This window comes from Rhamphochromis longiceps, linkage group LG6, assembly GCF_057381845.1.
Source record: "Rhamphochromis longiceps isolate RC_006_pf linkage group LG6, R_longiceps_female_GT1.1, whole genome shotgun sequence".
In the NCBI taxonomy this organism is placed as follows: Eukaryota; Metazoa; Chordata; class Actinopteri; order Cichliformes; family Cichlidae; genus Rhamphochromis; species Rhamphochromis longiceps.
Window position 1 is genome coordinate 18167754 of NC_140562.1, and position 144179 is coordinate 18311932.

Here is a 144179-nt window from a genome sequence, read left to right on the forward strand (position 1 = left end):
TATAAAATAGTATAACACAGACACTGCAGGCAGTAATCCCTCTCTCTGTTTGTATTATGTTAGATCATACATACTGATTGCCCCTGGCGTCCACGCTCATCTATAGTTTGAGAGAGTGCCGGCTTTCTATACAAAGAGTAGCAATTATGCTATTGTTTGTTAATGATGTTGAAAATAAGTGGGTCAACCCCGTTCCAAACACACAAGCACGCCCTAGTACCTTTTCATGAGCCATCTCATTAAAAAAGGGTTGTCAGAGTAGTAATAATAATAGTAAACATAAATAAAAATATTTGTTTTTGATTTTGAGGATATTTAAGGGATGTGTTAAAAAAAACACGCACATTCATAGTCTTGTTGCTCACTGATGATTTTTCAGTATGATGTACAGCAGAGAGAAAGGGTTCATCAGGAGCCACAGAACAAATCTGCAACTTTTTGGATAATCTATTAATGTTTTGGGGGACATTTCAAGTAGAAAGACACAGCTTTATAAAACGTATTAAAATATAAAATTGTAATTTAAGTTGAATATATCAGGTTTTAGAGCAGGGGTGGGCAACTCCGGGCCTCGGGGGCGGTGTCCCTGCAGGTTTTAGATGTGTCCTTGAACCAACACAGCTGATTTAAATGGCTAAATTAGCTCCTCAACATGTCCTGAAGTTCTCTAATCATGTGATTCAGGTGTGTTGACCCAAGGTGAGATCTAAAGCCTGCAGGACACCGGCCCTCGGGGCCTGGAGTTGCCCACCCCTGTTTTAGAGTCAAAGTCAAGCAAAGTAAGACATCTGAGATTTTGTTTCTGACGTTTTCTCTATTGATTTGACTGCCTAATTAAGAAAATAAAAGCAGATTAATCGATAGCACCACAAGACCCCCCTGTTAAATTTTACTCTTCATACTCTTCATCCTCACAGTTTTTTTTTCTCCTGCTCTCATATTTCGCCTGGACACTTTAAATGCAGGCTGCCGTGTGTCTTTCAAAGGCCTGATTAATGGAACTCTGCCGAGATGGTCGCCTGGTTTAACCAGATGGCCAACTCTATAAAGAGTCCTGGGCCGTGTTCCAGAAAGAAAGTCAAGCAAACTCAGAGTTTAATACTAAACTCTGAGTTGGAGTTAAATCTGGGGTGGAAAACATTAAGTTTTTAGTCCCAGAAAATCTGATCACAGTAGGTTCAGTCAACTCTGAGTATGATCATCCTGAGTTAAGTGCATGAGTAGAGAAACAAACTCATGATGCCATTCCCTGATTCACTGTGGCAGCTGATAAATGAATAGCACAGCCTCCATTTTAATCCAAGGGGACCGATTAATATAAACGCATGTCAGTTTGGACGAGTCAGTCATCATTTACCCACCCTGAAGTTTCTTTAACAGATGCTGGAATCCTTCCAGATTTTGCCTTTGAATATTAACTGTAATTAACACGGGAACATATTTTAGCACAAAAATGCGGTCCAGATGCATCCGTGACATCTGCAGCCTGGATTCCAAACTTTACATCAAACTGCATTTAATATGGCTTTACCAACCGTGACTGACTACAGCATGGAGAGTACAGTAGTTCAGTAATGCATAATGAATGTTTGAGTGGAGAGGAACTGTCTGACAACCTGACAGCTACCCTAATGCCCACAGAGTCACAGATTTAGAACAATGTAGCATTTAGGTTTTTATCTAAACTGATAAAAAGCCCATAATGCACACTTCTCACTGTCTCCGTCCTTATATTGGCAACTGAGAACATGCTAATAACCAGGATTTCCTGTTTTTTAAAGACCTATTTGTGCGAATTAGTGGTCCTGCTTGTGCTTTGATATCAACTGTGAATGAGCAGCTGACTGATGGAATCAGAGGGAAACTCAGGGTTTGGTGAAGAAAACCTGACAATGAAATAGGTTAGGTTACCTGGGTAACTGTCTCAGACTTTAAGTTAACTCTCTTTCTGAGTTCCCTCTCTTGTCAGAGTTAACAAAATAAAAGTTTTCACTTTCTGGAATGGGCCTTCCATTTCACAATAAATTGATTCACTGTGCTGCTGAACAACTTTTTTCCCTACTTTTGTCTAGACTGTATCTCTCTCCCTTGAGTTTGTCACGGGTAGATTTCAATCAGTTTTAGACGTCTGCAGGATAAATGAAGCAAACAACCTGAACTTGTACTCAATCCGGACTACCACAGCAAAGTGTCTGAATTCATCTGTCGTCTGGTACGGTCATAGTGATCAACAAAAGGTAACTTTATTAACAAAAACAATATTTTTTTTAAAAACAGGAATCCCACCAAAGCAATAATAAAGACACACAGCAGCTGTGTGCTCCCACCACAGTGATGTTGAGGGACAGGCTGACCAACATGATGGGAAAAGGGAGGACTGGAAATACACAGAAAAGTAACTGAAAACAAGGTGGGGCAGTTGATCATGGAGGTAAAAGGACACAAAGCAAAAAGAGAAGCATAGATGACGTTATTACCAAAATAAAACCGGAAGCTACCATAGAGAAGCTCACACACGGGCAAACAGGGTGACAGGAGACACAAAGAAAACTTGACCATAGCTTTTATAGTTGAGGGATTATAGTTTTTGGATTTTCAAAAGGAAAAAAAATCCCACTGTAAAGTATTTGCAAAGTGGGCCTGTTGAGATTCTACAAAGCTCTGACCTATTTGGCTTTACAAAACCATGTGTGCATCCTGCTGTCATCACGAAACAGTCAGCTCAATGCATTTTTTTTTTAATCCCCATCTTTGCATCATTTTAAATCAGTCGGTTCATTGTGGCCTCAGGTTTGCTTTTATGTTGACAAGGCCAAAGTTATTCTTCACTATCCACCCATCATAAATATACCACGACTCGACAAGATTATGCCCCATCATAATACTGCACTGGCTTTTGCACTCTTCCTTTATCCTCCATCCTCATTTATCATTCTAAAATACAAACAACTCATTATTATCAATTATTTGTGATTGGTGTTCATTCAGAACCCATTCATTATCTCTCCCCATTTGTCTCAATATTACATTTTAGGTCAGCTTATTCTTCATGCCGAGCAACATTACAGAAATCCCTGTTGTACATCAGAACAGAGCGAAGGGAGGAAGAAAAGAAGCGGCAAAGAGTGATTTTGAATAATTAGAGCAGTTAGTGAGATAAAGAAGCATACAGTAAGAAACAGTAAAGGGGAAAAGGGGAACGGGGAGGTGGGGGGAGATGAAGGACTGGCTCTTTGTGTGTCACTTTGCTGATGATAAAAGAAGCTTCAAATGCATTAGTAGAACAAGTGAAAACAGCATGAAAGCTCTTACTTTGAACTGACTGCTTCATAGCTGGAGAAAGTATTGCTCTGTTTTGCTGAAAGTTACCAAAGTTTTTTTTTTGATTTGCTCTATCCTGGCCATTTGTGGCCACTTCACTTTTCTTTTTTCAACCATTTTCGTTCTGTTAATGCAAATGGAATGAAACTTCCCTAAGGTGTGTATTTTTTTCAGATTTTTTAATTTTCAAATCAGCTCCTTAATAATGTCAATAATATTCACTATACACCAAATTGTTCCTCTTGACTCTATCGTGGCCATTTTTGGCCAATTGTAACCCATTATAACCACCTTTTTGATTCCTTGTTATTGACAGTACTATATCATGCGATTTAGGTAAAATTGCTTTCATTCTAAACTCAACACATGAAAATTGTAGTTTTTAATGTTTTTTACCAAATTACATCATTTACCCATTTTTGGCCAAGCAAGCGATTTCATGTAATATTCCGAGTTCCTAGTAGCGGCCTTTGATGGCTTACCACACTCCAATGGACCAAAATAATGAAACAATTTTGACATAGGTTTGATCTTAAGGATCTAATAGTTTGTGTTTGTGCATGGCATTGCAGCACAAACATGTATTTGCAAGATGGACTGGAATAAATAATGACGCATCAAACATTACATAGGCTGCAGTGAATTTCTGTGGATGCAGGTTATTGAGCTTTGAGGTTCCCAGTCAAACGTAGCTTTGAAGCACATGTTAAAAGCACTTTTACTCTTATATTTTTCATAAAAAGATACCATGCCCAAAATATTAACTCTAGAAACAAAAACAAAACAAAAAAACCCAATCACAGGACATTTTGCAGAGTTCAAACCTGCAGCTGCAGCACAAACAACAACAAACACTGTTTGTAAACGTGTCCTGGAGTTTATGCAGGTGCAGACAGAGCTACTGCTGTAAGTCAGCCTAACAGCTTCCAGATCATTTATTCTGACTATATGGCAAGAAGGTCATCACTGCTTCAAGCACTGTCTATATGATCTGGTCAGAGAGCAAAGACAGCAAGCAGTCCTCTGCCCTTGAAGAAAATACATCTGCCCAAGATGAAGAAACTTCCTCTCCAGAAGATGAGGGGACAATCTCCAAAGAGGCTGACTGCATCACCACTGATGATGAGTACTAGCCAGGGCCTGAATCCTCTTCTTTGGGGGAGGATTGGGGTTGGGGGGGCATGGAGGTGGAGGCCGAGCAGCTGATGGAAAAGAACAAAGGAGCATTTTCTGAGACCGAGGAGCCGGCGACTGATTGGATCCCTCATGAAAGGAAAACCATGTGGGTCCCACCACTGAAGAGAGACTGCTCTACAATCCAGTACCCACTGGTATCATACCAGGGGTCACCCTGTATGCAGTTCCCTGCATACAGGGTGACTTTTTTATAACAAAGGAGATCTTTTAGCTGCTGTGCACCCTTACAAACCTGCACGGGAGGCGAAGGTGTGAGGATTAGAGGATGAAGTGGAGATGTGAGCCTAAACCAGAATAAAGCAATACATAGCACGTTGGATGACAACACTGGAAGTTCTCAGGAAGTAAAAAAAGGCATGGGGTTCAGACTCCAACTGACGGAGGAGCTCCGAGGACAACGTCTTTCCTTCGGGCACCTTGGCAGAGGAACGCCTCAGATGAAAACTGGCACAGGGGAAACTTGGTTAATTAACCAAGTACTCAACCAAGATGGCGGCGCGCACAGACGCAGCGGCCCGGAGCTCCTACACTTTTGCACTTTTGGTGGTACTGTGTATTATTTCACACAGTCTGGGGTTACTTCAATACAACAGAGATGATCTACTACAACTAAGCCGTGGAGATCTTCAACTAACATCCGAGTATCTCATCCCCCCGGAGATCGTTAAGCAACCCCCGGGGCTACCCGCAACAGCAAGCCGCAGGAGGAGACGTTGCGAGCGGAGGCAGAAGAGAGGCAAGCGGGGAGGCCTGTGGGCACGGCTAAAGACTAGTCCGTTTAAACCACCACTCCCGATCATATTCCTCTCCAACGCCCGTTCAATCCGTTACAAACTGGATGAAATACGACTGCAGATCGCCACTCGACGGACTTTTAATAACTGTTCGTGCATGATTTTCACTGAAACCTGGCTGGACAGCGCCATTCCCGATGCGGCTATCGATCTAGCAGGCCGCACCGCCTATCGAGCCGACAGGTCTGCGGACTCGGGTAAGAAGACTGGCGGGGGGCTGTGCATCTATATTAACAACCTTTGGTGCACGAACGTCACGGTAACGGAAAAACTGTGCAGTACAGAGGTAGAACTGTTGGTGTTAAAGTGCCGTCCATTCTATCTCCCTCGGGAATTTTCTGCCGTTTACATCTGCGCTGTTTACATTCCACCAGATGCTAATGCTAAGCTAGCGTTAGCACAATTGAGCAGCAGCATCAATAACAGCCTGGTAGCACACCCGGACAGTGTCTTTATTGCGGCTGGGGATTTTAACCACGCGGACCTGAAATCTGTACTTCACAATTTCCACCGTAATGTGAAGTGTGCTACCAGAGGAGATAGAACGTTGGACCAGGTGTACACCAACATGGCGAATGCGTACAGAGCCCAGGCTTATCCCCACCTGGGTCTGTCAGACCATCTCTCCCTTCTGCTACACCCAATATACACACAAAAGATCAAGAGCACTGGGATTACAACCAAAACCGTGAGAACATGGCCGCAGGATGCTATTCCGATGCTTCAGGACTGTTTCCACTGCACAGACTGGGATGTATTCAAGGTGCAGGACACTGACAATCGTGTCGCATTGGACAGTTACACCTCCACTGTCTTGGACTACATCTGTTTCTGTGTGGACAATGTAACAACTTGGAAACGATTCCGTGTGTTCCCTAATAATCCACCCTGGATGACACACGGAGTTCAACAACTTATTCGAACAAGGAACAACGCTTTCAAATCCGGGGACCAGGAGGCATACAGTGCTGCCAGGGCCAACCTGAGAAGAGGCATCAAGACTGCCAAGCAGCAGCACAGGAGGCGTATCGAGGCCAGGTTTGAGAACAACACAAACCCAAGGCAGGTCTGGGAGGGCATCAGGGCTATCACGGACTACAAAAGAAGAACACCATCACCCTCAGCCGACAGTTCTACTCTGGCTGAGGATCTAAATCTCTTTTATGCCCGTTTTGACAGGGAGAACACCGACCCTGTCCTGTCCCCTCTCCCCTCAACCGACCCTGCTCCGGTCCTGAGCACTCATGAGCTGAGGCGTGTGTTCCGGAGCATTAACACCAGGAAGGCGGCCGGGCCGGATGGAGTGCTGGGCCGGGTGCTAAAAGACTGTGCTGCGGACCTGGCGGACGTCTTCACCTCTATATATAACACCTCGTTGTCCTGTTCACTGGTACCATCCTGTTTCAAAGCAGCAACCATCGTTCCCATCCCAAAACAGTCAAATGTCACATGTCTGAACGATTTCAGACCTGTGGCACTCACCCCCATTCCCGCCAAATGCCTGGAGAGACTGGTCATTAAACACATCAGAGCTGCTTTTCCACCATCCCTGGACTCGCACCAGTTTGCATACAGGGAGAACCGGTCAACCGAGGATGCGATCGCCACAGTGCTGCACACATTACTGAAGCACTTGGAACACAGGAACACCTATGCACGGCTCCTCTTTGTAGACTACAGCTCGGCTTTTAATACCATCCGGCCATACAAACTACGTCCCAAACTCCACCAACTGGGACTTAACTCCTCTCTGTGCAACTGGATTGTGGACTTCCTCACTAACCGTAGACAGAGTGTCAGAGTGGGTAAGAACACCTCTTCCACCCTTGTGGTCAACACCGGTGCCCCTCAGGGGTGTGTTCTGAGCCCTCTGCTATACACTCTCTTCACCCATGACTGTATTTCCTCCTGCGCGTCCAATCTCATTGTTAAGTTTGCAGATGACACTACAGTGCTCGGACTTATTTCCAACAATGATGAGACAAACTATAGGACAGAGGTGCAACAACTAGAGTCATGGTGCCACGACAATAACTTGGTCTTAAACACCAAAAAGACCAAGGAGATCATTGTAGATTTCCGGAAGAGGGGTCATAACAACCATCTGCCTCTCTTCATTGGCAGTGAGGCGGTGGAGAGGGTGAGCAGTTTTAAATTCTTGGGGGTAACTGTGACCGAGGACCTGTCCTGGGGCAACCATATCACCTCAGTTGTACGGAAGGCCCAACAGCGCCTCTACTACCTGAGGAGACTGCGGAGCGCACACATTCCCAGGTCTCTGATGTTGAACTTCTACAACTGTGCCATCAGCAGCGTTCTGACGTATGGATTTCTAGTGTGGTTCCCCAGCTGCACCAAGGCCGATCAGCAAGCACTCCAGCGGGTGGTGAAGGAAGCTGGCAGAATTATTGGAACAAGTCTGCCAGAGATCAGTAATATCTTCCCCACTCGCTGTCTGAGGAGGGTGCACAGTATCCTGCAGGACCAACATCACCCTGCGCGCCACCTTTTCCATCTGCTGCCCTCAGAGAGAAGGTACAGGTCTATACAGGCCAGAACATCCAGACTGGCCAACAGCCTGTATCCACAGGCTGTGAGGCTCCTGAACTCTCTGCCCCCCTCTCACGGACAATAACCATATCCAACTTCTTAATAGCAATGAACTGGTCTGCATTGGTGCATCATATCTTTATTCTCTTCCCCCTCCTGCCCCCCCCCCCCCTCTTTCTTAAATAGATAACTATCATATCTGATATCATATCTCACAGTACAATAATATTGAATGGGTTGCATTGTTGTATTTTGTCATGTTTCTCAGGTCTTTGTCTGAATTTCTACGAACATTATTGCTAAGGATTGTCTTATTGCATTGGAGTCACACTGGGTTAAATATGTACACTTGGGTTTTAAGGGGTATTTATTATTTTCTTCTTTTTTTGGGGGTTGTATGGAAGCCCCAAACGCAATTTCATTGTTCTTGACAATGACAATAAATAAATAAATACTAAATACTAAATACTAACCCAGAGCTTCCTCCCCAGCTCCTCCAGTTGCAACAGAGGAAGATTTTGTTGTCTGTCTTTGGCTTCACCAAAACTACCACGGCGATATCCCACATGCCAAAGCAACGGAGGAATGTGCTTCTTTTGACAGCAACACACAAGGAACCAGCAGTCAGTGATGGGGAATAAAGGATGCGTGAAAGCAAGAAGCAATCCTGGACTACAATAGGCACAAATATTGCTTGGATAACTTAGAGAGGATGTTGGCACCTCGAGTTGTAGAAGGAAAACTAACTGATGGCTGCTGGCTCTTTTCTCCAATCTCCTGGATGTCTTGGGAAACGATGTCTTTGTCCGGCCGGAACAACCTCACTGAAGTGGGGGAGTCCTCTACAACCTACAGATGAAGAGTGATCCTGGGAGAGCTGGGACACATGCTGGTGACCTCAACAACTGCAAGACACCCATGTCCCTTATTCTCAGCCACTTCTGCCACTGATCTCAAGATACAGTAGTCTGAACCAGAGTGTGACCCACACCCCACCAACAAAATGAGAAGAAGGTGCAAAAGCCAGCGCCCCCCCCCCCCCCCCCCCCCCCCCCAAAAAAAAAGTAAAAATAAAAAAATAAATAAATCATTGTTACAGTTACTGACCTGCAATGATGATAAAAAGAAATATTAGGTTTCATCATTCATATGCTAAAAATGTGAACTTTATTACTATTACTATACTTTATTACTATTTTTACTATAATAATACATAATCTGACTGGTATTCAAGAGTTTTGATATCTGAATTTGAATTATATTTTGGCTTTCATGACTAGGAGCAGTGCTAATTTAAAAAATCAAGTCAATGAAAGTAGAAAAATGTTTTAATATATATTAATTTTATAGTATTTTGTAAACATAAAGAGGGGGTGGCCATTTTTGGCCACGAACAAGCTGAGAGGGAGTTTTTTTGTTTTTCTGTTACTGCACAAAAGAACACAGATGCATAAAACTCACTGATACTGTTAATTATTGCTATACATCTAACCTCCACCATGGTTAGAAAATAAATCAGATGGCATGTTTTATTTGGAAAAAAATTGAGGTTTTATGATTTTTTCCATTTACGAGTTCCTAGGATTATGTGATCTAACTGGTATTTAAAGGGTTAAAATTCTGAATTTGAATGAAATTTTGATTTTCATGAACAGCACTGATGCTAATCTAAAAAAATCAAGTCAAAAAAAGTGGAATATTTTCTTAATATAGCATATTTAATATTTGATAGCATTTCGTAAACGTAAACAACGGGTGGCCATTTTTGGACACGAACAAGCTGAGAGGGAGTTTTTATGTTTTTGCTCTCTCTGCACAAAAATAACAATGCATTATAATCAACGTTGATGTGAATCAATTACATGCCCCAGACTCTACTATTAATAATACAAGAAATTTCAGTAGCAATGCAATTATATAAAATTGCGAGATTTTGAGGTTGTCTTCCAGCTAGTGCAATGGACAAACAAACTGGTGTTTAAAGGGTTAAAATGTAAAAAGTAATAACTATTTTATATTTATGAAAAGAACTGAAGTTAGTTAAAAGCTTTATGCAGAAAAAATGGCAAAAAAACCCATAAAAATAATGAAAAATTGCAGACCTAATCTTTTGGTGGCCACTTTTGGCCACGAACAAGCTGAAAGGGTATCAACAAGCCCAGAGGGTTAAGTCTGATCTGTTAGTCTCTAAAGTTAGACTCATTTCCACTCAATGCAAGTCAGGAGTTTTGGGAGTCCTTAACCACCCTCTTATTTTATGTGATGATCTCATTGAGCAGGCTTACAGCAATCTCGGCTTTACACAATTATTTTTTTATCTTCTCCAAACTTTTTTCTCTAAGGACAAATCCACAAGGACACTGCTGTGATTGTGCATACATTAATCCCTTTTCAAAAGAAGATAAAGCCTCGTTTTTTGGACTTTTTTGTTGAAACAGCACAAGTTTCTGGGTTTTGGGTGGGTCTTTCAGGCACACTGCCACCTACCTCATGCACTGACTGCAGAATATGATACTAATACACTTTTTTTTTCTATGAAGAAGAAGAAGAAGAAATAGGAGGCATATTTTTGGTTATGTAGGACATCACACAACCTAAGTCTGCTATAACCCACCCTTAGCAGGAACCAATTGCTCTTTCAATTTAGAATTTAAATAAAGAAACTGGCTAACCTAATCCACCAGTGTGTGAATGCGAGAGTGAATGAATAGCGGCATTGTAAAGCGCTTTGGGTGCCTTGAAAAGCGCTATATAAATCCAATCCATTATTATTATTATTATTATTAACCTAGCTTAGCACACTAAAAGTAATTTCACACTTTGACTTGTTAAATTTCTAGATTTTTTACTTATAATCTCACAAAGTATTTGTTTTTCTACTAACATAACAGAATGACCTCTCTGAACAGGCTGGCACCAAGGCCAGTGAAAATGGGAGGTTTGTTTCAGGAATGGCAGCTGGCATAAAATCTATGGCAACCATGCTGAGCCATCCACTGCAGCGATTTATTTACCTTGGGAAATAAGGGAGCAGGTAAAAATACAGTGCATCCACAAAGTATTCTCACTGTTTAACTTGTTCCCCGTTTATCATCTTACAGCATTTAATCAAATGGATTCAATTCATTTTTTTATTCTACACACAGTGGCCCATAAAAACAATTTAAAAATATGTGCTTGAAACTCTTGCAAATTTATTAGACATAAAAAACAAAAATATAACATGATTTCACAGCCTTTACTGAGACACTCGAGACTGGGCTCCGGTACATCCTGTGATCATCTGTCAGATGTTTCTAGAACTTGATTGGAGTCCACCTGTGGTAAATTCAGTCAGCATGTCAGAGCACAAACCAAGCCATGAAGTCCAAGGAATTGTCTGTAGACCCCAAAGACTTGATTGTATTGAGGAAGCGATCTGGGAAATTGTACAGAAAAATACGTCTATTACATTGAAGGTTTGAGTGAACATAATGGCCTCCATCATCCAAGTTTGGAACCACCAGGACTCTTCTTAGAGTTGGCCACCCGGCCAATCTGAGCAGTTGGAGTAGAAGGGCCATAGTCATGGATGTGTCCAAGAACCTGATGGTCACTCTGACTGAGCTTCACTTCACTTCTAGAAGGACAACCATTTTTGAAGCACTCCACCAATCAGGCCTGTATGGTAGAGTGGCCAAGCTCGAGCCATTCCCCAGTAAAAGGTGCATGACAGCCCAAATGGACTTTGCCAAAAGGCACCTGAAAGAGTTTCAGACCATAGGAAACAAAAAAAAGATTGAACTCTTTGGCTTGAATGCCAATACCATCCCTACAGTGAAGCATGGTGGTGGCAGCATCATGCTGTGAGGGTGTTTTTCAGCAGCAGGATCTAGGAAACTAGTCAAGGTCAAAGGAAAGCTGAATCTACAGTCCTTGATGATAACCTGCTCCAGAGCACTGTGGACATCGGACTGCAGCGAAGGGTCATCTTCCAACAGGATAACAATCCTAAGCACAGAGCTGAGACAACAAAGGAGTGGCTTCAGGTCCACTCTGTGTATGCAAGTCAAGACTTGAACCCAAATAAGCATCTCTGTAGAGATCTAAAAACCTTTATAATGTGCATTGGTGTCACAATCTGGGTAAAGGGTGGAACTCAGCAACCTGCACATTTAGAGACTGGAGATTTGTGACATGTGATGGTTAGTACTAACCAGGGTCTTTTCCCATCCCAGGAGTGTTTGTGTCAACTTGCTGTAGTCCTAAATAAACTGTATGTTAAAATCAAAGTAACTTACAATAAAAACAAAATTTTACATTGATCCCACAGCAGCTTCAGTCCTCTGATCTAAACTCAGGGGTATCACATAGAGTACACCCAAAGTTTAAAAGAATGAAACCATGTGGTTATTTCAGGCAGACACATCTGGCACAGAATCCCCGCACATCTGCTTTTCAAACTTTCTTTTCACAAGCAACAGCCAATCAGAAGAATAATGAACAGAGAAACAGGATACAGGGCCAACGCAGAGAGACGGGCAAACTATTTATGTTCAGTCTCACAACAATAGCCAAATTATAATCTAGTGATTCAGTTCATTTCAATTCACTTTTACTTAAATACTTTCCAAATCCCAACAACAGTTGCTTCAAGCAGAGGCCACGCATAAAAACACGGATTTCAAACTGAACATTGTCCTTTAATATATTTATTAGCTTTTTATCAGTCTCTGGTGTGGTTATAGTGATGAATAGAATTTGCACACTGAAGTTCAGGGCAACTGGCACCTGTGTGAGTCTTTCTTTATTGTGTGACAGGTTTGCCTGTCCAGGGTGCAGAGTTGGTATAATGACACAGCATCACAGCATGTTGTGTGTGGGGTGGCATAGTGGAGTATGTGCACACTGATCTAGAGTTTTGGTAGGATAAAGGTATTTATGTAGCTTCTGTATAAAATAGGTCCAAAGATTCAACCCCTAGCGTTACTATACAAACAGCCTAGTTCTGCCTTTCTACTGGAGTGAAGCGACATATACTGTCAATCATACTACAGGTACTCAAATTAGTATTAACAGGAATGAGTCAGTAGTAAAAACTAAAGATACATCATTTTCAGAAGAAAACAAATGTAGAGATCACAAAAGGTGATGCCAAACATGATCATTTCTACTTATAGAGATTCTAAAGAAATAATTCATGCCTATAAATCAGTTTCTTCCTACAAATCAGCTGCTAAGCGCTTTTGTGTTTATCTCCCTCTATTTTGTTCGAGCCCCTGAATCACTGTCTCCCGCTGCGAACCAGTAATTATCCAGAGCAAGGAGACTTTTATCTAATGTATAATTGAAGTGGTGTACAAATAAGTAATATTGGTGGCTGAGGAGCAAGCCCACCCAAGGCAAATAATGAGCAGGCATTTAGAAGGGAGGAGGACATATCTGCAGGGGAACTGTGTTTTGTTTAGGCAGGGAATTTGTTTTAGGAAACACATTTACTTTTATTAAAATGGCCTTTAAGATGAGTCAGTGGGATCGTTCTATCGTGTGTACCTACTGTTTGAACATTTGATTAGTCTTCAGAGATCATCAGGGGTATGAAGATGACTCAGAGGCACTGGTTGTATTCGGTGCCAAAGGAGCACCTTTGAGTTTTAAATGATCAAATGAACTGAAGCAAGAAAAAAAAGGAATTATTGCAATGTTCTTAAAATGCAATGTCTGGGGAGCTTTTTAACTTTAACAGCACAATTAAAGAAGTTTTTAAAAGGGAGTAAAAACAGCGAGGGAACGGGAAGGTGATCAGTGGCGTGGTCTCATCGTCCCAAAACAGAGAAACAGGTTCGAGAGAGCTGTCGTGAGTTGGTTGGGAGAGATGGGGAAGGGTGAAAGGAGAAAGATGAGAGTGGGAGAGAAGTACCACGTGTGGGGGAGGGATAGGGCAGATGCACCCGTGATGAGGACAGGAGGGTGCCAAGAGGACCCCCCCTCTGTACAGACAGGCGTGCACAGACACACACAGACAAACACACACACACACTGCTGCCCGAGTCACTCATTTGAGAGAGCTGTCAGCAAAATGAAGGAGAGGAGACATAAGTAATGTAATGAGTGCGGTCTCGACACAGGCCCGGCATGTCTCTGCCGCTTCACTGGTCATGACTACATCCCACAGAGAAACAAGAGTGTTTGCTTTTATCTGCTCTCGTTCCCCCCTCCTCCTCCTCCTCTCAGCCGGTTGCCATGACAACTGCGGAGCTCCACCCAGGAAAGAGATGTGTATGCTGGGAGAAAGAGGATTATTGGGGTCAGTGGTCTCTGCGAGTGTGTGTGTGTGTGTGTTTGTCTCTCTCTCTCTCTCCCTCTCACGCACATTCACACGCAAGCTTTCTCACAGAGTGCGATTGTGCACTTACACATAACAATACAGTGACTGAGTATTTAACAGGAATGAAGCCAGACAATTAGCGTTTTTGTTGTCTGTTGTTTATTTAATTAATCAGCCCCCTGGAGTGAAGTTTTATGGGTTAGTCATTATGTTGTTTTTGTGATTAGCATTGTTATTGAAAAATTTATGGGGGCTGTTTTTGTGGAACTTTTTAATGTTCTGTAATAAACTCGAGGTCAGGGTGATTAAGTGTTGCACTTCTATAAAGTAAAGAAAAAAATAAGGAACAGAATGGAAGCTGATGAGAGAGGCTCCCATCATCATTATGTTTGTTACTTTTCTGTATGGGTCAGGTTTTAGCACAGCTAAATCCTACATTTCCCGTAATCCAACAAATGGCACTGATGCATTCGATCCGTCATGCATTACCATTCGGAAAGTGTCTGATTAACAATCATCATCTTGGCAGAGAATAAAGGAAAAGGCAGCCAACGTCGAAAGAAGAGCTTTGAAAGTTCTTCCTGGAGAAAGCCTACTTAAGCCTACTTAAAGAAATGAGAAGAAAGCTTGACTAGGAGAGTTGAGGCTGTGTTGAAGAATAAGAGGTTTGTCATAGTTGTGCAAACTCTGTTTTTGCCTCATATACTGTATTTCCTGCATCTACTTCTTATTTTCCTGGCAAAAAACAGAAGTGAGTCAAGACTTGTTTACTTGTGAACTGGTTGTGATAAGACCGCCATATAACATGCTTCTAAAGCGTTTACATAGCTGAGTGGTAGTGGTATTTTCTCAGCACCATAACAAAGCTCTAAATCCAGTTTCCTGGTTGCTCTCCAGTGACTGCACAGTGGTTTTAACTGGATTTTTTAATTTTTTCACTAGAATGCATCTCACTCTCATATAGGGTGTCGTTTTTAGTACAGTGGGGTGGGGGATAAAACAGCAGTAATTCATACAAATCTTTTTAATGAAAGCAAAGCTGAGTGCACCTCCTAAACTAACAGCAAGGATTCGGGTCGTAGGAACACTGTCAGACACATTTACAGCTCATTCACGTTTCTGTCTAGCCGATGAATGGTTCAATATGAAATATTGGCAATTAGAACCCAACAGTAGAATGATAGGGACTGAGTCTCTGAGTAGATCAGGCAATTTTGTGTCTGAGAAAAGGACACGGTCTCAGACTTTGATTTCATTTCTCACGAATGACTGGGCAGATTTTCAGGCCCACTTGGGGGCTGTTTTTCCCCCCAGAGTTTCAGGACTGTGCGACATGTTTACACACCACACGAGTAAATGTCAATCCCTTTCTTCCACAATCGCTTCCTGTGCAAAAACTGAACTGTAATTTGACTTGTGATTGATGGAAATCTGCTCTTGCTTTCATAAACTTTGATTACACAATTTTAAACTGTTTAATTCCCCCTACATTATGAATGTCATGACATATGGAACAGGATTATAATGATGTATAATCCTAAAAATGCCAGGTCCAGCTTATTACAAAGCTAATCAAGAACACAGCACAAGGTTAAATACTTCTGTGGACCGAGTGAAAATGGCACTGCTGTAAATGAACTGCTTTTGTCACTTTATTTATAATTATATGATGTTTTTTCTTCATTTTGGATAAAATCACAACTTAATGTAACTGTATTCCAACATCTTTATGTCTCAAGAGGCCTCGACTGAGGTCTGAAGAGCATTTTTAGTCTAATTCTGCACAATGAATACGTACAGTACTCTCATGCACAAGTGCGCTCATCAGACTTGTAAAAGTCTAAACATGTCCTTCAAGGATGGTGGAGAGTTATCAATGGCAAACTGAGCTGTGAAGGGGAAATCACGCAGGGTGAAAGTTTTCATACCAGCTGATGCCAGTTTGGCTGGTTTGTGTTCCTTCATCCAGCAAGAAGGAACCACTGAGCTCTGCCTGTGGACTGCTTCACTGCTTTTTGGCGTACAAACCATCTTCTTTGCTTCCTGTAGCTTTCATCAATTACCATATGCTGCCATCTTGTGGTTGTCAGCTGATACTACATGCTCAAAGTTGCGCACAAGTGGAAACCCACAAACCTCGAAATCCACCTTTCTCAAAGAACTGCTCACCCGATTCTTCACTAATGAATAATGCATTAATAGGTAAGGAGGTGTTAATTTATTCAACACAAGAAAAAACGCCTGGTGCTTTTTCCACAGTTAATTGGATTTGTGGAGCATGAGATTAAGGAGCACATGAGCGACTGCTAGGATTTGGGATGCACACCTCTTTAAAAGTTAGGATGCTGTGCAAAAACAGAATGCAATTATTTGTAAATAATTCCAACTGCATTTTTAATATATCCATTACAAAAAATGTTTCAGTCATTGTTGTAAGCGAAATTGCTATAAAGGGGGTTTCATTTAATAATCACTTCATATATAAATACATTTATATTTATATTCATTTAAATATCACACAAGACATTAAAATAACTAGTGATGTTTTAAATTGACCTCACAAAATTACAATAAGAACCCATTTACACTTTAAATCCAGGGTTGTGTATTAATTTGACCTTCATGCCTTTGGATGAGGGCATGTGTAGCTCAACTGGTGGTGTGTAAATTAGCACATTTGCTCAAGTACTCTTTTGAAGCACAGTTTTAATATACTTTAAATATTTCTGTGTTATACTGATTTCTATTGTCCTCCATTATCTTTTCTTACGTCTTGTAAAGCCTTACAGCTGATAGAGGGTGCACTTTGATTAGTTTTGTTTTTAGACTGTATAATGAATCTCAGTATAAGTGTGGTGTTTGCTGTGGTCCTGAGAATAAAGCAAAAAGTGAAGTTTTTCTACAATCAGGCAGGGGCTGCGCAGTGTCACATTGCTCTCATACAAACAGTCTGATTCTGGTGGCACGATGTGATTCATAAAGCGATGGCAGAGAAGAGGATGTGTCTTGACAGGAGTCAGCCCATTACAGCCGATGTGGCGTCGCTCTGCTGTCCTCACCGAAGGTTAAAAGGTCATTCTTCCACCACAGGGCCCAGGAGGGAGCACAGTCAATCCTGTGTGAAGTTGTGACCAGGTCAGCACTTTGCAGAGCAAGCCAAACAGTGGGGAAAAAAGCCCTCACAAAGCACAGGCTGCCTGCAGTGACCGGCCAGCGCTGGAGGTATCAGGGTCATGTTATTTTATCAGCCTCATGCGAGGCAGCTGGGGTTTATTGATACAAACAGCTGCTGGGAGACAGGAGGAGGGAGGTGACGCAACGCAGTCAAGAGTTTAAGGCCTAAAGCCAGCTTTTAAGTTTTAGTGTTGGACTGCCTGTATTATTAACCTTTATTTTACCAGGAAAAGTCCCATTGAGATTAAAAACCTCTTTTTCAAGGGAGTCCTGGCCAAGAGGCGACAACATGTTAAAATGACAAAGTTACATACATGTTATAAGTAACAATTACATTTTAAAAAACATTTTTCTCTGGCTCTCTCAATTTGGACTTAAAAGCATTTAATGAAATAAGATCTGCTATCTTCCAGTCTTTTTGCATCATGTTCCATGTAAAAGGGGCAGCATAAGTAAAAGCCTTCTTTCCCAGTTCAGTTCTGGGAAAGAGCTGAACTGCCTGTGATTATAAGATCAGTTTAATTCATCATTAGTCTGTGAAGAGTTTAACAAATACTCAAGGAGATATTTATTGGATGAAGGAGGAACAATCCATCCTAATATCTAAGGTTCATTCAGTTTGTACCATGTTCAGCCTATTTATATCTATCATTCAGGCCCATTTGTAGCTATAATTTGTATAGTTTCTTAAGACATCTGTAACTTGTATTTTTGTACTTCTTATCTCCTCCTTGTGTCTGTATATACACATATATATATATCTATCTATTTATATATTACCCATTTAAAATTTCACTAATCCAACCCAGCATCACCAGGGTAAACGCTCCGCTAGCTGTACTAGCTCTCACGAGACCAAGAAAATCATCAAGTGTGCACGGGCGGTTGCCACGGCACACAAATGTAATCATGTTTGCCAAAAAAAAGTTGCAAAAAAATTGATTTGAATGATTGAACTGTTTCAGATTAATTTTTCTGCTGAGTGATCGTTTAAGTTTTGTTTGAAATCATCCATCCAAACAACTAAGATATAAAGTGTAGAGCGGTTTGTAAGAGTTCCCCTTTCTAAATACATTTATATCCCCAGTACTGTAACAGAGTGATGCATCGTAGTTACCTTGTAAACACGCTGAGAAAATAAGGCAGACGCAGACATCAGAGTATTTTTTAGGAATAATTTATTGCCAGTAGGAAAGCGTGAGCTTGTGGCAGTATTCAATAAAAACCTTAACAAGACCATAGCATTGCTCAGACACACACAGACACCTGAAAAAGTCACGTGTCCATGGATAACTCTGCACTATAAATATATTGGGTCCCATTTTCTTGGTGGAAAAATAAAGAGGTTCCAAAGTCAAAATGTACAAACAAACAAATAAAAAATAAACAACACAAGAATATGCAGTCGTTCATTGAAGACCCTTTTTGAAATGAGCAAGAGACAACAAACTTTACGAGTACACTGTGTTCAGAAAAGTCACGCTCTTCTCTTTATCTCTCTTTTTAAACACTTCTTTTTTTTCTTAATGAATGTACGCACAGTAAGGCTGATAATGTCACACCATTTAACTTTTTTTGTTGAAAATAAAAGCATAGAATATCTACAAAACCTAGTAAACTTTGAAATCAAAACTGTACATTTAAATTTACACTGAAAATGAAGACTTGTATAAAAACATCTTGCTTGGTTTTGTTTATAGAAACAAAGACATTTACTTTCTTTTTTTTTGTCGTGATGTTTTTCCTGTTGCACGTTGAGATGTCGATCCTTAGCACAATCCACTTCCTGTGTATGATGGCAGCTACTTAAAGCGAGGGGGGGGGGGCTGGGCTGGGCTGAGCAGATGCAAAGCGGCTACAGAGAGTTTCCTATAACTTCTTCAGATCTTCTCAGCTGAACGGCCTTCTCAGCCGGTCTCAACAAACCCCTGTGTTTATGTGTCAGTGTGTGTCTGTGTGTGTGTGGGTCCAGATTCTGTGCGTGTTTAGTGTCTGTGGTGGTCAGGGGCGAACATAAGGTGTAGCTGTGGGTTTAGGCACTTTTGTTTGGATCCAGTGTCAGACTTCAGTGTGCTGCTGGGAGTCCAGCGCCGGGATGGACAGCCGCTCAAAGTGGCCCTCGTCACCGCTCTCGTAGTCGCTTATCATCACCTCGGACTCCTCGCAGCACGCCGACATGTCCGAGCAAGAGGCTGTGGACGTGTACAGAGACATGGACATGTTGTCCAGAGCAGAGGAGTCAAAGTCCCGACTGCAACCTAAAGGGTAGCCTCCTCTGTAACCGCTGTTACCCAAGGTGGAGGCTGGGGTGGCGGAGGCTGAAGTGGTGCCCAGGCCCTCGGTATCGCCGCCGTCACTTGGGAAGGAGTGCTGCGGCAGGTACTGGTTAAGGCTGTAAAGCTCGGGCAGGGCTGGGCGCTGGCGGATGGCGCCTGAGCTGCCCGGACCGGTCATAGGCGGGTCCAAGTCTCTGCCGAGGGGCCGCAGGGTGTCGCAGCGGTCGCTGTACTCTGGCAATGGTGGCGGCGGGAGGTCGTCGTTTACAGGGAAGTCCTCTGGCGGCGGAGGGAAATCGCTCTCAATGTCAAAGCCGCCGGGATAATAGTCGGTGTCGATGGCACTCGGGTCGCTGTACAGAGGGGCGGGTGACTCCACAACCTCATACTGTGGAAACTCCTGGATTCCAGGAAGTTGAACACTTGGCATCCAATCAGATGTGTCCCAGTGATATCCTGTTTGAGGAGGAGAGACCACAGCACACACATTATATCACTGCTCTCTCGCAAAAGCTGCACAGATGCTCTCAGGTTAATGTTAAAAACCCACACCATGCAGGAGGAACACAGGTCAAAGTCACGCACCACAATGAGCTTAAACAAACTGCACAACGCTCTGTGATCAGACACACTCAGCAGACATGATTCACAAGTTAACAGACACAATAAAATACACAACAAAAATAGTCTGTCTCCCTGTGTTTTTGTTTAGTTATCTTTTGTTATAAGATTATAATGTGATTTCTTTTTCTTCCTTTACAACTTTAAACTGTTGCTGGTGAGTCATCCTGATCTCAGGGATGCATGCATACATTTATCTAATCAAAGATCACTGAGGGCAATGAACTAACTCCAAGTGGCCAGGAGGGCATTATCACTGTGTCATGGGTGTATAGCTGACAAAGCAGCAAAATACAGAGCTGAACATAAAAATGAAGCCAATGTGGAAGTGCCTAAAAACCTGCATCCCCTCTGAAGGCTGTCTGAAGTGTACGGGAGGATGGTGTTCTGACTCCATTATTTGTTTTCAGTTGAATCTGGATGACATCACCGAGGGTACAGCCATCTTTTCGCCTGTCTATGGGAGCGATTCCCAAAGAGTCAGCCCTGCTTCTGAGCGTTTCTATTAAATCTTGTAATTAAATTAAAAGATATGATTTAAATAATCCTAATTATTACGGCTCACCCACGTGTACATTACAGCCCCAAGTCTCAAGTCCGACTGTGTGATTTTCCTCTTATTTCAAAGCTAAAAAAAAACCTGTTTTAAAACAGATGCCATGGCTTTCAGAAAGCTCACACAACAGTAACACAGACAGACAAACATAAAAAACTGTGAATACTTCCAGTTAGTTACTGAGCAACACTTTTGATCATATAACATATACTCATGTATGTCATGCAAAGGATTTTTTCAGGGGGGTTGAAGGAGTAGAAACATATATATAACCTTACAATGCAAACAATAACACCTTATCAGGCCACAAAGCTCCAGAGCCACGTTAGAGAGGAGGTTAAACTCTCCTCATTAGGGTTCAGGGTTAGTGGTTAAACTGCAGAGGATGGGATCAGGGCAACACCAGGCAAGCAAAGAAGAAAAAAAACACAAGTCACCTCTTGGGTTCTTGAGATCATGAGCCAAAAAAGACTCTTTACATGAGGCGAGAAGGGGGAGAAAAAGAGAAAGAACAAGTCGCATTAAAATCTACGTGGAAAGAACATCGGCCTTGGAACATGAATGAAATGAGGACAGCGAACACTGAAGGGCAAATAATGACTGAGGCAGCGACAGTTCAGTGAGTGCACAACAGCTCTGCCATTTTCTTAGACCGACTTCTCGAGGTGCACAAGAGCTCAGCGCTGAATCGAGGACGCAACACTTGAGCTGCTTGTTTAATTTGATTTGTGCATATCTTTTTAATTAGCTTCTGAATCACAAAAAAAGGAGACGTTCTAGTCGGTGAGGTTTTGTCAGTGGAAGATAATGGCAGCTCTAACAGCCTACACTTCACATCCCAACACAGAGGACAAAAACCAGCGGCAGATGGAAGCTGGAAGAGTACCTTCTCCTTCCACCGTGTCAACAGCAGAGTTGACAAGGTGGATAACTGTCACAATGGAGGCTTGTGAGAGGCAGGGGACAGGGGGGAGAGTGGGTGGAAGAGATCTTAGCATTAGTACAAACGCTCTTTATCATTTATCAAAGACAAATAAAAACACATATGGAATGCACAGGGGTGGGAGAGAGGCCAACACAAGCAACATGTCCCACAAACGTCGTCCTCGTTTGCTTTTTTATGCATTGATGCTGAATGTTTGGGGGAATGAGGGCGGTGTTAATGGTTCGGCACAGCACAATGGTGGGAATAGAGCGATGGTAGCGGTGGTGTTTGTGTGTAGTGGGGGAGAGGATAGGAGGGTCTAGTTTTGTTTGTGCAGGATAACACACAACAACAACAACAAACTGAGATGCTACTGGGTGCCACTGACAGTACAGATGGAAGAATCAGTGAAATTCCCCAGAGATCGAAACCCATTTCCAGCTAAGAGAAAAGCTGAATGTGTGTGCGTGTGGAAAACACTCACACACATTCAGCAGGAAAGCAGAAATTACCTATTTTGCACACGCTCCGTTTCTAATTCAAATTTGGATTTGCTGTCACTTTCGAAGGCGCGGATGAAGGGTTTGATGACTTATGAGCAGCACAGTGCCCGGCGTGATATCTAAGCGATGATGAAAAATAATTAAGTATGACATGGGAAAGAAATGGGAGAACATAAAATGTGCTTGTATACCCTTTTGATATGTTCCTTGATGTTTGCTTGAAACATCCGTTTGGAGCTATTTTTTGAAAATATGAGGAAACAAAAAAGGAGGGACAAAAGGAAGAAAAAGGCATGCTTGTAAATAAAAAATAAAATAAAACAAAGCGCAGATGTGTGAACAAACAGAATATAACTGCCGTTTAAGTAAGTCATCAAACTCCTTTTGAAGCTAAACACAGGTGAACTTGGGGCCAGAAGAACAGGAAACAAGGTCAAATTTGTATTTATTTTTGTGTGTGTGAATAATCCCCAGAGAATAGCACAACACGAGTTGCAGTGATTACTTCTGTCTGTACCGGTAGTGATCGAGGACTTACAGGCCGGAACCCCTATTTAAAACCTTGTTCTGGATCTGTGGACTGATTTGATCCATATGGGAGCTGAAGCCCCGCAGCAAAAAAGAAAGAGAAAAAACAAAAACAAAAGAAACAGGACAAATGACCCTTAGAGCCACTACTGGGTCATCCATTCTGTACATGCAGAGAGAAAAGTGTTAGCGCTCAAATCAACAAGACAAAGGCAAATGTTGCAAAATCCTGCAGGCCGATCAGAGAAAAGGAACAAAAAGCAACAAACAGAAAACCAAAACAATGCATCTCATAGATTCATGTGCCAGAAACGTTCAAACTGCGCTGTCTTGTTAGTTTTTCTTTTTTTTTCTAAATGCTACAGAGGAGCAAATTAAACATGGCAGCATACCGTTATCATCACAAGACTCAGACTGGAAGGAGCTGAGGGACTGGACCTCAGACATGCTGCCTCTGGTGTTGTAGGGGTGACAGGCACTGTCCTCCACAGGCTTCTTGTTCAGGCACGGATCCAAATCCACAACTTTAGCTGGAACAGAAGGCGAAGTATGATCTTAGTCACACATTTTAAATATAGAACATGCCCCTGGCAGATTTTTGTTGTCGTTTGTTGTTCTTGTTGTGTGTTTGAGTCTGGACCTGCTGGAGGTTTCTTACTGTGAAAAGAGAGTTTTTCCTTCTCGCTCAAGTTTTACACTGAATGTAGTAAGTGTAGTTTTAAAAGAATCAAACTAATGACTTTATAATATTTATACTTTATACTTTATAATAAGTAGTTTGGATTTCCAAAATAACTTTGTGCTCATATACGCTGGCCTTTATGCTTTTTGCCAGAAGGATTTTTATAGTTTTACAGATATTTGATAAAAATTGTTTACTTGGCAGTGCACCAGTGCTGAATGCTCTGCTAGTGTATTTAACACAAGCTGATGAATTCATGAGAATCCAGATATCGGGTTTTTTTCCACAGACGTCCAGTTTTGCATGCATCTACAGACAGTCAGCGATGCATTCACAGGAGTGAAAATAGCCAATGCTGACTGGAACATGTGCGGCAGCTTTATACAAAGTCAAATATCACCATTTAGACGTTAAGTGACCAAGTCTAGTTTACTTTTACTACTCAACAACTCTGGAGACTTAAGGAATCCGAAACTTGCTAAATAACCCATGTTTTAAGCATAATGAGACACTAATCATACTCATTTGAAGCTCAGTGCAACTCCTGGGAAAAAACAGCTGGAATCAAACTTACCATCGTAATCATAATCCCAGTTTGGCTTCTGGATGGAGTCGCTGTCTGAGACAGAGTTGGATGGAGGGGGAGGAGGGAGATTGGGCGCTACGCTGCACACGGCCACGGTTTTGCGGTGCCCGTGCACAGAATCTGGGTTGAAGGTGCTGAATTCGGGATGCTCTGGTATGGTGGAGCCCTCGAATGAATTCCTATCCAAGTTATTTCTTGAGTCGCTTGGAATACTGGGAGTGTAGGAGATAGGCCGCACGGGCACCTGAGGAGGGATGTCTGAGTAGATGTTTTTGTTGAATTTGGCATCAAAGTAAGGTCTCTGGAGGAAGGAGTGAGGCACGTTCGAACCTCCAGGATGTTTGTCGTCATCTTCGCTCTTTGACCTTCTGCGGCAGGCCTTCTTGCGGATGATAATAAAGAAGAGGACCAGTATGAAGATACTAGACACAAAGACAACAATGCCTATCACCTCCTCCAAACCGATGTTCCAGGAGTTGGAGACCAAATTATTGCTGTGAACGTCCTGGAGTTCACACACTGCTCCACTGAAACCCTGCGAGCAGTTGCACTTATATGAGCCGTACGTATTCTGGCACTGTCCTCCGTTGGCACACGGGTTCTTGATGCACTCATCAACATCACTCAGGCACCTGGACAACATGTATGAATTTCAACTGAGGTTTGTTTGTGGGCAAAAAAGACGCTTTTTCTAACAGTTGTTGCAAAACATAAGATCTACCTACTAGGAGAATTCAAATAACTGGTGTTACTGCTTATTTGAGCTCCACACTGACATACCTGTCTCCCTGGAAGCCTGCTTCACACTCACATACGGGACCGTCCAAGCTGTCGATACACTTTCCGCTGTTTTTACAAGGGTTGTCTCTGCAGTACGGCCCCAACTGGCACCTGCATTTACAACAAGATTACTCCAGCATGAAGCCTCAAATTCCAAATTAGATGTGCACAAATCCTACAGTAACAACTAATATTAAAATTGCATTAGCTGATGTGAAGCAAGCCAGTAACATCATCCCGTATGTTGCGCACAATGTTCATATTATCAAGATTAAACATAAAACAGTGCAGTACCTCGGTCCTGAGTACTGCCCTCTGCACTGGCAGTAGAATTCACCTCCTCGGGTCACACAGGTGCCACCATACAGGCAGGGGTTGGAGGCACAAGGACTTATGGGGATCTCACAGTGTGTGCCCATGAACGAAGTGGGGCATTTGCAGAAGTAGCCTGAAGAGTTTAGAAAAACAGGTCAATGAGCAAAATAACAAACTGAAGTTTTTTGTCATCATAAATCTATTTCTTTTTTCTAAAATAGGCTGGTGTGATTTTAAAACATCCTGCAGATGTTTTACCAAAAGCCTTCTAGTAATGGCAAGACTGTAATTATGCCCCTGAACCACTGGCAGGTTTTTATTGTGAAACAGATGCAGAAGTGTTGAATCCACATCAACAGGCGTACATCAGAATGAAGCGTTTACACTAAAACATGATTTTAGTATTTAGTAGATTTTTCCTTATTAAGCAGAGAACATCTGAATTAGGACAGGTAACAGACCTAACAGCTGCTCCAGATTAAAATCACGGTTCGCGTCTTAATTTGAAAATCTGTGCTATTCCTTGGATGCCGGTAAATGGAATTTAATATGTCTGAAAGGCAGCGATACATAATCAGATAAACTTCTCAATGAAAACCAGACTCAAGGAAATGCACAAGGACTGGAAAATAAGTGAGTGCAATGAGCCAAGCAGGACTCCACCTACCTCCATTAGGCAGCGAGGTGCAGCTCCCTCCATTAGTGCAGGGGTTGCTAGAACAGCTCTCGGCAGGTGTGAGCGCGCAGCCTGGAGCCACGTCCACGATGTCCTCCAGCACAGCGTGGGCCCAGCGAGCCCTTGTGTTCAGAGGCAGCTCCTGGCCATTCAGGGTGATGGCCTCCATGCAGCCACACAGCCCGTTGGTGACAGGCAGGCTGCGTCCGTGGCGAGGGGAGGCGTGCTGGCGTACGTGACCCCCAAAGTAAATGCTGTTGTCAAGATTGAGGGTCCGCAGAGTGCCCGGGGCTGTGCCGGAGGCAGCGTGCACCCGGTCCAGCACGAGTTTAGCATAATTACCGTCCACCTCCAGGGAAACGGAGTGCCACTCGCCATCGCTAACCTGAGCGCTGTGGACCGACACCAGCCCGGGACCGCTGCCACAGTCAAACTTGTATTGCAGACGGCCGTTCACGATCTGTTTCATGGACAGAAAATATAGCTTTAGAATATGCTACACATCCTGCACATATCACACCAGGTCATTCATCTCAACACTGAGACTCAAAAGCCACTGAGTCACTGTTTTAAATCAGTTTTTCACACAGGACACTTCCACTTTACTGGCTTTCGAAGAGCTTTACAGAAAAACAACAGCTTTATAAAACAATTAAACTTCTGCTCAAGCCTCTGAAAAAAACAACAAAAAAAACAGCTCGCAGCCTGTTAAACTAAATCTGTGTCTAAGCCAGCCCAGTTCTTCCTCTGAAGTCTGGCATGTTGACGGCTATACCAGACAGACTCGAAAAAGGAATGTGTGGAAAACTGCTTTCTGTTTCCCTCCCACTACTAAAATAGCTCTTGTGTGTGTGTTTTTCAACCCACCACCACATTCCCATAGTCCCTCATGTGAAAGAAGGTTTAAAATGGCTTTCTTGAACCCTTCAGCATACTTGGTTGGTACACATGGCTGGCTGGTCTCGAGAGAAGTCGGGTCAGTCATGGGTTTTTTAGACCCTTCTGATATGGAAATGCTGAGCAGTAATACAGAGATGGGCTAAGAAATGCAAAGGCTTATTCAAGATTAGCAAGGTTTTCCATTCAGTTTTAAAAATGACAGAAGGGGGAAAAACACCCATGAGTGAAATATGGGGCTGGAAAATAGGTTTGCACACACCTCAAGGATGCTGTAGTCTGTGCCTTTAGCATACATGACGGTAGCGTGGCTGGAGAAAGTTCGGAGTCGCAAGGATAGCTTCATCAGCTCCTTGTTCTCATTCTCCATCAGATGGTATTTCACATAACCATTTCCACTGAATGTGAGCGAGTGGCCATCTGGCACAGGATGAACAAATGTACAAGTAAGACATAACAGCAGTGTAAATGCAGAAAATGTTAGACAGAATATCCAAATCACAGATAGTCTTACCGGAGCATTTGCTTTTTTTGCCTTCAGGACACACACAACTGTACTCAGTGTCTCTGGGATCTGCCACACACTCCATACCCTCAGGACAGGGGTTGTTCTCACACAGGTTGTTCAACACGGGGCATCTGCCACCTAAATGCCAAAATAGCGCAGGTAAGATTAGGAAATCTACCAAACCATATATGAGCAAATACGTAGGTGCATGAGGTGTAATCAGGAACCTTCGCACTGGCAGGTCGCGGTTCTCTGGTATCGTGGGGTGACGAAGCTGAGGCGGGCCGTGCTGTAAGTGGACATGGCGTTTTTATCCAGGGAGATGACCTCATCACAGAAGTGTAATGGACAGTCCAGGCCCGCGCACAGCTTCTGCGCCACCCGCACGATGCGGATGCCCGTCATCTCCTCAATCACAGCCGCAGAGGAGTTCAGCTTCCGGAAGACAACCTGAGGAAAATTGGAAAAAACAAAACACTCGATAAACTGTTCAAATGAGTGCTCTAATTATTCACTAGTCAATGGAAAATTAATCAGTTCTGATATGTGATTAATAGCTGAAGTCATTTAACCCTTTAAGACCTACCATAGAACCAAGTCCACCAGAGCTTATATTATATTTTTACATGCTGTGGAGCCATTTTTGGGAGCATTTCAAGTTGATATACATCAATACAACCATTATAGCCCAAATTTTAATAATATGTCTGCATTAAGTGCATAGTAATTACATAAATTGCAAAAAAGTGCAATAAACTACAAAAAAATTGAAAATGTTTTTGCTTTTTTAACATATATTTCTAGTTAGAGAAATTTAAGAGGCTTATCCCTCAAAACTGTAAATACAAAAAAGTTGCAAAAACTAGTTTCCCACCACAGGAAATTTATTTTCAGTGTCTTCATAGTTTTATTTTTTTAAATACACCAATTTTTATACACTGCAGGAAAAACGAAAATAAATCTTATAGTGCAAATTTCCAAAAAAAACAGCATATGCATCAAAATAAACTATTTCCAGCAGTGCAATATGAGTCCTAAGCATCTCAGAAACGACACATAAAGTCATAAAGTCAAACATAACCTTTAAAAACACCAGTATATGCTTGTATAGGCCCTGAAGGTAAAAAACTACATTTTCGCAAAAATGACGTCACTTCCGGTTTCGGGCAGGTCATGGCGGACATGTGATGGTTCGCGCTGACGTCTATTCCAACGTAGGAAGTGTTAAGATCAGCTGATCGGATCGGCAAAGCGTGTTTCTGGAATATTATGTTTTTGTTGCTGCAAGCGCTTTTTATGCAGTTTTTGCAAAGCTATATGTGGAAGGAAACCGTGACCGAGAACAAGCTGATGGCATAAGATGTAAGTACAACTCCTCCGGTTTCATATGCAAAAAAAATGATTGCGCTAGCTTACGTGGTTGCAGAGCTACCGGGATTTAAACATAGTTACGCAAAACGGAGCTTGCCCGCTCCGACCGGTTTTAAAGGGTTAAAGGCCGGGGCTGAACTTGTGACTATCACCTGCCTAACTGGCAACATTAATTAGCAAAAAAATTGGATACATGTTAGTCATTTTTAAAACAAGTCACAGTTAGTTCAAACTTCTCAAGGAGCTGTTTGAAATAAAGGCGTGTTTGATCATTAATTCTCACTGTAAAAGAAGAACCCAAAAGCTTCGAGTACAACGGACTTGACCTGACGAAATACTGAATTTCTGGATTCTTGAGTCAGTCTTTCAAAAGTAGCACAACATTCTTGAAAGCTCAATCAGCCCTTTTGATCCCAGTAACTTACACAGTGTTTAAACTTGAGCATATTGCATTCATCAAGATCTAATGTGTCGATCTAGAAGTCCCTTTTTTTAATATCATTTGGATTCGGTTTCAAGTAGTAGCGCCTTTTTAGAGTAACCATTTTGACACGAAACAGTATGTAAACACAGGTGTTACCTGTCACTTGTACCTCATTAATGGTATCACCTGTGTTTACCTCCCATTCTGTGTCAACATAGCCGCAATGGAAAAAAAATCTATCGAGCCGAGGGCATATATGACAGATTAACTGTTATCGGTGCAAATATGTTAGACTACTTCCTAGTCTTACCTCCTGAGATTGATAGGGACTGCCAGCTCTCTCTAGAGTCAACAGAACATCCAGATCTCCTTGCTCAGAAGGCTGCAGGCTGACTAACTGAACCTCGCTCCTCCTAACTCCGGCAATGTTTCTCAACGCTCGCTGGAAGTTGCGCCAGTAGTCCCCAATAAACTCCTCGGGCGCGATATTCGCAAAGCGCACATCGATGGAGTTATCCAAGGCCTGACGAGCTGCTTGTCTGACATGCACGGTGACGTCAGCCGGCGTGGTGAAGCGTCCGTCAGTCACCGTCACGTTAAGAGGGTAGTGCCCCACATCGAGAGGACCCAGGGCGATAATTTTGCCGTCAGAGGGCGACACAGAAAACAAGCCGCTGCTCTCATCCGAGGAGGATGAAGGAGCGAGGCTGTAGGTGAGAGTGTCGTAGATGTCTTGGTCGGTGGCGTGAATCTTGCCCAGGACTCCTCCGGGGTATTCATCGCCGGCGGTCGACACAAAAATGTCGAGAGGAAGAACGGCGGGAGGGTAGACGCTTTCTTCAATTATACGCACGCTGATGAAGGTGGTGGACAAGAGCTGTGGCTTGCCACTGTCTGACACCTGAGTATGAGAAAGAAAAAAACAGAGAGAGCATCCGAGTTTAATCTTTATTCCAACAGCAGAGGGCAATCAAGCTCTTGTGCTGCTCACATCCCTAATCTCACTGCATCTCCATACTGTAGGTGTAACCCATTTTAAAGCCATCAACATCATACATTTTAGCATTCACACTTTCACAGAGATGGTCATCAGCTCTGTGAGAGAAAAACAACGATGACTCACATCTGAGTGTGCATCTTGTGTGTAACAAGACATCACACATTTCATGTCCTTTCTGCCCACACATTTCTTCTCTGTTCCTTCCTCTGACGTGACACGTGATCGAGCTAAATCAAAAAAAATCTATTCTCCTGTGAGATGCACTCTGATGCTGCTGCCTTATGCACCTTACACCACCCTATAAAAGCTGAATTTAGAATACATTTAAAAGCTTTAAAGGAAGGAGATGCAGGGTGGAACACTGAGTAGTTGGCAAAATGTGGGAGCGTGACAGTAAAGGTACAGAGAGGAAAAAGAGAGAAGACAGATAGATCAGATTGTTGTGGCTCGATGGTTAAATCGATACAACCTCTCAACTCCGGTTTCTCCTTGGACTCCTCGACTCACCTGTGCTTGCAGTAGGTAGTTTTCTTTATGTTTTCTATTCAGCACCCCCATGGCCACTAGAGCTCCCTGCTGATTGATGTGGAAAACGTCGCCGTCGTTCCCAGCGACGATGGCAAACGTGAAAGGTGGCCCGTTGTGAGAAGCGTCCCGATCGGTTACAGTGAGCTGAAGAACACTCGTGCCTGTTGGACGGTTCTCCTGTGGGAAGCAGCAGAGGTGTGTTTAACACTGTGCTGAGAAGACGTGGTTATGGCGAAGCTGTGATGTTTAACTTCAAACGTGTTAGATATTTGCTCAGAAAACGCAACTGTGCTGCAACACTGAAGCTGACTCGGCGTCCATAAATCCTTCTGACCGCCTTCACAAAGTCAAAACTTGTATCTGAAAAATGCTTTTGGTTTACAGCCAAACAGTTCCCACCAACCTCAGCTCCAAAGCCACCAGCTAACTTTCGCAGCTGTGGCGATAAACATTTTAAACATTACACTATACATGCTAGCGTTTAGCTCCAAGTACTGCTGGGCTTAACTAAAGATTTGAGGCTGTAGACGCTTAGCTCTATTTTTATTTATCTGGCAATCGTCCCGGTCTAAGAGCCTGTCCACAAACTTGCGGGTAGGCTTCTCATGAGTAACAATAAAAAGGAAGATGACAGTTTTATAGGCAGAATTCTTGTTTTCTGTCCTTGAATGAGCTTCAAATCTGTCTTTCTGTTGACTCTTTCAAGCCCTGAGTGAAAACTAGACTTTTTCTTCTTGAGGGAAAAAAATAGGCAAAAAACTACGGATCTTTTTATTGTTCGTACAGTATCTGCACACTAGGTTTTTTTTTCTTGTTCTGTTTTTGTGGGATTTTGTACCATACTTTGATCAAGGCTCCGGTATAAGTAAAATAAAGATCCTATCCTGAAGTGCTTGATCTGTTTGGAATATATATTTTGCCTCTTCATGATATCTCCCAAATTTATCTTTTTTAGGCTTCTAAATAGAGAGAAAAACTAGAAATGAGTCTTCTTTTCCCCTGTCTTTTGAATCTTCTCCTTTTTAATCTCAAAAACTGAATTACAGGCACCTCTCTCAGTTCAGTCAGTCGTGCTTTATTAGCTTAGTATCTTCCATATTCCCACTGTCCATCACTCCTCCCTTTCTTCCATCCCCATCTGCCAGTTTATACTTAAAATGCAGCCTGTGTCTTTCAATTCCCTCACCCTCCTCTTTATCCCCCTCCTCACCTCTGTTCTTGCTCCATCCTCCAACTTGCTTCTTGACATTCTAGTCGTGCAGTCTTCTATTATTACTCCCTGTTAATCCCTCTCTCTGTGTCCACTGCACCCCTCTTCCCCTCCCACCACGCCTCCTCCTCTTTTTCTTCCTTTCCAACTCTAATCAGTTATCCGCATTGACCCCTTTCCCCCTCTCACCTGGATGATGAGGCTGTAGTTGGCCTGGGAGAAAAGGGGAGGGTTATCGTTGATGTCGGAGATGTCAATGTTGATCATGGCGCTGCTGGAAAGAGGGGGTGCCCCATTGTCTGAGGCTACCACTGTTAGAGTATACCCCGATGTCTGAGAGAAAGAAAGAGAGGGAGAATTACCATAGACAGACGAAGCTGCTTTTGCATGCAATAAAGCAGAAATCGGTAAACAAGCTTCCTTATTAGACCTGACATGACTTTTGATTGGATTCTGCATAGACTGCAATTAGTTCCTAGGTGGATTAAACTGTGTATGAACAGTCAGCATTGTATCTGCGGTTTCTCTTACTCTCTCTCTGTCCAGCTGGCGAGCAACTTTAAGCTCCCCTCTGACCGGATCAATGGTGAATGGGCTGCCTTGGTTACCGGCCACAATGGAGTACCGCACGTGGTTGTATGAAGGTCCGTCAAAATCCTCAGCCATCACCTTTGAATCAATCAAACATGAACACCACAATCGATCAATCAACAGCCCTTGAAAAGAGGCTGCTTGTACATGTTATTCTAACATGACCTCTGAAAACCTTGTTTCTCAATCAGCTTTAAACAATTACCCGCTGCATTAAAAAAACATGATAATTATATTTGCATTTCTTTCTGTGCTCAAACACTACAGTGTCTTGAAGTGGTTGAAAGTGGCAGAAAGAGGTGAAATAAAACTCATTTTCAAAGAATGATCAGCAATAATCAGATGAGAATAATCAGATAAAACTCTAATGCATGTACTACAGGGTCAAATGTCAATCAGCGGTGTCCTCTGCACTCAATTGCAGTTGTTTCAATCGCTGGCCTGGGAGTTCAGAAAGGCCAAGTCTACATGTAGAAAAAAGGTGTCCAATGATCAGGTTTGATCAATATTTGAATAAAATCTAAAGATTAGATACTCCTAATGAACAATTAACCGGTGTGCTAACCTGTTTAGTAAACATTATATTAGTTTATTTATTGTTAAAGAGTTTACATTGTTTACATTTAAAATAAGGGGCTTTCAAGCAAATCACTGAAATGATTCGATTAGTTGCTGTGATTTTCATTCATGTTTTAGCATATTTAATGGGAGAGTGCTGTGTAATCTAAAAAACAGAAGCTAGCTGTAGTCTCCACTGATGTAACACTAGGGCATACAAACTTACACATCTTCCATTCACACCACTGCTACACTCGCACACACAAAAAGATCAACACATGCTTAAGTCTTAAAACCGACCAAGCGTCACATCTCCGGGGAAATCAGCAGACAGTAAAGATTTACAAGAATGAGACAATGGCAGGCATTAAAATTCTCTGATGGATAATTTATATTCAGGTACATTACACACAGATAAATGGCCACAAGCAGAGATCTTTTATGAGGGGAGAAAGAATGGGTGAGCAGCAGAGGTAGACAGAAATCGATGGGAGTGAGAATTTAACTTGCAAAAGGCAGCAAATGGCTTATCTAGGATAAGGGCTTAATGAGTCAAATGCTTTTAATTAAACTCGCCGAGCATGTGTGTCAGATAGTGCACGAGAACAGGGATGCAGTGAGCATGAAGAGCATTGGTCCTAATTTAGCCGTTCCACCAGATGGTGATTTGCCACAGGGGCAGATATATGATAGTATTCAGTGAGTAATGAGCAGAGAAGAGAAAGGCTGCGAGGGAGAAAATGAGCAACAGAGTGAGAAGGTGAACAAGATGACAGATTTTGCTGGAGGAAAGTCCAGAGCGAGAGATGAAAAATGTCTCTCACCCTGTGTGTACCTTTACAGTTGTTTCCCCACAACGAGCACCTGCTGTATACCAAAGACAGTGCGTGCGCTCTTACCGCCATCACAGTCTTTCCCAGCTCGGCGTCCTCGCTGATGACGGCCGTATAGACGTCCTGGCTAAAGACGGGTCTGTTGTCGTTGACATCTGTCAGGTTGATGTTCACAGTAGCCATGTCGCTGAGCGGTGGCGAACCGCCATCTGTAGCCTCTATTGTAATGTAGTATTCATGAGAGGCCTCATAGTCCAGCGGCTCAATCACGAAGACGTCACCTGAGGCACAAAACCAGAAATGTATCTAGCTGTTAAAAAGACTCCGAAATGTATTTTTGTTTATCATCTAAATATTACAAAACACATATTTGTCTCGCAGCAACCACAGTGTTTTAATGTTTAATATTGCACATGTAGAGAGGATCTAGCAGGTAAGTTCTTTTTTTTGTTGCATGTTGTCATTTTTTAAAGTGGGTTTATACTTTCACATGCAAACATTTTCAGCTTAAATACACCTTAAGTCAAAACATCATCCATCACTGGCACTGAGTTGGCATTCAAAAACTAAATCCTGTTCAGCTACACTGAGTTAAAACATAACCAGGGATTTTCTTACTTTGGTGTTTCACTGTAATCATGAAACTAGCCAATCACAGCCCATTTGGAAACAAACCAAGGGTTTTTTTGTATATTAAATCCACAGCAAAATTATTTACAAAGGTTAGGAAGAAAATGCAAAATCTATTTAACTCTTCTGTCCTATGGTCAAAATGACCCATTTGGCAAATGGGCCATTGCAATCCCAGGACAATTAAAGCAGCGGTCCCCAACCTTTTTTGCACCACAGACCGGTTTATGTCCAACAACATTTTCACGGACCGGTCTTTAAGGTGTCGTGGATAAATACAACAAAATAAAACCAGTAAACAGAAGATTTATTCACAACACACAGGAAAGACCCAGGAAAACCAAGTTAATGCTAAAAACAATAAAAAACCCAAAAACCATAAATTTCACAGCCGAGCCTCAACTCTGGCAGCCCGGTACCAAACGACTCATGGACCAGCCCAGGGGTTTGGGACTGAATTAAAGGGTTAAATGCAACAACATCTGTCATGTTGCAACAAAGATGATTTCATTTTCAAGCCTACAACACCGGTGCAGGAATTCAAAAAACAAATATAAAAAAAAACTACCACATACCAGTCTTTGGGTCCACGCTGAACATGCCATGCTCGTTCCCGCTGATGATGCTGTAAGTGATCTCGCCGTTGGCGTCGGCGTCTCGGCTGGCTGCGTGCACTCTGAGCGCCTGAGTACCCACGGCCACATCCTCAGACATAGTGGCTGTGTATTCACGGTGCTCAAACACCGGCGGATTGTCGTTGATGTCCAGGACGGAGATCACCACCTGGCAGAGCGAGGACAGACGCGGCGAGCCCTGGTCACTGGCACGGGCCTTCAGCTCATATACTGACTGCACTTCGCGGTCCAAGGGACGCTCCAGGGTTATTACACCAGTGGACTCGTCAACTGAGAAAAATCCATCAGCGGACTCAACCAGTGAGTAGAGGATGTTGCTATTCAGGCCTGGGGTGACAAAAAAGATGATGCTTTTTTTAAAAATTGCATTACAATGGCAATCACTCCTATTAGTCATCATACAACACTTCTCAGTTACAACTCCTTTGAGCTCATGCTGCTTTCACTTCCACACATCTGAGCTGATGAGCCAAATGCTACGCACCATAAAACTGATGGTCACATAAAGAGAAACACTCTTAAATGGAGGACATAAACAAGCATATTGATTTCTACATAGACGTATTGATTGTTGAATAGTTAAATGTCACGTTCTTATGCCCTTCTAAAACATCCATCTTTCACACAGCCTCTGATAAACAGGAGCTCTGAATCTCTAATCCATGCAGTAGTCATAACTCATGTCCTCCCACAAGCAAGACGGTCCCAGAAACAAGACAGAGACGGATCACAATAATAATCGTAATGCTTTACTGCAGGTGGCCCCCATTTTGAATATGCTATTATATTCCCATTTATCAGGTAAGTGCCCCCATCCTCTGTAGATCTCATTACCATGCTGGAGCGAGTGCCAAGGGGAACCCTGCTTATATAATTTCTCATCACCTTCATCTGCTCTGATCATCTTTAGGACAATTGCTTTACAGTGGTTAAGTGAACTGTGTTAAATTATTATTGGCTATCTTGTTGTATCCGCCGATGTTTATGATCGTGGGTTTATGTGGGTCACACAGCAGAAATGTTTTATATGAAACCAGAAGTGGAACTTATTAATTAGTGGCCTCGTGAACAAGTAGCAACAAGCAGGGTGAAAAGAGAGGCAACACTTCAATGGTAAAAACTGAAACGTTCCTTGAATGGTCTCATGAGTCTGGCTCCAAAAGTGAGCCAACAAACATGCTTATAGCCCAGAGCAAAAAGCTGGTGTGGTCACTAAGCCTTCATAATAACTGTACGGTTGGAGTTTGCTCTTTATACTGCTAACCTGTCTTCAAATGGTTAGCACATGCAGGTTCACAGGTGTGCTAACAGGCAGCTGTGGCTGACTGCTGTGCAACAGGCCTCATTGTTGCTAACTCGAGTCAGAAAGCTGGAGCTCGCGATTGGGGTTTGAGCTGTTGGTGCTATTTCAAGCATTTGAAAGTAAATATCTATGTCAGGGTTCCTGGGTCGGTGACCCAGTATTTTCAGTTCACGTTCACTGTTTATCTTCTGCCTGTTCCACTTCCTGTTTTATTGTGTTAGCCTTGGTCCATGTGCATTATGTTCCGTCCTCTTCCCGTTTATCATTAGTTCATTATGTTCAGCTGTGTACTCACCAGGTTCTAATCTCTCATCACTCAGCCTGTGTATTTATGTCCCTCAGTTCAACCAGTCCAATGTCGTGTCATTGATGTTATTGTGATGTTGTCTCTCCGTCTGTATGTTCAGTTAGTCAGTCAGTGCTTCAGTCAGTCGTCCAGCCAGCCATTTTCTCCCTTTGTTCTGTTAATCCACTCCTTATAATAAATCGTCACCTACCTGCGAGTCCTGCGTTTGGGTTCCTCCTTCCTCGCCTCCACCCAACCGCTGACGATCTAACAAGTATTATGACCGCTCTGTTTTACAGAGAGACCAAGAAGTTTGTGCTTTCTGTGTTTTGTTTACTGAGGCCAGTTAAACAGATGTGCATGTTTATGTGTTGCACAGCAGCTTGGATATAGCTCACTGACCAAAGCCAAACCAAACCAAATGTATAATTTGTATATTAAATCACGGGTGAACTTTCTTATATTACATGCACTACCTTTCTATTTTTAGACTTTATTTTGCTTCTTGTGTTATCATTAATGCTGACTTTTACCCACATAAATCTGTTTTACGGCTCAGTCGTGGCAGAGCGAAATAGACTTCTGTGCAACTCGGAAAGAAATCCGTGTTTGCCTGGTGATTACACTGATTTTTTTCATGTTCAGCAACCAGTTGGAAGGAGGTCAGCTCCAGGTGACCACATTTGATCTTACAGGTAAGCAACCTGTCTCCAAACAAATGCAGTCACTCTCAGATAAGCTAGTGAAGGCTTGCAAATAATTTGTATCTAATTTAGAAACGCAAACATGTGCCAACATGTTACAATCAGTCTGAGTGACTCTGTGCTGATGACCACGACTTATTTTCTTTTACAACAAGGATTTCAGTTCTGTTTGTCATCTAGCTGTGTTCTGGCTATATTCCTATATAAAATCAAGGTTTCTGAGCAATCCTGCCATTTTGCAGCATCACAGCTGTCACATGCTGAACAGGTCCAGACATTCAGAACTAATATAGTCAGAAAGACAACCATTTAGTGTGATTTGCACTTAATTTTGTCTATTTGCTTCATTTTAATGTGCTTTTATTCATTTATGTGCCATGTTTTATTTATCTTTTTTAAAATCTTGTATTCATCTATTTGTATTCACATACAACGGGACTGTTAAATTCATCTGTCTTGACTAGAAAGCACTTTGGGTCAACTCTTGTTTTTAAATGTGCTTAATAAATACAAATCATCTGACTCAACTTGAGCTGTTTTGTGTGTGTTTATGTGTTTCCTTAGCTTTGCCCTGGAATTTTCTTATTTTTCTAAATGATTTTAGTAACAAACTTGAAGAACGTGTATGAATCTTACACAGCAACAAGGTGGGCAAAGCAGAATATAATTAAATGCCCCCACACTGAAACAACTGACGGGGCAATGCAGAGAGCAAAGAGAGAGACACACTCTGACCAAGGTAGAGTGATAAAAGGACAAAGCAAAATCAGAGAAGAAATTCCAAAGTTTATCACAGATCAAGGGCATCAGTCTGGGTCTTAATCTTTGTCTGCTTCATAATCATCCCACACTGATAAGTGCGGCCTCTCAGAGATTGTAACAGTGGGTCGAATAGTGGCTTGGCAATGTGGGTAAATATCAAACATCGCACAGCGATCACGAAGGCCATGGCACATAGCAGCAAATGCCAAGAATGAGTCCACTCAGTGAAAAATATAAAAAGATAAAGCAACTCTTTCCTCGTGGGAAGAGGGTTACATTAGGCTTTGCATTTTAAGCGTCGGCCACAAAGACAGTTGACTGAAGCTGGAGTGAATTGGGTCAGCTATGAAGCCTATTTTTTTTGTACACCCTGTGTGTCTGGTTGGGATTTGCCAGCTGTGCTTCAAGCTTGCAACTAAATCAAATATACTAGGCCGACACACAGAGAGGAAAGAAATGTGTGAAACACCCATATGCAGGAGAAATACTGATCAAATGCCTCTCTGTGCTCATGCAGTGTATGTCTAAATAATTATTGCTCCCGGCTAAACTGCAGGGAGCACTGTTCTTTCCTCCACCCTTCCTTCAAGTACCCTTAGCCCAGATGTACCAAATGCAAAGTTAATTTTTTGCCATCAAAGCCTCCAGGGAAAAATGTCTTAATGGCAGCTTTTTTCCCCTCTCTTTTCTTTCATTTAACATTTCTCCTTGAGGGAGTCAGTTTTAGCATCCTTTTCATTCTGTCAAGCTGTCACTCCGGCCCCCCACCAAAAAAAGGGGAGGGAAACAAAAAGAGACCGTGTCGATTGTCAGCTAACAGGCTGAAATGGTTTTTCAAGCTAGAGTGTTCTGCTTCATTAAACCCAAGGTGCAATCTGGAACGGAAGGTCCACTAGTTTCCTGAGAAAGAAAAAAAGACTTAAACTGCACGCTTCAAGCTCTCCGGCCTACCCGAGTGTGAGCCTCTTAGTGATTGGCAATGTTTGCTGAAAGGAGGAGACGCCTGAGATAAATATGTGGCCCCGTGGCTTTGCACCAGGCGAATGGAAAATTGCAATCATCTCTTTTGAGAATTCGACTTGAAGAGAGAAGAATTTCATTAGAGTGTAATAGAGCTTTTAATTTGAGGGGTTGATCATTCATGAAAATTCACATTTGTTATCCCTCCCTCTTGCCATTTAGTGCGATGCTGTTCCACAATGGTGAGATAATAACCTGTTCATAGCAAGTCAGCACTGCTTATTCCAACCCATTAAAGGGTATTTCAGAAGCACAGTCCCGTATCACATGTGCATATGCTTTTTTATTGTGATCGTGAGCAATGCAATATGTTGCCATTAATTGCATTTTAAGCACATTTTACCAGCTTCCTGAGATTATTGCATTTTTGGAAGCTTAAATGTTTGCCTAAAACACATTTTATTACTGAGTTCTGGTCCAATAGGCTGGTTTAATCAGAGAGATTTGTTATGAAGGTTTTTTTTAAAGCATTCTCAATATAATGTATTCTTCCCTTAATTCTGTATGAGAAAGAATAGAAGGATCTGAAGTCTTGCATGAACGTGTGTGAGGCAAGGAGTGTGAAAAGACTGATACTCAGCAACTCGGAGTTTAAAGGCTGCTTCTCTTTTCTTTTCTTTTTTTTTCAATTATTTTTTAAAATCTCTCCAAGTGTGAAGCGACAGGAAGTGATGACCCGCGTCTTCTTCATAGATCAGTAGAAATGAAAATGGTGAATTTTTTTGGCTTGGGACTTTTTTCATATCAAACAGCCTTTTCAGGGGTTTTAGTTTTAAAATATCAACCAATACAGGATGCTAAAATTAGCTTCATGAGTTGCTGGGTTTTTATACGTCATCCTTTGGTCCAGCAAAGTGGTGTAATGACAAACTAATCACGGTCTAAACTTAAGGACCTGCTGTTTCAGTGTTAAATCTGTCAAATTATGGCTTTCATGTGTGCAATAAAGTTCGGCACTTACAGCAGCAGTGTCTGATAGTTGCTGTGTTCAAATGAAATTTGTCTATGGGTAATTATCGCTTTATTGCTGCACATCTCTATCAATAAAGACTTGCATCAATTTTACAGTTGCGCAAGATCGTTCTTATGATTTTCCACCTCACTGTAAATAACAGCTGCCCTCTACCTAGAATGTGCCAGAGAATAAAACTCACCAGTATCCAAATCGTTCGCTGACAGCTTTGCCACAAAAGTGCCCGTCTCTGTGTTTTCAAAGACGGTGATGCTGTAGGGGTCAGTTGAGAACTGCGGTGGGTTGTCATTGACGTCTTCCACAATAATATGAATGTCAGATTCACAGTATCGCCCTCCTCCGTCCACCACACGCACTTTAAACCTGTACTCGTCTTTCTCTTCTCGGTCCAGGGGCTGCGAGGTCTTCAGCTCCCCTGAAGGTAAGACAGGAAGGTTTTGAGAAGAAATGCAAAAGTGCAGACACGGGCTCTTGGGGAAGAGTCGGTGTCAGAACAACATAAAAGTCAAATGTGTACAAGAAAAAAAGAGAAAAAAATCAATCAAAATGCTAAGTTTATATATGAGTGGACAAACCTGAGGCATTTTAAAGAAATGTAACCCTCTTGTCTACTGTTTACTAACCAAGTGAAAACCATCCGAACAACTGAAGGCTTTCAAGCGCGTAGAGAGGAGAATAAATAAGTAATTGAAGCAAGAGAGGACGAAGAGGATAGCGAAGGGAGCGGGATGATGAAGGAAAACATCAGAGTTGGCAGCTAAAAGCAGCCTGGAAGTGTCTTGGGATACCAAGCAGCCAACATTACCACAACTGCTCTGGAAAACTCCAGAGCCTCTTGGCGGGTCTCATCAGCAATAATCCTACTTGTCTGCACTGAAAAAAAAAAAAAAAATCACACTCCCGCTGCATAACAGTAGCCCTGCTGCTGGAAAACTCGAAATTGAGGGCTGCCAAAAGACAGCGGGATGACATTGTTGCCTTATTGTCTGCTCTGGTGTCAGCCTCCGCATATTAAGGCAGAATACTCAAGGATTCTGTGAAACAGCAGATGTGCTGTATAGCTGTTCAAACCAAGTGGTTTTGTTTGCATACTTCTTTGGTTAACCTGCACTGTGGTTTTTCTTTTTTCCTCTTTTGTGGTTTCTTTTTTCAACACAGCAGTCAGAGTGAATCTCTGATTTAGAGGGTCTCCCAGAAGAAATTATTTGCAGGAAAGAAGTATAGTGGCCATAAATTCAATCTTAAGTATTGCAACTGTGTACTTTAGTGCCACTGTGGGTCTATCAGTTGCCCTGCAGGGAAATGTTCTTGGCTCTTGAATAAGTAAATAACAACAGGGCACAAGAAAACCATCTTGCTTCTTCCAATGCTGACAATACAGTAATTTGCATCCACTGAAACTCGCACACGCAGACACACAAACAATAACTTTTTTCCCCAACAACTCTCATGTAAAACATAAAACTGCTGTCACGCTGAGCTGTCTTTCAGATCGTGTTGTTCCAAGCAGAGGGCTAAGCGTGTTTCATGAGTGGCTTTAGCATGAGTGTCCTGCATACTGTTTCCATAATAATCATAAATGCATTCAACACAGCTGGAAAGCAATCTAACTCAATGACTGCGGACACAGATGGACTCATAAAGAAAGAAGAGACAAATTACTCACATAAAATATAAACAGAGCACATGCTTTTCCACCGAGTTTAGAACACCGCACGATCAACGCTCTCTTTTTTTCCACAGAGCAGTAGTTAAGCAAATGTCTTTTACCCCACAGATACACACCTGTGACAAAGTCAATGATGAACAATTCCGATCCAACTCCCTGGAGCTCATAAGAGATTTGGGCGTTTGAGCGGATGTCAGCGTCTGTGGCAGAAACCTGCAAAATAAGCCTGCCTGCAGGGGAGTCCTCTGGGACGCTTTCACTGTACACAGACTGGAAGGCAGGTACAGGAGGAGGAAAACGGAAGAGGGGAAGAAATCAAAGTGAAAACCAAGAAAACTCACAAGACAGCAAACTGAAATTAAGAGCAGAACCAGAGCAAAGAGGACTTTACCTTTTCGCATACTGGGCTGTTGTCATTGGCATCCAGCACCTTGACCTCTACAACAGCTTTGGCAGTGAAGATGCCATCACTGGCAGTAATGTTAAGGAGGTAATTGTCCTTTTCTTCACGGTCCAGGGGCTTCCTGACAGAGACCTTCCATTCATTCTGAATATGTTCAATGGCAAATTGGCCTAGTGGGTCTCCTCCTATTTGGGGTTAAAGACAAATATTCCACTTTAGCATGAACAGCAACCAAGAAGCAGAAAGCAACCTAACTTGTTAAAAAGAAACATGGCTACGTGATTTATCCTCAGTTAATTATTCCTGCAATCATAATCGGAATATTCTCTGCTCTTTCACAGAATAATTTCCAATTTTTACACCAAATATTATTATTGGTAGGCAAGCAATCTGCAAACTAAGGAGAGGAAAATATACATTGGCTAATTATCATGCTGGTTTCTGATTCCTCTTGACTTCACATACATATTCACAGTTTCTAATTAGCACCACAGGAAGTACTTTTGCCCAGTCTATTTCAAAGCACTATTCAGATAATTATACATTTCTGTAGTATAATGACCTAAATATTTGTTTAGAGCTTGAGCAGATTAGCAATAACTCCTAACAGATAACGGGACTGTGTAATGTCTCAAAGATGAGATATTATCATGATATTAAGTGGCGTGAATCCATAATCCCCCCCTAAGCTCTGTTTATGAAAAACTGCTACACAAAAGAGTAGAGAGTAAACTCCTGGCTTACTAATTATCAGTTTCACAAAATAATAAATGCCCACCTGTGATGAAGAAGTCGACTTGTTTATTAATGTCTTCAGAATCATCATCTGTGGTGCTGAGGATAGCGATCACTCCACTCGGAGGAGGGTCGTCTTCGCTGACTGTGCCTTTGTAGATCTCCGCAGTGAAGCGGGGTGGGTTGTCATTAACATCACCAACTGTTACCTCCACTGTGGTTCCAGTAATTAGTTGGACTTTCTCCCCTTGGTCCGTTGCTAAGATGGAAATTTTGTATTTGTCAGTCTTTTCACGGTCAAGCTCTTTTAAGGTGGTCACCCATCCAGTCTCACTATTGACTGCAAACAGCTCAGGGATCTCGGGCGAGTTCTGTTTGGGGTCAAGGCTGTAAATGATCCGGCCGTTGGTTCCAGAGTCTTGGTCGATGGCTTTGACCTGGATAACCTGGGTCCCACTTGGAAGGTTTTCCACAACGACAGCCTCATAAGGGTTTGCCTCAAAGACTGGTGTGTTATCATTCACATCCTTCACCTGGATGTTTACATTTACAGATGTAACTATCTCATAATTTTCATAGTTGGTTTGGGCAACCAGAGTGAGCTGGTACCATTTGGTTGTCTCATGATTGAGGTTCTTCTGAAGCTTCAGCGCTCCACTATCTCGATCTACAACAAACATTTCACCTTCATTGCTCTCAGGATTGTTGCCCTTTACTAGGCTGTAAAGAACTGGTTGCTCACTCACAGCCTGAATCACATCTATCTCTGTGCCAATAGGAAGGTCTTCAGATATTGTGTAACGATAATGTGGTTCGGCAAATTTGGGAATTGGCGTCTCTGGTGCAACAATCTTGATGTAAACCTGTACAACAGAATATTTGGGTGGGTTTCCGGTATCCTTTGCCCTCACAAAAAACGCATACATATCATTTTCAAGGCCAATGAGGCTTTCTTTGGTTACAATGATCCCAGAGGTTGGGTGGATTTCAAAGTTTTCCTCAACATTTTCAGCATCTGCCTCAATTGAATATTCGATGTCAGCATTGCTTCCTTCATCCGTGTCTGAAGCAGCAACTTTAACCACAGAGGTTCCTCTTGGGACGTCTGATGCAATGGTGGCTTTGTACTCACCTGCCCTGAATTGTGGGGCATTATCATTGGCATCAGTAAGAATTACATTGACAACACTGAAGCCTACTTTTGCACCACCATCTCTAGCCATGAGAGAAATAGGAATAACCTTCTCTTCTGTATTTTCACGATCGAGGCTCTCCAAAGTGAAAATCTCTCCATTTTCATTAATAGAAAACTTGTCCTTTGCAAAGTCATTGATAATCTGATATGTTATTTGCCCATAAATGCCTTCATCGTCATCGGTTGCCTTTGCCTCTGCTACCAAGGTACCAACAGGGGAATTCTCAACAAGCTCTGCCAAATAGTCCACCTGAGAAAAGGTGGGGCTGTGGAAGTTGGCACCAATAACTTTTACGGTGACTAGGGCTGAGCTTCTGAATACACCATCCGACACCGATACATTAAGATTGTAAAGAGGTTGCATATGTGGCCTGCGGTGGTTGGAAATGGTGATGTCACCGGTGTGTTTGTTAATGGCAAAGTTCTGATCTTCATTTCCAGATATTATCGAAAACTCCAACTTATTTGTGTCTGAGCTGTCAGGATCAGATGCTTGGACTTGACTGACAAAGTGCCCACGTGGCGCCAGTTCGCTGATGGTAGTTCTGTAAGTATGCTCGGTAAAAACTGGAGCGTTGTCGTTCAGATCAGTAACATCTATTGTCACGATGATGTCACTAGAAAGTGCTGGAACTCCTCCATCAACCACACGCACTCTCAGCTTGTGTTGCTGGATCTCTTCATGATCGAGAACTTGAGCTGTAGAAATGATTCCTGTGTTGCGGTCAATGGTAAAATAATCAGAACTCTTCCCCCGTTCCTCAACCAACTGAAAAAATACTTCTTGGTTATTACCAGTATCGGAATCTTTGGCATCAACTTGCAAAACAGATGTGCCGATAACAGAGGCTTCCGAAATATTGGCATAGTAGGTCTTTGACAGGAACACAGGAGCGTTGTCATTGACATCTTCCAGAATGATATCAACAAAGACCTCGGAGTGTGCTCCAGTTAGAGAGTCTGTGGCTCTTACATTTAATTTATAGGCAGGATGCATCTCAAAGTCCAAAGGCTGAATCACATGAATGACGCCTGTGTTGAAATCAATTGAGAACTGTTTGAAAGGATCTCCCTCAGAGATGGTGTACACAATACGAGGGCCTTCAGAATCGTTGGCCTGTACGTGAAGCACAGGGGAGCGCAACTGAATGTTCTCAGGGACTTCAATGCTGTAAAACGGTTTCTCAAACACAGGCATTGCTTTGTTCACAACTCTTACTGGCACTTCTATTTCTGCTGACAGAGCTGGTTGTCCACTGTCCTTTGCCATAACAACAATAACAAAGTTTGTGTTAAGGGCTTCTTTCTCAAATTTCTTTTTAAGTGAGATTTCACCAGATGGGCTAATTTGAAAGTGATCATGCTGCTCCTTCAGCTGATACTGGATGTTTGCATTCGGGCCGAAGTCTTTATCCACTCCCGTCACCTGCCGAATGACCTGGCCTTCCTCTGCATCCATCTGAACCAGGGCGTGATAGGGAAGGTTCATGAACATAGGTGTGTTGTCATTTTCGTCCTCCACAGTCACAGTTACTAAAACATGAGCCTTATCTTCAGATTTGTCTTCTCTTGTGACCTCAACAACTACATCAAATGTGTCCTGTACTTCACGATCAAATGGGATTCCGGTGGTTGAAACGACTCCAGATGTGCGGCTGATTTCAAATCTGCTGTCAGGGTTTAATATTTTATAGAACAAAGGCTCATTCACCTGATTCCCAACAGCAGCAATGACCGCTAGAGTCTTCTTCTCAGAGGAATTTTCTCGGATGTAGGCTTTGTAAGATTCCCGGGTGAACTTCAGCTTGCTCTCCTTGTTTTCCTGTACACTGATCTTCACTACAGCAACACTGGCAAATCTACCATCAGAAACCCTGACCTTTAACTCATATCTGCTCCGAAGCTGTGTGACATTCTGAATGGAGATTATTCCAGTGATGGGATCCATTTTAAATTTATCACCAATATTTCCCTCAGAGATGGAGAAGAGAAGTTTGGAGTTAGGCCCAGAGTCTGCATCTGTAGCACTGACTTGAATGACTTCTACCCCTTTGTATGTTGGCACTACAACAGTTGCCTCATACTGCTCTTGGCTTAAAACTGGTGCGCAATCATTAACATCAATTACTTCAATGGTCACATTGGCTGTGGTCTCTGCAAACAGCCGTGGCATTCCTAGATCATGGACCTGGACTGTGAAGCGGAAAACACTCCTCTGTTCGTAATCCAAAGGTGATGTAATTCGGATGGCTCCAGTGCTCGAGTCAATGGCGAAATAGTTATGTGCAAATGGTTCAACAATTTGATAGATGAGCATAGCATTCTGGTCAGAATCGGCATCAGTGGCGTGAATGACAAAAGGTGTGTTTTCACGGGTCAGTACAACACTATTGATGAGGGCCGACTCGCTGATTACACCCTGAAATTCCCTCTGGTCAAAGACTGGAGCGTTGTCGTTTTCATCCTTTAGATGAATCGTAAGTGTTGTGTTGCTGGCAAGTCCAGCCATGTTGGTGCCCTGTATGATAAGCTTGTATTCAGCGATGGTTTCATAATCTAAAGATTTTTGTGTTACAACCACTCCCGAGTTTGGATTTATATCAAACGCATTGTTGATGTTGCCCCCTTTTATTTGATAGAAAACAGACGACTGGCTGACGGCTGTGACCGAGGTCACGAAACTTCCAGGAAGGGCTGATTCGCTCACTTCTGCAGAAAACGCCTCTCCGGTAAATCTGGGGACTGCATTGTCAGAAACCGTTACCAGAACGTGTACGGTGGTTGTATTTGACAGCGGAGGTACTCCGTTATCTGATGCCTTAACAGTGAGTTCAAATGTTGTCTTGCTGTTGCGATCAAGCTCTTTGGCTACTGTAATTGTCCCGAGGACAGGGTCAATAGCAAATGAGTTGGCAACATTTCCTGTGAGAGAAAAGACAAAAGAAGAATAGATTTTTCTGTATGTTGTACTGGAAAGATGTGTTTAATGAGCACTGGATTGTACTAGCAGTTTATCAATCTAAGTCATAAAACTGGCTGAAAACAGAAGGAGCAACAATGCATCATATTCCCATCTCAGCTACTTCAAATATGCACATATACAAACGCAAAGTCTAACTGAAGCATGTCTCTTGTTTTCACATAACAGATTATTGTAGGAGAGATTCTCAGTGGGATGTGCCCATCTCCCACATATTTGAAGATCCCCTAAACAAAATATTCAATATTCTCAGAGTATTTCATTCATATCCAGAGGGCAGCTGTACTGATGACTCATACATTTTTATGAGATGATTTCATTTGCAATGTTTTGCAATGAAAGATTTTTGCTATGAGGGGAAAAAAATGGGGGTTAAAAAGAGTAGCATTGTAACTTAGCGTGCATTCACCTGATTCAATGTGGTAGACAACCTCTGCATTAGAGCCCTTGTCTTTGTCAAGAGCTGTAACCTGGAGCACCGCCGTGCCTACGGCAGCAGATTCAAACACTCGACCGGAGTATGGTGTGCCTATGAACCAGGGTGCATTGTCATTGGTGTCGTCCACATTGACAATAACGCGCACAAGGTTCCTCTTAACAGGAATGTCCTGATCTCGAACCTATAAAGGTCATTTTTTTATGAAAGAGGACACACAGGGGGAGGAGAAAGAGCAGCGATTAGTGTTCAACCTTACACTAATTTCTTGAATGTTTAACTTTAAAACAGTGAAATCAATTTGAACATGAACTCTGTTAAACAATATGCTAGAACTTCTCGGAATTCAACAAAGTTCAGTCTGTTTCTACCAATTCATACCATGACAGTCAGGATGTGACGATGCATGGTCTCATGATCCAGTCGCTCAGTGGTATACAGGGTGCCGGTTCCTGGGTCTAGTCGGAACTTCCTCAGGCTGAACGGATCAGTGCTGCTCAGGAGAGTAAAGGTCAGTTTGTTCTTCTCGTCCCTGTCCACAGCACTGATCTGCAGGACCTCACTCCCCGCTGGTTTGTCTTCAGGGACATTCACGACATAAACATTCTCAGAAAACTCCGGCCGGTGGTTGTTGGTGTCAATGACACGGATAAGCACCTACAGGAGAAAAATAAATTGCATGCAAAGTTACATTTATACACTTGACTTAATTCATATCACAAAGGATACATGCAAAAATATTTTAGTGGCTGTTATGTAAGGCTTTTTAGGTTTTGTCAAAAAGTGCTGTGAGCCATTACTCAATAAAAAGCACCAAGAGGATATTTCTAAAGCAACCAAATGACAAGGGTCAGGGATAAGTTTACATATTCAAAATTATATTTCAATAACCAACTGATCAGTGGTGAAACGATTGTGTGCTTGTAAATGTATTTGATTGTCTAGAACCAAATAATGATTTCCAAACAATAAAGCTTCTGGTAAATGATTAGATATCACAGCTCTGGTGCATGCTTCAACACTGCTCAGTACTATGGTCCAAAGATATGCAAGTAACACTTTTATCTTTATTTTAACCATTTCTCTCACTTTGGTCTGCACACATTCACACATATACACTATATTATTTTCAAATCACTTTCCTGATCTCTGCAAAAATAAGCAGTAGTGTGTTGACACAGACTCGATCGATCCATGCGATGGCAAAAGCAATAATTTATCTGAATGGCCACTTGATACTGCTAACAGTCAATCAATGCTGAATAACCGCAATGAATCTAAATGAATTCTGAGCTACACACATGAGCAGTTCATGAAAGAGAGAGTGCATGTGTGAGAAATCAAATGATCGGGGAGTGCTGAAGTAAGTCCAGTGATCCCACTATGCTTCCGTATTAGAAAGTCTGAAACAAATATAACTTTGAGGATATGCTGAGTGTTACTTTTGTGCTAATATTGCTACCCCTCCTAATATTTTCAAAGGCTACGCTTTATGAAACTAATTTTTGCACATGCACGCTTCTTTCTTTGGATAATGTGCAAAGTGTAGTTTACTGTGCTTTTCCCCCAACACACGCACAAACAACAAAGAATCTAACATCCCAAACTGTAAAATTCCACTGGGAGCGTGTTTTATCAACACCAGCCACTCGTCTACTGGACTTCCGACAGAGGATTATGGAGAGCTGCTGGAATGCGATCTCTGTTTCCCAGACCAGCGAGGGACTTCTACCGTTGCCAAACATGGTGAACAAAGGGATCAGCCCAGATTAGACACCTGCATACCAGACACCAGGGGGTGATGTCCTGTAAGGAAAGCAGTCGATGCTGACCTGTTTGGTGCAGGAAGACTGAAGGGGGCTTAAATCACAAAAGCTCTGACCAGGTAACGGCTCACAACTGACTGGGGTTTGTCAGATCTCTGGTCAAAACAACTGCCCGCTGTTGTCTGTTGTCATAATACTGTTTGCTAAGCACTGTGAGCCTATATCAGAGACAAATATAGACTCAACCTGACAGGACTGATAACATTTACAATCTGCTCTGTGCTGTGATGCTGGCAATGCTGCTGAGGCTCACAGATGTCATCTTGCAGGGGGAGCATTGGGCTGCTTGCTGTTTGTTAGTGCAGTAATCTTGCCACAAGTCATGTGTCATAGGCAATCCATATCACACTGTTAATAAAAACGAAGGTAAAAAATAAATAAAAATCATTTTTAATGCGACATCAAATCTAAAAAAAAACGTATCAATCTAGGCCTGTGGTGCATGTTGCATGCTCAGCAACATGACAAACTATCTCACTGTAAACATGTGTTCTCATGTAAACACAGACATCATATAGAATAAGATTGCAGATGCCTTCTAATCCACCTTTTACATACTCTGACGCAAACGCTTGCACGTACTCACGCACACACACCAGGAGAGGCTCCTAAGTTGCACACTTCCACACGTACATGCACACAAAGAGGCTGCCCAATGTGTCTCAATCTGGCCAGCGTCAGATAACACGCCTTGTGAAGAGTGAGTAAGGTGGCGAGAACTGATAGCGCCGTCGAGAAGGAGAAAGGATGGAATCTGGTCAGTGGTATCTGCATCTATACACAGTGTACAAATCTATACCATTTAAAATGCCCACAAAAAGCTATTCACACCCACCTCACACCCCTATATGCGCACAAACTTCCCTCTCCTTCTCCCTTTGCAAGAAAGCGCCACAGCACTTCAAAGGGACTTTGCCCCCAAACATCACAAACGTAGCACGATACAGCCTGACCGCAGCAGAAACGCTGGTGTACAAGGGAACTCTGTAGTCTTTGTATATGGCTTCCCCTGGGAAAGCTGAGAAGGAACACGATTGGGACTGAGACACAGGCGTGATAGATGGAGATACTAAAGAGGAAAAAGTGCTGTGACAGTAAGATTAGGGCTGGGCCATATTATACCGTTCACGGTAATACCGGTATAATGTTAGGCAACGATAGGAAAATGAAATATCGCGATAGAATGGGAGTAAAACGCGCATGCGCGGTGCCTTTGTTTTCATACGCACATGGCCGATTGTTGAGTGAAACAGATGAACCAGAATTGGTTTGTAAAAATGGTGCAACTTCCGTGATGTGGAACTGGTTTGGTGTTTGTCCGTCAGATACACAACAAAGCACATTTTTTTGCAGAACATGCAAGCGGCCGTTGTTATTGTCATATTTGTCGGACTAAGATGCTCTTAAATCTGGGAGTAATCTGGGTCCTAAACTCCGTATGCTTCAGGTCAAACAACACTGCAGCATCACTTAGAGTTAAAAACTGTCTAAATTCTTTCATCTTTAATAAAACGATCAGCATTGCTGCTTTACCAGGTGTAACTATAAAGTTTAACTTCCAGGCATCCATGAAAACAAAATGTATTACATTTAACTGAGTTAGAAGTTAGCAGGAAGCTAGCGGAAGTTAGCTCGCTAGTTTCGCTAGTTACCTAAGCATGATATTGCATGTTCTGACTGAGAGATTTCTGAAAAAAATCAAACGTACAGCTCTGCTATCACTTCCAACATAAATGAAGACAGGAAACTAAACAGCAGTGATGTTTGTAGGGTTACTGAAGTTGGGCTAGCTGGTATATAATGATGTGCTACGTGATCGCTAGCGACACAGCTATGTTAGCATAACATAAACAGTGAAGCTGGAGGACGAACGCTAACACTTTTCCACTTATAAAAGTTAACATGAAGGTTCTTCATGGTTAGAGACAAATGCAATCGCATGGCAGGATGCTGTAAACGGACCAAACTTCAGTCAGGAGAACAACTGAGATAATCCATCCACAATGCGAGGTTAGTCATTAATATACTGCAACAACATGGGAATAGAGCAGCTGCCAGAGAATTCAACATTAATGAATCAATGGTACAGAAGTGGAGGAAGCAAGAAGAATGAGTTTAATAAAGTTTGATTTATCTGACTGCTTTGTTTCGCTTAATGTGCCTTATAATCCCGTGCACCTTATGGTCCGAAAAATACGTACTGCACACTGCAGTTTAATGTTGCAAAGCACCTCTTTTTAACTTCAGTGGATATTATACATGGTTATGCTCAGGATATGTCAGCACATTTCTACTGGAAATGCCTTTTGGTTAAACTTTCAGCAAGGAATTTGCATTTGCACTGTTACATTTTTATAAAGCTTTTAATGTACATAAAAACCAGCTTCTTGTTTAAGTGAAAATAAATGGAAGGTTGTCTTTTTGCGCTAGTAATGTTGTGGAGTTGTATTTTGTCTCGCATCAATTATATCGTCGGTTATATCGTTATCGCAAATTTTCAAATATATATCGTGATAAATATTTTTGGCCATATCGCCCTGCTCTAAGTAAGATGATGGTAAAGAAGATAAGTGACAGTGAAAATCTAGGCGGCTAAGGGAAATGGTCAAATTTAGAAACCAGGTTGCGGAAGGGGGGAAAAATACAAATAAAAGATGTGACTGAAAAAAAATGAGTGAAAAAAGTGATACAATAATGAGCTTTGATACTTAATAAGGTAAAAAAAAATCTATGAGAAAAAAAAGCATGAGTAAATAAACTCAACAGTCGAGTGAGACATAAAGAGAGTCTTTGTAATGTGGACTGAGATAACAGAAGAAACAGGAGACCAGGAACAGATTGTGAGCAGAACAGCTTGAGGTACTTCTGCACGGCCAAAGGAGGATGCCATATAGCTGGAGACGGGGTGGGGGGACTGGGCTGCATGCCGAGGCTGCCTTGTTGGCGCAGCTCCTGGCTATGAGGTGCCCGAGCTGGAATGCGGCACCCCTCGTCTACATCAGCTGATACTTCAGCGACGCCTTCATAGATCTACAACGGTCATACGGAAAGAACGACAGACTGGCCCACTGTTTTCCAAAGACCTCCCACAAACCAGAGGCCCTCATACTGATATTACCACTGGAGTCCCCAGTGGGCTGGATTAAAAATCATTTTCAATTTTCATCATGTCATTTTAATTTGAAAAAAAAAGATGTACAAGAACAAAAGCGTATTTAAAACAGTGCCGCCTGAATTACAAAACACCTTTTTTGTGAGGTATTCAGAACAGGACACGGGGGGGCTTTTCATTGTGCTCATTGTCCTCCTGTGCCATGCGTAGGAGAGGAAGCCCCCCTGCCAGGTGGCAGGTTCTGGGCAAAGGGGGGCCGCTGGCACCGAGTACTCAAACATGTTCCCAAAACAGGATTAACAGAGGCCACTATCCACACAGGTCCAGCACTCCTGTTTGCACTTTATTCTACCCAAACAGAATTATCATCATCTCTGAAGGCATAGCCAAGAAAGATAAAGATTTCTGGAAAAAAAAAACCTGAAAAAAACAGAAAGAAAGACAAAAGGGGGCTAGAAAAAGATGGAGAACAAAAAGAAAAGGAAAAAAACATTCCTAGGAGAAAGAAAATAGGGCCAGCACGTCTGGCAGCACAGCTTCCACATGACTTTGATTTGAGGAATATATACCGGTAAGTCCGACTCTTGAGGTTTCATAAGGTGCTCTGTGTGTGTGTGTGTGTGTGTGTGTGTGTGTGTGTGTGTGTGTGTGTGTGTGTGTGTGTGTGTGTGTGTGTGTGTGTGTGTGTGTGTGAGCAGATCTAATTTGCAGTGAAATTCTGTGGGAGTTGTTTTGGAAATAAGCAACATATTATCCCCAAAGAAAACAAAGTCATACTCAACAATTAACAACTCATTTGCACGTTTTCCTGCTGAAATCCTGTCTTCTTGGACTGATTTTACTGTTGCGAGCACAGAGGTGAGCAAATTCATTACTGTTTAATCCCAACATTGTACAATCGGGATGATTAGCCGGGGGATTTACATTACTAGGCCATCAAAAGCAAGCAAACCTGCCTTCAGGCGTAAATTCATACATTTCACTGTAGCCTGACACATTATTTTAAAAATCGAACACGATTATATAAAACAGCTACAAAAACCATTCACTTCCCAGTAAGAGTAGAGCTGACAGTGAAAGAGAACTATCCCCTGACGCCAGAGCAAATGGCGTGAATGCCATGACAAAACAAGGTGGTAGCCAAAACACTCAGATCACACAGTGTTCCAAATCTTCAGGGCCTTTACAACATTCCCAATAATACGGGACAGTCAACCGGCATTCATTCATTAACTCATGTCAAAACTTGATCCTATCCCAAGGACCTGCGGTTCTTTTTAATAGCAATAATATAAAAAAAAAAAAACACGGAGGCAAACACAAGTCTTGTTTATAATGATTTGGGGGGTTTTTTGTTCTTCTTTTTGTGTGAGAAACATTCAGTAAAAATAATTGCTCGTTTTCACTGTGATCTATATTTTTGGACTGTTGGTTCAATTTTCGATATTTTCCCTGCTTTTTAAGATATCAAATGAATTGTTTGTTCTTTGCTATTCCTGCCTTTAGTTTAGTTTTCAGCAAGTAAATCTGGTTTGATGAGATTGAGATCAGGTTAAACCATTAAACCACTTTGCTGCATTTGAAAAAATAAATGAATGGGCAGAAAGTACAGCTGCTGCCTATTCTTAAGCTTACACTACCTCGTTATCGTGGACTCAAATAAAAACATAGCTACCATATGGAGTGTGTTCTGCTGTTGGTGGAAGTGTGAATGAATTTTTCTTTATCATGCAAAAGTATCCTACGATCATCCACCACTGTTGTCTTTATGAATGTCCAGGATCTTTTGATTTAGCCAACTCCACTCTACCACCGTATTCTGATGATTTAGCAATTTGTAATGTTTCTGCTCTCTCTAAGATAAATTTGCTTGGATTCTGCAGCTCAAGCAGTGCTCCTTTAACCACATGTTGATGTTTTACTGCAACAGCTTCCAAATTCATAGGGTCAAATTCTGACCCTACATAATCGAGTAGCCCACATCTTTGAAATTACATTTCTAAAAACACAAATCCCTGATAAACTGTGCAAAAAATGGCAGTTAATGCAGTTAATGCAGTACTTTTGTTCAATCTCTCAAATTAAAAAAGAGAGTCTCCACTTTACTCTCATATTCATAATATCACTGTAACTTAATATGTCTCTATACACATTTTTAAAAAAAAGCATCAGTCTGGAAACATATATGGATCCAACTATTTTTAGTATACAGCCAAACTCTGGTAACAATATTCTTTACAGACAGTCTGTATACCTCTTTCAGTCACCGTTTGCCTGTCAGCATATCTAAAGCAGCTGACCCACCTACAAATGTGGTTTATGGAGCGCACACATTCTGTAAATCCTATCCCTCAACAGAAAACAGCTGACGTACAGTGGCCAGCTGGGTATACAATATCATACACAACACTCATATGCAAGAGAGCAAATAAGTCACAGCTTCAATAGCATTTACATAAATAAACACATTTAAAACCTGCAGCCAATGAGAAAATGTGTGTTCTGATATACAAGTGATGCTCCTTTAACCTGTTTCAAATAAAGAAACTCATGGCTAATATGGAATAAATCATACAGCTGAGCATCCTTCAAAGTCATCATCACTCAATATTCTGCGAGCTGCACATGAAATTTTTCAGATTTTGTGAAGGACGGCACATTAAAATGAGACTATATACTGGACTTCCATTCCAAGAGTTCAGTTTTTACTGCACGACTTAAAAACACTAAAAGCTGATGAATACAATATTTTTCTGATATACTTTTATGCAATATGCTTTTAAAAAATGTCATGGCATTAGCAAAAGTCTAGATGCTTGGAATTCGTACAATTATATACAAAAACTGAGATTTTGTGGGGTTTTCTATATAAAGCATAAATGAATCCATCCCCTACACTTGTAAAAGGGCTGCAAGTACAGAAGGTCCTGCTGAAAATCAGGCTACACTGAGAATTAGACCTTTTGAATAGGTTAACCTTTGAATGTGATTAATTGACTTAAAATGTCACTGCATACAATATCACTGAGAGGCTTTTAAATAAGTGTCTGTTGCCAGGGCTTTTAAGAAAGTGCTTTGCAGGCGGATGCAGAAAACAGCAACTTTGTGAGTGTTTTTTAAGGTTTTGCACTAAACTAAAGGACGTGCTGCTTCCGTGGATGAGCTGCAAAATGCCAGTGAAAGAAGTGCTTCATCCAAGGCTCAGTGGAGCACAGTAGCCAGATGATGAAAGGCTTTATTCATACAGAGTGACAACAAATAGATTCTTTTCCAGCTACAGTCCTCTGATGCTCCCCTTTGAGGACAAAGGACAAAACATCGTGAATGCTGCCATCACACATGACCCAAACTACCATGTAAAAATGTTCAAAATCTCATGGACAAGGCATGACCGTCTGCACAAAGACAACTTGCATGCTCAAAAGCTTTTATCATGGCAGCTCAGCTTTGGTATCAGCCAGGGAGCAGCATACTGTATCTGTTGCATATTTAGTTATTCATTTCATTCAGAAAAGGCCGAGGCAATTTGTTCCTCTCGGAAAAAAGAAAGAGAAGGTCCACAGGTTCAGGGAGAGACACAGCAGAGGGGAGGAGTTGAGCGGGCTCAAGAATGCACACTTGAAAAAAAATAAAGACAAAAAAAAAGACTTTGGCTAGACAGCACCATCATCACAGCAGCTCCGCATCAGGAATGAGACAATGGAAGATTCCTGGTGCTCAGTGCGCAACTGTGAAGGGGGAGAACAGAGGAAGAAGAGGAATGCCGCCTACCCCTATGACGACTTTAAAGTGGATTACAAAAACTTTCTTTCTCAAGTTTTTTTTTGTCTTTTTGGGATGTACATATATATATATATATAACCCAAAAAGATAACCCCCAGGAAATACAAATTTACAACCAGGATATGGTTAGCAGAAGCTTTTCAGCAGCAAAGAAGCAACAAAAACATCTGGCTGCTCGGGCAAAAGGTTAAAAGTTCACCTACACTCACCTCTGTATTAAAGGGAGTCACAGAGTTACTAGTTGCCAACAAAAGAAAATTAAAAATTCACTGAGCAAATATAATATTCCCACATAAGACCCTAAGTAAGCAGTTACCAGAAGGGTATCGATCCCCTTTATTCAACTCTTGCTAAGTGACTAAAGCCCACTTTACTAAAATGTTTGTTCTTGCTGTTGTTGAAACATCTGTCTTCATATCTGATAAACAAAAAAGTAAAAAATCCTCATGCATAAACACAGGCAGCGCCATATAATGGAAAAACCTCACAGCTTCGCCACAACACATCCCATATCGTCTCATTGGTTTTGTGTCTCAAGTCATTTAGGTATATAATGAGGTTCACACATACAAAACGCCATTTTTCCTGCTCAGCTGAATGCAATGAGAGGACATCAACATATCCCAACAAACAAGACAGTTTAGCGCCCGCTTCACTCATTACCCTCCTCTTTACTCGTGCAATTTCCCATGAGGAAAACAGAATCATGACAACTGCCTCATCAGCCTCCAACCGCTTCATTAGTGTTTCAATTACCTGGGTGCTGACAGTTCGTGTCCCATCCGTGGCTTCCACTGTCAGGTTGTAATTTGATTTCTGCTCTGCGTCCAGGGGCCGCGCTACAATCAAGGTTCCGCTGGCCTTGCCCACGTCAAAGCGGCTGTCATAATTACCACCTGTGGAAGAACATGTTTTTTGCACAAACATGGAAAGACTGAAGATTAGAGACATATCACTGTTTAGTTCTGTGCATGTAGCAAGGTTATATAAACATTAGATGGGGGCACAGAGATGGACACATAAACATCAATTTTCTGCTCTGCTGGAGTCGAAGATAATGAACAGATACGCTTACGCTGATGTCATTAGCTATCGATGCAGATTTCCTGTTCTAGCTAAACATTCCCCACATAATAGCCATTTCATGCAATTAACCAAAACGCTGAAAGTATGGGTACAAAAAGGCAAAGTGATGATTGGATAACAACACGACAGACATTTATAAAAAAGACTTCTGAACTGTAATGGTGAACCTTGCTACAAATTGAAGCTCTAATTCACACACAGAATGAGGAGGAGGGTTTCCTAACCCCTGTGAGACTTTTAATCAGGTCACAGGTTTTAGTGGAAAAATGTGGCACAACATCAATCCCATAACACAACACAAGTCAACCACAGCCAACGGGCAGCACCAACAGACAATGCAGGATGATCTCTTAATATAGCACAGCCTATTAGGAGATCTCAGCAGATACCTTCTGCTGTACAGTTGTGGTCACAAGCCATCTGAAGGATGTAAAACATCTCAGTATCCTCTATGCCGTCTTGCAAATATCCAACCAAACAGAACATTCCAGAGGAAAAAGGGAAAGCAGTGAAAGAGCACGGAGAAAGAAGAGAAGAAAAAGAGATGTGTCAGTCAGACATTGATTAGAGGAAAGACAGGCTGGGAGGAAGGGAGAAGAGGCAGGCATTTCCAAACACAGCCTTTTTAAATCTTCTCATGCACACAGTGCCTACAATACAAAAAACAAAAGCAAACAAAGATGAATCATGTTTTAACACTTCAAAACACAGCTGCTAATTAAAACTGTAAGGAAATATACTACATGTCAGCCGCCTCACACAAAAGAAGCTAGGAGGAGTATCAATATTTATCGATTATGGCCGACTGATTCATGATGCAATTCGGTTATTTCAACCAACAGCTTTACAAAAGACAGGGAGCTGTAACTGCACGAGCAATAAAACGGAGAAAAATGGCCTCAAGTTTTCACACTGGCGAGTAAACTGCTTTAAAGAAATACAGGCTCTAACACCTTTTAGGCATATTTAGGCTGATTAAGAAACCACAGCTGCCACGGAGCTTACATAAGATCTCTAATCTTCAGCTGAAACATTTGTATTCACCTTTCTTTTTGCTTGTTTGTTTGAGATTATTTACAGTCCAAATGGGGGGGTTTATGTGCTTGTTTTGCTCATTTCTGCATGCCTACTAACATCATTTTCCATATGTTAAAAAGTGGGCAGACAGAACTTGTGCTGAAAGCCAAAATGTCAGTCACTGCTACGTTGCTAAGACAAAGTAGCAATCAAAGAGGACATCGGGCATTATTCGCTATTATGACTGACCATTTACACCGGAATTCTCTGTCATAATGTACCTGATGTTTGCATCTTTATATGGTGTACATTTAATGGAAAAGTGTCTTTAATATGGAGAAAAATATAGAGAAAGATTTTTAAAAAGTTTATTTATTTGCATTTTGGGTGTGTAAGACAGCTAACATCGCTACGAAAGGATTAATGCCGGCTGCTCAAATGAGTTATCAAATGCAATCTTATATAAGAAACAACTTAAAGCCTTAATGCACTATAAAATATCTCTATTTAAAGTTACTGTTTCTAATCATCCGCTCAGCCACACTACACACATACACTGTGTTAGTACTAAAGTGTTTCTCTATCTATAAAGCAGTAATTGAGCATTTATACAGCATGCATGCACTCAACATGAAATATGAATGTAAAGGAGACCCTACCTGTGATTTCAAACCACACGGGAACATCGGAGGATTCAGTGGCCACGACGCCCACCATGTGTGCCACAGGATCGCTTTCCATGACAGAAAAGGTGAAGGGGGACTCCTCAAAAGCCAGGGAAGCTGCGTCGGCTGGCAGTTGTGGTTTGGGAATCCACTCAATGTGCAGACGACAAGTGGAGGATTTCTGAGGTCGTCCATTGTCGACAGCTTTAATCTAAGAGAGGCAGACAATCGAAGTCTGTGTTACAAACTGTTATGTGATGGTTTTCCTCCAAATTACTTTCTGTGTAGCTCCAGAGGAGTTCATCTCCCTGAAACCCTTCAAAGTTCACTGAGATGTCTGCATCAGGATAAGCAACGCCTTGTGTCTGGACTTCTTTGGTGATTCTGTGTTTTGTACTATAAAGCTACAGTGAGCAACTTTTGGAGACTTGAGTCTGCATATTAGAAAATTAGTATCACTACCAAATGAAATGTTTACAGCTAACAGTGTTCATGAAGATCCTGTTTTGGGTTTTTTTGTTTACCTTGCAGGCGGAAGATTGACAGGCAGCGTTCATTTTCAAACACATAACACTTTTTTCCAACCAAATCTTAAGATACTCTTCAACAAAACAACTGTCATAATGCTCTGACACTGATAAAACTGTCAACAGCCAAAGTTCGATGTCACATCAGTGGCTGAAAAATTTGGATCTTTACAAACACAGCTGTTGAATCACAGCAAAAAAAAGAAAAGAAAACATAAATCCTAAGAATATCTTCTCACTGTTATTGCTAGTGTATGGAACAAGCTCCCAAAAATTGCATATATAAATTATTTTTTCTTTAAGAAAAGTTAAATCCAGCAGTGTGTGCACCAATTAGCATTCAGTGTCTCTTACAGATACTACACTGCAGCTTTAAACACAAAGACGCAAAACAACAACTAAAGAACCGTGGAGACAAATAAAACTTGAGGGGATGAGGAGAGCACAACAATAAAGCAACAAACAAGCATCTGTTGTAAAAGCGCAGTGCTCGCTGAGAGACTCTGAAGCTGAGGACAGAGAGGTAGCCTGCGATTATAGATACTCACTGTAAGTATGTCGTATTCTCCTGCAGAGGAGAACTTCTTGGACGACACCAGGCCCGTCTTGGGCTCGATGAAGAATTTTCCATGTTCATCTCCATCCTCGATGCTGTATGAGATCTCAGCATTAGGTCCGTCATCACGGTCTGACGCAATCACCCGATACACCGGGTACCTCTTCATGGCTCTCTCATTCTCAGGCCTCTCCCGCTCAGGGAGTTGGATCTTGTAGATTTTCTCCAGGAACAACGGCCTGTTGTCATTCTCGTCGAGGACCTGCACGATGATGCGAACAGTGGTGGATTTTGGAGGAACGCCGTGGTCGGTGATGGTTACCTGAAAGGAAAGAAAAAGTATAATTTGATGAGGTGAACTTTAAATCACCCTCAACAGAGCTTATCTCTTCAAGTCACAACAGCCCAAACTGAAGGCAGTGAATTATATCAGCATCAATAACAGAACAGTAAGTATCCTGGGAATTTGTAAAGATTAAGACACTCTGTTACAAAACAATCATACTGCAGCCCCAAATAATTAACAAAGAAAAAAGAAAGAGGCATGCTTTTTCACTTTATTATCCTTTTCTTCCACTTCCTTTTTAGTGAGTGAACTGGCAAGCAGAACTAAAGGGATACTTTGGTTTCTTTGAGGTGGACTTTTATGAGGTACTTTTAGTCAGTGAATCGTCTAAAGTAGCCTGCAGTTTAGAGAAGCAAACAGCAGTGACCTAAAAAATAGTTTTCAAATTTTCACCACTAGAAAATAAATATTATTATGATCAAATACAATCAAAACAATCAGTTGCTGGTCTGCTCCTGTCTTGAGCCGTTATGTTTGAGTTTTTCTGTGATTTCGGTGCTTTAAAAGGTTATTTTAGACCCAAAGTGGCGTATTGAAATACCTCAGTCATACCACAGCGCATCACAAATACGCATGTTCTGCTGAGTCTGGTGGCTCTGATTACAGCCGCTTTAGTTTCCAGCTGGAAAGGACAGTTGACAGCAAAGTAGTAATGTGAAAAACAAGATAAATGCATACTGATTTGTGGCTAAGTGGCTAAAATATGTTTCTGCTAACCTCGCCTACAGCAGTACAGCCTGAGTGCATGGACTCCTGTCTGTTTCTCCAAACTAGGGTGGGTGTAGCGACAACCATCTGCTGACTACCAATACATACCCCCATACAACCACATTTCAAAGAAACCAAACTATTCTTTTAAAACCAATTCCCCCTGTGATTCACTGTCAGAAAGTCTATTCTAAAAAGGAAACCAATTATCCAGCAGGAACAAGTTGTTTGGCATTCTTCTATTGCTGGAGATGGGTTAGTCCAACACTCCGGTCGTAAATTACTTCAGAGAAACATTTTTGAAATTATTGTGTGGAGTTACTAGGTTTAGATAAACATGATTTCTTAAAAAAAAAAAAAAAAAAAAATTCATATGTGTCCTTGTAATCATGGTAAGATTGGCTTGTGAGATAAAAATTATTTTTAATTAGCTGCACCTATTCAGTCTGGTAGCACCCGCCGCACCGACTCTGCTGCTGTGTGTCAAGTATGCACACAAAGATTCTGAACTGCTAATAAACATTAAGTCTAAATACTCTCAACTAAAGGCAGGAGGTTTTATTAAACCCCAGAAGCATTCAGTATAAAAGTCAGTGTTAAACAACTACATCATTAACATGGCTCTAATTTAAGTCCCTGCATCAGGTGTTACTGGTGGCACACTAAGGCTTTGTCACTTCTGCCGTGACTTAACACATCAGTATGACTTTGGACGTTAATGCGCACAGTCTGAGGAGCTTAATCGAAAACAAACAGCAACAGGCTGACCTAAACAAGCACAATTTTTAGAAAGTCCCAGAAAATGGGCTTGAGAGCTTTGCATCTGAGCACTGGAGGAGAAGTGACCATTTCTGTCTTCAAGCTGCAAAACGCTGTAGAAGGGCAGAACAAATGTCACAGTCATTTAAAACCATCTGCTAAGTACTTTACTAAGAGCAGTCAGGAGTCCAGGGTCAGAGACATACCATTTGGTACCATAGACTCAATTACTAAAGAAATGTGTTTTTGTTTTCCCCTCACTGTCTGCAGCTGTCCGTGCTACTGAAATGAGCAGAATTTATGAAAGTGGATGACAAGATACCAGAGCGTGAATACCAGAGTGTGATGGATAAACATAAACAAGGCGCTTTGTTTATGTTAAGTGCCATTTCAAATAGTCAAATGAAGTGCTACCCTATAGCTATAGCTACCCAGCTATCCATCACAATGTGCATCTCTTTGGGAAATTTACATGAAAAGCCTTTGTCTGATAATTAGGCGAGCAGACAAAAGACTGAGACGTTAGACCGGGGGCAGTCTGTTCACAGCACAAATCCAGCACTGCTGTGAAGCTGCAACTTGAAAAACTGAAGCATTCATAGAAGACAATGTACCGGTACACAATGAGTTAAAGTTCTCTCTTCTCTCTAAATCTCACTCTTTTACTGTGTCTTTTGTCCTGTCTTCCTCCCGTCACCCCCAACCGATCGCAGCAGATATCTGCCCTCCCTGAGACTGGTGCTATTGGAGCTTTCTTCCTGTTAAAAGCAAGTTCTTCCTCCCCACTGTTGCCAAATGCTCGCTCATAAAGGGTTGTTTGATTCTTGGGGTTCTTTATGTATTGTAGTAGGGTCACATCGTTTTGGCGCTACATAAATAAAAATAAAGTAAGTAGAAAACAAGATGTATATTGTCTTCATCTTAGAAGTATTTAAATAAATCCTTTAAATCGCAGAAAGATCAGCATTTCCTTAAATTCTCACTCCCGACCCCATTAACGCCTCTTCTGACAGTTTGTAACTTGGGTGATACAATCTTCTGAGAAAACCTAATTGCCAAAGACACTCAGAGCAGACTTCAGCAGATTACAGCTATAGGGGGCACAAGCTGCTGCAGCACGAATCTGGTGTAACAAGCTCCATCTTGCAGAAAGTCATGAGTAAGCACTGTGCAAGAAAGCACACGAGGGGCAAGCGAGCCGGGCTGCTAAGTTAAAGGTTATTACAACCGGGTCAGCTATTCCTTTTCCAAGTTGTGTTGGTGGATAGAAAAGAACTCTGCTCTAGCTTAGATGGAGCCAAAAAAGGAGAGGAGACATCTGACATTAAACAGTTTTTTACATATCTGCCTATTCTTCCCCCAAGGCTGTGTGTTCTCGGATTTTGTGTGATCTCTGATTTGAGAATAAAGCAGGTACCAGCTATCCACAGCTGGTGAGTGGCTGTCATCTGACCTCCTTTGTGCACTCTTTGCTCAGGCACCACCATCACCAAAACCAAATGGTTCCATTAGTGAGAATGGGAATGAACAAAACCATCTCCTGCTGTGTGCTACATCTGAGAAAACATAACTTAAGAAAATGTCTGGAGCTGATTCTCCCGACGGTTTCTGGAGCTCATATGTGAAAACAGCTTAGTGACTTTTATCATAGACCAAGGCAGTCCATTTTGACAGTTTGTGGCCTGGATTCAATTTCCTGAAGAGAGTAAACGGCAAAAAGTGAAGCGATCATATGTAAACGATTAAGGTTCTAATTGGCTGACCCACACGTACCACGATTAATGTTTTGTATGGAGATGAGCCACTGACGTGTCCTGTATTAGTAAGTTTGCCACCTTGAAGATGGAACCCCAGTGACTGCCACTGCTCAACTAATGTTACACATTGTTGCTTTAAGATGGATTTAAGCTTTAAATTACCTATTTTAACACCACAATAGCTGGTTATTTATAAATAATGTATTTTGAAAATATATGATGTGAATTTTGTTTTTGTTCTTTCATTGACATTTAATACATTTACAGATTAATCAGGACAAGGTTTTTTGCATCAGTTGTTTGTGGCATGTTTGACAACTTTGTTAAACATGCCACAAACAACTGATGCAAGCAGTCCATTCACTGCTTTTACATTATAATGTGCTCTCTACAGTCCCAGGCCTAAATCCTCGGCATGTCCTGGCATGTCCCACTTTTGCTATTTACCCACCCCCTCCTTCCTAGGATGAAGGCCTGTGATCCTGCCGCTAGAGCCCACACTCAGATCTATCAAGAGCAGCTTTGCCTTTTCTCAAATTCCCCCACTGCCTTTCTGCTTTTAGTTCTCTCTCTCTCTCTGTCTCTCTTTCACACACAGGCACACGACAACAACCAACCCCCATCCATCTCATCATAAAAGCTGAAGGCCCCCTGTGCTCCCTCCAACTCTTCTTGGCATTTGGAGCAAACAATGCTGACACAGCCCCCACCGTAATTGCTCCACATGTTCCACATGGTCCCACATGTTTGGTTTCTTCTCCTACAACAGGCTAGCACAAAAAAACTTCACTAGTTAGGACTTCAATTTGATTTGCTCTGCTTGCGCCCGGATGCCAAATTGTAGGGTTTAAGGGTTTGTGCTGCTGCACCAATAAAGAGCTTCCTGCTGAATTCATAATAACCTGCAACCAACATGCACAAACTTCTTAAGTTGCTATAGTTACACGGCTCTGGGTTTGTTTGTTTTTTGCACCAGACAGGTTCTCGAACTTCCTAATTCCAAAACCCAAATGTTGGAAGCAGCAATTTAGCTTTTACCGGAAAACAATGGCTGCAGGAGTTGTGTGTTTTCGACCTTGATAACATATAGTCCACCCACATTCAACAAATATAGTGCAAAGCATTTTTTTTCTCTTACATTCAGTTCACTCGCCAGCTCCCTAAAGGAATACAGTCCTCCCTTATTCCCCCACTTTTATCCCTATCATTTACTCTCAGTCATGTAATGCAATTAGTGCAGTGTAGTGTACAATCGGAGTATGAAATACGACACTGCTTAGGCACCAGATACACCAGCACATTAAATGTCACCCAGAGCTCACTGAATTGTGTAACTTCTAACAATAATTAAAAGGCGTCAGATCTGCTCCCTGCCACCACCGGAAACACAATTAAAAGAGCTATTATCAGCCTCGGCTCTGTGGTGAGAGAGCGCGAGGGAGGGAGCGCATGGAGCCGCGCTCAATTAAAACCCGCAAGTTTAGACGTCGGCCTGTTGGTCTGACAGCAGCTTCCTGTTCCAGCTCGCTCCATCCACGAGATGGAACAGTGGGAAGGAACAAAGCAACAGTCACCAGGATCTCCCACACGCCTCCTACCTCTCCCTCCTACCCCGTCCGGAAATCACTACAAGGAGAAATTATTCTGAAAGAGCTCTCTTGCATATCCAAGAAGATCGTTTTTGTTGGCAACATGTGGCAGGCAGCCAAAGTTGACTGCAAATGCCAAACCACAGAGAAGGGAAAATGCCCAGCTCTCTAGTGTGATTTTTTTTTCTTTAAACTGGAGCACGTTGACCTTAAAGGTTTCTAATTATCATGCTGCTCATTCATTTTCACATGAATTAAAGACGGTTTCTTTAGAATTGAAAATGAGCTGAAATGCAGTGCTCACCTCGAGGATGTGCTCGTCCTGCTGCTCTCTGTCGAGTTTCCTGGAAGTTGTTGTAACCAAACCTGGAAAAGACAATCGGCAAAAACAGCATTAATTATACATAAAAATACATAAACGACATAACGATAAAATTAAGGGAAAACAAGCATTGCTCAGATTTTGCCACTTTTTTTTTAAATACAAAATTAAAGATTATGCCATAGATAAGATAAGACCACAACTGTGACATTTAAAAAGCAGCATGGCAGTGTGCACACAAATAATCGAACACCTGCAATTATTTGGTTGGCGCTCAACACTGGAACTTAATGATGACAGCAGAAGTAAAGTAAGTAAAGTTAACCAGTTGATCTGGCGGACTTTTCATTGTGATCTGAGTGTAACTTCATATTGTTTGGAGTTATGATAACATATTGAGTTTAATTCATTTGTCAGAAAAAGACAAAAAAAACCCTTCAAATTCTGTCAGGATAATATCATTATCACTACTGTTATTGCAAGTGTTTAGTTATATATATATATATATATATATATATATATATATATATATATATATATATATATATTCTTAACCAATAACCATGAACAGAGCCGTGTCCAAAATGTGCCGCATGCTAATCAGCCAGATTGGTCTCAATGTCTGCTTTTTAAATTATAAACACGCCAAAGTTCTCAGCAAAGCAAACGTTTGACTGACCAAAGAAAAAAACAATCCTGCCACTCATTGTTGGGTGACATACTCTGAACCCTGGTGATATGTCATCAGTCTGCGTCTGGATAAGTGCTTTCCCTGTGGTCTTCCTTGTTCCTGGCCTATCCTGTTGCCAGACAGCCCAGTATACTGTCTTGTGTATGGGAAATATCACATTGACCTGAAAATAGTACCCCAACAGCAGCACAGGCTTGACACCCTACTTTTAGTTTTTCCACAAGCTGAATAATAGACAGCCAGTAAGACATCACCCGCAGGTCTGAGCACTTTTATACAAGAGGCAAAAGTGAGATCCTACTGCTATTTAAAACCTTTCAACAGTTTTGTCGAGCACTATCACTCAGTTTAAGTAGGACGATTGATGATGTGTGACATCAATCACACGAGGGAAACCTTGTTACGCCGAGCTTTGACAAAAGTAAAAATAAAACAAGCTGGAATCTTGAGTTCCTGACGAATCCTATTTTCAATCAAGTTCACAAACAAGAGAAGCAAAGAGAAGAGGAAGAAGGGGGGAAGGGTATTGCTACATTATAGGCAGCATTCTGTTCTCACTCCCAATGTAATTGCAACTTTGTAAGGACACTGAGTATAGAGTAGACATGCCAACTTCGACCGCACCATAGCTGCCTGCTTGCCACACTGCGCCTGATTAGCATAAAGCAAAGGATTTCCGAAACCCAAACCCATCAATGGCACATATGCCTGCAACAAGAATAGCAGGCCACAACTTACAGCTCCTGAAATAGCCCTCCCTAGCTCTGCGATTCGTGGATATAAGTGAGTGCTGCTCCTGCTCCCTCTTTTTATCCTCTTCTTCTTAGGCTTTATTTAATCTTCACAGTGAGCTGTAGAGATATACGTCTACTGATATCTGGTCAGGGAAAAAAGTAAGTGCAATAACACCTTTCCTCAAGCTGCAACCCATATTTTGCTCTGCTTACCTCACGTGGATACATATTAATGGGCAACCAATTTAGATTTTACTTTAAAGCAAAATCTTGAACATGCACATATGAATGAGGGCTCTAAATTAACACCTCTTTTAACCCCCCCCCTCTGCTCACCAGTGTAAGATATGACATCACTAGCACTGACAAAACAAATTAAGTTTGGTAAATTTATATGAGCTGCTGGGATTACTCTTGCATGACTTCTGCAAAAGAGCACAGAATCAGCATGGGTTAGATGGGTTTGCATGCTGTAAGATTATTATCATCAAAGCAGGCCACGCTGACTAATTATTCATGTGCTTCGGCGAGGCCGGAGATGATGGATGGTAATGTTTTTAAGCTCCCCTGCGTGCTTGAGTTAGGTAACTATTCTCTCTAAGTATGTATTGTACCGCTGAATACAGATGGCATCATTAACCACATTACGTCTGGATGTGTAAGTTATAATTTCTCTGCAAATCAGCTGCCTGATCGAACCAGAGCAAGGTATCAAAAAAATCCAGCCTGTGATGTAAACGTATGTGTCGGTGCCGCAACAAACAAAGCAAAACCAAATACAATGAAAAGAACAAGGACCTGGCCTTCATCCCAATCCCGCTCCGAGTTTCAGTCCTGCTTTGTAGAGACCGTCCAGAGCTACCGTCTCACAAACATTGACTCAGCAGCAGCGGGCACACAAGATGATAACTTAATGACACAAATTTAGCACCGTTGCTGGTTTCCTTTTTTGTACGAGCGCATTTTCAAAAATGGTGCATATTTTTGTTCTATTATAATCCCTTCCTTTTTTTTCCGGCAGCACTGCCAAATCTGCTTTGAAAAAATAAGAGGGGATGGAAGTTTTGTTTAAAAAATGAGCTAAAATGGTTCACGTGGTAAAGACTCTGTCGACCTCAACATAAAACAAAGAACTTATATGATCTGTAATGTCAATCTTTTCTGAACTAAGCTGGAACTGCAGGGTGACACATTCAGTAGCAGGTTGCATTGAAAAAGCCTTTTCACACAGTAAACAAATCCCCTTAATCATTTAGTATGACCTCGTGCCCTTTTACAAAGATTTTCTGGTGCGTAGGATTTTACCTAATGATTATTTTTATTAACATTCAATCTTTTTTCAGTTAATTGATTAAATGCTCGTGTTTTTCAGACCTCAGTGTGAGCCACAAATTCAAAGTCATTCAATTTAGTGTCAACAAAAGGCAAATCAGAAAACTGTCACATTGAAAAGATGCTTTTACATTTTTTTTCTTCAGTAAAATGACTTTAAAGAAACTATTTGCTCTCAAAGCAGATGCTTTACTTTTAATGCTAATGGAGTAATCAGTGAATTCAGCTCTCCAATACAAAGGCGGTTTCAGGGCAATGCATCTTAATGAAAGTGTTTAAACTACAAGCTCATCTCGAGTTTCCTGAGCTGTTAATACTTGGTCTTAAATGTAACAGATTTCTGTGTGTGAGGGTGTTTGGTTTTCCTGATCGATCACAGTGGACTAGCTATATCTAACTTTAAGTCGATAATGTGTAGCCATGCAGAGGAGCTGGCGAAGCAGGGTTTAAGAGCAAAGCAAAGCACAAAAACCAAACTACAGTGCCGTTGGTGCATACAGTCAGCATTGTTTCTTTTACTTTGTCTTCTTCTATTGTATTACTCCTCCTTAGTTCTAGCACACAGCTTGAAAACAGCTCAACAACAATGCTAGCCCCGCCCGGGAAGCTAAATGGCTAATTGTTCATCCTTCCACGGTTCACTGGACCAGTTTAGAAACCACTTTCCCGTGTCACAATACCAGACAAATCTGGTAAATCAATGAAGTGGACAGACTTGAAGCTTTGGGTTAAGCCAAAAACTTCAGGTCTTTCTCAAATGTTTAAGGTCTAAGTATTTTAGAATTTTGATGGAGCGTGAAACCAGCGCTCTTTCTGAGGTCTGAGAGTGGAATCAAACATTAAATGTGAAAAATATGTAGCATCTGGTGCGGACGAGAAAAGCTGTTTGATGCAAGTTGTGTTGTGGTTTAAAAAGCTTTTGTTTGCTTCTGTTCCATTTATGTCTGACATGCTGCCAGCGTGCCGGCAGATCTCTGACCGAGGGACTTGCCGCCCACTCTAATACTCTGCTGCTGATATCACTTGCAGAAAATAATTCTAACTTTTTCCCCCTAAAAACTTTGAATGTTCAGTAAATCTCAACCTGTTTGCCAGGAGTGGTCCCTGTATGCAGGCCTTACCTCCACAAACCTCCACTCTGTCACTACTTAAATGTTAAAGAACTGTAAAATGGTTAGTTAGTAAGCCAGAGCTGACCAACGACGTCTGCACGTTCAACCCGCAGCCTTTGTCACAACACACACACACTCTCATACACACTTACACACAGAAAAGCCATCCTCAGGCGTGGGCTGAGCTGGGCCGACAGTAATTATAGCCATGCTGTTTTGAGAGGGGTAGAAAAACAACAGAAAGGCAGCAGTGGCACTCTCAACCATGGCCTTGAGCTCTACAACCACTGCTCCAAAATGGTGGCCTGAAGGGAGTAAAGGAGTCCAGGGCATTGTTAGGGTGGTTAATTGCTGTTGAGATTAGCAGTCTTGAGAGTGACACACATATTTATGTGACATCCATTTAGCCGTGACTCCAGACAATCAGGAATGTGCTGGGTGTCTGCAGTGGCTGGAGACATTTAGTATCGCTGATGAACTGACGCTGAGCTCTGGCCGAAAGAGAAAAAAAAGAGCTAGCCAAGGATAAAAAAGGGTAAGAGCGTAATATGACACCGCCATGTCACAAATGCCTAGAAGTTCTATTAATAAACTTTTTGTTGTTATGATTTTGGTCTCCTTTTGTTTGTCGATGTCTGACTGACAGTGTGCCAATGAGGCATGCACGCCCCTGCTGCCATTACTAATTTCGTTTGTGCACATAAGGCATGTAGCACATTATTGTTTCCCTTACCATCACAGTGGCTGCCTCCCTAACGAGACCCTCATCTTTCCAACAAAGCAAAGGGGAAAAAACTAATTTTAAAAACAAAACATTGTGTGCTTTTTGCCTAATTTATGCTCACTTATTTCATTTTAGCTCACTGTTGGTGTGTGTACCGTGTTTTTCTTTCATTTAGGGTTGCACTAGTTTCTCTTGCGTGACAGAAATACACTCCAGAAGTTGTTGTTAAGAAGATTGATCTGTTACCCCCCCCCCCCAAAAAAAAATTTTTTCATATCTGGATATGAAGAGATGGGAAAAAAAACTTGCGAGCTGCCTGCTTCCTCAATTAAATGCTTACAATTTTTCTCTTGTGAAGAAAATAACAAACAGAGACTGCATTATTGGTTATCTACAAACTCAATGTAAGAACCCAGACAAGCGTATCAATATTCTCAACTTCATTAAGATTTAAGTGTGTGTCATTTAAGCCTAAAACTTCACATCTGTTTCCACTACTCATGTGGCAATCAGTACTACTAAAAAAGAAAAACAGTGTAAATGTCACAGACCCAGCTCTGGAGGACTCGGGGTCCGTGAGCAGTGTGGACTGTCGTTGTTGTTATTATTATTACTATCATTATTATTATTATTTGGTGTATGGGTGTGCACTGTTTCGCTGTCTGGGGTTTTGTTCCACGTGTCTATGTATAGGGAGGTGTGTGTGTGTATGTGTGTGCGTGGTTGTGGCTGTAACCAGGAGGCTACCGGCACCGTCAGGCCTGTGGATGACGGGCCACGCCCGAGGAGGATGCCACACACCTGCAGCGGATCAGCGTCGGCGGAGGGAGTTACTTAATGGTGTGGCATCATTGCGTGAGACTCCACGTTAGTCTTCAGCTCAGTTAAGTTAGTGTGTGTATGCCCGCAGTTGTAAAGTGTCCTGACGGCTGCTTCTGTTGTTTCCCCAGGAGACGTGTGGAGCGCCAGACAGCAGCCAGCACGGGGAGTGCTGAGACACGGGAGCCGAGAGCACAAAGACACGGACTTTTCAGAGAAGACACGACACGGGAGTGAAGGGAGAGCATGTGGATTTATTGTCTGTTTTCGCACTGTAAATAAACACACTGTTTGCAGTGAAGAGTCCTGCATTTTAGGTCCTATTTTCCTCATCCCCACGGTCTGCCATGCAGCCCGGGACAGAAAACTCTGGTACACTGATACTAAAAACCAAAACCAGACTGTGAGTTTATAAAGGAAGGTTACATCAAAACAGGAACTCCTTGTTCACTTTTAATAGAAAAGTCTGGAAAATGCTGCCGAATAAGATATCTTGAAAATTCTCTTCTCGAGGCATGCTCCTTAAAAGCAGCTATAGTTCAACAAATCTCCTCACCAGACAGAATTTAACAAATACAACCAAGAGAAGCCACGTAAGCTAATGAAAGCACACTGACACAAACATAAGAGCTTTGTTTAATTTAGTCAAATTGATTAAGAGGGTGTGGATTGCGATTTCTCAGCACCTTTTAGCAGCAGGGCATAGTTCTAATCTGAAAACATATTGTGTAAAATTTGGCGGTTAAGGTTTCCAAATTTTTGTCAAGGATGCAACAGAGAAACTAAGACAGGTCAATTGTGAAATGTATAGACATAATCAATGTTCAGGCTAATAAGAATTAGATCTGCAAGGCAGAACACATACAGGTAACCGCTCGGGCCAGTAGCCACCAATCACAATGACTTAACCTGTAAAGCAAACTGGCTGAGGTAAACCTCACCGGCAAATATTTTTTCCCTGCCTTTGGAGGAATGCTTTTAAGTAAAGGAAGCATCTGAGGTTGCTGTCATGAAAAGATTCTTAAGACTGTTTTCGGCATAGAAAACACAGGTCACAGGAGGAAAGAGGACGGCAGCAGGATAAAGGTGATGCTAGCAGTACAGGACTTAACAGCTCGACCATTTTATTCACATTTACGACCAAACAACAGACACACGCACACTGTGTTCAGCAGAACATGTTAGAATATAAAGTATAGCCAGATTCAGCCTGACCAGGTTCAGTTTTTCTGAACAAAAACACTGATAACACACCAACAGTGAAGATGATGCTGGTACAGTTTAACATCACAGCTGAGATAGTGAATGCATGTAGGGAGAAAGTAAAGCAGTCCTATATCACATCACCTTATGACAGGACAGGAGCTTCCCGAGGTAACACATGTCTAAGCTTTTTACAAGTTTACTTCCACATCTATACAGTTAACTTAAGAAATATGTGATATAAATGAAGCAAACTCAACAAACCAAAACAATGCACATTAAGCTGACTGTGCGACTGTAATGTCAGGAATAGCATTTTATCTACTCAGCTGCCTTCTGCAAACCCAAATCACTCAAAGATTAAATCAAAGATATCACCTGATCTGTGTTAATGACACGGGTGGTTGTCATAGTTAGTGTGCTTCATTTTACAGCGACATGTTTTTTTTCCCTTGCATTTAGGTCATGGGGTTGCTCATCTGGCATTCATTAGTTTGTTTATTCACTTTGCACCGAGTCAATCGCAGTTCTCTTCGGGTGTTTTCATCCATCCATTTCTGCTCTACTTTCACAAAAATTTCCATACAAAGTCAATTTTCTTCCAATTTCATTTTCAAATCTGTTTTCTCTGAAAATCCAAGGTTATGGCATTTGATACTATTTGCAAAAAAAAAAGACAATGACTTTCACAGTGAGAACAGAGATATACCACAAAGGTTCCAGATTGGATTTATTTTAAATATCTAAATCTTAGCTCACCAAAACACTTTAGGTGGAAAATCTCCTTTTTCACGATTTGTTTCTCATATTGTCCTTTGAAAGCAGTGACAATTGTTTGACCTCAAATCGCAGGAAATAATCAGGAAGTTGTTGGAAGTAACCATTTCCTATCTCACTTCCCCTGATAGTGGTTGGGCCTTTGGTAAACCACAGAATAGAATAGAATAGAATAGAATAGAATAGAATAGAATAGAATAGAATAGAATAGAAAAGAATAGAATAGCCTTTATTATCATTGTACAGAGTACAACGAAATTGGAGTGCCACTCCCTTGGTGCAAGATAAATAATAAATATAAATGTAAAATATAAAAAGTACAATAGATAACATCATGTGTGTTTTCTCTTCTCATCCCAGGCGTTATTGAAAGTTGACATGAGTGGCACAAAAAGTGAGTGATACACAGCAGCAAATCTCAGCGACTGTTTCCCTGACCTTTAAGTTCATCCCCTGGGTCCATGGCATCCAAGCTTGCCAAAGCATCACCTATAGTATATCTTTCAGTTGTTAGCAATGAGCTTCTAGCTTCAGAAGAAGAAAAGGGCTGGAACTGTTCAATACAATTTCAATAATGAGAATTCACCTGGGCGTATCGCTCTTCATTGGGGTTTAACAACTGGGATGAAGGGTAAAAACAGTCATGCATAGGTAGCCATATTATATTAGCTGTCAGTCAGCTGTTGCTTCCACCGTCTGGTGGCAAATTTTGTTAAGCCTCAATTCTACTTTCTGCATCCACGAGTCCACTCAGGTCCAAGTGATGTGAATTTCATCATCAGACGGTGAGTGCAGGGGTTCATGTGTACATCCATGTGCCTGCCTGTTTTTTGTGACTGTGCAGACTTGTCCATGAAGAATTTACATTACAATGCACCAACTATGCATGTGCCCCAGGCAGCAGACTTCAAGCGGACTTCAAAGAATTACAACAGGAATCGCTATTTGGCCAGCGGGTCTCCAGCTGTCCGTATCCGCAACGGAGTATAATCAAGGCATAAGATGCCATTATCATAGATTGAAGTTTAAGCGTGATGACCATAAATCTCATATATATTAATTTTTTGACTTCAAATGATTATGAAAACAAAATCATAAGGTTAAAACTTTTTCCCTTCATTTTCACTACAAAGCTCTCTGTTTTTCATGTGTCATAAATCTCGTTCATTTCTTTACACCAGTGTACTTTCTTTAAAGGTTTCAACTTGTTTAGTGCAGCTGATAACTCAAAGGCAGTCTTTGGTCAACAAGAGCAGTAAAACTCACAAAGCTTCTGTCGGTCACCCCGTGGAAGGATTTTTAAGGGCTGCCTGCAAGCTGCCTTTTTCTCCAGCGCGCTCTTTCATGCGGTCAGCTTTTTGCAGCGCGTGATCTCTGGCTGCTGGCTTCAGCTCTCTGTCACACTCCCTGTGCCTACCAAGCAGGCCTCCCAAAGGCATGTGAGAGTCCTGCTCCCCGGGACTCTCTTCTCACCCGTCTGCACTCACACACTTAGTTTGAGGCTAAAACTCCTATGTCCCACACACCCCTCACCTCTTAATCGCATTTATTTTTCGGCTCCCAGTCAGAAAATCTTTGTGTTAACTAATCGAAATTACAACATTAACCAGAAATATCAAGATAGCAGCCTTTCTATCTGTTAGCACACACCGATAATAATCTACTCTAAAATGTCGATGACAACACTAGGGCAATTAAGGACGTGTTAGAAAGTACCAAGGCTACACAAAGAAAGGCTGCATGGGTACAACAGGAAGTGGAGTAATGAGCATTCAGCAAGATAAGATGGCTATCATAGCAATCTTTACTCCGGCACTCTTTCCTCTGCTTAGACATGTAAATCTTCCTGTGTGTGTGTTTATGAGCATGCAGTGTGTGTTCTGACTACAAGTTCTGCTTGGCTGCCCTTTTCTAACAAATGCATGTTCTGGCATAAGACCCTCGTTCAAAGTCCACTAAGTCAGAGCACAGCAGCAGCATTTCAGAGAAGAGAGAGAGTGATTCACCAGGTAATGAACGCTGCTTACTCTCCCACAGAATAGGTGGGCAACTCGTGTCAACAACCTCTGATGAACTAGCTCACAGTACTGACAAATCCTTTGAGCAGAGAAAATAAAAGTAGACAGCAAGTGGGCTGGCTGTCTCAAGTGCAGTATACGTAGACAAACTATCACGATGCTAGATGTACAACCACGTAATAAACAGCTTGACTGTGTAATACAACCAAGTGGAATTCTACACAAACAACATGTGTGCGCACACGTATGTGTCTCACGTTCTGCTGCGATCTGCGCACTCCAAGCCCACAGTCTTCATCCTGGAAATTCAATTCTTCTTAGCTGCCAAATAAAGCCTGGAGAGCCTGGAACAACTGTGGTCATGTCCGTGGGAGGGATGAGATCTGTGCCACCACACAACTGAGCGCTGGTTCGTCGTTTCAATATTTTAGACCCGCACAGCATTATTTAAATTCACTGATCTCATACTGATTTAGACATAGACAGAAGACATAATTCACAACCAGCTGACTGACACAATTTTCTCCCCATGCAGATCTGCCTCGTTTCTGCTTTCTCTCTTTTTCAATCCTTTCAAAAGTGAGCCTGTGTCAGGCGGTTAAGTTCTTAGCTTTCAGATGTTGGGACTGCAATACTGTCTGCTATAGAGAAGAGCTGGCCTTGCACTTTAATGACAAACTAAAGTCAGGGATTGTCCAAAACAGCAGGACTTGTTTACTTGGCAGAAATAAAGTAGACCTAAGCCTTTCATCCTGAGCTTTGCTGAGCCAGTGTGGGTCTGTGTGAAAAAAGGACAACCAACGCCATACAAGGCGTCAAGTGAGGCCATCATATTTGCTTGAATCCGACAGGGCTGCTTGGAAGCAGCGTAAGGCCTAGCCCATGATAGAAGGCTAGATAGTTAGCTTGGAACACATGCCTATGAAGTTTGGAAACCCACACAAAAAACACAGGCCTTAACGTCTTTTCCTTTCTCCCTCCCCTTTGTAGAGCTTTGTAGATGTGCCAAGACAGGGCCTATGCTTCCAATGCAAGTTTAGAACATGTAATTACAGAGACGTGCATGCATAAATTTAAACATTTTCAAAAACCTGTAATATGCGGTTAGAATGTCATACTGAGTTGATAATATAGAGCGATATCAGGCTATTTTGGATCTTTGTTTAATACCACAGGCATAAATAAATAAAACAGCTCCAGGTTTTCTACAAAGAATGCCCGGTTATTCTAGTCTTTCACTTAAAATTGCACTCTATATGAGTCAAGTCATTTTCACACATGCACTACAGCTCTGAGCTTTTCTGACATTACTTGGAGCAGTTGCAAGTGAGAATGCAAATGTCCAAATCAGTTAAACCGGACAAAGAAAGGACCTCACATCACAAGCTCCCTAGTGCAATGTCTGGATAATGTATAAATGTATAAATAGTGCAGGTAATTCTCGGGAGAATTCATGGCAACTGAGTGTGCATCACGTGTCCTGCCTCTTGCAGACTCTGACCGGGTGCCACCTCAGCCTAAACCACGGAGGATTTCTAGTAGCAAGAGCACGCCTGATGCAGACAGCCTCCTGTTTCTACATGTGAGAACAAGCAACTCTGAACAATGTCACAAAAATCTGATTCATGTGGGAAAACGGCTTTCCTCTCTAGTACTCAGCTATACTGGGCTCCCTGTTTTCTCATGTTTTCACTGCCCACCTACCGCGCCACTTCCACTGAGTGCTGCCATCTTCAAATACAGAGAGGACGAAGTAAATCAGAGACACAGAGCAGTGATTCAAGGTTTTCCGTGTCCAAACCACTCTGTGTTGAACCTGACGCACAGAGCTCTGGTGTCCCACTGATAAAAGTTTTAACATGCTTTGATATGCATGAACGGGTCTCATCCTTTTGCTTCAGTGTAACCATTTTTTTCTTCTTCAGGAGCTCTTCTGACAGTCACAAGAACGAACCACAAAATGATACTGCAAATGATACTGTAAAAAACGTTGTGTCCACAGTGGATTTGGCCATAAGCTTCATAAACACGCTGTAATCCTCGGAGCAGGAAATATTTAGTTCAGATATGTGGGCTAAGAAGACTTTTTTCAACTGCTAAATAAGTGATGCACTGCAAGTTTTACCATGAGCATTTATACAAATCCAGAAACCAAAATATATCGAAGCTTGAATCAAGAAAGGTCATCTTCAGTGATGAAGAAATAAATAAATAAAACATGCTGCCTTGTTAAAATATATCAAAGGCATAACAGATTTTTAAAAAAAATTCTCTACTGCCTAAAATCTACTATAAAAACAGTGTTAGACTTTGTTGCAAGATAAATATTCAGCCTCCCAGCACTTCTATTTCACCGTCCCAGACTTTTTATCAGCGGGTGTAAGCTGATTTCTGTCATGCATGCAGACAAAACACTGACCATATGTTCGTAAGTTATCCTTTTGTTGCATCATTTATTTTTTCATTCTCTTCCTGTGCAGCGGGGAGTGCCCGGCATATTGCTGTGAGGCTTGTTTGGGAGGCACGCTACATGATGAATCCTTATTTGGTCAGAAAACTCACATTGCCACTTCCAACAAAAATACCTCCAGTTTGTTGATGTGGCTACCTTGGGAAACAAGACCACACACGTCAGTGAGGACAAACTGGAGCAACTGCTGCCCTATCCGTTCCTCTTTCAGTCTAATGATCATTAGCATGCAATGATCAATAGCACACTTGTGTGCAGACTAAGCAAGAAAGAAAAAGCATTTTCTCCAAGACATCCAGAAGTAACCATCCCATTACTAAAACTTTACACTGATGTCAGTTGATTAATTTGACATTTTTTAAAGGCAGCATCAACATATTAGCACAAACCTAGATCGCACTTTCTGAGTGTTTGAATTCAGAGTCTGATTAATATCAATAAAAATGCAGATTTAGAGAAGAGCCCTGTCTGTACATGAGCTTCACTTTGCACCTATTACAAGTATATTTTGTGCTATTCAACTAAACATAGCCTGCTCGGGCAACTTTAAAAGAGCCCAATGAAATATTAATCATCACACCATTTCCAGAGTGCCATATGAGTACACACTTTAGAGTGTTAGAGTGGAAAAACCCCAGTAGGCTCAACCCACTCCTGTTCTGGGTGAGTGTGTTCACACTGCTCTTCCTTTTCACAAGAAAGGAAACAGGACACCTCACAGAAGCTCGCCACCTTGTCGGCAGTACACCACAGTATGTCTCAAAATCAAAGGATAAGTTAATACTTTGTGTTTGCTACATTTATAGTTGGCCTTTAAAGCAGACGTGTTTAGATGAGGAAAATGCACGTGGCGTTTTAGGCTATTTCCTGTTCATCACTTATCATTCAGGGTCTCCACCGTTTACAGGAAAATCATCTCACTGTAATCCAGGTAAGACAGTGCTGCTGTCTATATTTTTTACCCTATGAGCTGATGCGCTTGTAGTAGTCTGCTAGCAGCTGTAATTCAGGGTTATAATTTGTTCTGAAACACAATATAAGCTCATGACTCAACAGCAGGGATCTCCTGCTCTAATAATGCAATCTGTAGTGGCTCGAATTTCTATCCCAGCAAAAGCAATCTTACCTGTCTTGGTGTTAATAGCAAAGAAACCCTGGGGATTCCCGCTGGTGATCTTGTAGGTGAGTTTATCGCTGGCTTTGGCGTCCGGATCGACTGCATTGATCTGGATGATTGACACATCTTTAGCGGAGTTCTCCATAACAGAGGGGTAGTAGACAGGCTCAGAGGTTTGAGGTGCGTTGTCGTTGACATCCTGCACCTCAATGTAGATCTCCACAAAAGCAGAGAGGGGCACCACACCGCGATCCATCGCGTAGACTGTTAACCAGTAGTGCGATGTTGTCTCACGATCCAGCAGTTCCTGCGTTCGGATAATACCTGCAAAAATAAAAAGACGGAAACTGGTAAGTCTTCATTATGTTGCAGAACATTTTTATATGCAACACATGACCCTGAATCTCACATTGCTGTCGGCGCTATCAGTGATCTCTGAAAGCGATTTGGGGTGATGAACAGAACAGGAGCGTAAACACCAGCTGCCCCTGAACAGCCAAATGTAAGGGCTGATTGAAAGGACTCTGCCTGACACATGTCAGGATGGCATATTTACAACAGTCAGCGCTCTCCTGTTTACATTTCATTGCCATGTGGAGGCTGTAACCTTCAGCTGAGCAAACACAAAAGAGCTTTGAGACATGTATGAGTTATACATGTTTACAACTGTTAATTGAAGAATGGCAGATCGACAGATTCTGCACTGTGAAAACGCTAACAGTGTATATGCTATGTAGCTAGTTTCGTGACACTGGTTTCATAAACAGTGCATCTCTTATGTTTTGAACAATGAACTGCTTGACTCAATAAATCCTCATGTGTTTTAATATGTTAACATGCCTGAAACAGAGTGGCAGTGTGAAAGTTCTTGCTGAAAATGCTAGCAGCAACATTTAAATGAGTGAATATACTTCAGAGCTTTTCATCCCCATCTGACTTCACAAGTTCTCAGTATGTACCGTAACAAAGGATAAGTTATTGTGTGAGCCTTTCAGTATGGGCAGGTGTCTCAGTTTGGGGGAGAGGACATGTGCTTGTGACTAAGTGTTAGTTTACTGGTGAAAAGAAATACAGATTATGGACCCTGTTTCCACCTGGCATTAACATATGTCCTGGGTTATCTCAAGTAGTTAGCTGTAAATATGTCAACTCCTTGTGAGATCTGACTTCCTAGGATTATACGCAATTAAACACGTAGCCCACATTATTTCTGTTTGCCAGCCCCATATGCCAGAGGCCCACATAGCTGAGCAGGCTAACAGAACTGACCTGTTTTCCACAATAACCTCAAATTTAAATCTACACCGACTCAATCTGTTCATATAATTCTCACGACCTGAACAAAATAAAACACACAGGTAGTCTACAGTCATTTAAAAGTGCTTTAAAATGACTTGTGCAATTAATACAATGAATGGTATCCAACTTTTTTTTGCCAGCGGTGGGCACATCAGGGTAGCGAGGTGAGTAGGTGGTCCTAAGTGTGACCCAGGACACATAATGCCCCTGGAAGAATGCAGCCAAGCGTGGCCAATAGCACCTCCGAAAGTGGCCTCAGAGACTGGATCTAAATGCATCTTTGACAACACCTGCTTAATACACCAACATATGACCGGACTCTCGAGTGCAACATGACCGCATTTACAAATAACGATTGTGTAACTAATTTTTCCATTTTCTTACTGCTTTTGCTTTCAATTTATTTTCCATTAGTTTTCACCATTAGTTTTTTGTAATGCAGTTCTTTGTGAGCATAATGCATCTTTTTAGATTACTCGCTTATAATCAAACAAATCACTTTACTCCAAACATTGTGAATTCCATTTAATAGCAGACACTTTGGTTAGTCACACAATGTAAATGCATCCTGAGGCTACATTGTGATATTTTTTCACCTTTCTGTTCCTTCATCAACATCAAACATTCTTAAGAACCGTAAATCCAAAACAAAGAGCACAGGGAATGAATCACTGCCTGCCAATAATGTTGCAACAGTAAATTATCTGGATATCTTGCACATGTGAACTCCCATTATTATCAACAAGCACCATATTTGAAGGGCAAAAGAATACCAGAATGTTTTTCAAACAATGGAAACCTTTATACCAGCAGCTATTTAAGTCTCTGTATTATTTGCAATAACCTTGATAACGTCAATGAGGATTTATCGTTCTTCTCTGATTCAGTTATATGAAGCTAATAAAAGTGAATCATGGCTGTATCATTATCAGGTTGGTTACTCATTTTGGACTACACTTCCTGGTGGTCCCGATAAGAAGCCTCCATATAATCATAAATGCAAATTTCAAAGGTTCAAACGGTTTGGTCGTTGCCGGTCGCCCATCAAGATGTTGAGGCCAGAGCCTTGATCATTAATCCCCTCCCACATCTCACTAACACCACACTAATGTTGCTTTCTACTGAAAGCCTTCAATGTACACATTATAACTTAAAGTAAACATCACCCAGCGCTATGAAGTAGTTTAAATAGGCTCTCTCTGTGCTGCTGTTGCCTTTCTTCACACACAATGTGCTGGTGAAGTAAGTGTTACTGAGAGCAGACATATTTCTTACCTTGGGTAATATAAGATACCTCCAAATAGAGATAATACCCAAAATGACTTGTCACAAAAACTCTCAAATTTACCATGGGCGGGGAGTTTGGGGGTGTACAGCTAATTTATTCTCACGCCCCGCTTTACTTTAGCTTCCCTGCCTTTTCCTTCTGGGATCCTCTCTTGTCATTAGTCATCATTACAGCTCTCTCAGCTTAAGGCTTGTAATAAGAAGGGGTATTCAGGCAAGGGAAAATAGGTAGCTCCCAAAGCTGAGAATCCAGGCAAAGACAACTTTGGGCAGCAAATCTAGAATGCAAAGTAGATGAGCCCATTGTAGCATATATAATGACTTAAAGCTGACAACACAGAGGAGGGAAACTTTTTGAAAAATTAAACAATACCCTAAAAACAGATGTAAAATGATTATAATAAATTAGTACATAATTTATTAAAATACCATGAATGACTAATTTATAAGAGCACTAAAGCTCAGAAATGTCAATGCACCGCTACTTGAAGAAAACATGCAGGAAATTGCAAATGTTTGCCATAAATAAGAAATGCGAACACTTATGTGAGGCATCCTGAGCAGAAACGCCAAAGCATAGTGGGATGCATGCTTTAGACATCTGCTAAGGACAGTAATAGAAAGGAAAACATTACAAAGCAAATGTTAAAGAGTAAAATGAAAAAGAGGTTGGTGTGAGGAGAGGAGGTGTGGCAGAGGAAAGGTAGTCATGTTTGCACATGCACATGAACATCAAAAGACAAAGCAGCAGAGAAAAGAACAGACAATTGGGAAAGTATGAGCCATCTTTTGTACTTGAGCCAAAGAGATGCCCATGGGTGATTGCCTATCTATACAAGTGGCAGACAAAAAAGTAACAGAGCAATTCCACTTTCACCCGGGTCATACATTTTGCTCCCAGATCTTCACCTTGTAGTTACCAGCAAACACAATCTAACATCATATTTAGAAGATAAACAAACTTTAAAGAGGATCCTGCAAGGGTTAGAGGCCACACTTTTACAGTTACTGCAACAGTAAACAGTTTTTCTTCGTATTTATTTAAAAAGAAAACTGACTAGGCTTGACCTTTAATTTCTGAAACAGCAGATAAAGAAAGTTCTCTGCTATGGCCTTGGGTGAAAAGCTTCAAACAAAGCACATGAAAAATGAATCTGAAGAATTTAGTCGCCACACCCATTCCATATACCTGACATACCCAGTAAGGCAGAAGTAAAACCTGCCCTTGGGCCACAAGAAAGAAAACAGACTGTGCAACAGCCTCTGCCAGATTTGCTTTCCGCTTTTTTTCCCCTTGCTCTTTTCTCTTCCCTCTGGCTTTGTTCTTCAAAGCTATCTGAGCACAGTGGCAGTGTGGTCAAGTGTTGAGACAGCCAAAAGACTTTCAGCTATCGAGACCAGCGGGTATTTTGTGTATCGAAATCACTGCTAAATCAACATCCTGTGCAGATACCCGATGAATCTATTCAATAAGAATTCTCTGAAAAGACAGAGTTAGCCACTGAATGAAGAGGGGAGTAATCTGCTTTGGAAAAGCTGTTGGAAACTGCTGATTTCTTCGCACATGTTTGACCTGACTCTTGTAGTTTGCATTTGACCATCAACGACCTGAAATGTTTGTTGTGAACAGCAAACAGGAACCACTTCCTCGTTTATTCTGCAGCTGAAAAGTCGGGGTTTGCTTTGAACTAGATACATTAATTTGTCTCACCTCTACCCCACATTCCTCAGCCTTCTCAGGCCTTGAGCTCCCAAGCTTACATAAACTTTCACAGTGCCCCCTACCCCCACCATCCCTTCTCTTTCCACAGTCCTGGCAAAATGCTTCAAATTCCACTACCTCCTTGTTGGGTCTAGAGTAATAAAAGAGTCCCAAACTAAGCTTTCTCTTGATATCAGATCATCCCAAAGTTCCCAGACATCTGTAGTCAAGATCTGTTTTAAGGATGCTAAGCCTTAATGCTAAAAATGCCTGAAATATGAAAAACGTCAAAGTTCTGTAAGTCAGAGTTTAGTTTGACTTATAGTTCATAGTTGTGGTTTACTAAAATTACCTATTCTATTATTACTGCATAGTAAGATGTAACCTATTACCTACTAAACTATTTTATCACAATTTTATCATGTATACTATAATAATACTAACTTTTCTTGCAGTTCATAGTTAAATTCAATAAGAAATAAGCGACTGTGGTTAAAACTTTGACATGCTAATCTTTCCAATAATTGCACACATAAAATACATTTACATAACATTGTTATAAGCAGACATGACTCACAAAGATTCTCAGTCATCATAATTGCGAAAGGTCTCACATCATCACATAAATAATATATGCTTTTTATCTCATTCAACATACCAGACAAACTAATACAACCTATTGAGGAACCGATTCATTTTACTTCATGCATCACTGAAGGTGCAATTACTTGTAGAACTCGAAAAATTCCTGCCCACAGCTGGCTTAAGGAGAAGTTTGTTAGACGGATATGGTTTTATATAGGAGACGGTATGACTTCAGAACTTCTTTAGACGTAAAAATAGAAAAAAAGAAAACATTGTCTAAAGAAAAATCATCAAGAAAACATGAAAATCATTCAGTTGTATGTTTAAGATGGGGAAAATCTTTTGATACTTTTGTTATATATCTGCAATATGTACCTGAATTGATTTTTCTCTTCCCATTTAAAAAAAATGTCTATTAATTCCAGCTGAGATAGCTTTTGGGATGTAGCAGATGATATAAAGCTTTCATTGTTAGTGGGAACATTGTTATTTCAAAGGCCTTTCAAAAAGACCTCAGAGCAATATTCCTTGATTCAATATCACAGTATTGTTTAGGATCAGCTACTATACCTACTAGCTATCTGCCTGTTCCTTTGATAACAATGACACCATCTCCATTCATTTCTATACATCACGAGGCTCTACATCTACATCTGTGGAGGTGTATTTATCTATTTCTACCCAGATTATCATTGTATATGCTATCACAGCAACTAGTTTCCCATATTTTCATTTTACATAACCTAACCTAAAAAGAAAAATCAGTGCCTTCTTATGGTTTTAACAACAACAAAGTTATGCCACTGTCTCCTTGCATTTCCTTCTAAATGTCTGGATCTTTAGCTTGGAACAACTCTGCAGTGATAATGGGAAATCTGAGAGAGACAATGTACTAATACTGCATGAACCAAGCCTTTATTTCCTTTCCTACAAGGCTCCCTGCCCTATTTGGATAGCTGTTAGAGTGAAACATGAGCACATCCTCCTATCCATATACCTTTTAACAGCCGCCCTTCGCAAGGCTGCATCTGTGTGTTGGTAACTACACCTCAAAGAATGACTGATGATTCACGCCTGCAGCTCCTACAGTTATATATTTCTTCTCATTTCTGTGCTGGCAATCAATACAAAAATGATAGTCAGCACTATAATTATATGTAATAGTCAAATAAATTGTCAGACCAAAAAATGACCTTACAAACTTTATTGAGAATGTTAAAGTCCTGTTGTAAGCCCCAATTCCCTAAACTCAAGTATATCAATGGTCGGTAGGGCTGCACGATTTTGCATAAAATGAGAATCACGATTTTCTTGCTTAGAATTGAGATCACGATTCTCTCACGATTTTCTTTTCCAGTATAAATATTTATTGCACTTATTAACTGCACATCAACTTCGTAAGAGTTGAGACTGAACATAAAAACAATAAATAAACATAAAAACAACAAATGTCTCACGTTTTGTTGTTGCCGCAAAATGTTGTACTGCTTGAAATTCTGTCTCCACCGTTGCTTGACACTGCGTGTATAGAGCAGGTAGTGCAACAATAGAAAAATAGTTGCGGGACGGCACTGTGTAGCGTTTATCTAGGTTGTTGATCATTTTCCTAAATCCCTCGTTTTGCTCAGTGTTGATGGGAGCCATATCTTTGGTCAGGTGATAAGTGATAGCCTCCGTAATTTCTTTGTGCCTGCGGGAGTTCGACGTGTATAGGGAAGCGCTGTATAAGGTTCCCGTTATTGATGTTTGGGTGGTTGACCGGGACGGATTTTCTCCTGTCACTTTCTCGTCATCCCTGACGTGCTCTCCGTTGTTTTTTCCCTGCTAATTTTAGCATCACACGGCACAGCTTCTGTATCACGTGGTATAAGGCTCCGCCCTTGTCATTTGTTGAGCAGGAAGAGTGAGAGCTTGTTTTCATGCAGATCACGTCCCGGATCAAAATGCGGTACAATCGTCATCTTTTTTTTCCTTTTTTTAAAAATCGTTGTCATTTGGAAATGAGATCGCACATAAGTATGAATCGAGATCGCAATTTTCTAACGATTAATCGTGCAGCCCTAATGGTCGGTCTTGTCAGGTAGAATCAAATTGGCTATAAAGGCCTAAAACAGATACTAAAACTTAAAAAAGTCTAAGAGCATTTGAATAATTTAGCACAGCAAGCCTGATGCTGAAAATGTTCACATGTGTCTGCAGGGAGGATGCAAACGGCTTCAAAATATCGCTCGTTTTCGTAGTCCTTTATGCTTTACACTGATCTTTGGAACAGTGGTTGTGTTCAGCATCTGTGACTTTAAAGTAGCTATACCCATACAAGGAAATCCATTACTTTTTATTAAATTGAACAAATGCAATACTGGTGTTGTGCTGGACTTCAAAGTATACCATGGGGGCCACTATTTAAAGACAAAGTGAAAAATGTGAAAACTAAAATACATCAAAAGGTCTAAAGTAAAGATCTAATTCACGAGTCTTAGCGTGACATGAATAAACACACAATGAAGCATGTCCTGTGCGCAAGGCAGCTCAAGGTTTCTTTAAAAAGATTTAATGGACTGAGAGAACAACATACTTTTAACGAGGGAAAGTGTGTTTTTCATTTAGTAACCTACAATCAACTTTGTCCCGCTGCACATTCTTGGTCCCATCTCCAGAGTAACAGCACTCAAGCAAAGACTATTTGGGATCATGTGCCACTTAGCAGTCTAACTTTTATCTCAAACATATAGGCTTTAAAAAGTTTTTTTTTAAAGGTGTGAGAGGGTAACAGTTTGCACTTTTAAAACTAAACTAGAAGCCAAAATCCAGAGCATAAACACGTACAAGAGTAGATCTTTTTATTCTGGTTAAGGACCTGTTTATTTTATCATGATGGAAAAAGAAGTGAAGCGCTGGCAACTTTTTGTGCTAATGGAACAGGACTTTGTCATTATGCATCAAACTGTTTCATTTGCCTTCACAAAGAACCCTTTCACAGTACAGGCTGCAAACAGCTTCAAGTGAAAGGGCAATGCATATTTTATCCAACAAGAAAGGGCAATGCATACATTATACAATCAGCATCTGCGCCTCATGTAGACTCAACACACTGCTTCGGTTAACTTGTACATTGCACAATTTAACTTCAAGCAGAGACACATCTTCCTTGGAGTAGATTTTCAAGGTAAGGCCTGTCTAGAGCTTCATCAAAGCCACCAAAGACACACTCTTCAATCACAGTTCCTTTTGGGTTATGGTTTGGTTTACTAACACATTGACAATGCACAAAAAAAGGCGTTATGTTTAAAGAAAGTTTAACTCTTACATGCCTGCATACAGTGACAGAGTCCACTTTAAATGAAAGGAGTAAAATATTTAAATTTTTGTTATTATTAACTATATTACCCTATCAAAATGTTCACTTCCATCTTCCATCTATATTCCCAAAATACATGGCCCAAAATACATACTACCACTAAAGACACTGGCTATCTACAGGAGATAAATAGTGATTATTATATAGGGTTCTTAGTATAGCTTTAACTATAGCCGTCTTAGCCTGTTGCAAGCATGTTCCTTTTCAATTATTTAGACTTGACCTGGTACATAATCCCTCCCTGCTGCATAAGCTATTAAAAAACAGAAAACTTTGCTGAACTAAAGTCATTGCCTCCGTTTTAACAAAAAGCAGGCACAAGAACAACTTCTTCGGCAAACTGTCAATCAGTCTGGAGCCAGCTCTGAGTAAGAGTTCAGTAAATGTAAACATTAATTAAGCTAGCAGTCATCATTAAGCCGGGCAATGCCAAAGTTATGAAAATGCAGGGGTGTTTTTAAAACCCCCTGTTTTCCACAGGTAGCCTGTCGCTCCCAATGCCAGAATCAGTAGATCTATTCTGAAAGGTTACAATTTTCTCCGTATTAGACTAACTCAATTCAATTGTCTCAGGCTACTTTATTCACCCTGTTTGGTAACCTTTACCCTCCAGGGCCTAAGTTATCAGAAGTCAAAACGCCTACCATAACCCTGAGTTTTCAAAATAGCACAAATGTCACAGATGTCGACTTAGCGCTCACAGAAGTGACTGCAGATTCCAAAGTTGTGCTAGTCACTTCTTCCAAACTCTTACATTCAAACCATCATAAAGACTTTCACCAATAAATACTGAATCCCACAGCATGAGACTCAGTTACACAGTGGTTCATTAAAGGTGCTGGAAAAGGACTCCTGTGAAGATTGCTCATTACTCATTTACCTCTGTCTTTTCTGAAACTGCCTTCTTTTTCGATTGTTGCAGACAGAGGAAAATTAAGACGATTACTCACTGGCAATAAAAAAAAACCCTTGCCTAGGTGTGTCAGGTTGAGTCAGGTGTGCTTGGAGGAGTGGAGACTTGCACAGGTTCATCAAGATAAGCATAGCTTTATTGCTAGTCTGTTTGAACTAGGACTGGAAGTTGACCTCATATGAATTTATATGTCTTTTCACCTCAACAGTATGTAACTGTTTCTACAGCTGCTTGTATGAAGATTATAATGATTGTTAGCCTTTCTTAAGGACAGAAGTGCCATCTAGGTTTGCTCTATAAAAGGCACAGGCTTATTTGGAAACTCATCAATTTGTGATGAGTGTGAAATTTGAAGAGGTATAATCCTAACAAATTCCTATGACACACACGCACTTCCCCAGTGGATTTCTCCACAGCCATATTATCAGCTGAGGAATTAAAGCTCAGGAGTGGCAGCCTCTCTTCAAATTGCTTTCAGTCTTTTTAGAGTACTAACTGCAAAGCCTTTTTAAAGACAAACCTGTAAAATACATAAAAAACTAAGTCACTGCATGAGCCATTTGCCACAAAATTGTAATACCAGCTGGCCTCTGGAGCCACAACATGTAAAACAGTAGCTAGCCACCTTTTTCAAGAAAACTCCAACAGCTGAAAACACTTCACGCAAGTCAAGCTGCCCGAGATTCACAGAATTTACAGAAAATGTAAAATTTTTGTGATACCGTTGTCAGGACGATAAATGTCTATATGTATATGAGATTTTGGTCATATCCCACAGCCCTAAAGCTGAGTTATTTTGCTCTTAGTCCTTTCTAGTTAAAAATCACGTCACTATCAGCAAAGTTTCCAGTTAAACTGATGAGCAATGGATTTGTTGTGCAGAATGGGAAAAGACCCAGGAATGAGCCTTCATGAGGGTATGTTTAAATTAAGATGGCACTCATCCAGTGACCACAGAGCTTTTAATAACACAGAGAATGTCTGGACAAACAGTTGCCATGGACTCCCTCAGTCCAACGGAAAGCAACCATAATAGAAGAAGACGACGTGGCTTGCATGGGAGGTTTCCTCCTACTTTGAGTTGATGTAAATGAGGACAAGATGGTGTTCAATAAACAGCAACAAAGGACAGCTTTTTTTTTTTTACTTTATCTGTGCCTGAAACAAATAATTTGTTTGTTCCTTGGATGGTTTATGAATGTCACTCTCAAAGTCTCAATACATCCTTTGTTTGGATTTGTTAGATACTCCTACTCTTCAAGAGTCACTCACTGTCGACTAGCTCAACCACTACAGAGTGCTGTGCTTTACACAGCAACACTATGTGACCCACATAACAGTCTTCCTGTGGATGTTACTATAAGAAAAAATCATTGGGTTTTACACATGTGGTGATGGAACGAGCAAAACAATGCAATGCAGATCAAGACTGTGATTGATGTACTCTTAACAAACACATGCCCAAGTTCAGCAACACAAGCATCAAGTAAAACGCAAAAACACTTCTGCCTTCACTACTTCCCACTGAGAAAAACAAATTTCAAAACTAGAGGTGTGCGGCTCCTGGCAGTTTTCCCCACACCACTTTTTCACTTGTTTTCTAATTTTAAACGATTTTAAAACAGCCTGGTTAAAATTCACAACATGCAGCTGCAGAAGAGTATATAGTGGGGACGCACCCGTGCTTATATTTTCCTTTTGGAGGCACAATATTTTAAACGCATATGGTAGCTTTAGCACACCACACCCTTCATCTAGTGAAATCATAGGAGCGGCATTACCACCTTGGCTCTATTTAGTTGTCTACTGACCTCAGATGTAATCCATAATAACAGGACCCAGCCCAGGACAATCCTATCATTGCACCTCCTGATAATCACTTAATATAGGCCTCAGGGATTAAGTAGAAGATCAAACCAGGCTCCCAGAATCTGTGCCCTACATGGGATTTTAAAGGCAGACGTAGACGCCAGTCACAGGTCTGCATGCGGCGCCATCAACAGTAATATTAGTAGTATCACAGTACTAAGGTGTAGGGCCTTTTCGGTGGGATGGATGGAGGGATTTCTTTCAGATTTGGCACAAAAACTGCCTTGGACTCAGCAATGAACAGATTAGATGCCAGCAGTTAAAGGTCAAGGTCACTGTGATCTCTGAAGTTTCAGAACATGACTCAACTCATGGACGCACAGTTTTAGATTTAAATTCAATGTACTGAAATGATTAAAAGCTGGTGGTTAAAAGTTGATGTTACCTTAACTTCACAAAAACTTTTTTTGCTATATTCAGAAAATTCATACAATAAATGTGATGAAATTCAATCCATGTCGAACTGAATAATGATAAAGTGATGACATTTTACACCTAAAAAAAGTTCAAATCATATAAACGATCCTGCAAAATTCCCACAAAACTGCCTTTATATGACCATTATTACAATAGGAGAGGAGTAATTTGGATGTACTAATGACTGATGGCCTGATCATTGTGCAATGTTTTTTCTTACAGCATGAAATCACTAAACAAATGTCCAAGTAATTGGTATTAGAGAATGTATGCATGCTCATGAATGACTTTTCTTGCTATATTTGTTAAATATTCTCACAGACCGTACACTCTGGTGAAAAGCTGGTAAGGCATTAACCCATTTAAAATCCATGATATGCATCCAGATTCATTTAATATAGAAGTACCAAAACAGGAAGTAACTCAATGAAAACTCCTTCATGCATCCATGAAAGTGCACAGTCACTAGTTCAAGCTTTAAATATCCCAGCATCTGTCTTCATAAAGCAAAAATCTTATTAAAATGAGACATCCAACCACTACCTCAGAAACAATCGCAAACACAGCAACTGACAAACTGCCCTGAAGGTTGCATCCTTCATAACGGCTCATCTTCTCATGCTAAATTTACGAGGCAGACGAAGGTATTTCCCAACAGGTTCACTGTGGAGACTTCCTGTCAGCTCACTGAATACTTCACATATATCTAATTCTTACTAAACATTAACCTAAAGATATAAACCTCTTTCTCAACAGTAAAAGTCAGCAGCAGACTGATAGATCACGTTTCCAGCTTTCTTAAGAAACCTATAAACTTTTGAGGTTACATGTGCCAAGGAAAATCGCTGCATTATGCATTACGTTTCACTGCCTCATTTAGTCATTAAATATGTAAAGTGCAGAGAGAAATGTAATTTCAAATGGGGATTTAAGTCACATTAAGCAAGTCAAAAATGTTGTTACTAACTTTTAAAAGGAATGCAGAGAAGCCAGGCACAAACATCCAACCCAGGTGATTGCTGTGTTTGGGGTAGGAACTCCAAGAATCCCAGACTGCTTATTTTGTGCTAATTTGAGTCAGCTGTTGGACTCATTCTGGGCAGCTGAGAGTGTATTAACATATTTTCTGCAGCATGATAGGAAATCCACAAGCAAATCCGTGCCATTGGTACTATACTGAAAATATATATGCTTAACATTTTAGATTTGGGTCAAACAGATTTGACCGTTTTCCAAATGCAACCCATTTTATTATGAATCCATGTGTGTTCCTTGTACACCAGCACCTACTTCTGAATGTCCACACAGGTCTAAGAGAGAGCTAGTCCATCTGTTCCTGCCATAAAATCTCCAAAAGAAGAAAAATGACTGAAAAAGGGAACTTCACCCGTCTCTTAGAAGACTCCCTTAGTTCATTATTCCACACAGTGGAACATGACTGAATAAACTGTAGCTGCATAATACTTTCCTTATGCAGGTCTTTCAACACAAGCTTCACATAGATCTAGCGAATAAAGAGACTCACCAGTTTCCTCATCAATGGAGAATACCCCCAGGCCAGACCCATCTCGGATGGAGTATCGAATCTCTCCATCTCGGCCTCTGTCTTCATCTTCAGCTGTTACACTCATCACTGAAGTCCCAATGACCGCATCCTCTTTTATAAATCCCTTTTCCACAAACGATCGGAACATAGGCCTGTAAAGATTCTCATTCACGTCCACCACGTCCACCTCGATAAAGCAGGTTGATGACAAAGATATGGGCTTCCCTTTGTCTTTAGCTTTTGCAGTAAGATTATACACCTGTTTTGTCTCATAATCTAGATTCTGAACAATTCGCAGCGCACCGCTGAGTTTGTCTACTTCGAAATTCCCGTCTCCATTATCAATAAGGCTGTATCGTACCTGACTGGAAGGCCCAATATCGGGGTCATGAGCCTCCAGCCACATGATTACTGTACCGATTGGAAGGTCCTCCCTCACTTTTACACGGTAATTAGGAGGGAAGAATTTGGGTGGATTATCATTCACATCTTCCAAGGTGATTTTGAGGGGAACTGTGGACACCAGCTGAGGCTCATTTCCTGCCTGGTCACGTGCCGCAATCTTCAAGACATAAAATGGATGGAGCTCGCGATCCAGTGGCTTTGTCACTGTCACCACACCGGTATTTTCATTGATTGCAAAATGATCTGTGCCTCCCAAAATTGAGTACTTGACGATTCCATTGTCACCTCGATCCTTATCTGTTGAATCCACCTGGATGATTTCAGTCCCAACAGGTGTACTCTCAGTTATTTCAACAGAATAAGATTCTTGCAAAAACTGGGGGCTATTGTCATTGGTGTCTAAGATTTTAACATCCAAGAGACGCGATGAGGATTTCTGTGGTATCCCGAGATCATAAACTGTAATGTTGAGGGTGTAGTGATCTGCTGTTTCCCGGTCAAGAGGAGAGTAAACCAAAAGCCAACCAGTTTCCATATCTACTATGAAGTGGCTTTCTGCATCTCCTCCTGAAATAACATACACTAGCTTCCCATTAAAGCCACTATCTGAGTCTGTGGCATTTAAATGGACAATCCGGGCCCCGACAGGGAGATCTTCTTTGACTTCAATAACACTTGGAAAAGACTCTGAGAACTGAGGAGTGTACCGGTTGACTGAGTGAAAGTCCATGAAGTTGTCATCCGGCTCATTCTGCGTGTGGATTTTGCTGCCCTGAAGCAGCTTTTCAGCCAGCATAGTAGCGACTCCGGTTTCCACGCACTTTAACTGGACGGGCTTGCGCGCCGTGATGACAGTTATGTTCATAATCATTGGCTGAGTCTCATGTTCGCCATCAGATGCAACGATTTGTAAACTATGAAACGAGACCTTAGCTGCCTCTCCCTCGCTCAGCGAGTGCTTCAGTGAAAGCATGCCAGAGTTTGGGTTCAGCTCAAACAGGTCAAGATCATTCCCAGCTTTAATATTGTACCGTACTAGCTGCAGTTCATCAGCATCAATGGCAGATGCTGTTGTTATCTGCTCTCCCACGCCGTGATCTCTCGGCACAGTCACTTCACAGTCCACATTTTCAAACAAAGGCTTATTGTCATTCAGGTTGTTTAACGTTATAATGACTGATGCTTCCACCTCTCTCCGGAATGGGGATCCCCAGTCTGATGCTCTGACTTTAAGATTGTAAATCCTGGGCATGAGCTCATAATCTAGGACCTCCGAGGTACTGATGACACCAGAGAAGTAGTCAATGACAAACGGCTGAGGATTCACATTGGTAATGCTGTAGGTCACATAGCCATTCTCCCCTTTGTCTAGATCAGTGGCTTTAACAGTCACCACACTAGTCCCTATGGGTACATTCTCATCAACACTGGCTTTGTAAGATGTCTGCTGGAATTCAGGTGCATTGTTATTTACATCAATCACATCAACAATCACTTTGGTTGTTGCTTTTTTGTCACTTGTAATCACATCCAACTGAAATTGTGAGGAAATATCAGCATTGATTGGCCCTGCGGTGCTGATTAAGCCAGTATCTGGATTGATGGTGAATCTGTTCTTGTCAGATTTGTGCCTAAAAGCATATTTTAGTTGTGGATACTTTGGCACAGCTGTTACCATAGTGACAGGTGTGTGAAGGGGGGCGAATTCACTCAGATTGACTCTGTAAATGGCCTTTTCAAATACAGCAGGGCCCACTTTGAACTGTGGAGAAGTGACATGTACCAATTTAGCTGATGAAAATTGAGGGGGGCTGCCTTTGTCCTTTGCCTGTAAAGTGAGGTTGTATCCAAAAGGTTGGCTATCCCAGTCGACATCTTTGACTGCTTTTATTTTATACTCCCTGCTCCCGGGGTTGGTTCTTACAGCCTTGAACTGTTGAAGAGGGTCACCAGCCACAATGCTCAGTGATGCTATTTCTCCATTTGGTCCTTGATCTTTGTCCTCCACTGTCACAATGGCATAAGTGGGGTCATGGTCTGCATCAGAGGGGGCCAAGGTTACTGCAGTAATTACAGGTGCGTGCTCATTGGCCTGCTCCACCCTGACTGTAAGTCTGGCCATGCTACTGAAACCACTGCTCCCGTACAGCTTCATCCCTCTGTCCACGGCAAGGATCTCCAACTCGTACAGCTTCGTCTCAGAGTAATCTAGTTTGCCCGTCAGTGTCACCACACCGCTGGTTGGATGTACTGCAAACATGTCTGTCCATTCCCGGAAACTATAGTAGTATTCTCCATTTGTACCGATGTCTGCATCAGTTGCCGTGACTTTGGCCACGCTTGTGCGGATTGCCGTGTTCTCTGGCAGAGCGATGCTATAGGACGTGGGTGAGAAGAGAGGCCTGAGGTCATTGGTGTCCAGTACCTGTACCTTCACTCGAGTGCGACACTCCAAATTGGTGTTTCTCTCAGAAGCTTTAATAGTCAGCACGTAGTGGTCTTTAACCTCCCGGTTCAGAATGGCAGTGCTGCCTCCTTTGGTCCTTATTCGCAAAAAACTGAAATCTCCCAGCAGATAGTCCTCTGCTTTGAATAGGTTCTCATTGTCTCCAGAGATGATTTTGTACCGTATGTCCCACTCTGGGTCTGTGATAAAGATTCCCATTTTGGTGTGACTTTCTAAGTAAGTCTTAGCAGCAGAGTTCTCATATATGGTGGCATTGTAAAGAGAATGTGTGAACTGCATGGAGGTGGCCCTCGCCATCCTTTGGTTCCCTGCACAGCCACAGAGGAGCTGCTGGAGCAGCACAAGCAGTGGAACCCAGTGCTTCCCCATTATCGTACCGTGATCTTCACCGAACCACCTGAGAGGGAGAGAAAAAAAGGATTTTAGACCGATAATCCTGCAGAAACATTTCATTGGGATCCTACAATAACATTTAAGGGGAAATTTTTATTTTCAACCATCAGTCTTCATCTAAGTAGGCTGGAAAACCGCTATAATGCTGAAAACAACATTATTTGTGGCACAATTTTTTTCCCAGACTCCTTTAAATATCATGACAAGTGATGATAAGTGTGACAAAGACTAAACAGGTTTCATGTGGAAATAAGATGAAGCAGATCAGTCAGTCAGGTGACAATGCCAGATGCCTTCCATGGGTGCCCTTCTGAACACGCAAATGTCACAAAACCTCCTCATAATGAGCTAAAGAAAAAAGAAAAAAGCTCGGGCTTCTTTGAAAACTGCAGTGCTATAATTTACATTTTTGGGTTGCACATTAGACATATAGAAATCTGATTATACTCATTAACATATTACTACACGAGCACTACCAACAATCTCGTAACTACAAAATGATGCTGGACTTTCACTCGTGCAGAAATGCAGCAAAAAAAGATGATGATGGCAAAGGTGTGTGGTAAATAAAATAATCTCTGTATAATCTCGTCGAAGTACAATCAGAATTAAACTCGAAGGCCAGATGACTGAGAAAGTGCTTTCAAATTGCGCATTCATTCGTTTACAACTGCTTTACAACGTCCCCGGCTCCGTGTGGGAGTCCACAAAGACAAATAAAAAGCAAGACGCTGCTATGTGTGCGCACGTTGTAAAAAAACAAATATATATATATATATATATATATATATATATATATATATATATATATATATATATATATATATATATATATATATATATATTTACTTTTGGCGTGACAAAACAGCCCCACTAGTTTAATTATTAATGTTTTATGCGGGGTTAATAAATGACAGGGTTTGAGCCCCAATCACCTTTAATCTAAAACTATAACCCGCAGGTACAAAAGAACCATCTGCTTGCAGACAACTGCTGCAAAAAAAAAAAGAAACTGTAACTAAAACTTAAAATTCTGGCTCTTTTTTCCCCTTTTTCTTTACGATACAGAAGAGTATCCATTTGTTTAAATTCCGTTTCTCTGAATGCTCTCGGCAGCGAGCCGTTTTTCATTTTGAAAAAAAAAAAAAAAGTTCAAATGTTTCAAAAAAAATGAGTTAGGTGCCTCGAGACTATTTCACGTCTAACCCCATCCCCCAACTACAGCCATTCACTTCGAAACGATGGCAGACGTGCACTTAGCAGAGATTTGCTGGGGGGTTAGTAGGAAAAAAGATACGTATTCCCAACACAAAACAGCACAAAGTGTGTGCGTACGTCATCAAAAACGACGTTCGACATTCACTTTGTATCGAAAAGTTCTCCAAAGAATCACCCAAAGTAGCCAGCGGTTGCTTTTCTTTCGCACCTCACAATAGCAGACCTAACTTTTTTTTTCCACGTTACAGAGATGCAGACGCTTAAACATCGCTGACCATCAAAAAAAGCCCACTGAGTAAAAACACAACAACTTACGTACCTCTTTTAATATTAAATTCGGAGATTTGGGGGTTTTGCATGTAGTTTATGTAGTCCAAATCTCGGCATGGTATTACGTGGACTTTTCTCCTCTCCGTTACCCCATCTGCCACCAGCAGGCAAGCTCACTCTTTTCCCTCACTGCTTTCCTTTCCTTTCTCTCCCACACTCCACTTGCCTGGTATCTCTCCGCGCTGCGCACGTCCGGATCTACTTACCGGGCTGGCAGCAGGATAGGACCTTTTCCGCTCTGAACCCGCGACCCTTTTGATTTGATTTGATTTAATGCGGTTCGCCTTGTATTCTCATATGAAATATTTCCAGAAAGGCTGAACCCTGGTCCTTTCCGCGGAATCGCTTTAATTTTCATTCAGCAGCTACCACTTCAGCCCCAAGGTAACCTGCCCCCCCTTTTTTGTAGTATTCTTATTCCTTTCAGCTAAAATTATTCAAAACTTTCCAACCCCCAAACGTTCACTTTCCACGGTGTTCTGATTGTGGCTACACGAGTAGAAAATCAAATCCCAGTATAATTATATAATTTATCCCAAATTGCTGTTTGGAAGCATTAAGGCTACTGGGCTCATGAGGTGTGAGTCCTAATGGATCCCACCCCCTCGTTTCTGTATTCTCCTTTTATTTACAGCAAGACAAATTAATGCCCCCCACCCCCTTTTTTTTCCTTTTTTTTTTTTTTTTTTTTTGAGGTGGGAGACATCCTTATAAAGGACCAAGCCTTATTAGGTTACAGGTTATTTTGTGCATGGCCTTCTGGCTAATGATTAACAAACAAATGTTTCATATTCACTTTCTGCTGTAGAATCTGACTTAGCCTTTATATCATAATCCAGCTGTCAGCGTAAGAATGTGGACAAACCTTATTTTGGTAATGAAATCTCAGTTCAGGTATTCCCAGATGATGACAAATGAGCTAATAAAACGTGCAAATGCAAAAAATATAAATAAATAAATAATAATAATAATCCTCGCGTGTGTTATTGCATTTTAAACATCAGTTCTTGAGATGATCTTCTCATTACTCTCACTAGTGTTATTGTTTTTTTTTAATATCCCGGGTACGGCTGGAAATAAAGTGGCCAGCAGTGCGTCCCGGGGTCTGTGTTTGGGCATTAGAGCAGGGTGACTGATAGTGTTGGTACACTGGCTACGAAGGCGCTGATCCTATCACCACCACCCCCGCCACCACCACCCCTCTCATCATCACACACGTTGCTCCTCTCAGACCAAAGCTGCACTTTACGCACAGAGGAGTGTGGCTGCCATGCGATTGATGGCGCTGTCTCACTGCTCTTGCCCGGACTGCAGAGCTCCAGCTGGTGCGCCTGCAGGAAAAAAAAGCCTGTGCTGCATGGAGCTTGACAACTTGTCAACATGCAACCTACTTACTACTACTACCCAATGCGCGCGATTGTGAGCGTGCGTAATTGCGCGTTTGGTTCTTTTTTTGGCACAAGTCAGACAAAATACTCACTTTTTTAGCGCTTACTAAAAGAAAAGTGCTTTGAGTTCAGTCCAAAGTTTCAAGAGTCGCTTGAAAGAAAAAAAATCAAATCAAACCATGTGCCATGCTCTTGAAATACGATTCGAGACTACTCACCAGACCAGCTTAACCAGCGCTGGTTGTCGTTCCCAAACTTCCCTTCACATAAATCTGTTCGTTTTTTTCCCTTTTTTTCTTTCTAAATCTCGTTTGCGAGGATCTCTCAGATTAGGCGGGAGGGAGCTTCTGCTGATGGCAATCCGCTACTTTTCTCCTCTTCAGCTTATTCTCACAGTTTTATTGCCTTCAGCTCCGATATGCTCGGAGGCATCACACATGGTGGCTTATTGCAGGAGAAAAGAAAAGAAAAAAGCTATGGGCTATGGTTTGCCTCGCTGCTCCACTCCACAACGATTCAGGTGCCGGCATGCTGCTGATGCCTTCAGGTGATATCGGGAAAAATCGCAATCTTATAGAAGAGCGCACGAGAAGAGAAATGACTGGCGATTTTCTTGCCTGCTGCTCTCCCCTTCGGAAAAGTAGCGGTACGAGCTAGACGAGAGTGGGGTGGGGGGATCACACACCAACAACAGCTGACGGTGAAAGTGATGTCTGTGTGATTCTCAGTTTGTTTGTTTTGGGCTCTGTGCTTATCTAGTTATTTGTTACGCACATAAATCCAACTTAGCGTAATGATTTAATTCAAATTGTCTGTTGCAGATTTCCTGATCGAGCACAGTTCCTTACAATAAAAAACAAACAAACATAGCATTTGAAGCATTTCCTCTGCGACAAATGCACTCTGAATTTGTTGGAGAGTTTTTCCAGTAAGGACATCAGCTCTCCGCGAGGGCACCCAGGACCTGACCTTGCCACCTTCAGCTCTGACGTCATGGACTCCTCTCCTATTCAGTGCATGCACAGCGGAGCGTTGCGGTGTTTATTCTGTCCACAGTGTGAGCGTCCACCTCCTCAGCTCGTCCTGTTTATTAATTGTGTTCTCGTGACCTTCGCGAACACGCGTTTAAAACGAGGCAAATGTCTCTGAACATGTGGTTAACAACTGAACTCGACACCATGCTGTGAAGTGGCTGCCAAAAAAAAAAAAAATGCCCGAGCAGAGAGCGGTCCAGCATGAGAATCTCTGCCTAATGTCCATTCAGCACCGGCTCATTAAAGTCGCATATGCCCACAGGCTGAGTAAACGAATGAGACCTATGGGCCTAGTGTGTGTCTGCCAGTGTACAGAGAGAAAGAGAGAGAATGGAGGAAAAAAGATTGAGATTTCTCCCCAAAGAGCAAGTGTCATCTGACTTCCTTCTGCTTGTCTTTCCTCTCTCTCTCCATCGGTTTTGTCTGAAACAATGTTGTGAAACAGCCCCATCTCGTTTAGCCTCCCCTCTCATCTGCCTGTAAAGCTTTAATTGAATTCAGGTCAGGTGATGTCCAGGCCTGGTTCCTCTGCTTTGATCTCACAAAACTGTTTGCAGTCCGGCTTGCTTGGGGGCAGGTATTCGTGCCTTATAGACCTTATAGATGCAGTGTTAGCACTGGTGGAGCTCTCTAACCCTTAACCCTAACAAAATAACAAACACATAGAGACTTTTAGATAAACTGGAAGTCAGTAGGCATGCAGGGAGGGGATTGTGCCTCTCCAGACACACAAACATCTTTGCAAACATAAGCAGAGTGAGGCGTTATGGGTAACTGGACGGTACAGATAGTATGCAGCAGAGGACACGCGCACCTGTGCTTCAAGGAAGTTGATCCGATTGTTCAGGTATTAGGAGCCTTGGGAAGTAAAAAATGAGACAAATGCAAATGTAAACATACGAATGTTTGAAAAAACAGCCACACAAAATTATGCGCAGCCCACACAAGTAAGCACATGAGTAGGCTAATGTAAGGGATTAACTTTTAAAACTGAGCAGATTATAGATTGAAGTTTTTTTTAAAGGGTTGTTATCTCTGTAGCTGAAAGCTCTGTACAGCAGAGGTATGCTGTTTATTCTTAGCTAACTATATGTTTGACACATGCAGGAATGGGCTGCTGAAATCCCAAACTCCACACTTCCTCTCAAGACCACTTGAGGAACCAGTTTCAAAGAATCAATCTCCAACAATCTTCGTGATAAAATGCAGAAACAAACATGTTTACAGTGTGGTATATATAAAGGTTTTATCCTCTTTAGCTAATTTTCCTGTTCATGCAAACGATAGGACATTATTATGATTTATGACAAATTTATGTTGTATTAGATAGTATAGTATCCTAACCTGTGTCATAAATAGTGTGTCCTAGAATGTTTGCATCCATTCATCCATCTCGTTTTTATCCAATTTATGTTCCAATTCAGGCTTATAACAACTTTCAGAATTTTAATATGACACAAATATAAAAAGTGAACGTATCAAGTTTTAAGTACTTAAAAATGACACGGCCTAATAAAGCTAATCTGTTTAAATACACCAAAAACAGTACTAGCTTTAAAGTACACAAAGGAATGACGCTGCACTTTTGTTCTTTCTTTCTTTGCCACTCTGCATACAGTATGAAAGCTTGATGAGTGACTCGCGCCTCTGCATCCTGTGCCCTACCGGCATGAAAGACACAGTCTTCTGTCTCAATGCCTCACTATGACAGATTTCACCAAATTCCACATATTTTCTCCAGAGTAGCACACTGCAGGCTCCATTTCCTTTTAAAACCACACTAATCTGCCGCAGATTCTCCCCGTGTCTCAGGAGCTAGGAGCTAGGAGCAGGCGCACTGTAGCTTGCTGAGCGAGTTACTTCTTCTTTTCCTGTGACTAATGTCCTAAGCTGTGGTTCCCTGCAACTTGAAACTGGATCGAGATCAGGAAGAGATACAGATGATTTGTAGTGCGCCTGCAGCAATAGAGCACCCAGGTATCTGTTTCTCTTGCCACCCAATCGGTGTAGAATCTGGATCCTGAGGCGCAGCTTAACTGTAAAACAGATTAGAATAATTCAATATCAATCCTGCCAGAGTGTTCTCCAGTAAAGGCATTGACCCTCCCACAGCTGGTGCCGGTGTACTTAAGATGACCCTCTGTGCAACAAGAGACTGCATTATTAATGCACAAAGAGCAGTAACTCCCCTATTAAGCTTTGCTGTGTTACATGGTGATGTAAGGAGTTTAAAAAGTACTACATGAGATATGAGGGGAAATAGTAATAATAAACAATTGACATTTCCCCTGAAGCGAGAGACAAACGGCTTTGGTCTGAAAATAAAGTCTTCTGCTACCTCAAGCAAAGCAGGAGATTATCTCAGCAAAGCCCACTGGTTGTAGAAGCTTCCTTAATAACCTAAAATGACACAAGAATACACTGCGCTATTTCTGGGGCAACCTGTTTGGGGAGTTAACATTACTGCATTATTTATTGGCGTCGTTGCTTCAGGAGAACATGCAAGTGAAAAATAAAATGGAAAGTGTGAAATAGATTAGTGTGCCTCTTTCCTCATGCATGGCTACCAGGAAGAGCTGTACCGTGTCCTTGGGGAAATCAACAGGCTGGCTTTTCCTGCTTATAAACTTCAGACTGTGTTGCACTTTGCAGCTTTTTGTTATCCACTGGGTCATAATCCAAAGAAGATGGTCATTCCTTGAGTTGTCACCAGGTGGATCATATTCTAGGTGTATTGTAAACAGGCTATCTGCCACATCTGCACTGAGAACATAGCTGAAAGCCAGAGCGATGCTGATGGTTGGGTTGGGTTGGGATGGTCTTGCCTTCTGTCTGATGTGACTGATTTGCTATAAATCCTCACAGAACACAATGAACCACTCCTATGATTCAGACTCAGTTTTAAAATAACTGTATTTCATATCAAAACAATGTGTTATTTTAATGAAGAACAATTCTAAACATCTTAATAATGTTAGTTTGTTATAATATATCTTTGGTTGTAATTGAAGAAATGTACAGTGAAAATCTTCCATGAGCATCATGCGTAGCTTAGCATAAAGACCTGAGGAGTATACTATGAATGAAATTCAGCACAACTGGGCTTTCACTGCGTTAGCTGGCTTGAGAAAACTGTCTGAGGTAAGTCAGAGGTAACACTTTTCATGCTGGTAGTTATCAAATTTTTTCTGCTTTGCTGGGGTTTCTGTTTCAGCCTCTGTGCAGACTCACAAAAAGCATCACACAACTCTTTTTCCACACAAAATGATCCCTACGAGTGCCACCAACTCCAACTGGAGACAATTTGAGAAAAGGATAATAAAATGTTAAAAAATCCATAAACAACCAAAAACTTTTAGAGTAAAATGCAACACTTTTGCAAATAAAACAAGCGAACAATATTGCAGAAAACAATTAATTTTAGGATTTAGTGTACCATGCAGTAAAACAAGCATAATACGTGAAATTAGTGAAAATGTGGTGATTCCACCTTCAAACGGAAACTCTGAACATAACCTGCTCCCACCTAGGTTATAAATTCGGCATGAATCACTGTGATGATTTAGCCTGGATGAAAAGCTAATCCTAACTTTATACTCAAAAAAGCAAATCCATTAATCTGTTTGTATTATACCCCTCAGAAAGATGTTAACAGCTAGTCTGGCTTTCTGAAAACACATCAATTAGCTTGCAAGAATCTTTACATCTTTCTTAAGTAATAGGCTCTAGGTTTTTGTATAAAAAACAAAAATGCTGTTGTGGTTTTACAGGTGGTTAGGAGTCTTTACATGCTTAACCAACTCACCACAAGAGAATGAATAAAAGTGCTTTCAAAAATATTTTCTTACATTTTTGTCATACTATCAGTCTGCTTCCAAACTCCAGCTGTAAATATCAGTAACATCAGCTTGAAAACCACAGGAAAGTAGAAAAACCTAATTTTCACTAAAGGGGCTATTTGGATGCTGAGAGACAGTCATACCTTTATGCTAAGCTAAGCTAAGCTAAGCTAATTGGCTGCAGTAACAGCAGATTTTAAAGAAAGCTATTCATAACAGAAAACTAAGAAAAAGTGCAAATGCCATATCAAATGGTCACTTTAAGTCTATCACAAAAAACAATCAACTGTTTGGTGACGAATTGAAGACAAAGCTGCATTTAGATGCACAGAAACATCTTTTTTTTTTTTTTATTGAAAACCCCTCACCTCCTCTCCTCCAGAGAGGCCGAGTTTGGGTGTGCTTTTTGACCGACTATAGTACAGATGGCTTTGAAGATAAAATCTTTGAAGGGTACTAAACAAGGCAGTGAATTGGCGGAGCGGGGGTTGAAGTAGGGTAAACTCTTGCGATACAGTCAGTAAAATAATCTGTAAACGCAGGACACCACTCGGGTTCTGCGGCGCACACGTTATTTATCACACAGACAAGCCGCACAGTAACAAACAGAAGTTGGTCGAAATACGTCTGAAGCAGATGTCCTCCTCCAAGGCGCCAGGTCTTTGATGTGGTGTAACATGTAAAAGCAGCGAGGGATAAACAAACTGAACACAACTCACTGATATTTTTGATGTACTGCATTCCACCAGTCAGTTTTTTTGCCCCCCTTTCCTTGCTAAATCCTAATCCCACAGAAATTGTGTCGGGATTATACACAAAAGGCGCATTTTGGACATGGATTTGCATGGATGGATTAGTAAGGCCTTGTAATGGAGGCTCGTGTTGGTAGAGAAACCTCCGTCTTCATGTTGCTGTTGCACATTAAAACGATGCGGGGCTCCGCTTTATGTTAACACACATTACTCATCTCCTGCCCTGGGAGACCAGATAATTTCTCATTGCTGTAAAAGTTGGGAGTTTGTATGTATCAGCAAGAAGCAGATGCCCAAGTCAGAAATATTCGGCTTCACAAGGACAGTTTCACACGTCAACAAGCCACTCAAAACAACAGACACCAAATGTTATGTGTTCATTTGTAGCTAAGGGCTTTCAGACAGTGATACAGAGGATTGGGAGTGCTTTGAACCCCTGAGGATGATGCTGCCTTTTACTGTCACTCAGCCCCCATTTTCTCTTGAACAAGCTGGTGTTCATAAAACAGAAAATTGCAAATAAAACAAAACCATTAAGTGCTTACTGCTTACACTCATTTAGGCACCACAAGACACCGGCAGTCATGTATTATGTATTTACATACACATTTGCTTATCTAATAAGAGCCATATCGTGTCTCAGATTTATACAGCTTAGGAAATGCTCTAAGGTCCTCATGCTGCTTTATAATCCCACGTTTTGGGGGATGTCAAATCACTACCGGGAGCAAATAAAAGGACCATATTTAACAATATAACGACCAAAGTTTCTCCCGTTCTTGTTTCTCCCATCTTGTGTACCAAACAGAGAACATTTGTGTGACTAAGTGCTGGAATAATGTGTGTATGCCTTGGCACAGTCAGAGCCAAAAATCTGTGCCTGGTCTATGCCTGCAGACACTATTTTGAGTAATCACATCTGTGGCAAACAGGCAACCCACCATGTTCAGACCGTATCCTTTTTCGCAGCGGGTACAAATTAAACGTGTAATTACAGGTTTTGTTGCTAAAATCTGTGAATCACCAGTTCCTTGTTGCATATAACCCAAAACTGTGGGTCACTTTTACACTTTCAAACTATTCAGTTGGGAAAGACATTTTAGGAATGGTACATCCACCTAAAATATGCCCGGAATGTGGCATGCGGTTTGGAATGAAGCCTTTCGGGCTCCTGCTGGGATTTTGGAAGGTGATGTCGGCACCCAAGATCTATTGTTACCTTAGCAAGTGTTAGCATTTGTTAAACACAGCTACAATTGTAATGAAAAAAAAAAGTAGACAGCTAGCTAGCAAACAATTATCACCTTCCTAGGGTACATTGGAGTAGCCTGTGTTTGTCCTATATATAATCTAATGCAATAGTATTTATCCACTTATCATTTATTTGTATTTTCCTTCCAAAGAGTCAGACTTTAGTGTAATTAAATTCAACCAGCCTTGAGCAACAGTTCTCCATGCTTTCTTTAAGAAACAAGACAATAATCCACAAAGACCAGACACAGGACCTGAGCGAGGCATCTAGCCCATCAGCTGAAGTCTCATCAGAAATGGGAGGGTGGAGTCGTAGAGCCAGAACATTGAGGAAATGGGACAGGCCTAAAAAACGATCTGTGGCAAACAGTATCTGAAAGTCATGTCGTTAAGAAATATGAAGACACCTGTAGAGCACAGACTTGACACTGGACCTGATCAACTGGCAGTTCAAGCCTCATCAGAAATGGTCTCAGTGGAAGGTTGGCTGTCAAAAAACTATTCTTAAGCAAGGGAAACTGGGAAAAAGGCTGAGGTATGCATATTTACACAAGAACTGGATTGAAAATCAGCAGCAACAGGTCCGGTGGAGTGATGAATCCAAATTTGAAAGTTTTTGTTCCAAAGTGTCATTAGTAAGTCCGGATTAAATCAAGAGAGAGGTACAACAGTGAGTCTGTACAGCCATCTGTAAAACACTGTGGAGGGTCTGTCATGTGTGATGTTGGGGATCTTTTCAGAATTAATCAAATCATAAATATAGAGTACTGTCAGTACTGTCAGACTTTGATCCACTGTGTAAAACCATTTGGGAAGTATCTGTGTGGCAACAACTTCATTAATAATTCCAAACACACTGCCAATGGAGTAAAAGCATACTTGGATAGAAAAAACACACAATCAGTTGTGGATTGGCCTCCCCAGAGCTTGAACCTCAAGATTATTGAAGCAGTGTGGGATCATCTTTGACAGAGAACAGAACAAAAACGGCAGCCTGCATCCAAAGAAGAGCTTTGAATGTCTTTCAAGTCTCTTTGTCTCATCAGACTTTAAAAGCTGTTTTTCTCCCCAACGAAGGCCAGTGAGTCAGTGGCACATGTGGTGACGTGCTGTAAGTGGATTAGCTGGAAACTAATTGGGATTGAGCATATACGCCTGCTGAACAAGACTTTAATGAGACAGCAGCGCTGAAGGAGTCACCTGGTGAGTGACCAAGTACGGTTAGTGAGTTAAGGAGAGACTCAGAGAAGGGCCCTCCAGCTCGTGGCCATCACTAAACGAGGGACCACCGCCTCACTTGACTTACTGGTGATACTCAGCTTACTGCTTAACACTGCTTATGCAGATAGGAAGTGAACGAGTTAGAGAGCAAATCAGAATCAGAATCAGAATCAGAATACTTTATTCATCCCGAGGGAAATTAGGGGTTACAGCAGGCAGCACGCTAATGGCGCATGCGCACTCACAAAGGAACCTTCTGACCAACTTTACACAAACATCACATTGGGCAGACATGTCAGAAGGTAGGCTGATAGGAAAAAAACAACGAAAATACACTACATGAGGTAAGAGGAGGAGAAAAAAACTCCACTCAGACTGAGCTCCTAGTGGGAGAACAGTTTGATAAAAGAAAAAACACCTCAGCACAAAAGCACATGACTATCAATACACCATAGAAACACGAGACAAGCAACAGGGCGGGTAAAGGGTAAGAGAGAGCCGGCGTAGACAGCGCATCCGGTCCTGCAGCATCTGTGCTGGTCCAGTTGACTGCTATCATCCCCGGTAGGGCACAAGCATCGAAGGCGTTGGAAAGGGAGGGGGATGAGTGAGTGCTTATCAGTGTAAGTGTGTGTGTGTGCGTGTCCATAGTTTAGCTGAGACAGTGTCCTTCGGCCTATCAGGCTAAGTAAACAGTCCTCCAGCCAATCCAGGTGTCCTTCATGGGGCGGGAAGAATAGTCATCATACAGTCGTTATCAAGTTCAACTTTATTGTCACTTCAACCATATACAGTTTAAAAATACACAGTGAGGCGAAACAACGTTCCTCCAGGAACCAAGGTAATCAGGGAGTTGTTTTGGTGGGCTCCAGCCTTGGGCCTGCAGCTGGAGCCGTGGTGTCCAAATGTTGAATATTGTTGATTTCTCCTTTGTGAGCAGCTCGAATTCTAGCACTCCGAGGCTGGTCATGAATCTGCCCGCCAAAAAGAATAATTCTCCCCGCTGCTGGCCTGAAATCAACCAGCCATTTTTGATAAATGTTTCATGGGCAAATCTGTTCCCGTTATCATTCTGCATGCGAGATCGGGGATTAGACAGGTGTGGCAGCAGTAGCTAAGTGGGGCAGGGTTAAGCGAACCATCACAGTTATTCAGTTATTTTTACATTAACTTGTGGTTGGTTTTTGATTTCCACAGAGGCAAAATGCTATTTCATGCTCGCTTCTCCTGCTCCCCAGAATTACAAACATTCAGGGGACATGAAAGATGTATGCTCACGGTGTATTATGTGCTTGAAACTGACAGTGTGAGATTGACATCAGTTCTGCCTGTCCTCACTGACTCACAGGAGGAAAATTGTAAAGTGCTTCTGTGGCAAATATTCTGCCCTTAGGATATGTACGGAGAGTTAGCCCTAGCTGTGCTGCTATTATAATAAGGCAATATGTTCCTCTGTGTGTGTGTGTGTGTGTGTGTGTGTGTGTGTGTGTGTGTGTGTGTGTGTGTGTGTGTGTGGGGGGGGTTGCTTTAAAAGGATAACACTTTATATGAATCAGCTGCTCAGTTTGTTCTAAATGGGATACATTTCTGTGTTTAAGTCCCCTCTGCAAGGCCAAGAGATTACAATCAGTGCCAGACCAGAGATGCAAAGCTGTGGAGAACGAGGCAGAGAGTGGCATCCATCAATGTTTGATGGGCTTCTATCTGTCTTAGTGGCAGTTTGGTGATCTCACGCGGCACAGAGCAATCGAGAAGAGGCAAATGTGCACAGTCGAAGCCCAACACAGAGGCTCATTATCACATCCCGTTCCATCTAAATCAATATTCCATATGTAGTAAACATTTAAAAGAATAAAAAGACCTGCAAAGAATAAATCAATCCATTTTCATAAATGTCTTTGTCGCCGTGGAAGCAGCTGTCTGCTCCTCTGTGAGTGAAAGCCCTTTTTTTTTTGCTGTCTGTCATTCAATTAAATATAATGGGGCAAAATGTGCCTGCTTGCAGTGCTCAGGGTTATTTTTGAGACATCAATTTCCACCCTCTGGTCCTTCGAAGAATGACTTCACATACAAGACTTGCTGATTTTTTGACACCTGTTGCAGAAATGACTTGTCGCTTTTAAAGTCCAGTTTTAATCTGAAGCTCTTGATTTGTTGGTAAAACAAATAGAATTTTAAAGCCTGGAAAATAATGAAATTCGACCTCTTCAAATGCAGAAGTTCTTTGAGTCATAATATGATGATGAAAACCAATATCCTTAACATTGCTGAAATGCACAATCGTATATGAAGATATACGGTGGCCCTCCCACGGCTTGTATCAAGATTATGCTCAGATCCAGCTGACGGGGACAGCTGCTCACATGTGGTGTGACAATGTGTCTTATGTCAAACACATGATAAAACTCAGGATCTGTGATAGCTAATGCATCTTTTTGAACAGATGCTTCGCACTCAAGTTGATGCAGTTGCCATCATTTTGGCAGTGAAAGTCTGAAAATGAAAATTTAGTAATAAGGACAAGTACCAAACCGATGTGTGATAGAGAGAGAGATACTTGGAAATCATATTATCTTCTTTTTGGAGCAATAGTTGACATAATAAGCACGCCTAAAGTTAAAATAAGTAATAGAAGCCCAAGGTAATTGAATACGAGTTCTTGATGCTTTGTATACAAGGAGTTTGTACACACTGATTTCCCATTATAAGAACACTTAACCAGACTGGGAAGTGAGGCTTTCTTCTGCTGCATGCTAGGTTTTTTTTCAATTAGATCTATTCAGGCAGTTGTGAACCATTCGCTTAGTCTGTTCAGAACTGCCAAGAAAGCATATAATTCTGGCGGGAATTTTGGAGTTTTTAATAAATAAAATTCTGTAGTGGGAGCTGTGTATTGAAAGTCCCCAAACTTGGAATTTTTTCACAAATCCCAACATGTGGAGTTCCCAGTGTTTGATATGTTTTAACTGTCTTTTTGCCGTCCCGGACACTGTGCAGGTCACATGACTGAAAAGTATGCATAGACGTATACACCTGAGACAGGATCACCAATTGCATTTTAGTACAAAGACCGAGCAAGACCTGAGGGCGTCTGCTGAATAGAAGATACAGCGTAACTCTGGGTACCTTAACATGTCTATTGAACAATTTCGCACTCATGAATTATTTATGGTTTTTGAGCTCCACTTCTGAAAAGAAAAGACAAGATGAAAGAGAGAAGCAGGCAGGGGGGTAGATAGATGCCATATAGATAGATGAAAGATGCTGACAGTTTTTTTTTTTTTGAAAAGGAACTTTCAGACCCCCCTCAACTATTTATTTTATTTTATTTTATGAAACCCTGACCCGATCACCAAAGGGACTATAAAAAATGATAGACTTAAAAAAGGTTCTCATGGAGACTGCTGAAAGTACATCCAAGGCAAGCCTTCTGGCTGCCTTCCCTCTAACTGCAGTTATTAGCTATTTAACAGACATTAGACTGGCCCTCGTTAGCTAATGACCTGCCACACACGGCTCGGCTGCTGATTCAGCACAGATGTCCAACCAAAGCCAAGCTAAAGTGCTGCGCCACACATAACACAGCTCTGTGCATGAACAAACTTCCAGCGCTGAAATAATACCGAGCTAACAAAATTACATGGATTGTCTGTCTTTGTGCGTGCAAAACTGAAAAGTTCACAGTCTGTTTTTTGCTTATCTAATAACAATCACCTCTCATGTGCATGACCTTTTCTGAGAAGCGGGATCAATACGGCTTGCCATGATGCTGCAAGCAAACCACTGTTTACTTTACCTTAGCGTATCTTTCAGTCATTTAAAAAGGTCAACGGACTCTGTTATTCTGATGGGGCGAGAACCCTGCCCTTTCCTTTTTGGATTGATCTGAAGGGTTCCCACAAAATGGACTATACTCGCTCCTGCTATCCATCTTCTCTCTGTCGTTCTGTATGTAAGGCCATGTAGCCGTGTGCGTGTTTCTGCGCATGGACAGGAGAGTTTGTACAAAGTCTGTGTGCGCAGGATTTTGGTACAGTTCATGTACTGAAACACTCTTCAAAGAGATAGGTCAAAACAGTGTTTTATCATCAAGCAGGTTTGACTCCCCTTTGAAGGTCTAACGAATTTTTCTTCCAGTCGGGGCCCTCTTTGAGTTTGTGTGCAAAACATTACAGAGGCAGTTGTTGTGGGGGAAGTGGCAACAGCGGCAGCTATTGAAGTTTGGGAAGAATGAAGGCTGAGGATTAGGGTGTTCAAACATTGCTGTCCTGTGTGAGCCTTGATATGACTGCACCTGGGAACAGGCTGTTCTGTGCTGTTTCTCCTGAGTCCAGGAGCTGTAGCCTACTGTGAGTCCACAAAGTCTCATTAGAATAGGAGAAATGAAGCTAAACTGCAAAATGTACAAGAAACCGTTATTACAAAATAGTTTCATGAATTAATTAAAAAGAAAAAAAAATATATCTGCAGCTTGAGAAACTTTGTAACTTCTGTTTTTCTGTACTGTTTAAATAATGTATGTGTGCCACAAAATGTGGTCTGAGCACTTTCACTTCAATGAACACGGTGAGTTATTACTGTCTGTGCAAACGAGACAAAGTAACTATCCTCTGAGGTAAAAACTTTTCCAAACTTAACTCGGAGTCAGGTGTGCCAATTAACCCTCTCAAGGCAGGCGTTGCAGATTTGCAACAGTTAAAAGCTAACAACCTGATTACTCCACATGCATATTTTATGAGTTTTTTACTCAGAAGTACCACTGCAGGTATTCTTTTGTGCATTAGCAACATAAACCTAATTTGAGCCTGAGAGGGTTAAAGAGATGAATCTGTGAGGTGGGTGTAAACCATGCCTTGTTCACAGGACACTTCCACAGGTGTCATGCCTTCCTGTCTTTGTATATGCAGGGGTCTGAGCATTGCTAATTTTGTCCTCGGCGTGTATGTGGGGCTCTGTGCAAGTGCACCATGCTTGAAAATAGGAAACACAACTCTGTCTCAGATGTGAAGCATTATAGAGAAGCTGAAAGTTAGAAAAACTGAAAATCATTTCTAAAGGCCTGGGTTTTGTCCATAATATGGCAAATTGTTTACAAATGTAGTAAAATTAGGGGTATTGTTACTCTTTCTAGGAGCTGGCACCCTGCAGAGTTCACTCTAGGAGCACAACATCCAGTCTTTGAAGAGACAAACAGAAAAACCCAAAGTCATGTCAAATGCACAAAACCTGCAGAAATCTCTCTACTTAGCAAAACATTTGTGTTGTGTGCATGTGTTCACTGTGAGAATTGTCCTAAGAGAAGATACCATGATGGAAACCATTGGTCTCAGAACAACATACAAACAAACATTGGTCCATCGCATTTTTGAAACAATATTCTGTGAAAAAATGTTTGGAAGAGACTGTTTACATTACCTATACAATTAGTCTTGGTGACCCAAGTCACATTTTAATGTCCATTAACTCCACCAAGCATGTGTGAAATTGTCACTGCTCTTCTTACCAGCAAACGGGAAGAAGAGCTTTAAACCTTGACCTTAAATTGAGATTTAATGTCATGACCTAAAGAGCTGTTCAATCAAGACATCCCAGCAATATTGATGAGCTAATACAGTTTTGTAGGAAAAAACGGTCCACAATTTCTCCTAATCATCATTCAAGTCTCACAAAGAGCTACAGGAAACATCTGGAGGTTGTTGCGTATATAGATGGAAGTCAGACTGCATACTATGATTAATCGAGGCAGACGGGAAAATTCCTTAGGGTTTTCAAACTTTTTCTTTCAACTATATGTATAGAATGTATTACTGAAATCATCAGTTATCCTTACTTTGTACCACTCTGTTCCACTTTCAGATTTTTTGCAAAATGCAGCACTGTTGTGACATCGTATTAGGATTGGAAAAAGTGATTCTTTTTTTTTAGGGGGAAAAAAAATAACATTATAAGAAATTATGCTCATTTTGTGAAATTGCCAGAGTCCAGCCTGCTCTTTGTAATATCAAGAAGCTGAGAAGATATTATAAAAAATAAAGCTGTTAAATGTGCTTTTCACATCATTTCAGCATCTTAATATAGATGTCTAATAGAGCAAATTTTATGACTGATAATATAAGCATAAACGCCTGCTTCTATTCAGTCAATTACTCGTTCTCTATATATCATTGGACATTATCAGGTATTGCTTAGCAACCATTGTTCATCACACATCTGTAAAGGATACAAAATTTATGCAGAATCTTGGTTATGTTTCACTAAGAAACATTCAGTGATTCGATGTTTACACCTAACATTGTCTTAGCTGTGACTCCATGTAGCAATCCAGAGAAGTCCCTTTCTCAAACAAAGGCCAACTACTTAATTTAGCCAAAGCGAAGTCCATTCCTTGTACCGTAATGAATCATTCAAACATAAAAATGCTCCTAACTCAAGGGAAGAAGCAGTGTTGTGTCTACGCATAACAGACAAATTAGCAAAGAAACACATTTAAACGGTAACTTTGATCACTTTTTTGTACTAGCAGCTAATCACAAAAACTAATTTTCCCCATTTGTTTAGTTGAATCTTCAAAAACAAAAGGACAAAGATAGTTTGACAACAAAGAAATAGAATTTTTTTAGGACCAATAAGATGATTCACAAAGAGCTTGGCATCTTTTGGCATAGTATGGGGATGTGGGTGGGGTGTGTGAGGGGGACTGGACAAGTGGAGGAAAAAAGCAGAAGGTGTAAAAAAAACCAGATGAACAGAATCTAATATCCTTAAGAAATAGGAAAAGAAGTTCAAAGCAAAAACAAATACACTGGAGCTGCATCTGGCCCTTCAGTTGATCCATTAAGGAAGGGAAACTGGGAGAAGAGGCTGAGGAATGCTAGACTACATAGGAATTTGACTGAAAATCAGTTGCAACAGGTTCTATTGAGTGAGAATTGTTCCTGAAAACTACCACAAAAAATTCGAGGATAGCTTTCCTAAGAGAGTTCAGGCTGTGTTGAAGAATAATAGTGGTCATATCAAATATAGCGTTTAAAGCTCTTTAAAGTTGTACAGAGTCTGCTTTTGCCTGATATGCTGTATTTCCCAGTACGTTTGCACATTTCCCACTTAGCAAAATATAAAGAAATGAAGTGTGGCTCAAGACTTTTGCACAGTGCTGCAATGAAGTAAAAATACCATTCAATCACACATGAAGAACTTACTTTGTTGTTGGTGTGGTTGAAATATAAACAAAGTCACTTTTGTCCTCCATTGATAAGTTTCAGTGATGTTCCTTGGGAAATGAAAAAGCCATGTTCACTGTATTCTAAAATCGCCCACAAGAAGTGCACTCATAGCTACAGCAAAGAGATGTTGCCCTCTGAGATTGCAGAATTCAATATTTTCATTATTATTTTCATTAAACTTGCAGTACATTTCAGATGAACAAATTCAGGAAAGAGAAAAATACAACTTATTTACAGTACCATCTGCTTTGGAGACAAAAGATGATCTGGTAGTTTGTCCATTCTCCACCCCAAAGTGTTTCTCTATTGACATAGTTTGCCAAGTTTTCTATAACATATGTAATGATATAGTATATATAGTTAGATTATATATATATATATATATATATATATATATATATATATATATATATATATATATATATATATATATATAGGCTAAGCGGAAGGAAGGGGGCCGGGGACTGGTGAGTGTCAGCACCACAGTCCAGGATGAGACAACGAACATCCAAGAATACATTGGGAAGATGGCCCCAACTGACCGAGTGCTCAGTGAATACCTCAGGCAGCAGAAACCCAAGAAAGAGGAGGGAGACGAGGAACCATCATGGAAGGACAGGCCCCTGCACGGTATGTACCACCGGCAGATAGAGGAGGTGGCTGATATCCAGAAATCCTACCAGTGGCTGGACAAAGCTGGACTGAAAGACAGCACAGAGGCACTAATCATGGCAGCACAAGAACAAGCTCTGAGCACAAGATCCATAGAGGCTGGGGTCTATCACACCAGGCAAGACCCCAGGTGCAGGCTGTGTAAAGATGCCCCAGAGACAATCCAGCACATAACAGCAGGGTGCAAGATGCTAGCAGGCAAGGCATACATGGAACGCCATAACCAAGTGGCCGGCATAGTGTACAGGAACATCTGTGCCGAGTATAACCTGGAAGTCCCGAGGTCAAAATGGGAGATGCCCCCAAGGGTGGTGGAGAATGACCGAGCTAAGATCCTGTGGGACTTCCAGATACAGACGGACAAAATGGTGGTGGCTAACCAACCGGACATAGTGGTGGTAGACAAACAGAAGAAGACGGCCGTAGTGATCGATGTAGCGGTTCCGAATGACAGCAATATCAGGAAGAAGGAACACGAGAAGCTGGAGAAATACCAAGGGCTCAGAGAAGAGCTCGAGAGGATGTGGAGGGTGAAGGTAACGGTGGTCCCCGTGGTAATCGGAGCACTAGGTGCGGTGACTCCCAAGCTAGGCGAGTGGCTCCAGCAGATCCCGGGAACAACATCGGAGATCTCTGTCCAGAAGAGCGCAGTCCTGGGAACAGCTAAGAAACTGCGCAGGACCCTCAAGCTCCCAGGCCTCTGGTAGAGGACCCGAGCTTGAAGGATAAACCGCCCGCAGGGGCGTGCTGGGTGTTTTATTTATTTTTATATATATATATATATATATATATATATATATATATATATATATATATATATATATATATATATATATACCGTAATTGTCGGGCTATAAGCCGCTACTTTTTGCACAAGCTTTGAACCCTGCGGCTTTTAGTCAGGTGCGGCTTTTCTATGGATTGTCCATGATTTTTGTCACATTGTAAGACGATTTGTTTTGTTTGTTCCGCTGTTGTACGGCACTACGTTGCCTGGCGGAAGGATCGGGGTTCAAGAGTGGTATGTTAGTCACATGTCCGTCCGCCAGGCAACGTAGTGCCGTACGAACTAGCGCGAAAAACAAACTTCAAAGTAGCGCTACGCGTTCAGCGGGAGTCGTGGATGATGAGCGGCGATAAACTTGCGAAAAGCAAGTTATGCTCAACTCCACCGGTGGATTCTGACAGCGTGGAAAAGTGTGAAAACATCCACGATCACCAATGGATTTTGAAGGGCTGGACTGCTGCATGATGGAGAGGAGGACACCGCCACGGCCCTTCTGAGGGTGTTCAACTCTGACACTGACAACGAGGATTTCTTTGGTTTTGAAAGTGACAACGAAGGAGAGAAGCGGAGAGTGGATGACGAAGCGATCCTGAGCCTGTTTGTATCCGACACTGGAGGAGAGGACTTTGGTGGTTTTAGTGCGCAGGAAGAAGAGGAAGATGGTGGTGAATGACTGACTTTTCTTCTTGTTAAAGCTGTGTCACTGCACCTGAGCCTAAAAGGTAGTCCGAATCTATTTTTCTGGTATGCTATAGGTTACTGTTATGTACTACATGTGCAAATATGTACCCATAACTTGTTTTTCAAAATATTAATAAAAGTGATGTCTCCAAACAGCCATCTCTTTCCTGACAATTCCCTTTGTGCATATTCTCTTGCATATGATAAGTCAACATTGAAACACCTGCGGCTTTTAGTCAGGTGCGGCTAATGTATGTACAAAGCAGGATTTTCCCCTGATTTTAGCTTGTGCGGCTAATATTCAGGTGCGCTTTGTAGTCCGGGAAATACGGTATATAAACACCCAGCGCGCCCCTGCGGGCGGTTTATCCTTCAAGCTCGGGTCCTCTACCAGAGGCCTGGGAGCTTGAGGGTCCTGCGCAGTATCTTAGCTGTTCCCAGGACTGCGCTCTTCTGGACAGAGATCTCCGATGTTATTCCCGGGATCTGCTGGAGCCACTCGCCTAGCTTGGGAGTCACCGCACCTAGTGCTCCGATTACCACGGGGACCACCGTTACCTTCACCCTCCACATCCTCTCGAGCTCTTCTCTGAGCCCTTGGTATTTCTCCAGCTTCTCGTGTTCCTTCTTCCTGATATTGCTGTCATTCGGAACCGCTACATCGATCACTACGGCCGTCTTCTTCTGTTTGTCTACCACCACTATGTCCGGTTGGTTAGCCACCACCATTTTGTCCGTCTGTATCTGGAAGTCCCACAGGATCTTAGCTCGGTCATTCTCCACCATCCTTGGGGGCATCTCCCATTTTGACCTCGGGACTTCTAGGTTATACTCGGCACAGATGTTCCTGTACACTATGCCGGCCACTTGGTTATGGCGTTCCATGTATGCCTTGCCTGCTAGCATCTTGCACCCTGCTGTTATGTGCTGGATTGTCTCTGGGGCATCTTTACACAGCCTGCACCTGGGGTCTTGCCTGGTGTGATAGACCCCAGCCTCTATGGATCTTGTACTCAGAGCTTGTTCTTGTGCTGCCATGATTAGTGCCTCTGTGCTGTCTTTCAGTCCAGCTTTGTCCAGCCACTGGTAGGATTTCTGGATATCAGCCACCTCCTCTATCTGCCGGTGGTACATACCGTGCAGGGGCCTGTCCTTCCATGATATATATATATATATATATATATATATATATATATATATATATATATATATATATATATATATATTAACAAAGGCAGAAATATATACACGCATATGCTATGATCATTATGGAAAATTAAGGCTTGGTTTTACTAATTGGATGAAACCCATCTCTTGATTGTTTTTTTTTTTTTTTTTTTTTTTTTTTTTTTTAAATGACATCAGAAACATCAGTATGCGACATTACGTGATGGCAGAGCTTCAGTTCATCCTTTGTCATTTTTTTTTTTTTTTTTTTTTTTTTTTTTTTTTTAATAAATAGGACAGGGGGAATGAATGAGAGAGAGAGGGGGAGAGAAAGAAAGAAAACCAAAGGGGAGAAGAGACGGTGAGAAGGGGGGGGAAGAGAGACAAAAAAAAAAAAAAACTCCTGGGTCACCTGTATGGAGAAAAAACAAACAAACAAACAAACAAACAAACAAACAGAGGAGACAGCAAACAACAAAGAGCAACATAATAATAGAGAAAACAAAGCACCATCACAATAAACTAGCTAGTCATAGATATCAGTATTTACTAAGTAATAAACAATATTGTGCAGCACGCAAGATAGACAGCGCACAGTGTGCTTTGAGGCAGCAGCCAAGAAAGCTTTAGTCCGCGTCTGTGAATACCCATGTGTGCATACCTGTGTGGGTCAGCATGCTTGCATTCCAAAGGTTTCTCCATGTAATGATCTGCTAGGGAGTGTGGGGGGGCCTCAGCCCCGTCCTCCAGGGTGTGAAGCGGGTATGGAGGAGATCAAAACTCCAGACATCCAGAGGCCCCCAGAACACAAAAGACCATGGAAGACCAACAGAGGGGCAGCCGCGCCACTGTTCCAGTAAGAGCTGAGGAGAGTCCCAGATGAGGGCTCACTCAGCAGCCGCGGAGCAGAAGCCAGGGGGGGTTGCAGTGACGCGCCCGTGAGCTCCGCCGGCCCCCAGCTGCGCCTGAGTGACCGAGCCCTAGGCCGAGAGGCCGGGGGCACCCCACCTCCAAAGGGGGCCCGAGCGAGCCCCAGGCCCCAGGCCCCGACAAGCGGCCGCCAAGGAGTGAGCCGGTGTGTACCCGGACGCCCACCCCCAGACACAAAGAACCACCAACACACCGACACCTGAGGGAGTCCGCCACCGGCAGGGGAAGTGGTGGTGGGTGGAGATAGGCCTCCAAACCTTGGAGGGCCTGAGGTGTCCCCAGAGAGGTGGCGTCTGATACCCAACCTGACATATAGACACAGACATACAGGCACACACAGACACAAACATCCATTCCCACCCTCATGCTCTCATATGCACTCACTCCACACTCAACCAACGTGGAGACAGACATAAAGAGACGCTGTACATACAATCACACTCCCCAAGCGTACTCTACAATCCGGGTCTAGGTACCCTTGCCCCTGGAGGGGGGAATTGCACCCAGACCCAGGTGGTGTTACCCTTTTCCCTGCGGTGGGGAGAGGCAGACCACCCCGACTCCGCAGCAGCAGGGAGGCCCCACACCCCAGACCGCAGTCGGACGGCCAACTCCTCCTACTAGCCCTCCCGCTCCAGCAGGCCGCAGAGAATGGGGGTGGGAGAAGACTCCAAACCTCCCTCCACCCGCTCATTGTAGTGTTGATGCATATGTGTTCTAAGGTGCAATTAAAACCCAGGAGGGCATGGAGCTACCTGCCAAGGAGCAGCAGGTAAGCGCATAGTCCCTCCTGCTAACCCTCAATGACTAAGTGTATTTAAAATTGAGAGGTGGGCAACGACGTCAGGGGTGAGGTATACACCCTGATGGTGATTTGGACTCCGTGATTGTGCCCACCCCCAAGATCCTATATGTATGTGTAATGAGAGTGTGAATAATGTGAATGTCTAAGATGTGGGATAAAATTGAGGCAGAGGCAGCCAGAAGGGGACAGGGGGGGGGGTAGCCTCCTCTGCACCCTGGTGACATACCCCCACTCCAAGGCCCTGCATGTGTGGGTGGTTGTGGAGGAGCGGGAAGAGGGAGGCAGCTGGAGATGGGGAGGGAAGGAAGGGAGGGGCAGGTAACCCCTCCCTGGGGCCAGCTCCCCCGCTGACCCCAGTAGGCACTCCCACCCTCCGCGACCCGCCAGGGAAGGGGGGCCCAGGCCCATCAGACCGGGGCCCAGTGCAGTAGCGCCCCCCGGCTCCACAGAGCCCTGGACAGTCCACCCAACCCCACCACAGAGAAAACTGCACCCACCCCACCAACCACACATCTTCCAGACTACATAAGACGGTAAACGCCCAGGCTGAGATCTTCCTCCACCTCTCCTGTATCTCCCCCTCCTGCAGAGAGTTCCTGAGAGAAGAAAGCTCCTGCCAGATGTGACCATCCCCCCCACCAGTTGAAGAGCCCCCCAGGCGGCTCGATGCACCGGCGGCACCCTGCTCCAGGGCCGGGCCCCCATGCACCCACCCGCCCACAACCCCGGCAACACACCAACCAGGACCCGAGCCCCCGAGGCCCGGCCCGGCCCCCCGCCCAGAGACGGAGCACCCCCAGAACCTCACGCCCATCCCGGACCCACCCAGGGGCAGCCAGGTTGCCAGGTCAGTAACCCACGTCCGTCAGCACAGACCCTCCCCTAGCCCCGCTGCACGCAGCCGCGAGGAAACAGTCACCTGAGAGCCAACAGAGCCCTCAACCGGACGTGACCGCTACCCCGGGTTGAGCCCCCCAAGGAAGATGCCTCCGGGGAACCCCCCGACGCCCTAAGCCTGTCCCTACCCCCTCACCAATCACAACAGTGAAGGCGGGACCAAACTATGACCCCCCACCCCCACTAGGTGATGGAGCTGATAAAAGGGGCCCAGAGCAATTGATCTGATGTGGTGGCAGAGGCTGTGTCAAGACTAATGTAATCTAATAGATAATTTCTATATTGGTTAGAATTAAGATTATTTTTATTTTTCCAGTTCATGAGGACTGTTTTCTTGGCTATGCATAGGGCAGTGAAGATCATATGGGCTATATTCTTTTCTGAAGTGACATTATCTAAGCTGCCCAACAAACACACTAAGGGGGAGGTTGGAATGTTACATTTCAGACATTTTGATAAGTCTTCACATATCTCGCGCCAAAACTTTTGCACTGGTGGACAGAACCAAAGAGCGTGGATGTAATTGTCTGGTGTATTGCCTTGACAGTGTGAGCAGTTGTTGGAAGATGTAAAGCCCATCTTGAACATCCGATGACCTGTATAGTGCACTCTATGAAGTATTTTGTATTGTATTAATTGCAGACTGGGATTTTTAATTAATTTAAAAGTTTTTAAGCAAATCTGAGACCAGAAGTTTTGGTCTAGGTTGACTGATAAATCTGCTTCCCACTTTGCAGTAGGAAGGGATATTGATTCATCTAATTTAGAAAGTGTTCTGTATATTTTAGATAATAATTTGGGGGATTTAAGAGTAAGAAAATGTGCCGCACTTAGTGGTGTTTGTAATTCAACTTGACTGAGGTTAAATTTCTTTTTTACTATGGATTTAATTTGTTGATATTCTAAAAACCTTGTCTTGTTGATCCCATATTGTTCAACTAGTCTGTCAAATGGAATAAATTCTGTTCCCTCTAATATATGTTCTAAGTATTTAATTCCTTTACAACTCCATTCTGGGAAATTAATCATATTATTGTTTTGTAATATGTCAGGGTTATTCCAGATAGGTGTACGTTTGCATGGGATTAATGAAGACTCCGTTATTTTTAGAAACTCCCACCATGCTGTTAGAGAAAAGCTGATGTTGATACTTTTAAAGCATTCATGTCTTTTGATGTTTGAGCTAATAAATGGTAGGTCTGAAATCTCTAGATCCTTGCATAGTGCCTGTTCAACATCTAGCCAGGGCTCAACTAAGAAGGTATGTTTTAACCATTCTGAGATGAACTGAAGCCTATTGGCTAAGAAGTATTGGTGAAAATTAGGCAGATCTAATCCTCCTCTATCCTTGGTTCTTTGTAACGTTTTTAAGCTAATACGCGGGGGTTTATCTTTCCAAAGGAATTTGGAAATATATGAATCCAGAGATCTGAACCAATCTTGTGATGGTTTGTTAGGGATCATCAAAAATAAGTAATTTATTTTTGGCAAGATCATCATTTTTATAGTGGCGACCCTTCCCATGAGTGATATGGGTAAAGATTTCCATCTAGTCAGATCGCCTTCTACTTTCTTTAGAAGTGGGATGTGGTTTAGTTTAGTTAAGTCTGAAAGCTTAGGAGAGATATTAATACCTAAATATTTAATGTTTCCGGATTGCAGTGGGGCAGAGGAAGAATTATGGAAGGAGCAGTTAATGGGGAGAACTGTAGATTTTGGCCAGTTAATTGAATAATCTGAAACTCTTGAAAACCAGTTTATTAAAGTAATTACCTCAGAGAGGTTGGTTTGTGTGTTTTGCAGAAAAAGCAACACATCATCCGCATAGAGACTGATTTTATGTTCTATGTTCTTACATTTTATGCCCTTAATTGTTGTAGCCTGTCTAAATGCTGCTGCTAGAGGTTCGATAAAAATTGCAAAAAGTGAGGGGGAGAGTGGGCATCCCTGTCTGGTGCCCCTCAGGAGACAGAAGCTGGAGGATGTCTGGTCATTTGTTCTGATACGAGCCGTTGGGGAATTGTATAATATTCTTATCCAGTTTATGAAAGAGTTTCCAAAACCAAATTTGTGTAAAGTTGCGAATAAAAATTTCCAATTAACTCTGTCAAATGCTTTTTCTGCATCTAGAGATAATATTATGGCTTCGATGTTTTTATCGTATGAGTAGTCTATTAAATTAAGTAATCTACGAGTGTTTGTTGAGGAGTGCCGACCTTTTATGAAACCAGTTTGGTCAGGATGAATTAAGAGGGGGGTCATTTTCTCTAATCTCTTTGAGAGAGCTTTGCAGATTATTTTAAGGTCTACATTTAAAAGAGAAATTGGACGATAGCTTGAGGGAAATAAAGGGTCTTTGCCTGGTTTTAGCAGGAGACTAATGTTGGCAGAATTCATATTTGGTGGTAGTCTGCCCTTTTCCTCGATTTCCTGCAACATGCTGTGGAATACTGGTGCCAAAATTGTCCAGAATTCTTTGTAGAATTCTGCAGGGAAGCCGTCTGGACCTGGAGCCTTATTATTGGGCATACTTATCAGGGCTTCCTGGAGTTCACTTGGCGTCAGTGGCGAATCCAATTCCATTGCTTGACTGTCTAGTAATTTTGGAAGAGTTACGTTGTCAAGAAACAGATCAATTTCATTTTTAGATGGGTTTATTTGTGGTGAGTATAAAGTTTCATAGAAATCCCTAAAAATGTTGTTTATTCTTCCAGGATCATATATTGTGTTCCCCGATAAATCTTTAGCAGCACATATAGTTGTTTTTTCTTTATTTATTTTTAGCTGGTTAGCTAGAAATCGACCTGATTTGTTACTGTGTTCAAAATTCTGCAAGCGAAGTCTTTGTATAAGGAATTGTGTTTTTTTATTAATAGTTTCATTTAATTCTAGTTTTGTTTTGCATATTTTGTTCAATGTTTCCTGATCTTGGTGGGACGCGTAGGCTTCTTCTAGTGATTTGATGTTTTTTTCTAATTCCTGAATATTTTTGTTTTCTTCTTTCTTTTTGTGTGATGAGAAAGAAATTATTTTACCTCTCATCACAGCTTTCCCTGCTTCCCATAGAACAGAAGCAGATATTCCGGGAGTGTCATTAAAGTCTAAATATGAAGTCCATTCCTTTTTAAAGTATTTAATAAAGTCTTCATCTTTAAGTAGTGATATATTAAATCTCCAGTTTTTACTTGGCGTAGTATTATTCTTGTGCATTAGTGTTAAAGATACAGGAGCATGATCGCTGACAGCTATAGGATGAATCTCAGTGTCTGAAATGTCACACAGCAGTGAGCTGCTGACCAAAAAATAATCCAGACGAGAGTAAGAGTGATGAACATGCGAGAAAAAAGTATATTCCTTACTGGTGGGATGAAGAGAGCGCCATGCATCGCAAAGACCAAAGTCGTTCATATACTGTTTGATTATATTTGTGGACTGCCAATTACGCTGAGTTCCTGTTGTGTTGAGCCTATCCATTTCTTCATTTAGTCCAAGGTTGAGGTCACCGCCAAGAATGAGTGTGCAATCAAGGTGTTCAGAGAGTGCACTAAAAAAACCGTGGAAGAATGAGGGTTCATCAACATTTGGACCATATATACTAACAATACATAGTTTTTTGTTCAATATTGATAGTTTAATAATTAGAAATCTACCCTCTGGATCTATAACTGTATCGAGTACTGTAAAATTAACATTTTTATGTATTAAAATTGCTACTCCCCGTTGTCTAGAATTATAACCGGCTGCAAACACGTTAGGAAACTCAGGTGTTTTAAGTTCATTTAAACCTGTGACAGGTTTGTGAGTTTCTTGTAATAAAACAACATCTGCCTGTAGTTTTTTAAGCTGGTTAAATATTTTTAACCTCTTTCCTCTGGTGCCAGCTCCATTTACATTCCATGTGACAAACCTCAGCATGCCCTTAATTGTGCGTGTATGTTTAATGATGTATGCTGGGTGTTTCGTTTAGACAGGTGGAGAGAATATGGAAACATCCCTTGTTTGTAAATAGAAAGAGAAAAAGAAGTGTGGTGAGAGACTCCATAAGTCTGACTATGTGTGTGAATATTCACTAATATGAACAAGCGTGGCTTGCTTATGTGTCCTGCAAGTCTGTGCGTGCTGTGAGGCTGTTGTGAATGTGCTGCCGTTGAGCTGATGTGTTTGCGTGATCGTGTTGTGAAAATATGTAGAAATAGAGGGTGTTGTTTGTAGGTGAGTGGGGAAGTAGGTGACCACAGCAGTGAAAGACAAGAGAAAGAAAGAAACCACATGAACTGTGAGCGACAACAAAAAAAAAGAGACGAAACGGAAACATTCCAATTAAAGCAATGACGATTGTTAACTTTAAAAATGATATGCACCTCCTTGACTTAAATGTTATGAAGCAGTTTTTCTTAAACACAGAAATAATTCTGCGATCATCCACTTTAGTTTACTTTTGTGGTCTTTTTGGCCTTTTGGTGTTGCTGTGCTAAAAAATGTAATTTTTTTTTTTTATGTACTAGATTATTGTTTTGGTGTTTTGCTCTTAGAGATTTCTATCTCTTTCATAGGTTTGACTTTGGGCCTCATATTGAGAGGTCCATGAAATGCTGCCAATGCATGTCCAACACTTCAAACTGACTTAAGAGCTTTTATCTGCTTAATTTGTCGTGGAGCAATCCACCTGCCACGAAACTGCTTGTCAATCAATTGTCCAATTTGATCCACTGATAACAGGGACTATGTAGCAATATGACTATAATTCCTAAACAGCTCATGCAGTTGTTTGTTAAACCCCTTGAATTACAGTTACAAGTTAAAATCCACAGACATACAAAAGTAAGATTACAGCCATTACACCACTGTCCAAATACTCATGAACCTGCAGTCAACTGTATAATATTCTACTTTAAGCACAAATACACAAACTAACCAAACAGGCAGTTCTCCCATGAGTCAGTGAGTCTACATGCTTAGCCTCTGAGGATAACTGATGAAGAGCTGTTGTATTTGTGGATTTAACTGTTTTATATGGCTCTCAGTAATGTTCCCTGTATCAAAATGCCGTTACAGTCGGTTCCCTGCAGAGAAAGGCCACTTCGTATTTCTGTCAAGGTTAAAAAACACTTTTCTTTTCCTCCTTCTTCTCCTTCCTTTCTTACCAGCTGGAAATAACAAGGAGAATATTCCATCACTTGTCTCATTTTCTTGGTATGCTCCGCAATCTTCACAGACAGGAAAATGCCAATAGGAGAATATTGAACCAGATAACGCACTATGACAGTGTTGCTTTAGTGAGGTGTCAGTGACATTACATAGGATTGCTCCTGAAAATCCAAGTGGAAAATCCAATCAGGCTGTGACTCTCCATGGAGCTAAAGGCCCACAGACTACAGAATGATTCTTTCAAATTCTTTGATCAGTCCGAGTTATCTCCCAACTCCTCTGAGACTGAAGACAAACTGAGGAGATCCGAACCAAAAAGAGGGAGACAAGAAGTCATCTTTATACTCGGATAATGGGGTGCACACATAATGTAGTGCGGTCCAGAATCATTGCAGTTATATATGTTGTATTAAACTGTCAGAATTAATGAATGGATTTTATTTCACCCACATGGTCATTAGTACACAATGCAATAACGTCTATGTGCTCAGCCTAAAGGAATAATAATCTTAAAATAATGTGTGCAGCATGTGAATCTTAATCTCTTTGCAAAAAGCATGGAAAATCATCAGAAGGAAGTAAAATATTGATAAAGAATAATATGACTATTTTATCATAAGCAGTAAAGAAATCATGAAAATTGCTCCATCTTTTCAAAGTCAGTGAAATTAAAGTGAATATTCCCTTCTTTCATTTCATCACATTTCATCACAGCCTGACAATATAAAGTAAACCGGGCACCAGTGACTAACGAGCCCGTGGACATGGCTGATACCGGAGAATCAAAAATGCATTAGATAGGACAGAAATATTTTACGCAACTCCGGGGATGACCTGGAACAATATTATCATCATCATTTTGTTCCAGCCTGAAAACTGCCCCTGGCTAGAGAGACATACAGTCCAGCCTTCAACCTCTTAACATCCCCGGCATATTAATGTCTTCAGTTTTTTCTAAAGACTACAGACATAGCTGGGTCTCATTCACCAAGCCATGTCACATGATGCGCACTTTTGCGCATAAAGCATATTTATACATTTATTCATTTCGCAGATGCTGATGTTGTGACCCATAAGTCAAATGGAGGGGAACGCTTCTGTGATGACATCAGGGCACGATGTTTGGCCATATGGTATTATGTTTCTTTGGGTTCCTTATACAAAAACAGCACATTTAAATGCTACACGTCTCTGGGACTATTTAATAAAATGCATTAATAAAGGACTGGTAATCTCACTCATTCCCAACTGCACACACCCAGATGTTTTTCATTGCTAAACGGACTCAAATGACATCGCTTAAATCATTCTCAGATTTTGCCTGGTGGTTCCCTCCGGAGCCACAATAAATTTGATATGTTTATTTATTTATTTTCACGTTTGCACTGTGAAGCGCAAACTCAGCAGATTACTTATGGTGGGAGGGTAATTAATTTTTATTTGATAGGAGCAGACGCAGTATGAATTGATAACTGCACATCAAATGCAGTTCTGAAGAAGATAAATGACGTAGCATTAATTCAAATTCTTTGTGTTTTTCCACCTTAAAGGGCCTTTAAGATAAAACAGTTCAGGTTCACATTTCTCAGCCATGACAGTTGGACAACCTGCATAAACTTTAGTTCGATTACATACTTTTATAACCTTTCTAACTGATGGTCATCCATTTTTGCAAAGCAGATATGTCATTAGCTGAAATTATGACACATCTTATATATATATATATATATATATATATATATATATATATATATATATATATATATATATATATATATATATATATATATATATATATATAATGTCAGTTAAAATCCCCACTTTAGACCTAAATATTTGACCTCAGAAAGTTGATTAATTGGCTCACTGTTGATCAAATGATGTGGAACACATTTAGAAGGAAAATATAGATGCGTGTTTTTAACCAACAACCACTGTTATTGCTAATCAAAGTTGGTTTAACATCTGGTGAATACTGAATAATAAAAACTCCATTTGTTTCTTCAGAAATATTTTAATGTAAAGTTAAACTGTCAAGAGCAACATACAGTATGGAAAAGAAGAATATTATAGCGTTAACTTAAACCGTAATAACGACTTGTGCTGGATATACCTCAACTCTAACTCTAACTCTATGATAGCTGGGTAGGTTCCCCGTCCTTTTGCAACCCTGAATTAGATAAGCTTCCTTGGATAAGTTTTTACTTTCAATAAAACCTTCCAAATAGAACAAGGAATTACATTTTTTTTTTGTAAATCAAGACCATCAATGCAACCTGGGGTTTGATTTAACAGGTTTTTAAAGGACTGTAACCATATACCACTAAAACTCTCAGTAGGTTAGTATTTATGCACAATAAAAGTTAAAATGTCCAGAAACCATTAATAGGTTTGGCTTCTAGCCACATATTTGTCTACTAGCCCCCATTGTGGGAAATAATAGCACCCTAAAAGGTGAGGTCATCAGCTGTTCTATCAGCAATAAACCGTAGTAGCCCACTCACCCTAAATAAGTAGCACTAAATCTTGCTGTACTCCACACCAGTAATGTGCCTTTTACGTAAACTGCTGTGGATGCTGAGAACTGATTTTTTTCTTATCAGTGTTTATTAAGATTACATCAGCTAAAGTATATATATATATATATATATATATATATATATATAAAAGTCATATAATTAGAAACACCACTTCAGCCATCTCAGTGGTAAGAATCTGAAATTACAACTTAGAGTTTCCACTGATATGAGAAAAATAAATTATTTGCTTGCCACAATATAATTATATTGTCACCAGAAGCTGATATATTTCCCATACACTGGTCACATCTGTGAACAAAAGGCACATGGTTCATTTTAATTTTTTTTCCTTCCTGTGGCTCATTTATTCTGAAAATGGTGCTTCCACCATAAATCCTTGTCAGGCTTTTATTTTCTATTGATCCCTTAAGTTGCTAAGTAGCATTTTGGTGCTGGGACCATTCTAAGAGTAGAACGAGACAAATGAACTACATTGATTTTCCGAATAACAGGTATTTATGGAGGGTATAGAGCAAAACCTGCAATATTGAATGTCTACCTTGGTGGTCTCAAACTGACCGTCTTTCTTCACTTTGATAGAATGCAGATGTTCTAGATGTACACAGTGTGCTGTATGATTTGTATGACTGTACATATGATTAATGTCTCCTTCTGCACCAAGCTTCCAGCCTTACTTGTCCACCTTGTAGTTTGGCTTTATAGGAGCTTGTTTACTGAAAATAGCTGCCTGTTGCTGCTGAAAAATGGATTTGATGATAACATTGTGACCCAACCATGCACTAAAAGCAAAACAATGAGCTTGAAAAAGGCAAAACCTCCAAAACCTGCACAGCTGAGTGTTATTTGTTTTTCCACCACTAACCCCTAATAATGAAATCCAGAGTTGATATAAAATATATTGGTTCATTGAACTTCAGATAATGACAGAAAAAAATGAAATGAGAACGTATGCAGTTTGTTCAAGTGAGTTCCCTGGAGGCCACTGGACTTTAGTCTGCCAATCTATTTGCTATCACAGCAGCTATGTTTAATGAACAAAAATGCTCTGTACTTTTCCTGTCATTGCTTTCAGTTCATTAAGCTTCTACTGCAAACAAATGTAAATGCTGTTTAGCTGAGCCTACAGACCACCCAATCTGGCCCCTGGTGGATTTATGACAACTTCATCCCCCCAAAACTTCTGAGCAGTTGTACCCTGAGGTGACAGGCCTCATGCCGCCACCCGCAGAATCAGCAACTGGCTCAAAGGTCAGCAGGCCGGGTCTGTCTGCGCCGCAGCCACCAGACACTCACTCTTTTCTCAGCCTGGCTGCACCACATGGACACTCTGGGGAAATCGGATACCCCCACAGCTGCAGCTACCAAATTCAACAAGTACATTCATGGCAATGACAAACAAACGTAATTAATTATCAATTCATTCTAATGTGTACTCGGTGCTCTGATCCCTTGATCAGCTCTTTAAAGCTATCCTATAAAGAATACAGCAGTATCAGCTCAGTGGGCTTGCTAGTTATCATTAATAGCAGAACCATTAGCAAGAATACTGAAGGAATAGGTGCAGATAAAAAGATGAATTAAAGAAAATCATACAGTTTCAGAATTCAAAACACCACATTTTTCCTGCTTGATCCCTAATGCTATTAGTAATATTATTATATCATGTTATATTGTGCATTGCAGCCCCGCATCTAATCACCATCTGTCTGTGCTCTGAAACAGGAGCTAAAACTGAGTATTTTAGCGCCATATGGGCCTGCCTGAGAAGTTATATCTATTATAATTGGTAAAAATGAAATGAAAAACTATAATATTCTTGTGAAAAGCTATTAAAAAATTAGAAAAACTATCAACAGTGCACTGGGTTTTGGCAATTCGGGACAGTGAGTGGAAAATTAGCTAAAAGGCTAAAGTATCTAGTTTACCATAGCCTTAGCCTGTTTGTGTCACTTTTCAAGATTGTTTTGATGTCTTACAAAAGTAACAAAAACTTAAATTAATAAGAACTCCTTTATTAGAAATTCAGCAGTATTAAAAAAAAAATATATATAATAGCCCAGAGAGTAGTCAAGAAGCAACATTAGTTAATGTTAGCTACATTAGCTGTGCGTAGTGCTAATACTTAACATAAAAAGATTTGTTGTTGTGGCCACATCTCAGTCGAGAAAATATCAACTTTTGACTTATTTTTATTTGTTGCTCTTCCAGTTAATAAGAGAACATTTCACATAGCTGAGACATTTTAGAGTCAATGCTAGTAAAAGAGGCTCTAGCAAGGAAAGTAAAAGCCGACTCTGAGGCAGCTGGCTGCATCTGGATTTAGTTGTGGCAGCTGCTCAGTCGTTCTTTGACGTGGGCATTATGCCAGTGTGTTACATAGTGACCTAGATATGAAACGGAAAGCAAAGCATGGGCTACAAACAAGGAGTTTTCACACAGTTCACCAGCAGTGACCTACCTTTGGTGTGGATGTTGGCCTTACAGACACAAAAAGACTACACAGTAGATGGAAGAAAAAGGTAAAAAAAACCCCAAATGCATGATAGAAAAATTTTAATTAAAGGAGATTAATAAGGATCTATGGAAAAAAATCCATTCGGTGTGCTGTAAAGCTTGATTGAATTTGATTCCACACATCATGTGGTGATGTGGGATTTGATTTACTTTAGTTTGATTGACAGGTTTGAGTTTCTCTTCCAGCAAAATCAAGATGCTAAATTCTAATTTGTGTTCTTTTCTGTCAGAAATTTAACCCCCCCCCCCCCCCCCCCAAAAAAAAAAACCTTAACACTTCTTTTTTGCAAAGCATTTATGTAGCATAAGGTTTTAATTTTATCCTTCTTTGTCACCAAAATGTAAACTCACAGTGAAACCCGGTTTGTGAGATGAAAGGATAGAATTAGTTTTATCAACCCTAAAAACTAACCTAAACATACTCACAGTTTCTTACAAAATGTGTCAAGCCTCATATCCATTGTTTAGACAGTGTTAGTAATACATCTTGAAAGTGATGCTGACATCATGCTTAAAAGAAACATTAAAAGATTAAGGTTAAGAGTGTGAAAACGTCAGACTTTCCACATCTAGATAATGGTGTTTGCTTTCTGAGTAAGGCTACATTCTGCTTACATGTATCAGTCTACAAGCCTGGAGGGAGTGTGAAACCGTAAGACAGCTGTTCAGTGTATGTTCTGTATTTGTGCATGTGTTTGCATGTGAGCATGTGTGTGCATGCATGCATGCATGCTTAGTCAGACTGGTTGGGACTATGACACACACGTGCTGGTTATTATTAGAGAAAATTAAGCATTGGCCATTTGGTGCATCCTGCATCCTGTACACTATTACAATATGAGAAGCGCAGTGTTACACCCCACTGCACTTGATTGCTGCTGTAATTGTGCCGGTCATGGTTACCTACATGTGTATGCGTGTACTATAATCTTACATCCCACAGATATATCAGCTGGACATTCATATCTTTTACGGGAATGCACATCAGGACTTTCCTTTAGGCCATTATTTTACAACTTGACTTGATAGACCTGATCTTAAACCGCCATGCAGAGACATTAAATTAGCCTTGGTGGTTTATGACTTAAGGGACATAATATGTATTGAGTGCATGGGGTTGATGGTGGTGCCAGGGGATGATGGGAAAAATGAGAGGGGTGGGACAGTGATTCTAAATCTGAGCAGCAGTAATCATATTTGATTGTCAAGTGCACCCCACAGCCAGAATATTGATAGCAACTTAATTCTTAATCTCCCCAAGGAGTTGCTCTCTGGCTAAAGGCCATTATGGGATTGTGCAGTAGTAGTTTGTCATTGTGTTTTTGTCAGAGATTTACAGTTAACAAACAGTCAGGTGAATAAACAACAATGAGACACTTGTGTAGGTTAACGTGCTGCACGGGAGAAAAGCTCAGAGCAAATCACACCGAACTGCAGTATTCGTTTATTTTTATAGGTTACATCGTCAATATGCAAATATAATCACATTTCCTGTCACGCAGGTCCTGATGTCTGTCTGCATGCAAGCTGTGTGTGTGTGTGTGTCACAGAGTATGTGTGTTGCAGGTCAATTTCTAAGAATAATATAATGCAAGTCAACTTCTGCGGATATGTATTTCTGTGCTGGTCTCTTGTCAGTGTCACAGGGTCAGCTTCCTGTTTCTACAGAAAACTGTCTGGTGAAATATGTATAACATAACTTTTGAAGCATAAGCAAATAAAACAATAAAAACTCCCTAACAGTTTTCAAAGAAAAACTGTATTAATTTCGATCATAATTTTGCAAGTTTCAAATAATAAGGTCAGTATATGCAAGTTTAAAAAGGCTCCGAATGCCCTAAAATAAATAAATCAATGATCACAATATTAACTAGGTTAATGCTAAAATAAATATTCCATTGATAAAAACGGCCAGTCAACTGTAGGTAACATATCTCTGAAATTTGTCTTGTATTAATGCATTTCATTAGCAACATTGTGTAAATGTATTTAAGTGTAACAAGCTAATGAGGCCATATTTGCTTAACTCACATTCAAGCACCCCAGTTTTGCCTATAGGATCCTTCATTCAGGTTGAAAATGTACTGGAGTTGCTGTGTTTTAGTGTTTTTAAATAGGTTTTCAATCTACTTTTAGAACATCATCAAGAACAAGCAGAGCAGCTAATGCCTACAACCACCAGATCCTGTTTACAGAAGCCAGATTAGAGACATTCAATCAGAATAAAAAGTGGACTTTTGATGGGCAGGGTGGATCTATGAGACCCCAGCAAAAAGAGCTTGCAAATGGAGATTGGAGTCAGCGGCTCCATAAGACCTGGATGGGATAAACAAAGGATTTTATGAACTGTGAATCATACACGGCTACTGTAGTAGTGTCCAAGAATGAGCATAATGGGTCCCCTTTAAGCCAATAAGACCATGAGCACAGAATGTGAAACACTGCATATCTCTGTCAAGGCTACACAATGTTCTGAATACATTACTGTGGTAAGACAGTCTTTTTAAATCCAAAAAAAAGACTTGGATGTGCATTTGAAATTCAGATTTGCATACAAAATATTGTTTCATGAGACACCTGTGCAATGACCAAAACTGCCATTTAAACAGGACACTCTCTTTTTAACCCAACCAGGTCAGTCAGTTTGCTTTGTGGGCACAGATGTAAGAAGCGTATTCTTTTACTTAAAAGACAAAGTTTTAAAAACAGACCAAAAAGTGTACATGTAAGTAGTTTTTTAGCAAATCAGATGAAGCTTGTTGAAGACTATTTTCATTCATAGATGCTTACTTACCAGTCAGCACCAGTTCTTTATGGTGTTTGTAGGTTGTTTGTGGAAAACTGATCTTCAGCTTAATTTAGGAATATACCACCCAGTGAAACAGTGTGTGAGGACTCTGTTGCACAGGGGACTAAAACCTTCTGACTTAGTAAAATCAATTTATTTCTGGATTTTATTGGAATATGATCTTGCCATTAAATAGCCAGAGTTTGTTTACTAAAGTGTTTTTCTCTTTTAAATCAAAAGGACTATTTCATCTTGGCTTTTTAAACTCAAAAGGAGGCAAGGTGAAATTTATTTTCAGTGCTTTCAACTCACAAGTTATAAATATCATATGATCAAAAACATGTTCAACTTACAAAAAAAAAATGTAATGAATTATGATTGTGGCTGAGCCGCGGGGACCACAGAATCACAGCTGAAGGGCACAACATCAAAGGACAGTCCTAATGCATGTTGACTTTGACAGTCTGTTTATATTATTCATCCGCAGAACTAGCCAGCTGCCTTGCAACATTTGGAATTATTAGCTGTTGTTATTAGTATAACAATATGTCACATATTTGTTGCTGCACATCTTGGAAACATTTAATTTATTAAAACGAAAAAAAAAAACACAGTTATTCAGACGGACTTTTTTTTTTTTTCCATGAGTAGTAAATTTATTTCAACAACTACTTTTGCGAACAGTTTTCAAGACTATCCAATTTCCTTTTGTAAAAGAGCCAATTAGGATGAGAAGATTTATGTATTGTTGCTTTTCAGCAACACACACAGTAGACTCTTTATGCACATACACACTCATACACACTTTTAAGGCTTTTGCTGTTAAAACCAATCCCATTCTGGAAAGATTCTGCATATTACAACATCAAGCTAAGATCAAATACAGTTGTTTACCTTGAATGTAGTAGTAAACTACACACATTGCCCACACACTTATAGATATACACACACGCACACACTCTCACACAAAAGAATCCCCGAGTAGTCCTGGCAGAGAGCAGCTGGCGTGGCTTGTTGGCATGTGTATGCTGCGAAGGAGGTTGAAAAACAATCAGAGGGCATTGCTGGTGACCTCTTTGAATCTCTACTTCCACTGAACCATTAAGCTCACTGCATCTATCTTGCACTAGTAAATGTGAAGAAATAGATAACAACACTGCGGTGTATAGTTATCGGTTGTTGTTTTTTTGTTTATTGCCATTGCAAAATTTTTAAAAAAAAATAAGAAAAAAAGCCCAGAAGATCCAAAATACTTCAGCGGGCAGTATTATACAAAAGTGCGCCAGCATATCTGTTAAAAATAATGTGATCAGAAAAATGTGCGTGGCCGTTTTCTCCGAGCTTTTATTACGCTGTTCTATTATAACAAAACCCTCTTCCATTTGTGTCGTTCGTGTTGAAACCGCAAAAGCTTTGCTCTGTGTGTTGAGACGCACATCCTCAGAGACTCTTCTTCTTCATCCTGCCTGTAAGCTTAGTTAGCTGCATAATCACTTGTTTGCCTCTGAAGGGAGGTTTGTTAAGATACAGTGGTTCTCGAGAGGGCTAAACACACCCAGTACACACACCCGTGGCACTGCATCCCTGCTGCAAAAAGCCACAGTGATATTTGAGATTGGATTACTGCATCAATTTATTCATTCACCTGTACAGGCACCTCTCACGAATCTGTCCATCATCTGTCTGCCAGTCCATTTATATTGGTCCATCCTTCCATTCACTAACTCATTCATCAGTTCACCTTCCATCCACCCATTCATCTATTTGTACAACTGTCCCTTCATTCCTCTGTCTATTCATCCATGCCTCCATTACTTGCCCATCAATCCGTCCTTCTATTCATCTGTCTATCCAGCCAGCCAGCCACTCATATATATCCACCTGTATCTATCCTTCTGTCTGTCAACTCCAACATAACTATTTCTGGTCTCCATCTGTTTAGCTGTGTGTTCTTTGTTTGTTCATCCATCCATCAATCCGCGTTCCCTCTTATACCTAGTTAGGGTTACTGAGGGTAGGGACCATTCCTTGTGTACTGGGTAAAAAGCAGCTTCATATTTTATCACTGGGCTAGAAAGGAGGATTATTTTTAGCGTAGCTTCCACACTCTGGCAATCTAATCTTAAAAATATACCAAGGGTAAATGGATCAGACTTACCGTCAGCGCAAAAACCGCCTCACTTCAGACTTAAAGTGAGACTTTCAGGGGGAACATTTAGCTCTGAAGGTTTCCTGCTGTTTGGCTCTGATAGAAATATGTTGTGTGGAAGTTTCTACTGGCAGGTGTCTCTGGCCTTTATCACCACCACTATATTACTTACAGGAGCCAGAGTCATACAGCCGCTATGTGGAAATGTCCCTTATGCATCTCAGTCAGTTTAACAGAGACATTGACATTCCCCTGTATGATTCACTTAAGGTGGATTTTGGTCAGTATGGTGTCATTGAGTGTAAAACCTGTGGGCTCCTCTCTGATGTATAACTACTGTCACATGCTTTTCAATGATACTTACTATACATACAGTATATTTATATTGCATTTGCAACTGCTCTACAGCAATGTCAACAACCCCATTGCCTTTTATCTCAAGTGAATTGAACAAATGAATATTCTTATATGACTCCAGCGAAACGTCAAGCTGAAATAAGCATTTTTAGTACCAAAGGAGATGAAGAGGAGTTTTATTTACTACTCCAAGTTCATGGAAAAATAATGAAGATGCCTTCACGGAGCTTTGAATCTTAACTAAAAATAAAATCTATTTGTGCTCCTCGCTGTCTTCTTAACCCTTCGCTTTTGATAATTTGCTCCGTTTTTCTTTTTTGTTGCTCTATCCCTTTAACGCTTGGTTTCATGTTTAGTATTTTAATGCACTTTGGGTTTAAATTTGCCTGTAATTCATAAATATGCTTGTCTCTTCTTTCCATGCCACGACTGGCTGTATTTGAATGATTATGAATATGCTGAGAAAGGGATATTATTATGCATTATTCCCTCCACATTCATTCCTTTGTAGGCTCGTGGAGGCGGCTGGTGCAGATTCCGACATGCAGAGGGTGAGAACATGTAAACAATGCTGATGCGCGTGATGAATGCGAGGAGTTCTCTCCTTTTTGAGCTTAGATCTTTTTAGATCTCACCAAAGGTTTCCTTGTTCACGTCAAAGTAAATGAATGACAAACTACACTTTGAAGATTTTTTTCCCTTAATTTTGAGAATTACAGACAACACATTAATGCTTAATCACAGGTTTGATCGCACCCATGCTCATTACATTGCATGATAAAAGCTTATATTATATAGTAGTTAATTTATTCCTGACGTTGTGCTGAACTAACTGATAATTACACCTAATTTACACCTGCGCCACTGCATTTCTAAGCTGCTCCTGAATACTGAACGTCTGAATTCAGGTCTGGCTACACTGAGGCGCTGCAACAGAACCTGTATGGCTCTACTAAAATATGATCTATATGGTCACACACAGCCACCAGCGCTGTATATCCCGGTGTGCTGAACGAGGAGCAAATCTATTTCCTTGCTGTTTCTTGCTTGTAGGCACCGATTTCCAGTTAACAACATCTCAACAGAATCCCAGAGCTGCATGCTACTCCACCTGCCAAGGGACTGTCAGCTGTACGTGATAGTGTAGCTGTGGATAGGCTGGGAAATACACAAACACATGCTTTTCAAGCCGTTTTGTGATTTCTTTTTAGCAAACAATACCACTGCAAGCAGAGAAAGCTATGATATGTTTCTATCACATGCAAATGTTTCATTTTCTTCCAAAATGACAAAACAAACTAACAAAAACCCCCCGCTATAAAATAATAATTTTGCATTCTATTGATCACATCTATGTCACAAAAGGGAGCCTGCATGGCGTGTACTGACTTAATTTACTGTTGGAAATTGACTGCCAGCTCTACACTGTAACCTGAAATTGCTGTGCTTGTGCTCGAAACAAAGCCTTGCTTCTCCTCTAGAATAATGAAGTCTCCATCTGCTAAGGAGTGTGCGCGTGCTCGGGTGTGTGTTGCGTGGCCTGCCCAGTTGCTGACTTATGTACGGGGAGGTAGGGGAGGGGGAATTGGACGAGTGGGGGCTGGGGGGTAGTGTAAACACATCTCCATGGTCAGAAAGGTGTCAATCCTTCTCTTTTCTTACCTCACCTTCACAGTTCATTTAGTCTTCCACAGAAATCAAATAACAGTACAAGTCACCCGTAAGAAAGGCTTTAGAGTTTCTTCTCTTCTCTGATAAGAATCGGGCCTCACCTTTTGGGCAGGGACAATTTGAAGAGGTGAGGCTATTACTTACAGAGGCAATAGCCTTTAAAAAAAAAAAAAAATCAGGAGTACAATGGATTTTTTTTTGTGTAGATGTTTGATGTCTTACTCAAAGAGATTCCACACTTCCCAGTATCAGTAGCTTAATTAATGCTCTGACATCACAAGTATGGATTATTCTTTTGCATGTTAACTATGCATGACTATGGTGTTACCCAGTAACATAGTAGGAAGCGCATTTATGATCAGTGACATCACACTGCTACACTATGCTTCGCTTGATTAATGACTTTGGGTGTTTTGTTTGTACAGCAGTGACCACAGCTGCTTTCACACTATGGGAAGGGTTAAAGGTTTACTCAGCACCTAAAAAAGCAAGGAAAGGCCCATTTCCACTACTGTACCACAGTACAGCACTGATAGTATAGCAGGAGCAGCAGTAGTTGGTTTTATCAACATAAGGACATTGTCGGTCTCTTTATTTGTATTACCACCAGTGTTGGTGGACAGGAATATAAATTCTTATGGTAACAAGGCTTATTAAAATTAATATATATGCACGTTTTTAAACAAGTATTTTAATTATTTTAAGTTCTGGAGTAAAGTACTAACAATGCTGGATTAGTTTCCTGGAGCACAGTTGGCAAGCACATTGATTTATTTTTGTGGTTTGGAGTGATCTATAACCACCTTATAATCCCAGGTCATAAGGATTAATTGAAAGATTATATTGCAGACAAATATTTAGGATATTAAACAATAGCAATGTTTTTCTTGTTAATCCTTCTTTTGTTCTTACAGAGTTTTCACAATATGTTCAACATTAAAACTTTTGTAAGCCGTAGGTTGAAAAGCAAGACACACATTCATCATTCACAGGAGGTAGTTAATTAAAAATTACAAGTTAAAGGCTCTCTGTCCCATTTTCTTGTAAAGAAGTTATAGTTATTTTCAGTTTTATTCACTGTGTTAATCCTTGAGCTTAGCATTTTTTTTAAATTTATGTCTATGTATGTATGTATGTATGTATGTATGTATGTATGTATGTATGTATCTATCTATCTATCTATCTATCTATCTATCTATCTATCTATCTATCGTTTGTGTATAAAACCCCACTCATCCTGCGGACAGTTTATCCTTCAAGTTCTGGTCCTCTATCAGAGGCCTGGGAACTTGAGAGTTCTGCACAAAGTCTTTGCTGTTCCTAGGACTTCGCTCTTCTGGACAGACATCTCAGATTTCGTTCCTGGGATCTGCTGGGATCACAGCGACCCCTGTTCCCTTTACCTTCCACATCTTCTGTAGATCCTCTCTCAGCCTTTGGTATTTGTTAAGCTTCTTATGTTCCTTCTGTTGTTGCTATCACTTGGTATAGCTGCATGTAATACAATGGCCTTCTTCCTCTGCTTTTCCAACCACAGTTTTTCCGTATATATTTAGAAGTCCCAAAGAATCTTAGCTTGGTCATACTGCAATATTTAGCCCTGATGTTCCTGTTTACTATGCCAGCCACTTGACTATGGTGTTCCTTGTATGCCCTACTTGCTAGCATCATGCACTCTGCTGGATTGCCTCAGGGGCATCTTTGCACAGCCTCCACCTTGGGTCTTTCCTGGTGTGGTAGACCACAGTCTCTACTGATATTGTCTATTGATGTTCATGTGCTGCCATGATTAGTGCTGTTTTTCAGTCCAGCTTTGTCCAGCCATTGGTAGGATTTTTTTCTCCTTCCATCTGCCGGTGGTATGTGCCGTGCACAGTTCCTCTTTTTGCTCCTTGGTTTTTCTTGGATTTTTGCTGCCTGAGAGATTCAGTAAGCACACGATCAGTTGTGGCCATCTTCCTGATGTACTCACAGATCTTTGTTGTTTCTTCCTGGACAGTGGTTCTAACACTCACAAATCCTTGGCCTCCCTTCTTCTGTATAGCATAGTCTCAGGCTGCTGCTTTGGGGTGAAACCCATGATAAGCTTGTCCTGAAGTGCTTCTGCCTCAGTCAGTGGCTTCTATCTCCTCCTTTGGCAAGCTTATTATCCCAGCAGGGTATTTGATGACCGGCAGTGCTTGGGTGTTGATTGCCCAGATGTTGTTTTTCCCATTCCATAGACTCACAGAGCAACTAGTTGTTTGTTTGTTAGTCTAGATGTGACCACTTTCACTGGGGTTACATGTATAGTAGCCTTCCAACAGTTCCCTGTTCGCGTCTGGGCCACATAGGCCTTATCCTCATTCCACTATACTATCACACACATTTTCTGCTGGGCATTTCTCATGTCCAGGGACAATTATTGGCTTTATAATGCATGACTGGATGGTGATGCATTATAAGGCCAATAATTAGCACGCATATGTGAATTAGAGTGTTATCTGTAAAATCGGTCAAGCAAAAAACAAGTGTTGCAGGAGCTTTAGCCTCTTCAGACTTCATTTTCTTCTGAACCTCATATGAACCTGTGCTCTGTTTCTACATTCCTATGAACATCAAAGCTGTTTTTAAAGCGTTATTAGTATTTTAAAACCACTGAGTAGCAGTCTGCTTTGTCTTGGCTGTCTTTGTTGGTGCCTTACTGCATTTGTTAATGTGTTCGAGCATCCGTTGATCAATAGTGTGCCACTATTTGCAGACTATTGAAGCCAGGACCTACTCTTGGAAAAAACAGAGGTAAACGACAGGTACCTTTTAAGCACACTTTGTCATTGGACATGTAATCCATTTCATAAGGTCCGTATTAACAGCTCACAGCAACACACTGTTAAACATTTCCAACATGTGAAAAAAAAAATTCCAACCCCCATTAGAGAGACGAAACCAAAAAGCATAAATCATTTTAAATAGTGTTTAAATGAACCATAGAAATAAAATGACCACTGCCTCAGTTACAATTGATGATTACAATTATACTCATATCTAAACTGCTCTCTTGATCACAGCTGCGATCGCAGTGTAAATTCTGGCTGTGTAATGTTCATAGGCAACATTTCCTTTAAACAAAAAGCAGCTTCATATTTATGAGGTGAATTGGAGTTTTCAGGCAGTGATTGGAATGGATGGCACACAACTTTCACACCAGGTTAATGTTAGGGAAAGATTTGTGTTTTGATTAAATTTGAATAAGCATGCTGTGTGTGAGGACTTTTAAATCAGACCATGATCTCTGACAAACACTGTGAGCTTAAACCTAATGTTGAAATGGTAGCAATGCTGCAATAATAACTGTAGGGCAGAAAAAGATATTTTTTAAAATGTAATTAATGAATATATCACTGATGCATTCAGCATGTAATGCACTTCCAGCTTGCCAAATACATAAATTAAGAACATCAAAAAGCAACCCCAAAGTAATCAGGCATACTGACAAAGAAAGCATCCTTGGAACAATCACTAGTATACTACTGTCAATGAATGGATTGTTTATGTGTATGTACACTCACTGGAAACGCTATTAGGCACAACTTGCTAGTACTGGGTTAGACCTTTGAGTTTTCTGAAATACTCAGACCAGCCATTGTTATGCTAACAACCACGCCTTTCTTCTCCATTCTGATGCTCAGTTTGAACTTCAAGGGATCGTCTTGACCATGTCTATATGCCTAAATGAATTGGTTTGCTGCCATGTGATTGGCTGATTAGATATTTGTGTTAACAAGCAGCTGAACAGGCATACCTAATAAAGTGGTGAGTAAGTATATAGCTGACATTGCTGTAGCTTGTGATTAATTCCCCAGCATCCCACTGCAAATTGAATGTTTCTTTTTTTAATGTGCAAACCTTTAGTGAATGGATTCAAAATAAAAGCTTAAAACGCTGGGACGTGTGAATGGAGTGTGAAGTGCACACCTTGCATCTGTTGGCCCAGTTTAATATGAAAAACATTTAGAGTCACTGTGTTAATAAAGGCTTTATCGGGAACATCAGACCTGAAGTGCTTCCATTAATCCCTAGAAGTATGATATGTTTAGTTTTATTCAGCGGCTGTAATAACATTCACTTATTGTATTACATGACTTAAAAGGCACTTCATCTCTAAAACAGGTCTGTGTTTAGTACAAGTAATCTTTGTTTTAGCACTATTTGAAATGGCTGTATTATATGTGTCTTAAAGGCCCGCTTTACTGATAAAAGAGGCACAGGCCGCCAAGGAAAGTGTTTATCACTATAATTCCCACTTACACCTATGAATTAGACTCCTGTGTGGACATTTCCGAGTCAGTGCCCTCCATCTCTATCCACTCTGAGAGCTGCACACAGCCCACTCTGTCTGTCATACTGAGCACACAGATTTATCTCTGACAAATAAATCTGGAACCGTAATGATGGACTCTGACTTAGTCATGACTTGTAGCTTGCCTTCCCCACTCGTCCGCCACCAATTGGCCTATCTGTCAATCAATTGGCCCCATGATTTTCATGTGCCTCGGATTATGTATCGTTTATCATTTCAGCTCATCCAACCCCTGCAGCTGTCTATCATTTACCATAATCATCTCTCTCCCCCCTAGGAAGTTTCACTGCCTGCTTCTCCATTCCCACTCCCCCTTGGATCATTTTTTCCTGTCACAGGGAAACTATAAAGTCTGTCCCCCCTCCCTGCCCCCCCATTCCTCCTCCACTTTCTCCTGTTCTTTTCTTCTTTTTCTCTCCCTTGCTCCCTGCCCTGGGTTTAAACCTAATGAGTTCTTCACATTTCCTCTCTCCCTCCATAAACATTTAGGAATGTTTGAACTCCTCACTGGTGTATCAAATGGCCAAGTGGCTCGACAGGAAGTTGTCGAGTCCACTGTATAGCACCATGTCTGAGGACAAATTAGAACAGCAAAACATTTGTCAAAATGCCATTTTTCACTATGTGTTGTGTTCTCTATTTTTCTTTCTTTTTTTTGAAAATAAATATCAACTGAGAAGTTTTTGATGTTTCAAACTTACATAGCAAATTTTCTATTGTGGTCAAATCAAACTTCACAAATTCAAAGGTTGTTTATCCTAACCTCTATCTGTACTGCTTTATCATTCAAACATCTACTCCTATACCTTTGACTCTTTTCTAATTCAGCTATTCAGTGTAGATTTACAGTTCTTCTTGGGGTCATCGTCCCATTGCATGAGTCAATGTCATACAACAGACCAAACAAAACTTTGGGGAAAATAAACCTTGTCATTACACTGATTGCACTATAATCTCTGCTGCTGCGTATTTGTTCCAGACAACCTCTGACACTCTTGACATATCATTTGTGGTAATGGACACCAAATATATTGGAATTAAAAACAATGGTACTTCAACCAGTTTTTGGCTTGTATACCTGGTATACCCACAGCAAAATTCCTCTAATCACTACTATTCATGTTTATATTGTTGTAGTCCATGGATGTAATCTTCACAAGTAGATGTAATGTTTGGTTTGTGTGAGTGGACAGCTGGATGAACAAGTTAAAATGATACGTACATTGTACCACATTTTAATATTTTAAAAACATGAAACATGCAACATATAGAGCAAATTAGAATTTATATTAGTATAAGTACTCTTGGGGGATATCCTGGACTACACATTAAAAGTTAAGTTATAGGTGGCAAACCAAATTTACCCTGATAGCAGTCCACAGTAGTTTTCAGTCAGATTACTATGAACCATTATATCTTATAACAAAAGTTAAAGGCTGGGCCTATTACATCAAAACAGGCCACTGCTGTGATTATGAAACCATGGATGTCATATTATTGGCAGCACAAACAGTTGCTGACACAGGCATTGGCAAAGGTCAGCTCTAATGACCAAAAGAGGAAAGGCTAATTAAAAATAATGAGTTGTGTGGGTTGAAGCCATTGAAGCCTTGTAAACTACTGATAGCACGCAGCGGGCCCAAAGTTCAACATCATCTTAAAAGAAGCTCAAATGAATCCTTTTCTGTTAACAATGGGATAGTGTTACAACTGACGAAACCTCAAAAAATGATTACCACCTCCGAGGATCCTCTCAGCTTTAGGGAAGACTTCTTTTTGCATTTTTTAAAAAAAGCATTTCTCTTGATTTTTTAAGATCAAGAACTTTACTGTTTTTAATTCACACTCGCTGCCTGCATCATTGGTATTTTGAACAGCTGGAAGCGGTTTTCAGCAGATGGGCAGAGACGCGGCTCCCTGTAAAAGCTAATGTTGCTCTGCGTGTCGCAGGATGTATAAATAAGCGAGTGTCTGCGCGCAAAATGTGCAATGTGGAACATAAATGTCATTTGATGCAGAACTTTGCCGTGACCTGTACTGATCTTACTGGGTTTGATGTCGCTGAATCGCACGCAGATCATCCTGGTAAGAAAGCAGAAATGTTTATCCGGGTAGAGATGCAGCACGCTTGAGGTTTTTTCCCTTTTTTACTGTGTTTGAACTTTTGAAATTTGAACTTTTAAGTATTTCATCTCTTTCTGTCTCTCTTCTCTTCATGGTCTGTCATAAGTAATAAATATGTGACCTAATGGGCTGCCTGGTATACCCACCGCAAAGATTCTCTGGCACGAGCCCAGTCTGAGAGAAAATATCCTCGCTGCCAGCCACCGACTACTCGAATCAAGTGGAGACAGAGCAAGCTGTTATTAGGGATGAGGGGGTGCAGAGAGCCTCTTATATGTGATCTTGGTATCTCATAGCTGATGGAAAAAAAGTGAGTGTGTGGGTGTGAGGACATGCAAACGGTTTGGGTAGGGGCATACAGGCAGATGAACAGACAGATTCAACTGATTTGTGAAGCATTCCTGGGCACCAAAGCAAAGACCTAGTCAGGCATGAGGGCTATGGTAATATGGGAAATATTCACTTTAATGTATATAAAAAATAAAAATCTATTTTTAGAAGCTCTTCTGTGACATGCAGTTAAAATACTGTATAAAAATCCTACAGATCTTTTGAAAATTAATAATAGATAACACTCAGATTTCAGAACAAACCAGACTTTAATTAGGGAGTAAAATTTTGTTCTTTTTTTCATTCATTCCCCCCCTCAGTTTTCCTCAATAATGTACAAGACTAGCTGGGCTGAATATTGGGCCGTAAATTCATTTAAATTCAAGGAGTACAGAAGTAGATAAAGAATGGCTCTTCAGTAAAGTGGGATCTTCATTACAGCTGATTCATTTAAGTCTCATTAAAGATGGATAGATGGTCTGTGAAGAGAACAATCAATTGTGATTCCTTCATTCATACATATGTCTCCTGGACTCACATTCATGTGAAAAAAGAGGGACTCTGTGCAGTCCTGTGAAAAGCTAAGTGCGTCCCATGATTCAGTGACTTGTAGAACCACCTTTAGGGGCAATAACTTGAAGTAATTGTTTTCTTTGTGACTTTTACAGTCTCTCACATTGTTGTGGAGGAATTTTGTTCCTTTCTTCTTTACAACATTGCTTCAGTTCATTGAGGTTTCTAGGCATTCATTTATGCACAGCTCTCTTAAAGTTCCTTCACATCATTTCAGTCAGTTAGGCTTGGACTTTGACTGGGCTGTTGCAGCACCTTGATTTTCTTCTTTTTCAATCATTCTGCTGCAGGTCTGCTGCTGTGCTTGGAGTCATTGTCCAGTTGCAAGGCCCTGTATCAGCTAAACTTTAGCTATTGGACAGATAAACTGACATTTGATTGTAAAATGCTTCTATATGCAGAAGATTTCCTATTTGACTTAATGACTACAAGGTAGCCAGGTCCTGTGGCTGTAAAACAAGCCCAAATCATCACTTCTCCACCACTGTGGTTAACAGTTGGTTTGAGGTGTTTGTGCTGATATGCTGTGTTTTGTTTTGACCGAATTTAGTGCAGTGCATTACGGCCAACATCTCCAGTTTGGTCTTGAATGTCTAAAAGAAGTCTTGTGGTTTACTTTTACGTTGCAACTTTGCAAATCTATGCTGTGTTGCTGCGTGTCTCCTGGCAACTTCTCCAAACCAGCCATACTCATTCAGCCTTTTTAAAACTATATCGC

The 144179-nt window shown here is 41.3% G+C and overlaps 1 protein-coding gene across 3 annotated transcripts; it reads right to left on the reverse strand.

The window, feature by feature from the left end:
• Positions 1–18504: 18504 nt before the first annotated feature.
• fat1a (FAT atypical cadherin 1a) lies at positions 18505–98290 on the reverse strand. Of its 3 annotated transcripts, none has more exons than XM_085409534.1 (29): positions 97888–98290; positions 91448–94737; positions 78502–78816; positions 65478–65539; positions 60007–60336; positions 58926–59142; positions 56920–57059; positions 47824–48099; positions 47416–47626; positions 42875–46948; positions 42085–42281; positions 41810–41963; positions 40206–40439; positions 34917–35303; positions 33778–33992; positions 32261–32398; positions 31919–32062; positions 30499–30696; positions 29302–29892; positions 27424–27646; positions 27203–27334; positions 26951–27108; positions 25783–26251; positions 25095–25248; positions 24801–24911; positions 24009–24652; positions 23145–23282; positions 21234–21269; positions 18505–20075 (listed from the first exon to the last, which is right to left on the reverse strand). In XM_085409534.1, the coding sequence occupies exons 2-29, from the start codon at positions 94707–94709 to the stop codon at positions 19402–19404; spliced, it is 13884 nt and encodes a 4627-aa protein (XP_085265660.1). In that variant the 5' UTR covers positions 94710–94737; positions 97888–98290; the 3' UTR covers positions 18505–19401. The 3 variants fall into 3 exon arrangements, with proteins under 3 accessions (XP_085265660.1, XP_085265659.1, XP_085265662.1); XM_085409533.1 differs by lacking the exon at positions 97888–98290 and adding an exon at positions 96271–96428; XM_085409536.1 differs by lacking the exons at positions 21234–21269; positions 97888–98290 and adding an exon at positions 96271–96428.
• Between the last annotated feature and the right edge of the window lie 45889 nt (positions 98291–144179).

Bases quoted from the DNA above. Each gene is read 5' to 3' on its own strand.
- fat1a (XM_085409534.1), bottom strand. From the start codon at position 94,709: ATGGGGAAGCACTGGGTTCCACTGCTTGTGCTGCTCCAGCAGCTCCTC. The intron at 30,697-31,918 runs GTGAGAGGGGGA...TGCTTCCCACAG, and splicing joins ACTACAGCCTCATCATCCAG to GAGAACCGTCCAACAGGCAC. The intron at 24,912-25,094 runs GTACTGCACTGT...TTGTAAATGCAG, and splicing joins GGGCAGTACTCAGGACCGAG to GTGCCAGTTGGGGCCGTACT.